This window comes from Halichoerus grypus, chromosome 4 (assembly GCF_964656455.1).
Source record: "Halichoerus grypus chromosome 4, mHalGry1.hap1.1, whole genome shotgun sequence".
NCBI classification, from domain to species: domain Eukaryota; kingdom Metazoa; phylum Chordata; class Mammalia; order Carnivora; family Phocidae; genus Halichoerus; species Halichoerus grypus.
In genome coordinates, this window is record NC_135715.1 from 57335640 (window position 1) to 57479818 (window position 144179).

At 38.9% G+C, this 144179-nt stretch overlaps 3 protein-coding genes and 1 pseudogene across 3 annotated transcripts; 2 read left to right on the forward strand and 2 right to left on the reverse strand.

Moving 5' to 3' along the window:
* Positions 1–39111: 39111 nt before the first annotated feature.
* Positions 39112–83322, reverse strand: SUCLA2 (succinate-CoA ligase ADP-forming subunit beta). Its single transcript, XM_036079395.2, has 11 exons — positions 83167–83322; positions 78306–78486; positions 66744–66843; positions 66173–66335; positions 55249–55377; positions 52481–52619; positions 48354–48515; positions 48117–48259; positions 42490–42610; positions 41970–42058; positions 39112–39887 (listed from the first exon to the last, which is right to left on the reverse strand). Exons 1-11 carry the CDS (start codon positions 83254–83256, stop codon positions 39813–39815), a joined length of 1392 nt encoding a protein of 463 aa, XP_035935288.1. The 5' UTR covers positions 83257–83322; the 3' UTR covers positions 39112–39812.
* A 12239-nt stretch (positions 83323–95561) lies between these two features.
* On the forward strand, positions 95562–107858 carry NUDT15 (nudix hydrolase 15). Its single transcript, XM_036079401.2, has 3 exons — positions 95562–95728; positions 99423–99619; positions 105141–107858. The coding sequence occupies exons 1-3, from the start codon at positions 95571–95573 to the stop codon at positions 105299–105301; spliced, it is 516 nt and encodes a 171-aa protein (XP_035935294.1). The 5' UTR covers positions 95562–95570; the 3' UTR covers positions 105302–107858.
* Positions 107859–112336: 4478 nt separating this feature from the next.
* Positions 112337–128934, reverse strand: MED4 (mediator complex subunit 4). Its single transcript, XM_036079397.2, has 7 exons — positions 128748–128934; positions 124719–124785; positions 120660–120830; positions 118126–118183; positions 116811–116897; positions 115029–115160; positions 112337–113229 (listed from the first exon to the last, which is right to left on the reverse strand). Exons 1-7 carry the CDS (start codon positions 128870–128872, stop codon positions 113057–113059), a joined length of 813 nt encoding a protein of 270 aa, XP_035935290.1. The 5' UTR covers positions 128873–128934; the 3' UTR covers positions 112337–113056.
* On the forward strand, positions 126417–126498 carry LOC118527547 (small nucleolar RNA U3; annotated as a pseudogene).
* Positions 128935–144179: the final 15245 nt, after the last annotated feature.

Below are 144179 nucleotides of genomic sequence, written 5' to 3' on the forward strand. Positions count from 1 at the left end.
GAGCAGGAAGGAAGGAAGGGAGAACCCTTGGCTTTAAAAGGAAAGACGAATCCTCCAACACTGCACAGGGGCTCAGGATCTAAGTAGCCAAAATGAATTATAGCTCAGTAATTACACTTGCAGGTATACATTCAAAAGCATTGAAGGCAAGAACTCAGTTATTTATACCAATGTGCAGAGCAGCATTATCCACAATCGCCAAAAGGTGGAAACAACCCAAATGTCCATTGATGGAAGAATGGAGAAACAAAATGTGATGTATACATACCATGGAATATCATTCAGTCTTAAAGAGAAATGAAATTCTGATACCTGCTAGAACATGGATGAATCTTGAAGACCTAGTAAGTGAAATAGGCCAGCCACCAAAGGACAAATACTGTATGATTCCTGTTTTATGAGTAGTCAAATTCTCTAAGGCAGAAAGTAGAATGGTGGTTACCAAGGGCTGGCAGGAGGAAGAGGAAATCATTTTTTAATGGGCACAGAGTTTTTGTTGGAGATGCTAAAAAAGTTGTGGGTATAGTTGGTGGTGATGATTACCCAACCTTGTGAATGTACTTAATGCCACTGAATTGTATATTTACAAATGGTTAAAATGGTCAATATTATGTATTTTTTACCACAATAATAAAAAAAGGATTGCAAACACCCACAACACTCATTTTCTACTGTAGGTTCTTCTATGCATTTATATTCATGGACATGTATTACCTATTTAAAGCAGATTTTTTTTTTTTTAAGATTTTACTTATTCAGAGAGAGACACAGCAAGAGAGGGAACACAAGCAGGGGGAGAGGGAGAAGCAGGCTTCCCAGAGAGCAGGGAGCCCGATGTGGGGCTTGATCCCAGGACCCCGGGATCATGACCTGAGCCAAAGGCAGATGCTTAACGACTGAGCCACCAGGTGCCCCTAAAGCAGATTTTTTAAATCAAGGGATTTATACAGTTATAGGATGTGCTTTCAACTATGTAAAAGTGGGTCTACTATATCTTAGAAATGGTAAATTATTGAGAAAAAACTGCAAAAGCCAAAAACTGCATCTGTGTGTAAATATATTCATCAATGTAAATAAATTCACTCATTGCTGTTGCTCCCCCAGACACAAAGAACAGACTCTCTCCCTTTCTTCCCTCTCCTCAGAGCCCAACCCGTTTCCTGTCATACGCATCGAGAATTTCATAATTCTAGCAATCTCTCATCCAAAAAAAATTCTTGGCACAAGATTTATCACTCCCCAAATCATAATGCAAATTATATTTTTAATGCCTGGAGTATTAATTTGAGAATGTGAACAATAATTGCAGGACTGTCACAAAAAGACTTGAAGTCTTTTTTTTTTTTCCTAAAATAGAGAACAATGGAGGATGTGGGAGCTGTGACTGGCCTGGGGAGTGCAGACAGCCAAAATGGATTTCCAGTAGCATTCAGATGATCCACAAAGGATCAGGTTAGTCAGCCTCTATTTCTTGGCTGACACTTTGCACCATGATACCATAGTGCTCATCCAAGATAGTAGAAGTACGCAAGTCAAAGTAACTTACCAACAAATCTTTAGAAGCCTGGTATGTGCCCAGCACTGTAACTTCAAGTCTTTATTCTGCCAAATCTATGATGTCAAACAGAAAAGGGAAATCGTCCAGCTCTGCAGTGTCCCACGTTGAACTTCCTAAGAACACAAAGCACGTTTTCTTTGTCACCCAATGCCTGATGCACAGTAAGCACTTAAAAGATGTTTGAAGTGATGCCTGAATGAGGAAACGAAGATCCAGATCACTTGCCTCCAAAGCTGGTAGGGTAAACAATCGATGGCCTCACCTCTATAGACTGACAGGAAGCCAATCATCAGCCCAAGCCAAGCTGTGATCTGCTGAGCAGTGGCCAGGAAATTAGTGACTTCACTCATTCCCAAAGCACTGATTGAATAACTACTCTATTGCAGACACTACCAAACTCTGAGGGTACAAAGGAAAAGGAGATGCTGCCCCTGCACTTTGGCTGCTTTTGGTTGCTTTCAGTCTAGAGGGGAGACCAACGTGTCAGCTGACAATTACAGTGCAGAGTGGAAAATGCTACCTACACAGGAGGCAGTGGGAGCCCAGCAGAGGGAGCAGTGATGGGGGAGCCACTGAAGAGCAGGAATTTCAAGCTGGGACAGGCAGCCTGTGGTGGAGGGGGGAATAGCAGGAGGAAGTGTCCAGAGAGCAGGCCATCACAGGGAAAGGACATCACAGGGAAAGGAGGCTGGACAGGAAGGAGCCAGGAAGAGAGCTGGAGGAGTTGGAAAATGAAAAAGATAAATGTTGTGGTGGGGAGGGGGGTGGTGGCTAAAAACAAATTGCCCTCTCTGTTTTCCCTAGAAGAACTCTAAAAGGAGGTTGGGCGGGTTGGCTGGCTGGGGTGCTGGGGCGGGGGGGGGGGTTAGGCTACCGTCTGCAACCCGAAGAGAGAGGCCTTGGGAGAACCCAAACCTGACACCACCTTGACCTTGGACTTCCAGCCTCCAGAACTATGAGAAAATAAATTTCTGTTGTTTAAACCACCAGTCTATGATATTTTGCTATGGCAGCCCTAGCAAACTAATACATATGGTAACAGACCAACTGTCAAAAGGTTAAATTGTCCAGGAAGAGGACTTCCTCAACCAAAACAGCCTCTGGTTCTTTTGACATTCAGCCAGCTCGCCTGGGGCTCTGTGCCATGACTAATAAGATGCAATTCAATATAACAAGCATTTACTGAATGCCAGCCATAAAGAGAGTCACTGAACACCTAATTCTCCAAGGTCTTAGGATTAAGAGAGGATGGAGAAAGGTCAATCAAAAATTTAAGACCAGCTAAAAAACCTAAATCTCTCCTTTCTCCATTTGTGACCTCCATCTCCAACAACTGATGGATTCTCCTCGCCTGGGACTAGCCCAGTCTCTCCTAGAGGTACTAATCAGCCACAAGTAAGCATGAGAAGAAAGAAAAGTATAGAAATCCACAAACTTGGATTAGCCGTTGCTACAGAAGAAAAGCTGAGACAACTCCCTAGAAGGGACTCCTCCGCTCAAAGGGAGAAGACAATTCAGGGAGGGAAGGGATGTAGAAAACTTGCTGGCATTTGTAATCACTAAGGCAGAAATCTGCTGAGTGGGAAAGAACAGGTTGAAAGCATGTACATCGTTTTCTCAGATGTGCCTAGAAAAGTGTGTAAAAGAGAGAAATCTCACATCTGAGCACTTTCTTTGGATAAAAATATGTTAGAAAAGGGGCGCCTGGGTGGCTCAGTCAGTTAAGTGTCTGCCTTCAGCTCAGGTCATGATCTCAGCATCCTGGGATAGAGCCCCGAGTTGGGCTTCCTGCTCAGCGGGGAGTCTACTTCTCCCTCTCCCTCTGCCCCTCCACCTGCTTGTGCGCTCACTGTCTCTCTCCCTCTCTGTCAAATAAATAAAATCTTTAAAAAAAAATGTTGGAATGGAAGCAAAGAGGACTGGAAAGTGACAAGAAGGAAAGAAAGATCTGGAGCTTGTTTTATTTTTATAATTAATATCCTATTGGAGATGAAGATCTTTAGAAGTCATCAACAACGTTTGAATGAGAACACAGAGGCTAAATAGACAATCTCAGCTTCTTAAAAAGCAAAATTGCACACATCACCCTGAAGGCTCCCAGCATACCCACTAGGGAACCTAAGCTCTACCAGGATCTCAGGAAGGTGACCCCTCCTCATGAAAGCCTGGAGCTCTCACTTTTCGAACGACAAAGATCTTAGCTCAATTCCTGGAGGCTGGCCCTTGCAAGAGAGCAGAGCATGAAGATTTTTGTTTCTAAATGTTCCTTTTGAAATTCTCTCTCTTTATATCCTTCCCCATCAGAGAAGGCCAGCCACTATCCTTCCAGGTCCTCTTCTCCTTTCTCAAGAAAAGCTAGCAATTGCTTCCAGGACCTGGCTCTGCAAACTCCACCCTCACCCCACAGCCCAGGCCAGGACCTCGGGCTAAGTCTTCAGAGCGCTCAGCAACCCTAAACAAAACTCTACCCACAATCATCACTGGCCTGCCACCCAAGGCAGGAAGAGTTCATCTGCCTGAAACTGGGCTAGGCAGCAGCAAGTGGGCATTGGGATGATCTGTGGACAATCATCTTAGAGAATCAGAAGCAGAGTCTGACATTTGCATACATGTGAAGCTGGTGTTTGGACCTGAAAGAAACCTGATTGTTAAAGGAACATATAACAGACACCATGTGTTGTAGAAGGAAGGACATCGGACTAAGAGTCTCTGGAGTCTATCTCCATCATTGCTGTGTGATCTTGGGCAAGTCACCTAACTTTTCTGGACCTCTGTTTTTATCACTAGAAGAAAGCAAGTATCAGATCAATCTCTAAGGATTTTTCCAGCCCTAAAAGTGTCGTGGCTTTAGTTTCTTCAATCATTCTGGTTAATATTCATAGAAAACAATCTTCAGCCCACATAAGATCGTGACTCTTATCAATAGTAAGTTATTAAAGTGTCACGGATTGGAAATACTATTTTCTGAATTTATAGTAGGTGTTTTTCATTCTTTTTTGGCTGCCCTTCCTGTGTTGAAGGAGTCTCCTACCTTGAGAGGTATTATGGATTGGGCTGTGTCTCCCATAACGTTGAAGTCTTAACCCCTCGTACCTCAGAATGTGGTCTTATTTGGAAATAGGATTGTTGCAGATGTACTTAGTCAAGATGAGGCCATACCAGGGTAGATCAGGTCCCATCCAATGTGACTGGTGTCCATATAAAAAGGGACTGTGACTCAGAGACACACACACAGGGAGAAGGCCAGGTGAGGCCTGGAGTGTGCTGAATCAAGCCCAGGACCCACCAGAAGTGGGCAGGGCCCAGAACACATGCTCGCCTCATGCCTTCAGAGGGAAGCCTGGGATCTCGGACCTCCAGGCTCCAGAAGCCTGACGGTAAGTTTCTGCTGTGGACGGCACCCGGTGCAGGGTTTTTATCATGACAGTTCTAGCAAACTAACAGAAGAGGTAAACCCACTTGCCACTATAAAGTTGAAAATGCCGGCTACTCACTTTCCCAGCCATGCCTGGGGTTGGGCAAGGACTTGTGACCTGGGTTCTGCTGAGGGGACACACCCGCACAGCCAGCAAGACACAGACAGGGACTGCGAAATCCAGTCAGACAACACACAGTGGCAGTGGCAGCCACTCCACACGGCTCCAAGGGGCAGTTACAACTGCAGCTGGAGCAGCCAGCTGGACCCTGCGGCAGCAGCAGTGACATCCACACCTGAGAGTAAGGACCCCAGGGTCTCTGCAGGATACGCTCTGCAGCCTGGCTTAGGGGGTCCTCTGAGGCTGCTGGCCCTTCTGGAGATTCCTAAGTTATCCAGTACTTCCTCACAAATGTCATTTCTAATTTAGTTAACCAGAGGAGGTTTCTGTTGCTTGCCTACAACAGCTTACGACAGAGTGGGTCCCTGATATTTGTCAATGTTGAATAAACCCTGAATTGACATAAGTGGTAATAAATAAATCACACAATTCTCTAAAACAGTTCAATATAATACACATATACTTGGTGAAATCAAAATAACAATTACTGCCATTTAATGAACATGGGCCATATACCCTGACCAAGCTCATTACTTGGAACCTCAACACAACAGCACCTTGCACTAAGCAGGCCCTCCCGACTATCACAGACAGGGAAAGCCTTGTTTGGAGACTTACCAAGCTATGGAGCTAGCAGATGGCAAATACAAGTGTTGAACCCAGGCATTCTGACTATAATACATGTGAACAGAACACTCTGGAACCATACTGCAAATACATTTTTAAAACGAGATAGCAAGGAAAAAATGCAAAGTTTCTGATTCTGAATGAGTTACAGAACAATATTTTAAGTTTGTTTTGATGTCCATTTGTCTGGGAAAAAAGTCATCTGTGCCTTTTCCTAAAAGAAGAGAAATGAACTAGATACCCTCTGCTATTCTGGTAATAGCCCAAGGAAAATTGATGTAAATAGCTAAATAACTTAGGGCACAAATTATTGAGGAAACAGCAAAACTGCGGAACTAATTTATCTGAGAAATTGTGTTGTATCAGCTTGACTAATAAAACCAAATTCATTTTTTAAAGTGTTAGCCATTACAAATTCTGAGATACTCTGTAAAGCTTCTGTGTGGCAAATGAGAACAGTTGGGAAAATAAATATGTACAGTGAAGAGAGCTAAAATATCTTGTTCAAAAAAGAAATTACAATAACTGTGAAAACCACAGTATCTGAACAAATGTCCATGCTCAAGTTCACCATCAGAATCAAAGCATTGTTTTTGAAAAAGTAGTGATAAGTAGCCCATGGAGTAGGTGAGAGTAAAAAATATCTGATGGAGCTCCCAAAGCAAAGATCGCCTAGGTCAGCAGGACCCTGACTTCCTAATCTTAGGGAGAAGCTCTCAGGATTCACTGTGGAAACTAGGTACTTCCCTTTTGTTCATGGAGAATCATACCAAGTTTCACTAATTGATCAACTCCCACAGTAAGTTTGGAATTAAGCCATTGGAGCTCTTTCTGGACTGTCCTGGAGAGGATACATCACTTCTCTGGGTCTTAGCTTTTTCACACAGTGTGGCAACCACACGCTTTATCCTACCCTTGACTGCTGTCAGGGGAGATTGGAGCTCCTGATATCCTTGCAAGTTCCCCACAGACCTTCCACCAAGGCTCCATTTAGTGCCTAGTTACTTCCCTTCCTATCCTTTCCGAAATCTCTGGACTCAGAAGTATCATGGGGAAGCTGAGGGTTCTGAGCCTTGCCAATGCAAAGGCTTAAAGTTCAAGGTTCAAATGAGGCTCAGAGAAACTGTTGAACTGAAACTATTAAAGCTAGACATATGATTACTTCATGATCTAGCAATTCTACTGCAAAGTATTATACCGACAGTGTGTGCATTTCTCCTCCAGAAGATGTACATGCATAATGGACAAAACCTGGACCCAATCCAAATGTACCTCAACAGTACAAAGCATAAACTATGGTATATTCATATATTATTACAGAGCAATAAAAATAAACCACTTTTATATTCAACAATATAGACAGATATAATGTTGAGTGATGAGGCTAGATACCAACACGTGTACTGTATGATTCCATTTACATGAAGTTCAAGAACAGATAACACAAATCTATGGTGAAAGAGGTCAGAACAGGGGTTACCTCTGGAGGAGGGGGTGGATATTGATTGGGAGGGAACATACAGGAACCTACTGGAATGCTGTGAATGTCCTAGATATTTGTCCTAACAGTGATTACATGAATATATACATAGGTAAAAATGCAAATAATTTGCATATTTCTATATGTATATTATATTATCAAAAAATTTTAAGGGAGAGGCTTTTGAGAGTCAGGACTTCAGTCTTAAAGTGGTGAGGAATATAGGAGATTTCAATGAGAGGTGCTCATGTTGGAGCCTTCAGGCTTCAGTGCTCAGCATTCAAGACAGCTCAGGATTCAGACAGAACTGAAATAACTGCAAGCAAATAATGATAATCCCTACCATCTGTTAAGCACTTTCTAGGTGCCAAGCTCTAGACCAAGCATTTTGCAAACATGACCTCATTTAATATTTACAACAACTTTATTAGGTGCTGTTATTCTCTCATTTTACAGAATGATAACATCTTGCTCAAGGTCATGCTGCAGTAAATGGCAAAGTCAGGACACTGTCCAGGATGAAGACAGAGTGGTGTCAAGATGGGAAAAGAATGGGGCTGGGAAAACATGGTGGAGGAGTAGCGGACCCTCTTCCACCCGGTTCCCAGAACTGAGCTGGATATCTACCAGACCACTCTGAACGCCCACGAAATCAGCCTGAGATGTAAGAAGATAGATCTGGATCTCTACAGAGTATTGCAGGTGGTTGGTTTCAAGGTATGAAGCAGGGAGCCGTGATTCCATGGGCAGATATCGGAGGATAAATGGAAGGGGGTTGGGAGCCAAGCCGTTGGGATCCTACACCATCGATGAGTGATATCCTCCCGAGCTGGGGATAGGGCACAGACATGCAGACTGGTAGTGATGGGGAAAGGACTTTAGGCGAGCCCCCCGGACTGAAACCCAGAGCGCCGGGGCCCCATGAGCAAACTGGGAGTGGCTGGTGGCTTTAAAAGCACAAAGGGCAGAGATGTGCCCTGACCAGGAGGTGAGGACTGGGAGCGCTGCTGAGGGGCACACAACCCAGGACGCTGCAGTTTATAACAGCACAGACAGAAACCAGAAATGGAGATAGTGAGGCCTGGAGAGCTCACTGAGGAACAGATGGCAATCTGTCCGCTCTGAGGCAGAGGGTTGGAAACAATCTCTTCTGTTCTGACTTTCGGAAGAGACACGGAAAGCCACCAGGAAAAGCCACCAGAGAACAAAAGCCCCCCAAAACCGGTTTTCACTGAGCTCATCCCCCGCCACAGGGGGCAGGGCAACTCTGCCCAAACAGGGTTGCCTGAGTAACAGCGCAGCTGAGCCCTCCCCCCAGAAGACAGGCTGGGAGAACAAGAGGCCAACAACCCTAAGATCCCTAGAAAACAGGTGCATCTTGCTTGGGTTCTGGTCAATAATTTGGATGCTGTACATTCCCTCAACCACCCCTCAACAGAATGACTAGGAGGAGGAACCCCCAAAATAGGAAAGACTCAGAGACTGTGACTTCTGCCACAGATTTACAAATGGATGCAGATATAACCAAGATGTCGGAGATGGAATTCAGGGTAGCAATTGTGAGAACAATAGCTAGAATGGAGAAATCGATTAATGGCAACATAGAGTCTCTAAAGGCAGACATGAAAGCTGAACTGGCAGAGCTTAAAAATACTATCAATGAGATCCAATCTAATCTAGATACTCTAATAGCTAGGGTAAGCAAGCAGAAGAATGAATTAGTGATCTAGAAGACCAATTAATAGACAAGAAGGAAAAAAAGGCAGCTAGGGAAAAACAACTCAAAATCCATGAAAATAGAATCAGAGAAATAAGTGACACCATCAAACATTCCAATGTCAGAATTATTGGGATCCCTGAGGGGATGGAGAGAGAGAGAGGACTAGGAGATATATCTGAGCAAATCGTAGCTGAGAACTTCCCTAATCTGGGGAATGAAGCAAACCTTCGTGTCCTAGAGGCAGAGAGGACCCCTCTCAAGATCAAGGAAAACAGGCCAACACCCTGGCATGTAATAGTAACACTCGCAAATCTTAGAATGAAGGAAACCATCTTAAGGGCAGTTAGGGGGAAGAGATTCCTTACGTACAGAGGGAGGAACATCAGAATAACCTCAGACCTATCCAGAGACCTGGCAAGCCAGAAAGGCCTGGCAAGACATATTCAGTGTACTAAACGAGAAGAACATACAGCCAAGAATACTTTATCCTGCAAGGCTGTCATTTAGAATGGATGGAGAGATGCAGAGCTTCCAAGACAGGCAGAAACTGAAAGAATATGTGATGACTAAACCGGCCCAGCAAGAAATATTAAGGGGGGGGGGGTTTCTATAAAAACAGAAAGACCTGAAGAGTGATATAGAACAGAAATTTACAGAGACAATCTATAAAAACAAGGTCTTCACAGGCAACATGATGACAATAAATCCATAACTCTCAATAATCATTCTCAACGTGAATGGGGTAAATGCTCCCATAAAATGGCACAGAGTTGCAGATTGGATAAAAAGACAGGACCCATCCATAGGCTGTCTACAAGAGACTCATTTTGAACCTAAATATACATCCAGACTGAAAGTGAAGGGATAGAGTTCCATCTTCCATGTCAACAGACCTCAAAAGAAAGCTGGGGTAGAAATTCTTATAGCAGACAAATTAGATTTTAAGCTAAAGACTGTAGTTAGAGACACAGAAGGACACTAGATCATTCTTAAAGGGTCTATCCAACAAGAAGATCTAACAATTGTAAATATCTATGCCCCCAACATGGGCGCAGCCATCTACATAAGCCAACTGTTAACCAAAATAAAGAGTCATATTGATAACAATACGTTAATTGTAGGAGATCTCAATACTCCACTCTCAGCAATAGACAGACCATCTAAGCAGAAAATCAACAAAGAAACAAGAGCTTTGAATGACACACTGGACCAGATGGACCTCATAGATATATACAGAACATTCCACCCTAAAACAACAGAATACTCATTCTTCTCGAGCGCACATGGAACTTTCTCCAGAACAGACCACATACTGGGTCACAAATCAGGTCTCAACCAATATCAAAAGACAGAGATTATTCCCTGCATATTCTCAGACCACAATGCTCTAAAACTGGAACTCAATCACAAGAAAAAGTTTGGCAGAAATTCAAACACTTGGAAGCTAAAGACCACTCTGCTCAAGAATGTTTGGGTCAACCAGGAAATCAAAGAAGAACTTAAAGAATTCATGGAAACCAATGAGAATGAAAACACATCTGTCCAAAACCTATAGGATACAGCAAAGGCAGTCCTAAGGGGAAATACATAGCCATCCAAGCCTCACTCAAAGAAATAGAAAAATCCCGAATTCACCAACTAACTTTACACCTTAAAGAGCTAGAGAAAAAGCAACAAACGATGCCTAAGCCATGGATTAGAAGAGAAATAATTAAAATTAGAGCAGAGATCAATGAATTAGAAACCAGAAACACAGTAGATCAGATCAACAAAACTAGAAGCTGGTTCTTTGAAAGAATTAATAAGATCGATAAACCACTGGCCAGACTTATCCAAAAGAAAAGAGAAAGGACCCAAATTAATAAAATTATGAATGAAAGGGGAGAGATCACGACTAACACCAAGGAAATAAAAACAATTATTAGAAATTATTATCAACAACTATATGCCAATAAACTGAGCAATCTGGATGAAATGGATGCCTTCCTGGAAGCCCGTAAACTGCCAACTCTGAAACAGGAAGAAATTGACAACCTGAATAGGCAAATAACCAGTAATGAGATTGAAGCAGTGATCAAAAACCTCCCAAAAATCAAGAGTCCAGGGCCTGATGGATTCCCTGGGGAATTCTACCAAACATTCAAAGAAGAAATAATATTTATCCTCCTGAAGCTGTTTCAAAAAATAGAAACAGAAGGAAAGCTTCCAGACTCATTCTATGAGGCCAGCATTACCTTAATCCCCAAACCAGGCAAAGACCCCATCAAAAAGGAGAATTTCAGACCAATATCCCTGATGAATATGGATTCCAAAATCCTCAACAAAATCCTAGCAAATAGGATCCAACAATACATTAAAAGGATCATCCTCCACGACCAAGTGGGATTTATCCCCGGGATGCAAGAGTGGTTCAACATTCGCCAATCAATCAATGTGACAGAACACATTAATAAGAGGAGAGGGAAGAACCATATAGTCCTCTCAATTGATGCAGAAAAAGCATTTGATAAAATACAGCATCCTTTCATGTAAAACTCTTCAGAGTATAGGGATAGAGGTAACATACCTCAAGTTCATAAAATCCATCTATGAAAAACCCACAGCGAATATCATCCTCAATGGGGGAAAGCTGAGAGCCTTTCCCTTAAGATCAGGAACACAACTCTCACCACTATTGTTCAACATAGTACTAGAAGTCCTAGCAACAACAGTCAGACAACAAAAAGAAATAAAAGGTATTCAAATTGGCCAAGAAAAAGTCAAACTCTCTTTTTGCAGATAACATGATACTTTATGTGGAAAATCCAAAAGATTCCACCCCCAAATTACTAGACCTCATACAGCAATCCAGTAATGTGGCAGGATACCAAACCAATGCACAGAAATCAGTTGCTTTCTTATACACTAACAATGCAACTGTAGAAAGAGAAATTAGAGAAACGATTCCACTTACAATAGCACCAAAAACTGTAAAATACCTCGGGATAAACCTAACCAAAGAGGTAAATGATCTATACCCTAGGAACTACAAAACACTCATGAAAGAAATCGAAGAAGACACAAAATGATGGAAAAACATTCCATGCTCATGGAACAGAAGAATAAACATTGTTAAAACATCTATGCTACCCAGAGCAATCTCTACCTTCAATGCCATCCCGATCAAAATTCCAATGACATTTTTCAAAGTGCTGGAACAAACAATCCTAAAACTTGTATGGAATCAGAAAAGACCCCGAATCACCAAGGAAATGTTGAAAAAGAAAAACAAAGCTGGAGGCATCACGTTGCCTGATTTCAAGCTATATTACAAAGCAGTGATCACCAAGACAGCATGGTACTGGCACAAAAACAGACATATAGACCAATGGAACAGAATAGAGAGCCCAGATATGGACCCTCAACTCTATGGTCAACTAATCTTTGACAAAGCAGGAAAAAATATGCAATGCCAAAAGACAGTCTCTTCAATAAATGGTGCTAGGAAAACTGGACAGCCATATGCAGAAGAATGAAACTTGACCATTCTCTAACACCATACACAAAGATAAACTCAAAGTGGATGAAAGACCTCAGTGTGAGACAGGAATCCATCAAAATCCTAGAGGAGAACATAGGCAGTAACCTCTTGGACATCGGCCACAGCAACTTCTTTCAAGATACATCTCCAAAAGCTAGTGAAACAAAAGCAAAAATGAACTTTTGGGACTTCATCAAGATAAAAAGCTTCTGCACAGCAAAGTCAACAAAACAAAGAGGCAACCCACAGAATGGGAGAAGATATTTGCAAATGACACTACAGATAAAGGGCTGGTGTCCAAAATCTATAAAGAACTTCTCAAACTCAACACCCAAAAAACAATCAAGTCAAAAAGTGGGCAGAAGAGATGAACAGACACTTTGCCAAAGAAGACATACAAATGGCTAACAGACACATGAAAAAATGTTCATCATCATTAGCCATCAGGGAAATCCAAATCAAAACCACATTGAGATACCACCTTACACCAGTTAGAATGGCAAAAATGGACAGGGAAAGAAACAACAAATTTTGGAGAGGTTGTGGAGAAAGGGGAACCCTCTTACACTGTTGGTGGGAATGCAAGTTGGTACAGCCACTATGGAAAACAGTGTGGAGGTGCCTCAAAAATTTAAAATAGAGCTACCCTATGACCCAGCAATGGCACTACTGGGTATTTACCCCAAAGACACAGATGTGGTGAAAAGAAGGGCCATATGCACCCCAATGTTCATAGCAGCAATGTCCGCAATACCCAAACTGTGGAAAGAGCCGAGATGCCCTTCAACAGATGAATGGATAAAGATGTGGTCCATATATACAATGGAATATTACTCAGCCATCAGAAAAGATGAATACCCAACTTTTACATCAACATGGATGGGACTGGAGGAGATTATGCTAAGTGAAATAAGTCAAGCAGAGAAAGTCAATTATCGTATGGTTTCACTTATTTGTGGAACATAAGGAATAACATGGAGGACATTAGGAGAAGGAAGGGAAAAATGGGCGGGGGGAATTGGAGGGAGAGATGAACCATGAGAGACTATGGACTATGAGAAACAAACAGGGTTTTAGAGGGGAGGGGGGAGGGGGGATTGGTTAGCCCAGTAATGGGTATTAAGGAGGGCACGTACTGCATGGAGCACTGGGTGTTATACGAAAACAATGGATCGTGGATCACTACATCAAAAACTAATGATGTATTGTATGGTGACTAACATAACATAATAAAATTAAAAAATTTTAAAAAAGAGCCCAATTTGAACCAGCTTATGTGAAAAGAGAAACTCATCAGAAAGACCCATGGAGTCTCACAAAAATCAAAGATGGAAACACAACTCCCAGAACATACCAACAGCCTGGAGCTCTGTAGGGAACCTGGAGGTCTCTCCACATCACTCCCTCTGTTTTCCCGGTGCATCTCCTCCCCTAGTCCCTGCCAACACAGACCGGTCTCCTCTGCTCCTCTAGACACATGGTGGCATGTGACCAGGATTTATACGTTCCATCTCATATACCCAACAAGAAGCCCATCTCTCACCCTTATTTCCAAAATCAAAATTTCAAGGAAAGGACTGATTGACCAACTTGGATAAAACGTCCCAGACCAAGCAAATGTGGCAGGGGGTCAGGATCATGTAGAAATATGGTAACTCCTACCATAATCATGTGGACTGATGAGGGAAGAAGAAACTAGTGGAAAAGAGATGCTGGGTAACAATTTGATGGATGTCCACCACATGGCCTCACTTAAGCAATCCTTTGATCATGGTGAAAGCATCAGCTTTGGAGTTAAAAGGACTAGCTCCATCTTTACCAGCCATTTAATGCTGGGCAAGCCTCTGGCTTCTCATTTGCAAGTGAGGGTAATAATGCATACCTCATGGGATCACTGAGAGTATTAAGCAAGGAAGAATATGCAAAGCACCTTCAACACCACCTGACACACCAAAGTGTGGAATGCTTCTAATTTTATTTTGAAATCAAAACAATCACAGGAAGACTAAGAGTGCCTTGCATATACTGAATTGCTCTTGCTCAAGTGGAGATTTTCCTATGCTATGCAGCCTGCTAACTTTCGGCATTTCACTGCGGCATCTCATGCTTTCAAAAATTTGTTTAAAAAAATACGTATAAGTTACCTTCATGCTTGTTGCAAGAAAGTGAAAGGCAAGAGGGTAATATGCTGCAAATACCCAAACTAATCCCTCTCTGTGAAGCAGACAGTAGTAAACTTTGTCCTTAGGATGTTTGGATTTGTTAATGATGAGCAGCACGTGTGGACAGTTATCAGTGAGAAGCTATAAATAAGAAAGTTCTAAAGAGGGGCGCCTGGGTGGCTCAGTCGTTAAGCATCTGCCTTCAGCTCAGGTCATGATCCCAGGGTCCTGGGATCGGGTCCCACATTGGGCTCCCTGCTCGGCGGGGAGCCTGCTTCTCCCTCTCCCTCTGCCTACCTGTGCTCCCTCTCTGTCAAATAAATAAATAAAATCTTAAAAAAAAAAAAAAAAGAAAGAAAAAAATTCTAAAGAGGCCAAAAAGCTGATGAGAGTATAGGGGGACTTTCTTGTTGTCAGGAAAGGCAGGTGGGAAGTCCTTCTTTCTTTTTGTCTCTTTTCACAGAGCAAAGAGAACAATGTACTATTTTAGGAAATCCTTTTAGGCCTGATTTAACACCTTGAACAGTTGGCTTCATGTTACCAATATCAAGATGGTATTTTCAAAACATAAAGACAACAGATACTGGCTTTGATCACTATGTCAAGGCTTTGGGAAAGTGTCTTGTTAAAAGAAAAGCCCAGTCTCTTGCAGTTTATGAGTTTGACCTATCATGGTTTAGGATTCCCAGCACAGTGAGCATCTGGTTCATTACAGTATCTGAGATAACGCCCATTCCCTGAGGCTGAATGAAGAAGGCCTGAGAAAGTGCTCCATCTATAGTGCTTGCTGGAAATCAGCAATGTGTGTCTAGAGTGTTCAGATTTAGAGCATTTTGTTTCTAAAAACGCATAAACAATAATCCACATTTAATTAACACTTTATATGGAATAATTGTTCCTCAGGTAAACAAAGAATTTATGTGCAACCTAAAATTTTAGAAAGGCCTTGAATCTTCTTTAAATTAAACCATTTTAAATTGAAAAAGTTCTCTTTAGCAACATGAAAAATATAATATGCTCACATGAGAATCATGGAAACCCACCCAGCAGAGGAAACCCCTTTACAACAGCCCTGCAAATTATCATCCGGCCTCTCACTTAATACTTTGAGATGAGCTACTCACCAACTTATGGGGTGTTCCTGCCATCATTTGCCTTGTTTATATTTATACTCACGGGTACTTATTAAGCTTTGAAGCAAAGCAGAATGAGCCTGTCTTTCATACTAAAACACCCTTTCAAAGATAGGACAATGGTCATCATGCCCACTCTTATCTTCTTTCTACCCAGCTCAACTTTGGCAACACTCTCCACAAGACATTTTTTTCCAGGCGCCTTAACATCTTGAACACCTTCCTCTAACTTGTTACCATCTCTCATGAAACCTCATATTGAGAACTGAACAGCGTAGCACAAAATAGGGAGGAATTTTTGGTCATGGGATGTAGCCAACGGCTTCCAAGATGGCATGAGCTTTCCTTAGAAACCACATCACATCATTGACTATTCCTTTAAAAACATCAGAAAATAACTGCTTTCTCTAAGATGTTTTTCACTTGCAATACATTATTTCCATTTTCCTTTAAGGCTACACTTCAATAAGTAGTTATAGGCCAGCACTGACCTTAAACCGAATTGATTGTAAAGGAGCTGATTGATGATGCTGGTCAGGAAATGGTTCTTTTGCTGGCAAACAGAAAGGTCACTAGAGGGCTTTTATAGCAGTAAACTAAAGAAAATGTCTTTCAAATTGGTCATTCTCTAGGAGAAAGAGGGAAAATAAGGATGTGGGCAGCAATTTCCTACACTGGAGGAACAATAATGAGCCATGAAAAGAGGGAAAGTCACACAAAATTACATTTTTTGTGTTAATTAGGTGACACACCATGCCAAAGACTGGATAAAATGAAAAAAAAATGAAAAGCAACATGCCATTTCTGATGCTAACCCTCTGATTAAAGGTGGGGAGCAGCCCAGTCTCCTGCTCACCCAGGTTTGCTGAAGGATTGTTGCAGTTAGCAGACTGGTTTTGCAATCAGCCTCTGGACAATGTAGCTGACATAATCCTGTGAATGATGTACAGGGAGAAGCGTGTTCCTAGAAATGGTCTCCACTTTTTAAAAATCTCAAAACATCCTCATTCCTTTTTTCTATTTGTCTTTGAATATATCTCAGCTACAGTTGGTGAAATGGTAGGTAGAAGGATAAGAACTACTCTTCAAGGAAGAATGACTGCCAAAACATGAGCCTGTGGCATGAAAATCAGAAAGGCGGTTGTTGCATGATGGTTGGATGTTGAGTACTTCCCAATGATGATGTTATAGACCAAATGCTTGTGTCTGTCCCTGCAAAATTTCATGTGTTAAATCCTAACCCCCATTTTGATGGTGTTGGGAGGTGGGGACTTTGAGAAGTGATGAGGTCATGAGGGTGGAGCCATCATGAATGGGATTAGTGCCCTCATAAAAGCAGCACCACAGAGCCTCCTGCCAAGTGAAGACACCGAAAGAACTAGGAACCAGGAAGCAAGCCCTCACCAGACACAGACTCTGCCAGCACCCTGATCTTGGACTTTCCAGCCTCTGGAACTGTGAGATATAAATGTTTGTTGTTTAATCCACCCAGTCTGTGGAACTTTTGTTAGAGCAGCCCGAACTAATGAAGACACATGATAACCTACTGTGCTGCAGATATGTTCCAGAGGAGAACCAAGAGGCATGTATTCTCACCACATCCACACCCCTCAGAAATAAAGACAGTGTCTCTTGTACTGTGAGAGTAGATTCTGGTTAGTGTAACTTCATGTGAACTCCCTCAAGTTAGGGAATACCTTTGCCCTCTCCCCACATACACTCAAAACCACTTTTTAACACTCCTGGGAATAATTAAAGTTTAAGAAGAACATCTGTACCTGAGTGATTTCAAGAAGTATAACCATAGAGCCCACTATTTGACATGGATACCAAGCATGAAGTTTATGCTCTATATCCACTCTGAGAATTTGTGGGCCCGGGGCACCTAGGTGGCTCAGATAGTTGGGCGTCTGCCTTCGGCTCAGGTCCTGATCTCAGGGTCCTGGGATCGAGCCCCACATCGGGCTCCCTGCTCAGCGGGAAGCCTGCTTCTCCCTCTCCTGCTCCCCCTGCTTGTACTCTCTCACTCTGTCAAATGAATGGAATCTTTGAAAAAAAGGAAGAAAAAAAAAAAGAATTTGTGGGCCCTCTTGGCAGTTACTGTCTTCTCTTACCATTTTCCCTCCCAAATATCACCACCCTGTCACTTTCCATCAGCTTTCAGTCACCTCCACTCTCCTCTGGGACTAATCTGGCTATCTGCCTGTATCACAGACCATTACCTGAAATTTTCTGTTCCCCCATAGACCCTATAATGTTAAACACAGGTATCACTAGCTATATTTCTGAAGCCATGGATTTCAACCCCAGCTGCACATCGCATAACTTGGAAAGCTTCTTAAAAATACAAATGCCAAGGGAGGAATTAAGAAGACAGAGGAGTAAGGTGACCCTAAGTTTGTCTTGTTCCTCGAACACAAGTAGATAGTTATCAAATCATTCTAAACACCTGAGAAATCAGTCGGAGATCTGAGAAAACAAATGCTGAAGTCTACAAGTAGAAAAGCGACCGCTGTTGGAAAGCAGGAAGTGCAGGGTCTTGAATCTGGTGTTACCTAGCTGAGGATACAGTGGTGGGGAGGGAGCCAGCTTAAAGAGGATACTGCTAAGTATTAGAAGTAGCAGCGTGCAAAAGCAGAACTTTAGGAAGTCTGTTACAGTGGGGGATGTCCCTGGCTTAAAGTGCTCAGGTGGTTAAGCAGGGCAGAATCCCAGGTATGACAGGGTGGTCTCAGGATCCCCGGGGTCGCAAGAAGAATGGGTGGCACCTGAGTGAGGCAGAGTTCCCAGGCACAGGAGCAGGGAAGCCGACTGAGAACGGTGAGTCTAGGTACTGGCTCTCTGCTCTATGTTGCCATTAACTGTGAACCACCGTGCATTCATGCAACCACTTTCCTGGGATGGGTCCAGCAAAAGGCAGAAGCATGGCAAAACCTCTCTCCCCCGCCTCCCCGACTCAGGGAGGAACAGCGTGGGTCCAGGCCACAGACGTCCATAAAATTTGGAGTTTTGTAATTCAGTCGTGTGCCAGAGATAAAAATGCTCAGTCACAGGCAGGGTGAACACAGAGTTCTGACAGAAACCCAGAAGATAGGAGTGATTAATTGCTTTTCTGTGAGGGCTCACTGAAGAGTAGGGGCAGGAATTACCAGCGCCAGGATGGAGAGCAGGGTGCCTCCATATTCATCCCACCCATCAGTGCTGAAAGCCTTCAGGGAGCAAAACAGCGCCACCTAGTGGAGTTTGGAGCCACTTACACCAAGCCCAGCCTCGCTGTGCACTGAAGGCACATTTCCACTAGGGCAAGTCCAGCTAAAAAAATCACTGGAACAGGCCTCTCCCCCAGAAGACTAGCACAAACAACTCACTCTCTCCAAGTTTACTGATCATGAAAGGCTGCAAAGTTTCAGCTCTTGGGGAAAACAGTATATAGCATTCTTTGTATTTTTATTCTTATTCAGTCTTTCAGTATCATTTTTTCAGTTATTTTATTTTTTCAATGTTTTTATTAATTTTTATTTTTATATGTACTTTATATATATTTTTATTTTTCATTTCCTTTCATTGTATTTTATTTTATATATATATTTTTGTCCTTCTGTCTTATTTTGGGACCTACTTTCTTTTAAAAAGCAGACAAAAACACACCCAGAATCTAGTTTCTTTCTTTTCCCATTGTTGTTTTTGGTTTTGTTATTTTTTTTTTCTCTTTTCTTCTTTTCTTTTCTGGACAAAATGATGAGATGGAGAAATTCACCCCAAAAGAACAAACAGGGGGTCATACTCACTGCCAGGGATTTAATCAATATGGATGTAAGTAAGATGTCTGAACTAGAATTTAAAACAATGATTATAAAGATACTACCTGGGCAAGCAAAAAACACAGAAGAAACTAGAGAATCCCTTACTGTAGAGATAAAAGAACTAAAATCTAGTCAGGCCAAAATTAAAAATACTATTACCAAGATGCAGTCCCAAATGGAGACCATAAAAACAAGGGTAGAATGAAGGAGAAGAGAAAATAAGTGATATAGAAGATAAAATGATGGAAAATAAGGAAGCTAAAAACAAGAGGGAAAGAAAACTACTAGATCATGAAAGTAGACTTAGGGAACTCAGCAATTCCATAAAGTGAAATAATCTGTATTATAGGAGTCCCAGAAGATTAGGAGCAGGAAAATGGGGCAGAAGGTTTATTTGAACAAATTATATCTGAAAACTTCCCTAATCTGGGGAAAGAAACAGGCATTCAAGTCTAAGAGGCACAGAGAACCCCCCCTCAATATCAACAAAAATAGGTCAACACCTTGACATATTATATTGAATCTTGCAAATTACAAAGATAAACAGAAAATCCTGAAAGCAGCTTGAGATTAGAGGTCTTTAACCTACAAGGATAGACACATAAGGCTAGTGGCAGACCTGTCCGCTGAGACCTGGCAGACCAAAAAGGACTGGTGTATATATAGTCAATATAGTATATATTATATATATAATACATATATTATATATATATTATAGTATATATTATATATATAATACATATATTATATATATATTATAGTATATATTATATATATAATACATATATTATATATATATTATAGTATATATTTTATATATATATATATATATATAGTATATATAGTCAGTGTGCTAAATGGGAAAAATATTAAGCCAAGAATACTTTATCCAGCAAGACTGCCATTCAGAATAGAAGGAAAGATAAAGAGCTTCCAGGACAAACAAAAACTAAATGAATGTGTGAGCATTAAACCAGCCCTGCAAGGAATATTAAAGGGGATCCTTTGAGTGGAGAGTAACAAAGTACAAAAGTAACAAAGACCAGAAAGGAACATAGACAATCTACAGAAACAGCGACTTTACAGGTAATACAATGGCACCAAATTCATATCTTTCAATAGTTACTCCAAATGTAAATGGATTAAAAGCTCCAATCAAAAAACATAGGGTATCAGAATGGATAAAAAAAACAAGACTCATCAATATGCTGCTTACAAGAGAATCATTTTAGACACAGAGACACCTCCAGATTGAAAGTGAGGGAGTGGAGAACAATTTATCATGCTAATGAAAATCAAAAGAAAGCTGGAGTAGACATCCTTATACCATACAAACTAGATTTTAAACCAAAGACTGTAATAAGAGATGAAGAAGGACACTATATCATAATAAAGGGGGTCTATCCAACAGGAAGGTCTGGGCGCCTGGGTGGCTCAGTCGATTAAGCATCTGCCTTTGGCTCAGGTCATGATCTCAGGGTCCTGGGATTGAGTCCCACATCGGGCTCCCTGCTCAGCAGGGAGTCCGCTTCTCCCTCTACCGCTCCCCACTGCTCATGATCTTTCACTCTCTCACTCTCAAATAAATAAAAATAAATAAAATTTTTAAAAATAAATAAATAACTAGTGGCTTCCACCTGTAATTAAAAAAAAAAAAAACTAACAATTATAAATATTTATGCCCCTAACTTGGGAGCAGCCAAATACATAAGCCAATTAATAATAAAATTAAAGAAAGTTACTGATAATAATACAATAATAGTAGGGTACTTTAACACCACACTCATGGCAATGGACAGATCACCTAAGCAGAAGATCAACAAGGAAACAAGTGCTTTGAATGACACACTAGAACAGATGGACTTAACAGATATATTCAGAGCATTTCATCCTAAAGCAGAAGACTACACATTCTTCTCAAGTGCACATAGAACACTGTCTAGAGTAGATCACATACTGGGTCACAAATCAGGTAGCAACCAGTATAAAAAGACTGAGATCATACCATGCATATTTTCGGAACACAATGTTATGAAACTCGAAGTCAAGCACAAGACAAAATTTGGAAGGACCACAAATACATGGAGGTTAAAGAGCATCCTACTGAAGAATGAATGGGTCAACCAGGAAGCTAAAGAATTCAAAAAATACATGGAAGCAAGGGGCACCTGGGTGGCTCAGCCAGTTAAACATCTGCCCTCAACTCAGATCATGATCCCAGGGTTCTGGGATCAAGCCCCATGTCAGGTTCCCTGCTCAGTGGAGAGCCTGATTCTCCCTCTCCCTCTGCCTTTACCCTGCTGGTGCTCTCTCGCTCACTCTATCAAATAAATAAAATCTTAAAAAAAAAAAAAAAAAAATACATGGAAGCAAATGAAAATGAAAACATGACAGTCCAAAACCTTTGGGATGCAGCAAAGGAGGTCATAGGAGGAAAGTATATAGCAATACAGGTCTTCCTCCAGAAGCAAAAAAAGGTATCAAATACACAACCTAACCTTACACCTAAAGGAACTGGAAAAAGAACAGCAAATAAAACCTAAATCCAGCAGGAGAAAATAAATAATAAAGACTGATTTCTGCTCTAATGATATAGAATTTTAAAAAAAACAGTAGAACAGATCAATGAAACTAAGAGCTGATTCTTTGAAAGAATTAATAAGATAACCCCCTACCCAGACTTATCAAAAAGATAAAACACCCAAATAAATAAAATCATGAATGAAAGAGGAGAGATCACAACCAACACCAAAGAAATACAAACAATTATGAGGGAATATTATGAGCAATTATATGCCAATAGGGCAATCTGGAAGAAATGGATACACTTCTAGAAACATATAAACTACAAAAACTGAAATAGGAATAGAAAAGCTGAACAGACCCATAACCAGCAAAGAAATTGAATCAGTAATCAAAAATCTCCCAACAGGAATCCAGGGCCAGATGGCTTCCCAGGGGAATTCTACCAAACATTTAAAGAAAGATTAATACCTATTCTTCTGAAGCGGTTTCAAAAAATAGAAATGGAAGGAAAACTTCCAAACTCATTCTGTGAGGACAGCATTACTTTGATCGCAAAACCAAAGACCCCACTAAAAAGGAGAATTACAGACCAATATCCCTGATTTACATGGATGCAAAAATTCTCACCAACATACTAGCTAAGAGGATCCAACAGTACATTAAAAGGATTATTCAGGGCGCCTGGGTGGCTCAGTCGTTAAGCGTCTGCCTTCGGCTCAGGTCATGATCCCAGGGTCCTGGGATCGAGTCCCACATCGGGCTCCCTGTTCGGCGGGAAGCCTGCTTCTCCCTCTCCCACTCCCCCTGCTTGTGTTCCTGCTCTCGCTATCTCTCTCTCTGTCAAATAAATAAATAAAATCTTTAAAAAAAAAAATAAAAAGTTAAAAATAAATAAATAAATAAATAAATAAAAGGATTATTCACCACCACCAAGTGGAATTTATTCCTGGGCTGCAGGCGTGGTTCATATTCACAAAATCAATGTGATACACTACATTAATAAAAGAAAGGACAAGAACCATATGATCCTCTCAATAGATGCAGAAAAAGCATTTGACAAAGTACAGCTCCTTTCTTGATAAAAACCCTCCACCATGTAGGAATAGAGGGAACGTACCTCAACATCATAAAAGCCACATATGAGAGACCCACAGCGACTATCATCCTCCATGGGGAAAGACTGAGAGCCTTTCCCCTAAGGTCAGGAACACAACAGGGATGCCCACTCTCACCACTGTTGTTCTACATAGTACTGAAAGTCCTAGCCTCAGCAATCAGACAAAAAAAAAAGAAAAGGCATCCAAATCGGCAAAGGAGTCAAACTTTCACTCTTCACAGACAACATGATACCCTATGTAGAAAACCCAAAAGATTCCAACAAAAAATTGCTAGAACTGATACAGGAATTCAGCAACATGGCAGGATATAAAATCAATGCACAGAATTAAGTTGCATTTCTATACACTAACAATGAAGCAGCAGAAAAATAAATCAAGGGATTGATCCCATTTACAATTGCACCAAAAACAATAAGATACTTGGAGTTAACCTAACCAAAGAGGTAAAGGATCTGTACTCTGAATACTACAGGACACTTAAGAAATTGAGGAAGACACAAAGAAATGGAAAAACATTCCATGCTCATGGATAAGAATAAACATCGTTAAAATGTCTATGCTACCTAAAGCAATCTACACATTCAAAGCAATCCCTATCAAAATGCCATCAGCATTTTTCACAGAGCTAAAACAAACAATCCTAATATTTGTATGGAACCAGAAAAGACCCCAATAGTCAAAGGAATGTTGAAAATGAAAACCAAAGCTGTAGGCATCACAATGCAAGACTTCAAGCTATAATCATCAACACAATATGGAACTGGCACAAAAACACATAGATCAATGGAAGAGAATAGAGAACCCAGAAATGGACTCTCAATTCTATGGTCAAGTAATCTTCAACAACTCAGGAAAGAATATCTGATGGAAAAATGGAAAAAAAAAACAGGCTTTTCAACAAATGGTATTCGGAAAATTGGACAGCCACACGAAGAATGAAACTGGACCATTTTCTTACACCGTACACAAAAATAAACTGAAAATGGATGAAAGACCTAAATGTGAGAGAGGAATCCATCAAAATCCTAGAGGAGAACACAGGCAGCAACTTCTTTGACCTTGGTCACAGCAACTTCTTGCTTTGGAAACATCTCCGAAGGCAAGGGAAACAAAAGCAATCATCAACTATTGGGACTTCATCGGGATAAAAAGCTTTTGCACAGCAAAGGACACAATTGACAAACCTAAAAGGCAACCTACGGAAAGGGAGAAGATATTTGCAAATGACATATCAGATAAAGGGATAGTATCCAAAATCTATAAAGAATTTGTCAAACTCAACACCCAAAAAACAAATAATCCAATCAAGAAATGGGCAGAAGACATGACCAGACATTTCTCCAAAGAAGACATCCCGATGGCTAACAGACATGAAAAGATGCTCAACATCACTCATCATAAGGGAAATGCAAATTAAAACTACAATGAGATACCACCTCACTCCTGTCAGAATGGCTAAAATTAAAACACAAGAAACAACAGGTGTTGATGAGGATTCGGAGAAAGGGGAACCCTCTTAGACTGCTGGTGGGAATGCAAACTGGTACAGCCACTCTGGAAAACAGTATGAAGTTTCCTCAAAAAGTTAAAAATAGAACTACCCTATGATCCAGCAATTGCACTACTAGGTATTTACCCAAAGAACACAAAAATACCAATTCAAAGGGATACACGCACTACAATGTTTATACCAGCATTATTTACAATAGCCAAAATATGGAAATAGCCCAAGTGTCCATCGACTGATGGAGAAAGAAGATGTGATAGATGCACATATGTGTGTATCTATCTATATAGATACACACACGTAATAGATACACATATGTGTGTTATCTATGTATATATAGATAGATACACACACAATAGAATATTATCCAGCCATAAAAAAGAACGAAATCTTGCCATTTGCAATGACATGGATGGAGCTAGAGAGTATTAGGCTAAGCGAAATAAGTCAGTCAGAGAAAGACAAATACCATAATGATTTCACTCATATGTGGAATTTAAGAAATGAGCAAAGCAATGAAAAAAAGAGAGAGAGGCAAACCAAGAAACAGACTCTTAACTATAGTGTGTTAACAAGCATGGTTACCATAGGTGAGGTGGGTTCAGGGGATGGGAAAATAGGTGATGTGGCTTAAGGAGTGTGCTTGTCGTGATGAGCACCAGCTGTTGTGTAGAAGTGCTGAATCACTATATGGTACACCTGAAACTAATAGTACACTGTTAACTAACTGGAATTTAAATAAAAACAAAAAAAAGAAGAAACATGAGGAAGATTCCTATGAACTGATAAAAAGTGATTTCCAGGAAGCACTGTCAATTTAAAAAAAAAGCAAAATGCAAAAAAAAGCATATATGGTATGCCACCTTCTGTGTATTTTTTAAGTAAGAAAAAAGGCATATATTTCCTTATTATTAACAAAAAGCCAGAACTAGTAAACCAGTAAACAATGAAATTGGTTACCTACAAGGCGTAGATGGGAAGGAAATACAAGACTCATGCTTCTGAGCATAACTTTTTTGTAGTTCTGACTTTTGAAAGCATATTGATCTCTTGTTCAAAAAGAAACACTGAATCAATAAAAATGGGAAGGAAAAAACAGAAAAATTCGGGACACCTGGGTGGCTCAGTTGGTTAAGCGTCTGCCTTCGGCTCAGGTCATGATCCCAGGGTCCTGGGATCGAGTCCCACATCAGGCTCCTTGCTCAGTGAGGAGTCTGCTTCTTCCTCTGCCTGCCGCTTTCCCTGCTTGTGCTCTCTCTCTCTCCCTCTCTCCCTCTGACAAATAAATAAATACACTTTAAAAAAAAAAGAAGAAAAAAAAACAAATATTCGAAAGCAAACTGAAACAAATGCATCTAAGTGTATCTCAAATGAAAAATATAGCCACACTGAAGGGGAAAAAATAACGAATCCAGATGACTTATGAACATGGTCTAGCAAAGTATTTGTCTATAACCCCTAAGTCTGGGGCGGGTTAGGATACCGGGTGAGGAAAAAGAAGTGCAAACATCCTAAACTCTTTTTAGTAGGTTTGCTTAGTGTTAAGGACAAAATAATACGGGAATGATTCTGGATGTATTATTAGACTCAGCAAAAAAGTAAATATGTTCATATTGCTGAAATACAGGATCCTCGTTGTGGGAGGAGAGACATACAAATATTGATTTGGATTCATAAAAGGGTTCAGTGAAATGCTCACCAATCATTCCTTTCTGTTGTCGCCTTGAAGATGTACATTTTGTTGGGCTACTTGTACTTTTCACAGGTCACTTTACGTCTATGCCACCATTGGACCTATAAAATCTAAAGCTTAAATCTAAATCTACACCTTCCCTGAGGTCCCCAGGGCAGTGAAGCCTGCCCACCTCACCACACCCTCACTTCTCCCTCAGTGCCCTAAGCAGAGCCTCATCACTGTGGCAACTACATTCTAGTAAAAGTAGCAATTTTCCCCTCTAAGCTCTTAAGATGGTGGAGACCTTAGTCATATTTGTATTCCCAGTTCCCACTAAAAAATCTAGCACTTGACAAATGTTGATTCAACTAAACTGAATTGCACATCTTCTGCTGTAGGTCACCAAAATCCTTTTGTGGAAAGAAGAGTATAAATAAATCTGAAATATGAAATTCAGTGGGTAGTAGGCAGTAGCTCTATCTCTCAGGAAAAGGAGCAATCCTTGCAAATGCCCTTTTGTGAATCTGAGGTGGCACAGCAGAAAATAAGGGAAGGAGGGACCTCTTACCGATAATCAACCAGCTTGTTTGCCTTACGGAAAATAAACCTCTGGTGCTGTCTTTCAGGGTGACTGAGATTTTCATGTGAGAAAAAGCAGCTGATTATTGGCTGCTTAATTATAGCACTCTTGGCGGAGAAATGGAAAAAGCAGTATTTTGAGCTATGTTGACCTAAGGTGATAGTTTACAGGATTATTAAAGCAAATTTTAAACACAAATCATATTCTCTGCAAGTTATTTACTACCCAAACTTGTGTTCTTTGCTGATTAAAGGTACAGAGGAGTGACCTGCTGGAGTCACTTTTAGCAAAAGACAGAAAAGATCTCTTACCCTTGCAAATTAATGGGTGAAATGCTCATTTAATTTTGCCCCCCCTAAGGGGTTCATGCCTCATTCCTTCTCACAAGGTCTGGTGTTCTTCCTACTCATATGCAGTGTTAGCAGCTCTTTTGGAATGTGATTATAAAAGCACTACCCAATTATACATTTGGTATCTGTGTCCTTAACTAATACTCCAGCTTTGCTGTAGTTTACCAAGTAGCATATTTTCCTTTGCGTGAGTTTTTCTCACCGCCTCCTAACTATGGGCATAAAATCTATTGCTGGAACAAATACATTTCAATTTGGAGGCTTGAGGAATGTACTTATCATTGCACCATACCCCATCCCCAACAGATTCAGACATACTTCGAGTCTGCCCTCAGCTCCTGCCAGTGTCAGAGAATGTTTTAGCTCTGAAGTCACAGACCTTTCCAGTCTGGGAGCTTAAAGGCTATGCATCAGCGTAAGAGAAGAGCAAAAAGAAAATTAAAGAATAGAGGGGAAAGGTAGACCACCAGAAGGGAAGAGTAGAAAGGGGGATGTGCCCCATGAGCTGCCCCTGCTCAAGTCCACCTAATAATCAGATGGGGAATATTTCTGAACTGAGTTTAGGGTTCTTCCTGAAACTATCAAATGACAGAATATTCTAAAGCCTAAGATCATTTCCACTTTAAAGCCAGCAAGGCATAGAGGAGATATATAGTAGTATGAAAAACAGATTTTGAAGTCTGAAGACCCAGTTCATGTAACAGTACTCTGACACCTTAGTTAAGTCACTCATCTTTCTTAGCATCTCTGTTGTCCTCATCTGCTAAATGGGGACAACACCTGCCACTGACATTGTAGTGAGCCCCAAATGACTATGCACACGAGAGTATTCTGGAAACTAACACACTGAGCAAAGGTAAGTTTTCGTTTCAACAGTGGGTGGAGGGATGGTTAACATACCTGTATTTCAGGGATTCGGGGAACTAAAGAACAAATACAACAAGCAAAATCAAGATGCCACTGATTTATATTGTTAAGTTACATCCACATTCTCATATATCTATGCATATTTCTACACATCAAATAACAAAATGGGGAGCCTTAAAAGGAACATGAGCGTTTTTCAAATATTTGAAGGGCGGCCATGTGGAAGAGAGTTTAGATCTATCTAGAGTGGCTCAGAGATAGACCCTCACACTACCAGATAAAAGCTATAGGGAAACAGATTTCGGATCAGCATAATAGAGATCTTTCAAGTATTTAGGACTGTTTGAAAATGGGATGGCTCCCAGTAAGGGAATGATCTCCCAGTTGTTGAAAATGTTTAAGTTGAAAGGAACATAAGTGGGCAGGGACTCCTATTGCTTTGTTCAGTTATGTCCCCACATGTGCCCAGAACAGTGCCTGGCACCTAGAAGGAACTCAGATGTGTTGAATAAAGGAATGAGCATACCCTGTGATCACTTTGACTCAAAGACTGCAATTTTGTGGTAGATGTTCAATAATAATTCTCAACTCTGCTGAGTCTGTGTCAGTTCAGCAGCTCAGCTGGGAGTTTCAAAAGCCATAATCATGTAAATAAGATTTTCTTCAGGTCAAATTCACAAACCTAGAAAGGCAGCTCCACATCCTCAGACAAATGGATACCAGGAAGTCCTACCTAAGAGTATGGGATGAAAAGCCGATAAAATAGTCAAGCCTACACAAATCAACCAACAAAATCAAATGGGATTGAGGAGATGGGTATGGCTATTCAGGTACAATTCCAAATGGCTCTGCAGTCAGGAATGTTCTCCTGCCCATCTCTGTGTCTCTAATACTCAGCACAGTGTCTGGTACAAAGTACGTACTCAAAAAACCATCTGCTGCATTCAGTTGAACTGAAATTTATATCTGACAGCCATTAAACTGTTTGTCACCTCTTTTCTCACTAGGTTCACATTCAGTTCTATGCTTATGCTTATTTTGATTTCATTGCATGTCTATCTCCCCAGCTACATTATGAACACCATGAGAGATCATGCCTCTTATTTATCACTGTATATACCAGGTACCCCAATACCTTATATGGCACATAGGAGGTGCTCGATTAATATTTGTTGAATGAACTGAATACTGGAAGTAGATCCCTGAAATAATTGTGTAGGTGAAAGAATTCTGGAATCACAGAATCTTTCAGTTAGAAGAGACCTTAGCAATCCTTTCAGTTACTTATTATCAAGTATTCCCATTTAGGTTGAACAATTGAAGAAGTGAAGCAATTTAATCTACATGAAGTAACAGTAAATGCAATAGTGATATCAAGGATGTTTCTTCTAAAGTGATGTTCAAAAGTATCCATGAGAGTCCCAACAAAAGCTCAGCTTCAAGTTCTTTGAGGGAAACATTTTACTAGTCTACACTTCCATCCTCAGATTTCACAGTCAATCCAGGACTTGCAGATTAACTAAATTAGCCCTCTTCTCTAGGCAATATATTTGGGGTTTTCTTCTCCTTGCCACCTCCACGGTGGGGGTGGGGGTGGGAACAGGCTAGGCAGGAAAAAGAAACTGAGCCAATCACAGGGTGTGAGTTTTGGAGCTTTTACAAAAGCCAGGCCTGCTGAAGCAGAGCTGGTATTTGGTACCTCCATGTTGTCTCTCGGGAGCTTTTCCACTCAGAGTCTTTATCTCTTCACTCAAAGCTGTTCTGTTTTTACCCCCTCAAGGCTCAAGTGTCTGGTAAGGCAGCACTACTCAAAGTGTGGTCCCTGAATCCATTTGTTACCAGTGTGTGAAAAATTAAGAACTTACACCAGCACATAAATCAAAACACTGAAGCTTCCTTCATTGGAAAAATCTGGCTGCCGAGACAAAAATATCTATCAGGTGAGCTACACTGTGTGCTTAGTGACGTAAATAACTTACATCCTGGCACAAGATCCTTACCTGGTTGCAAATCAGTAACAAATCGCTTCAGAGACTGGCACTTTCAATAGCATTATGCTAGGTATAAAATGGTATCTAAAGAACAATAGAAAGCTTTAAATCAAAGGAACAATTCCCTAGGTATAGGTTCTAACACACATATATTATTTCTAGAGCAGGTGGACACAGAATTTGAGGTTTGGGAGGGAACCACCAAAATGAGGTATCCTGGCATGACTAAGTCTGGTGCACAGTAGATGCATAAAACAATATCAACTCATTTTCTCCTACTCTTTGCCCTGATCCATTGTTTTTCAAAGGACCACCTGCATTAGAATCACCTGAGGAATGTATTAAACATGGATGTTGCCAGGTCTCCTGCATTAGAATCTCTGGGTAGGAGACCTAGGAAACCACCTGCCTAACAGGCGGCCGAAAGATTTTTTTTTTTTTTAATTTACACCAAAATCTGGGAACCACTGGACTAGGTCAGCTGAGACTGCAAAAAAAAAAAAGATCTTACTCCTTACACATTTTACAGCTGCCAAAAAAAACAGAAGCCAAAAGTGGGCATCAAGTAGGAACTTTTTGTCCTTGACACACGTATTTCAAGAAAGTATGTGACTACAGCGTAGCTGATCAACTAATGCAAAAACTGCTCATACTCTAAACAGGCTTTGCCCTACAGTCTGTCGACCATTTACTGTTTAAGCAAACCAAATGCATGTTGTAGGGAAGGAAAAATTCTTCCTCTATCCTTCAACATCTTCCAGCTGGACTGAGAATTAAATTTACATGAGACAGATTAACAGGAATAAAAGCCAAAGTTTTATTACGTGTGCATGGAGCCCCAATAATGAAATTGAGACCTAAAGAAATAACCAAGGCAGGCAGTTTTTACACGTTTTAGACAAAGAGAAAATAAATTAGTGAGGAATTGACAGGATAAAGAAAATGGATATTTGGGAGCTTTAATTAGTAAGGAATTCTATGCAGAATTTGGGCTGAGGTAGTAGGTTGCTAAAAAATAGAAAGTAACAAGGTTTGTTTCTATATCTTTCTTGGCTTTAAAGTTCCTATCTCTGGTGATAAGGATATCTTTTTACTTCTTAGTTCAGGGAGGGTCCCCTTCATATGGGAAATTGATTTTTCTTTTCAGAGGGACAAAGGCAGGTCTGAGTGTCTTTGCACTGGCTGTTTCTTAAGTAACTTTTATTTAAAATAATATGCCAAGGCAGCACATTTTGGGGCAGCCTGCTCTTGGCCCCTACAATGGTAATTACCTGGCCCGTGTTTAACTGCCATTAACCTCATAGGATTCTTGGTACTGGGTAGCCCATTTCTCAGCATGATACTGAATTTTTAATTATGTTGACTTGAGGAACAATGGATCCTTTTGATTTCTTTTTTTAAATAGAACTTCCTCATCTCAGAAATAGCCTGGATTTCAATCAACCTTTTTCTCAGTAAGGAAATTTCACAATAACGGACTTCCTTCAAATGGGATTTCTTTCACAAGTCCCCTAAACGACTGGTTTGCCAAATCCTGCTCAAGTAAGCAGGCTGAATGGCACTGCTAGAAGTTAAATCACCTGGCACCTCAGTGACAATGTAAAACGGGACGTCAATTTTTGAATCTCCTCACTACACTGCGTCATCAACAATGATACCTCCATAAGATGGGCACTAGGCTAAGTGCTGTATCATAAAAATAACATTTGTCTGTTGTAGCATTAATGCTCAGCCAAGCAACTGATCTCAGTACGCAGTCAAGTACACCAGAACAGGCATCAAGGGGGAGAATTTAACCATAGGGGTGAACCCCAGGGAAAGGAGCCAGAACAGGCACCAAAGGTCAGGAATGCTGGGTCGGCCAGAAGAGGAGTCAGATACAGATCCTTATCTGTTCAACGGTCTCTGCGAGTTGGAATATTTCACACTGACTTAGGATACCAAACACATGAGAACTGACAGCCTGGGCAAGTTAAGTCTACGGTTTTTAAAAGGTTGACTCATAATGAAAAGGCTCTCACAAGCTGAAAAAGTGGTCCATGTCAGTTGAATCACACTTTCTAAAAGAGCCATGACCACTTTGTTTAAACTGCTCCTTTGGCTATTACTCTTCAGCAACCCTCCCAGAGCAAATGTAGGTTCAAAAACTGACTCCCAAACACAGACTGATAAAGAGCCTGAAGAAAGGGGCAGGCCACTCCAGACCAGTAGGTGGCCGTCTCCATAAGCAAGAGAACTTACTTCCGAGGCTCATCTTGGGCAGCCGAGAGACAAGTAGATGTCCATATCCGCCCGCCAGGTCTTGAAAGTTTACCTAGAGGCCTGCACTGGGTTCAGTCTCAGCATGTGGGCCAGACGGTCTCGACTACACACGGCTCTCTCAAGGCGGCGTCCTTGAAAATGGCTCCAGCTGTGGGAAAGGCCGGCGGGGCGGAAGGTGCATTCCAAGAATGGGGAACAGGTGAGGAGCCTCTGATCACCTGGCTCTAGGTCAGAGGCCAACCAGTGATCATGTGCTCTGCATTCATAACTCAAGCTCAGAACTAACACCAAAATTAAGCCTTTCAAAGTATACCATGAAAACCAGAAACTATAAATATTGGTACACTTTGTTATATTGAAAATTACACCTGTGAAGGATAAATACTGTATGATTCCACTTATATGAGGCATCTAAAATAGTCAAAGTCGGGGCACCTGAGTGGCTCAGTCAGTTAAATGTCTGCCTTCGGCTCAGGTCATGATCCCGGGGTCCTGGGATCGAGCCCCACATCGGGCTCCCTGCTCAGCGGGAAGCCTGCTTCTCCCTCTCCCTCTGCTGCTCCCCCTGCTTGTGTTCTCTCTCTGCCAAATAAATAAATAAAATCTTAAAAAAAAAAAAATAGCCGAAGTCATAGAAACAGATTAGAATGGCGGTTGCCAAGGGGCTGGGGGAGGGGAAAATGAGTTGCTATTCAATGGGTATGAAGTGTCAGTTATGCAAGATGGGTAAGTTCTAGACACCTGCTGCACAACACCGTGCTTATAGTAACAATACTGTATGTGCACTTCAAAATTTGCTAAGAGGCTAGATCTCATGTTAAGTGTTCTTACCATGATTTTTAAAAAATTACATATGATAAAATACATAATCTATTATAGACAAATGGCTAATCTCAAATATGCAAAAAGTTCTTAAATATCAATTAGAATGAAGTCAATAGAAAGAACACTGAAATGGAAGTTACACACGTGCTCCTGCACAAATGATTAGTAAACAGATGAAACCTCATCAGCATTAAACAGGGAAGACATGTCTTTTGCGCGTTGGAATTAGCAACGCACTGTTGTCAAAGGCGTGGAAAAACTGTTATACACTGTGAGTGGGAGACTAACCAGGACATCCTTGCAGCAAAGCAGCTGCTCAGCGACTGCCATGGGAATGTTAAGTATAGTTCTGCTTCGACACAGCTAATCCACTCAAAGGTTTTTATCTGAAGGAGAATTTATGCACCAGGGCATTCTCCTCTTCTACTTAGAATGTTGAAAATGTAGGAAACAAAGGTCAGTGTGTAAGATTGCGTATGTAAGACAATGGTACATACATTCTCGTGTGTGTGCAGTCATTAAAAATGATGTAGACCTATATTGGACACGATGGAAAGATGCCTAAGTGTTTACTGAAGAATAGCACAGTATCTAGACTTTGATCCACTTACGTAAAAGTATATTCATATATCTGTGCACCTACGCTCAGACGTAGAGAAGACGAAGAATATTTTCCAAACTGTTAACAGGTGTTATCTCTGGGTTGTGGGGTTGCAAATGAGTCTTACTTGTCTTGGTACTCTCTGTCTCAATGAGGTTTTTATTTGTTTTTACAATGAGTATGTATCATTTTCACTGAAACAAAGGTCTCTTTTTCTAAAACGAGGCTAGTTTCATCAAATACATATATCAGAAACAGAAGAAAAGATGCTTTTCTGCTTTTAGAACTGACCATAGGAATAATCCTGAACCATTCAAGGTTTGTCTCTAGTTTCCTTATTATGAAACGTCTATCCCATCACCCTGGAACTGTCACCCTGAACTGCAGGACTGCAAGGTCTCAACTAGTCATCAGTCAACTCCTACCAAAGACATTGATGATGTTAGTGGGCAAATTAGCAACATACAAACCAGACATGAGGCTCAGACCACCCCTGGCCCTCTCCCTGCATACCCCAATTTGCTCAACTGATTTTCTGGATTAGCACTGACTGGACTCCGGGACACACAGCAGTCTGTGGCTTTGCTGATTGATGGCAATTCTTCCCAAATTTACAAAGCTGTGAGTACCATCATATTGACTAGAAACTATTCAATGCTGAGCCTCTCAACACTAGATGTTTGTTTACATCCTACTTCCAATTTTTATGTTCACATCCTCACAATTGGATGTAATGGAGCTTTTCTCAGTCCTACTCAAAATGTAATCTGTGGACTGATGCTGATCCGATCCACAGTTCACAAATCTGCAAGAGATAAGCAGATAAAGAGTAAGCATCTAGAAACTTTTATAGCAATTTGAAGTTTTATGCTGTTGAATAAAAATAAAATTGGAGCTCATATTTTGTATGCTTTTAAAAAATCATTTCTTGTAATTGTTTTGATTGTATTTTATAAAAGAATTAGTCCATGACAGATTAGAAAATTTTAAATTTCTAATTTTTACAAAATGGCCCTTCACCTCAGTTTGAGAGACCTCAGTTTGGCTTTTATAACTAATATACAGTAGTATGGATGTTAGTATATTAAGTTTCCTATTGCTGCTATAACAAATTACCACCAACTTAGCGCCTAGAACACCACAAATTTATTATCTCACCGTTCTGTGGATCAGAAGTCCAGATAGGCTTGTCTGGTTTCTCTGGTCATCTGGAAAGAAACCACTTCCAATTGTTAGCAACATCCAATTCCTTTTGGCTGTAGGACTGAGATCTCCATTTCCTTGCTGCCTGTCAGCTGAGGGCTGCCCTCAGTTAAAGGCCTCTCTGTGGTCCTTGCACACGGACTCCTACACCTCAGAAGCAGCAATTGTATATTGAATTCTCCTCCTGTGGGAACCTCTCAACTTCCCCTTTAGCCACCTCTCTCTTGCCTCCAGTTGGAGAACGCTCTCTGCTTTTAAGGATTCATATGATTAGATTGGGCCTTGCTATAACACTATTTGTCCCTCCAAAATTCCTACACTGAAACCTGATGCCCGATGTGGATAATATCAGGAGGTGGGGCCTTTGGGAGATGCTCAGATCTAGAGGGTGGAGCCCTCACGAATGGGATTAGTGCTCTTATAAGAGACCTCATAGAGCTCCCTAGCTCCTTCTACCAGGTGAGGACACAGTGAGAAGGCATCGCCTATCCACCAGGAAGCAGGCTCTCACCAGACGCTGAATCTGCCAGTGCCTTGAGATCGTAGGCTTCCCAGCCTCCAGAACTGTGAGAAATAAATTTCTGTTGCTTATAAGCCACCCAGTCTACAGTATTTTGTTATAGAAGCCCAAAAAAGGCGTATGGGGATAATCCAGGATAATCTTCCTATTTTAAGGTCCACATAGCCTTAATCACATCTGCAAAGTCCCTTTTCTATGTAATGTGACATATGCATAGTTTCCAAGGATTAGGTGTGGATATCTGTGAAGGGGCCATTATTCTGCCTAATGGACAGGGTAAGGTGAAGTCCAAGAGTCCTCACATATCTGCCTGTTCATGTAGGGAACATAAAGGCTAAAGCCAAAGGCACGAAAACAGTAACAATGGAATGACAGAGGAGGTGATGTGGAGGGCAAACCAAACTCCTTTGGGAAGTAACCAACTGGATCCTCGTGGCTCAGCCCTTCCAGTTTCATGTCCCAGGATGGCTGCTTACGGACAAAGTTTGCTGCTGACCGCACAACCAGTGAGAGTTATCAAGTGAAGGAAGGCAAGTGGGGGTGGCACGCATGGCGGGCCTCCCTCCCCACTAACCATGAAGAGGAGGCAATGCACAGGAAAACAACAATGTACACACACAAGATTGGAAGAAATGAAAAATAGGAGCGGGTTACTTGTGAAGAAACAGAAGTTGTTCATAGTCTTATCTCCTTGTGAGGCAAAGTCATGAATAACAAAGATACTCAAATTTCCTCAAAGTGGAAAAAGCAGCTGACAGAGCAAGATTTTTGAAAGAGAGAACAAAGACTGCCATAGCTTCAATGCTGAGAACTTTCAGACAGGGGGCAAAACCCTGGCACTGGAGGACACTGCAGCTTTATTATCTCAAGTCCCTCTGGCTCAGCACAACCCTCCCTCCTCCAGTCCTCTCTCCGGCTGTCACCTAAATGATTACTATTTTATCCCTTCACTTTCACCTCTTCATTTTAAATCACATTTTAGACAAAAACTGATTTACCAACCTTTTGCCTTTCTTCATTTTATAGTGTAAACCTCTAAATCTTATTTCGATTTTTTACTACCACACAATAAATCACACAAATCTGAAAACTGGTTTTTCCACAGGTCCTACCTCACCCCCTTCCGTTTCAACAGGACAAAAGAACATGACTGTAATTACAGCACACCTGCCCCCCAGCCTGCTAACATTTATGCCCACGCTCTTAAAATTTCTTTAAATAGAATTCGTCACCAGGCAGAAAAACTCACCAAAGAATTTAAAAAATATTAAAAGCTTCAATGTCCTGCTGGGGTTGCTGGGCTTGCTGCGGTTGTACAACCGGCCTGCTTGCCTTCATTCTTGCTTTCCTTCCTTCCTTCTTCTTTCTTTCCTTCTTTCTTTTCTTTCTTCCCTGCCTCCCTGTTTTTGTGTTTACATGTTTTCCCCCTTAACATGTGGTTTTTCTAAAACCCCATCTGGTACAAAGTATGAATATCTATCAGGCTTGGTGTCCTGGGTTCTTCTGCAAGCTGTTATCATAGTCAAAATTGGTTATATTCTATGCAGAAAGTGGAGTTGTTCAGATGGATTTATTCAACTGTAAGGGAGAGAATTCAAATGTTAAAGTAGGCTCCCCGCCCCCCAGGAAGCAGGCAGGGCTGTAGGGACAGAAGGATCAAGCCTGTAAAAAGAATATTCAAGGGTGAATGGATGCTTGGGGGCTGCAGTGGGAGGGTGTCTAAGTGGCCAGGAGGAGGTTGTTTTCACTCTCCATTCTCCACAGAACTCCCACTTCCTGCCCACAGCTATACCACCATCACTCTTACCAAGTTGTTACGTCCTGTTTCAATTCCACTAAACACTTTTTGGTCCTTATGTTTCTTGACTTATCTGTATTCGACACCATTGATCACTCTAACCTTGAAACATTCTTTCCTTGCCTTCCCTGATAAATGTTCTTGTAGTTTTCCTGGGCCCACCACTGAAGCCAAGGCACTCTCCTCCTCAGGGCTGTAAGCAACGGAAGTCCTCCCAGCTCCCAGATTCTCCCTACTACCTCAGTCTTAGCAGTTACTAATCTCTGAGTTAACTCAGCATCCAGTTTGCTCTTTCAGTTTCCAAACATGAGTTGTGATGGTTTTAAAATATGTCAACAAACTCTGATACTTCTCCCTTCAAGAATGGAGCTGAATTCCCCTCTCTTGCGGCCTGGACTCAGTGAGTCACGTCTAACAAAGAGCGTGGCAGAAGTGACAATGAAATGAGAACACAAAAGGCAATGTCACTCCTCCCTCATTCCCTTGGATCACTGGCTCTGGGGGAAGCCAGCTGACATGTCACAAGGATATTCAAGCAGCCCTGTCGACAGGCCCACATGGGGAGAAACTGAGGCTTTGGGCCAACAGCCATATGAGAGCCATCTTGGAAGTAGGTCCTCCAGCCCTAGTCAAGCCTCCAAATGACTGTGGCACCAAAACCACCACCTGCCTAAACTGCTTCCAAATTTCTGACCCACAGAAACTATGAGATAATGTTGTTTGAAAATCACCTAGTTTTAGGGTAATCTAGTATGCAAGAATAGGTAACTGAAACACTAGTATTACCAATAGCCTGTATTTTATCCTCCCCAAAATACCAAGCATTGTTTTAAATTCCTGACTAGACCCCAACTAGACCCCAACTAATACAAAATGCCGATCTTTTCTGAGTTCATCATTGGCTGGCAATTTTTGGAATTTTTTTTTTTTAATCAAAAGCCAAAGGCTTGGACTTTTAATTATAACTTTATCACAATTTTCAATGGCTTAATGGCTCTAATTTAGTATTTTAATACATGAGCAGGAAGGGCAGACTGATAATGATATATGTATAGTTGGTTTAAATATATATTTTATATATTCTCTTTATAGAATGTCTCTCTTCCTCTTTCCTCCTCCCCCTCCATCACCTGCTGTCCTTCTCTATCTCCCTCTCCCCACCAAATAATTCTAGTCAAGATGAGAAAGGAGCTAAGGAAACAGATACATTGAAATTTAAAAACTTGTCCAAACTCATACAGATAGTAAGTAGTGGAGTGAAGATTCAAACCAGACAGACCCGCTTTCAAATTCTGTGCTCATAATCACTATGCTATGCGACCCGTCATAGTATATATATCTGATCACATGTTAAGAACATCAAAATAGGTAAAAGTTCTCATATTCATCAGTATGGTTACATAGCCTACCACCTGGCTGGTATTTCCTTCCATGGTATTAACACTGTTAATAGTTAAATATCAACTGTTCTGAGTAGTGAACAAAAGATTAATACACACATACATATACACACACACACAGAGGGACACAAAGGAAAACATGTTTTTTTTTTTTAAAGAAGGTACCAGAAGGTACACACATAAACATCAGAATTCAAGGGAAGTATCTATAGGTAGCTCCATAATATGTAATGTCATGCCCCAGTACATGATCTACAAATCGGTTCCCTGAAGATATTTAGTGCAATGATGAACACACCACCATCCACTGTGTTTACTTAAAAGAAAAAAGAAAAAACATTAATCCAAGTCACATTGGGAGATTTTTATTAACAAATTGACATTGTTAATTTTGTCTGCCAAGTCCTTAGTGAATATACCTTTATTTGATACAAACCTACCAGTTCTTATCAATACCACAGGATCAAGAAGACTTACAGTAATCAGTGTTTTATAATGATTAAAACAATGTTCAAATAACAAGTTACTTCACTGACATACTTAAAAGAATATTCTGGGGAGTGTTTGAAAGCTCTTTTTATAAATAGTAATTGATATATTTAGATAGGTATTTGGTGTCGAAGATAAACACTTCTTATATAAACATTGTTTTAATACATTGCTCTACTAATGAGGCTAGTTATTAGATATATTTCTAACACTAAAGAATAAAGCTTTATCTTCATATTTATTTTATTCATAGGACTCTTATCAACGAAGAATGTTGAATCTAACAATAAACTGGCATATTGCAAGTGACATTCTATAGAAGTGAAAAAGAAAGCTGCAATAAAAGAAACTAGATCACTGCATTATACATTCTTTATACAAACAGCCCACTCTGAACAGTAGAATTAAATGCAGACCAAATACTTTTGAAAGTTTTTGTGTCTAGCTGGCAATTACAATCTCCACACACTAAAGAGAAAAGGAACAATAATAATACAGAACACAGGATTTTTAATGATTATAGCACATTTAACACCTTCAGCCATCCACTAGGTTCTCCGATCAGATTGGCAACTGAAATTTCACATCCACTTGGGCTTGCTTGGCTAAGGTCACTATTTCAGAGAGTTTTACAACCTGAAAGGAAAAAACAAAGCATCTTTGTCTCTTATTTCCATGAAACCATAAAATCAGAACTACCAGTAAATGTGAAATTAATGCACATTCAATCTTTCTCACTTAAAACATCTGGGCTATACTGACATTGTTATAAATCACTTCACACTCACACAAGCATTTGCCACTCTTGAAAAGATTGTCAAATCTGAGACTCTTCATAACTCACACCTCAGTTCAATATCTTCTGATTTCATACACACACACACCTCTTTTTTACTGCCTCAATTTTATCTGTTTTAAAGGCAGAAACAGTGCCTTATTTTGCACACAATGCAAAGCACGTCTAATCGAAGTCTGTTTAATAGTATGTATACGATCTTAACTTGCAATATCAGGATACGAGCTTGGGTCTAGAAGTTAGTATTTCACTTTTTGTCAAGTTGAATTCCAATGCTGTATCTATAATCTGTCTGAGGATAACCAGCTGGTACCATACAAAAGATTAAAATGAAACATGTCTAACACCAAACACAAATTCAGCTTCTCTCTTGCCCAGGAGAGTAGTTAAGAAAAGGTTTCAAAGTTAGGCACCCTGGGTTCAAATCCCACTCTGATGTTTATGACATGTCATCTTGATGAATAAGTTAATTTATTTAGCCTCTGTTTCCACATCTATAAAAACAGAAATTATATAATCAAATATAATGACATAATACCTGAAAAAAAACTTAGCATTGCATGCACAATAAATAATAAGTGGCAGCAGTTGCTACTATCATATTATTATTAATATTGTCATAACTTCCATAATCTCAGTCAGTAGAAAAACACTGCAGTCACAATTTAAATCAACTGTTCACCTGTATCTTTCATGGTCTACTTGATCAAGATTTGATTGATTCTTCTACTTTTTTTTCCATGTCCACAAAGCACTTTTGCTCTACCATTCCCTCGCCCAAAATCTTAATTTAAACTCAGGACTGAGGAGCGCATGGGTGGCTCAGCGGGTTAAGCATCTGCCTTTGGCTCAGGTCATGATCCCGGGGTCCTGGGATGGAGCCCCACGGGTCAGGTTGGGCTCCCTGCTCAGCAGGAAGCCTGCTTCTCCCTCTCCCGCTCCCCCTGCTTGTGCTCCCTCTCTCGCTGTGTCTCTCTCTGTCAAATAAAAATCTTTAAAAAAATAAATTAAAAAATAAACTCAGGATTGAGTATAAATCTGTCACTAAAGTGCACTGATTTTTATTTACTAGTAAGTACTTTCCCAAAGTATGTCCCAAAGAAGGACATAAGACCTTTATTATTTTTATGAAATGATATCACATTAACTCAGCAAATCTCAAAAGCCTACTGCTGATTAAACCATACAGCCCCAGAGTATTCCATGAAATGACCATAAACAACGGTAGGAAAGAATCAAAAGTTCTCTTTTAAAAACACCTCTATGTCTACCATGGAGTGTGCTCCAAGACAGATTATTAAGTAAAAGAAATTAGGTAAAATATATGTTATCCTCATACAATGTGAGAAACTAGAGATTATATATATATGTATATATATATATGTATGTGTGTATATACACACACACGCACACACATATATTATTTGCTTATTATTTTAAAAAAGTGAAAGGATGAACTAAAAACTTCTTTAAAAAACTGGTTATGTGTGGGGAAGGAAGAAACAGGAGTAAGTATAAAACCTAGATTCTCTGAATATACCTTGCTTTAACCATGTAATATTTATATAAAACAAAAATTCCTTTAAAAATAAATAAATGAGGGGCACCTGGGTGGTTCAGTAGGTTAAGTGCCTGACTTCAGTTCAGGTCCCGATTTCAGGGTCCTGGGATTGAGCCCCACATCAGGCTCCCTGCTCAGCAGGAAGTCTGCTTGTCCTTCTGCTGCCCCCTACTCGTACTCTCTCTCTCAAATAAATCTTTTAAAAAAATAAAAATAAACTAACTTATATTCTAAAATGCACCAGCTAATATTGCCAATAATGAGTGTTTCTGCTAAATATTAGGAGCACTGAACCCCTTATACCTATCACCCATCTTACACACTTTGCAAATTTATCCTTAGGTTAACGTAGCCTGTTTACCATTTTAGCAGCTTCATCCAAGTCATCACAAGCAAGAATTTTAAGTCCACTGTCTGTTATCAGTGCCTTAGCATCATCAACTCTTGTACCTGGAAATGATTTATGCAAATATAAAGGTGTTTTAAATATATGCACAAAATCATTTAAAATGTTGGTCACAATATGAAATTTCAACATAGGAGTACTTCCATCATTTAACATAAATGCTTCTAAAACCAAAGAAAATACTGTAAAAGTCTGGAGTTACCTCAGAAATATCTTGCCTTACCATGTCAATGGTAACTCAGGTAAGTCAGAATTTAAAACAAAGCACAACAAATAAATAACATACTAAATTATATACCAAGCAAAACCCATAATTTTGCCCCGATGTGAGAAATATTTTTTAAACCCACATTTTAAAAATTTCCTATTACATAAGATTTTCATTTAAAAGATAAAGCTATTTGAAAACTGTATTTTTTTTTTTTTTAAACAATCAGAGTTCATGGAACAATTGCAAGATACCTTTTACACTCACCTTGTAACCGTACCACAATAGGTATTTTAATTTCCAAATCCTTTACAGCCATAACTATACCCTGTGCAATAACATCACACCGCATGATTCCTCCAAAAATGTTGACCAGAATAGCCAGTACCTGTGAATAAAACGGTTTTTGTAGATTAAAATCTAAAAGCAAGGAGTATGTGTCCTTCCTTCTCAAGAAAATACTAGTGTCTGTGCCTTATGATACAAATTAATTCCATGGTAATATTTTCCGGCCAGACCATCACATTCTCTGCAGCTCTCATCACTAAAGTTTATGCAGTCCACCACCCACCAGAACGCATTCTCCCCAACTTGGGTGATTTCAACACCTGGCTCATAGTCTCTTCTCTCCTAGCCCATATGAACAAGATTCCCTGATTCCATTTACTTGTTTTCTATTAAACATAGCCATTCACCAACACGACTGCCCCAGATCATGATATAAGATAACATTACATGCAAGATCTCCAATTTAATGTTTACCACCTATCATTCCTTCTTCATTTATCCCCATCATCTCAACCAAATTCTCACACAAAGCAGAACTTCAAAATCACTCAGCTTCTCCTGAATACCCACTCCTAGCTACACTTCACATCCAAACCTCAAGGCCTGTTTGGATCAGCATTCTTACATCATCACCGATGAATCTGAATCACTGTTCTTGTATCATTTCCCCCCAAAAAATCTTTTTTTTAAAAAGAAGTCTTATTAGTTCATTCACCAGAGCTTCCAACTAGTGAAATATAAATGTGTTACAGAAATACCAAGATATTGTTACCCTCTACCCATAGGGCAGCTAGGAAGGTTCTGGGACAGCTAGCACCTCTGGGCCAGTGGCCTCTGACCATAAGCAACCTTCTCCATCTACCTTCTATACCCCAGTGAAATACCATTTTCTGTGAATGATACGACATTAAAAAGGTTGAAACACACTGAACTATACTATGCATTCCTTATCTTTACCAATAGTATTTCTAGACCTTTAAGAAATGAAAAAATAGACTAGAATTCACAATGACCTTGGCATGCACCCTCCTCCTTCCTGCGTCCCACCTCATTCTGGATAGCTTTGATATGTACCACAGGCATCATCCAACACTCTAGCCTTAAAGTTACTGGATCTCTACCATGTCACTTTTACCTCCAGTTCTTTCAACTAATGATCACCAACGCTAAATCCTTGACTTGACCAGAATGAATGTTTCTAGAATATCGAGTGTATAAATCCCACTCTCTGCTCTACCTCCTCTCCTTTTGCCTCTCACCTCCAACTCCATCAAACCCAGTCTTTTCCTCTTAAAAGCTTCTAGTCTCTCAACCTTGATCTAATCTCCCAGACTCTCAGCAGATCTGGTTTTCTTCACCACAGAGCCTGGAACCTGTGGCTCAGCATTCCAATGATACTGTCACCTGCATGCTTAATTCCTCCATGCCCATTCCTCTCAAGACCAGTCTGCCTCTGCCATCCCTTCAAATAATGCACTCTTGGATGATTCCAGTCAATCAGTTTACTCACTCCAACTTCAAGGAAGACCTAAAAAGTTTAAAACAACAACCACCCTGAAACATTAGCATAACCTAAAGAACAGTACAATAATGACTCTTCATCAACAATCCTTTCTTTAGTGGTCGGCCTCGTACCTCTCACTTTCCTCATAAGCCTCCTATCCCACTTCCAGCTCTCTAATTTTTAGATGTGATCTCCCTTTCTCCAATGATACCTCAAGGAAGGAGTTAACCTCCTCTCTAAAACTAATCTTACCACCTCATTACAACGTATCTCCTCCGGGTCTTCACTCTGTTAGCTAAACTCACTTTCTTCTTCATCCTCAAATCTCCTCTCTCTCTAGCTAGATACAGCTCATATTCTTGGTCTTCTAAACAAACAAGAAAGCAAACAGACACTAAACAGCTCTCCTCAACCCCACCCCCATTCGACTGCTACCACTATGTCCTCTATGTCCTTCTGTACCCTGGGGATGCCTGGGTGGCTCAGTCATTAAAGCCTCTGACTTTGGCTCAGGTCATGATCTCAGGGTCCTGGGATGGAGCCCTGTAGGGTGGGCTCCACACTCAGCAGGCGTTCTGCTTCTCCCTCTCCCTCTGCCCCTCCCCTGACTCATGCTCACGCACGCATGCTCTCTCTCACATAAAGGAAGGAAGGAAGGAAGGAAGGAGGAAGGAGGAAGGAGGAAGGAAGGAAGGAAGGAAGGAAGGAAGGAAGGAAGGAAGGAAGGAAGGAAGAAAATACCCTGAAAGGATAATCTCTACTGGAAGTCTCTACTCCCTCAATTCCTGATCACAGTTGAACCCATTATAACCTGGTCTCTGCCCCCTTCTCCCCCTATTATTCTTGCTAGGGTTCCCAATCATTAATTCAGTCCTTACTCTACCTGATCACTCCTACAGATGGACACTGCTGCCTATCCCTTACTTCTCAAAACTCTCTACCTTGGCCTTGGATGTCATTGCTCTCTCCTAATCTCCAACTATCTATCAGTTTGTTCTTTCTCTCTTTTATTGGGTCTTCCTTCTCTATTCAATCCTTCAGCTCCGGGGGTGGCAGGGGTTCACATTCTTGGTTTCAGCCTCTCACTCACATGGGTCATCTTACCAACTCCTAACAGTTCAACTTTTCTCAAAGTACTGAGGACTTTCTTAATATACATCCAACCATTACAAGAAGTATAGTATCCTTATAATCACCTGCTAGACAGTCACCACAATCCAAGCTTAACACATTCAGTCAGAAATACCTATTTCTCTACTTTGCCTCTGACTACACAAAAGGCATTGCCACCCAATGATTCTCCCCAAACAAAAGTCCTAATGTTAACCTAACCAACCCTTCTCCATGGCCTCCCAACAAAAAGGAAAAAATGAATTTAATGATTCTATCTCAGACATGCCTTTAAATCGGGTTTCTTTGCTTTATTCTTACTGACACTACCTTTGTCAGGGACCTCTTCATATTTTTGCACAAGCAGGTGTAACAACTGAATTATCTCTCCGCCAGTGCCTCCCTCCTCTCCATTTCATCCTCTATTAACAGTTACCTTCTTTTTAAAAAATGTTAAATAAGGGGGCGCCTGGGTGGCTCAGTTGTTAAGCGTCTGCCTTCGGCTCAGGTCATGATCCCAGGGTCCTGGGATCAAGCCTCACATCGGGCTCCCCGCTTGGCAGGAAGCCTGCTTCTCCCTCTCCCACTCCCCCTGCTTGTGTTCCCTCTCTCGCTGTCTCTCTCTGTCAAATAAATAAATAAAATCTTAAAAAAAAAAATGTTAAATAATAAATAAACAATAAACAAAAAGGTAAGGGATATATTATATATATATATATATCCCTTTGTATGGACTAGGGTAAGGAAGTTAAAATCCAAACTCCCTAACTACAGATAGAGATCTTTACAATGTGGTCTCAATTTGCCAACATTAATCATTCATTCCAATAATGCTGTATTCTTACACATAAGCATCTTACCATTCCATAAACACAGTGGTCTTTTTTGGACTCTATGTATCTTTTTTTAAAATTTTATTTATTTATCAGAGATAGAAAAAGAGAGACAGCACAAGAAGAGGGAGCGGCAGGCAGAGGGACAAGCAGGCTCCCCGCTGAGCAGGGAGCCCGATGCGGCACTCGATCCCAGGACCCTGGGATCATGACCTGAACTGAAGGCAGACGCTTAACCAACTGAGCCACCCAGGCATCCCTGGACTCTATATATCTTTGTATATTTTCTTCCTCTTGCCTAACTCACTCAATTTCTCAAGACAGTTCAAGGAATCATTCATTCAGTGAAGGCCTCCCTGATTCTCCTACTTGTTACCAGCTCTGACTTCTGTTCTTCCACAATACTACATTTAGTTTATCATCCCAGTCAGACTATAAATGCCTTGAGCAAAGTAACCATGTATTCCCAAATCCAAGTACAGTGTCCAACACAAAGAGACATAATAAGTATACAGCTACTTCAATGCTATCCATGTTGTCTCCAAGGGTTCCTGGCCTGTTTCCAACTCCAATGCCCTTCCTGTCAGTCCACAACATGGAAATTCTTCATACGCTTTTCTCCATTCTTGTACCTAGACCCTAAAAGCCATACTTAGAAAAATAATTAGAATTCTAGTTCACCTTAGTAAGTACTCAACAGTTAAATAATTAGCTAATACTCTGCTTTTAGAGCTTATGCCAAAAAAAGCTATAGAAATATAGTTCCAGTAAGATTTGTTTATTTTCTGAATAGTTATTAAACAGGGAAGATAAAGCACTTTTATTTCTCATTTCAGTTCAATGCTTTTTGTAAAACGAAACATGGCAAATAATTCTAGAGGCTCAAAAAGTGGTAAAACAGATTTTTTAAAAACAATTCTAGAGTCTAACATCATAAGTAAAAAGGTACATTGTCAGCAGCATCAATAATAAATACTTATTAATGACCTCTGTATGCACTGAGTACTATGCCAGCCACAGGAAGAGGCAACAGTGAGTAAGAAATGCTCCTTACCAATGAGGAATTCTCAGTTCTGAATTCAGTAAAACTAGTTCCACAGAAGCCACTATCTTATTTTTCCACAAGTCTTACAAAACTCACAATGGCCATATAGTAGATATACTTCTTTAAAAAATGATTGATAATTGGGGTGCCTGGGTGGCTCAGTCATTAAGCGCCTGCCTTCGGCTCAGGTCATGATCCCAGGGTCCTGGGATCGAGCCCCGCATCGGGCTCCCTGCTCGGAGGGAAGTCTGCTTCTCCCTCTCCCACTCCCCCTGCTTGTGTTCCCTCTCTCTGTGTCTCTCTCTGTCAAATAAATAAAATATTTTTAAAAAATGATTGATAATATTGAACATCTTTTGGATCATGATGCTTCACATCCCTTGTATTCTGATAATCACTTATAAAATCATAGTTCTAACTTATGGCCTATCTACATATGAAAGATTCATGCAAACATTAAAATGAGTGTTTTAGAAGAACACCTTAGTGAATGCAAAAAGTGGTTCAAGATATGCTAGCCAAAAAACTCAAACTATGTGTTTTGAAAGATATATATTTATGAATGGGTGAACTAGATGGCATGTGAATTTTATCTTAATAAAGTTGTTTCTATAAAGATATATATGTAAACAGAAAGAGAGAAAGACAGGGAATGTGAGTGTGTGTGTGTGTGTGTGTGTGTGTGTGTGTAATATACAAGCATTAAGAAGTCAAAAAAATGATCAAGTCAATAGTAACAAAAATTATCTCTAGATAGCATTAAAGGTAATTTTAATTTTCTTCTTTGTAGCTTTATAGATTTTCCAGATCTCTGGGCTTTTGTGGTCAACTACCATCTCCAGCCGTTTTCCACAGGAATGGCTCCCATACCAGATCACTACCATTTATAGTATTACCTAATACCATCTAATATATCTTCATCTTGTTTTCTAAATTACAGTGGGAAACTTTACCTTTTTTTCTAGTTAACTTTTATTGCATCGATTTCAGTAACTTTTTCTAAACTAGTTAGGTCTTCTGAAATTTAATGCTCTACTACTGTAATGATCACATCTACTAATTAATCAAGTTACTTCTCGTCATTCAAATTCTAAAACATAAGCCCTGCCCTTACCTTTTTATCGGAAGTGATAAGCTTGAATGCTTCTGTTACTTGATGGACTGTGGCACCACCACCAACATCAAGAAAGTTCGCTGGAGTGCCTCCATGAAGTTTTATTATATCCATTGTGGCCATAGCCAAACCAGCACCATTTACTGTCAAGAGGGAAAATGACGTGTATAAACAACAAACACAAAGAAAATAAATTAAGTTCAGCCAACCCAACTTTAACATAACAATACATGGTACCTAGACAGCCTATATTTCCATCAAGGCCAATGTAGTTGAGATTTGCCTTAGCTGCACCTTTCTCCCGTTCATCTTCCTGGGTCCAGTCCTGTAAGTCAAAGATTTTCTTCTGGCGATAGGCTGAATTAGAATCAAAATTGATCTTTGCATCCATGCACAGCACTTTGAAGGAAAAAAAAGAAAGTGATCTTAATTTCAAAACAAACACAATAAACCATCCAATAATCAAATGTTCTCAGTTTAGGGGAAAAAGGTTTTGTTACTTATTGAAAGTATTTCAATTTATGTTCACAATGTATTCAAATTGTTTATTAAAAAAGAATATTTGGGAATTAAAACTGCTCATCAAAGTTACTAGTTCTACATTCATCCTAAGCAAATGATAACAGATAAAGAGGGGAAAAAAAACCACTTCAAAAACACTCAAAATTTGTTTTAAAATTACCAAAAACTAACCAGCCAAGCACTAAGCTATCCCCCTTCACATGCACCCTGGACCCCACTGCCTCTTACCTACTTAAGGACGTTGTTCCAGCAATTCTATCATTCCTGCATTATAAACTGCCCCCCCTTTTGCCACTGGCTAAATCCCAATGATGTGCAAAAATGCTGTTATTTCTCCCACCATAAAAAAGCAGAAAAAAAATATTTTGCCACCTCTTCCCCCTTACTCTTCTCTTCAAATACAGCAAAAATTCTTGAAAGAGTTGTCTGTTTAAATCAAGCATCAGCAAAAAACCACTATGGCTCAGGGGTCCGATTCAGCCTATGCCTATTTTGCATTACCTGTGAGCTAAGAAAGGGTTTCACATTTTTATATATTTTGAATGGGTTGTGAAGAAAGAAGAGAAAAGGAAGAAGGAGAAGAACAAGGATATGAAGAAAAACAGCAGGAACTAAGACCATATGTGGGCCACAAAACCTAAAATATTTACATCTGCCAACCACTTTGCCTAAACTCATCGCACAAATTTTTCCTCCCACCATCCTCCCTTAAATCCACTCTAATCAGGTTTTACCTCCAGCACTCTACCAAAATGGCTAATATGAAGGTTACGTATCCCAACTTCATCTTTCAGTGCTTTATCCCTTCCTCACTCCAATTAACTACAACATTCTCCTTGCTATCCCTGAAGGCTACCCAACACAAGAGATAAAATTTGAAGTCCAGCTAAGTTAACTACTAATAACAACAAAAAATCAACACTCTTTCAGAGGAAGATAAAAGAATTATGTCTCTATACCGTAGCTCCCAAAATATCCAGTATACAACTAGATCAGTGAAGGAAAAACAGGAAAATATGACCACCGATAAAGAGAAAAAGCAGTCAAGAAGACCCAAACCCAACACAACCCAGATTTGGAATCAGAGGACTCCGAAAGCTCTTTTAAATATGTTTAAGGATTTAAATGAAAATATGGCCATAATAAAAGACCAGATAGGTACCTCAGTAGAAAATAAAACTATCAAAAGGAGCCAAATGGAAAATCTAGAACTAAAAAGTACAATACCTAAAATGAAAAATTCACTGGCTGTGCTTAACAATGTATTAATTGGAGATGGGTCAATGAACCTGAACCTGAAGAGAGATAAACAGAAGTTACCCAATCTGAAAAAAAAAGTGACCTGTTAGACAGCAAGAAGTTACCTAACATGTGATACTGGAAGGAGAAAGGAAGGAGAATGGGGCAGGAGAAAATATCTGAAGTGATGAAAAAAGCTTCCTTTGAGTACTGTAATAGGCTGAATAATGGCCACCCAAAGATAAACAGGTCCTAATACATAAGAACCTGTGAATGTTACCTTGTATGTTAAAATTTTTACAGATGTGATTAAAATAAGGATCTTAGAAGAAGATTATCCTGGTTTATCTTGAAGGGCCCTAAATTACATCACAAGTATCATTATAAGAGAGAGGCAGAAACTAGAATGAGGCGGCCACAAATCACAGAATGCCATAAGAAGTTACAAAAGGCAAGGAATGGAGGCTTCCCTAGAGCCTCTAGAGGGAGCACCTTGAATTCATGTAACACTGATTTTGGGAGATTAAGTACCTGTTGTTTTAAGCTACCTAATTTGTAGTAATTTGCTATAGAAGCCACAGGAAACTAACACAGTTACCAAAAGACATCAACAGAAAATTTGCAGTCTACTGAGGAAAATGTATGCCCAATAAACATGAAAAATTCTCAACATCACAAGTAATCAAAGAATTGAAAAATAAATTAAGATACCATTGCCTGATTATTAGTTTGACAGAGTTTAAACCCAATATAAAACTCACTTCTGGCACAAGTAGGCAATGAAATGGACACTGTGTATGTTAGAACAACTTTTCCAGACAACAATCTGGCAAAATACATCTCAAAATGTTATTATCCTGACCCAATAATCAAACATATGTGAAAATATTACTCTTCTTTGACCCAAAAATTCTAAGAATCTATACGAATCAAGACTGCAAATATTTATATACAAATAATATATAAGCCTTTAAAAACTGAAAAATATTTAACATCAAAATATTCTATTATATAGTTTTAAGTTTAAAAAAGGACAGATACAAACTGAATAGACAATATGTTCCCAATTAGAGATTGAAATGAACTACTAAAATATTAAAATGGTGTTAGGTAATGAGGTTATATGAGTTTTTTCCAACCTATCGATATTCCTTGGTGCAAATTTTCTAAAATAAATATACAATGCTCTTAATCAGCAAAGAAAAATAACTCCTTCAAAATATATAGAAATGCATACAAAGAAGAGAAACTAAATACAAAGGGAAAAAATGGTTTTTAAGAGAACAAAGACATTCTCTTAGCAAGAGAATATGGCTGCAGAATTCCACAGCTGAAAATAATTCAGGAATCTTGCTTTCAATGTTATTATTACATAAGGAAAAAAAAGAAATACCTGTTTTATACAAATAATTCTCCTTCACTGAACATCTCATTTTTAAAATGTGCCTTTACCCTTTCTAAAAAAATTTTTTTTTTAGTTTTATAAACTACCTGTATGATCAAAAGAGAATTTACTCATTCTTTATACAACCATATAAATGACCAACCAAAAATCAATTTGTATAATAAAGAATATAACCAAAAATCAATTTGTATAATAAAGAATATAAATAATTAGAAGTATAAAAGTGAAAGAGGATCTACAAATGCTTAAGAGATTACAATGTCCAAAGTGACTTGAAACAAAATCCAATAACAGTAATAAAAGTAATTAATATATGATCAAGAAAAGGGAGAAGGGGTAACTGGGTGATGGGCATTAAGAAGGGCACATGATAAAAAAAAATTAAAAAAAAAAAAAAGAAGGGCACATGATGTGATGAGCATTGGGTGGTATATGCAACTGATGAATTATTGAACACTACATCTGAAACTAATGATGTACTGTATGTTGGCTAACTGAATTTAAATAAAAAATAATCAAGAAAAACTTAAGCTACAATAATGCAACTTATATTTTTAAAATAACTATACATGGAAAGTGTGATAATTCAGAATCTTTAAACACTTACAAAAGAAAAGGTGTCAAAGTGACAAGCTAATCTTATTTCCCTGGTGGATAAAACTATTAAAAGGACTCAAGTAACAAAGTCTACCCTTTGTAATAATAAAGATCCATGATGACTCTAAAGTCTGAAACTTGTGGGAGACTAAAACGGCTACTTCCCATAACTACAGCCATTACTCACTACCACACTGGATACTCTAATCAGCACTGCCCAAAAGGACTTTCTGCAATGACAGCAGTATTCTGTATGTGTGCTGCCTAATGTGATAGCCACACGTGGCTACTGAGCAGCTGAAATGTGACTAGTTCGATTGAGGAATATTTTAATCATATATCATTTTAATTAATTTTAATTGCCACATGTGGCTAGTAACCCCCATACTGTACAGTGCAGCATTAACCCCCCCGTGTGTACAAAAATATATAAAGTGTTTATTTTAATAGGTATCTTTAATATTTGTTCACATTCATTCTATTTACTATAAAATAAGTTTCTACATAGGAGTGAGTTCACTCCCTTATGAGTTCAACTTCCTTAGTGAAACATATGATTGGTAAATACATCATTAATGTTTGATAAAAAAAGATACCTTACCAGTTCCATCTGAATCCTCTACCATTGGATTTATTTCTACCATAGTTGCATCATATTTCAGGAAAAGGTTGTAAAGCTTGACCATATTTTCTGCCGCAGAATCCACAATATTAGGTGGAAATCCCATCTTCTGTGCAAGCTGAAATTCATTTGTCTCTTTATTATAGTATAGGTATGTTGCATCTATCCAATCAACATTAAATTCTTATAAATAAAAAACCTTATTATTTATCATTAAAATGATAAGCATGAATCATTTGTAGTCAAACATGAATGACTCAAATAGCAGCTACTATTACTAAATGGTTAAACAAAACTTTTTATTCAAAATTCTCACAAGGCAAGTAGTATGCCCGTTTTATAAATGAGAAAGAAATTCAGAGAGGTCAAGTGACTTGCCATTTGCCTAGATTCCAGTTCCAGTGTTTATTCCATAGCCTCCATACTGCCTCTAAGCCTTATGGCAAACCTAAACTGGAAGAAGAGGCTTATATTTTATTAAAATGACATATAAAAGGCAGACTGACAATCCCAATGGTCCAAATGATAGCAGAAATACTAAATCACCTGATTTTACCTTTTAGGTAATTGATGAAGAATGTCTACCAAGCAGAGGACACATTCAGTCAAACCAGTATAACTGCATTCATTCAAAAATCTACAGAGTACCTGATGTAAGTGAAGCCCAAAAGATATAGGTACTTAAGCTTCCAATCTAATAGAAGAGTTTATAGTCTTGAGCAGAAATTCCTAACTAGATATACCTGAAGAGCTTTTTATTTTTTATTTATTTATTTATTTTTTAAATACATATCCCAAGGTCCCAACCCAGCAGTTCCAGTTCACAAGTTCTACAGTGGACCAAGCCATCCACAATTTTTGAAGTTCCATAAGCAATTCTGAACCACTGGTACAGAAGCTACATGTCTATATGCTTATTCTAACTGCTACCACTGCTCAAAAACACGATGGAGGACATTCACCTCTTTTCCAACTGCTGTCTAAGGCTGCAATACATTTTTACAGAAAATCTTAAATTCTTTAAGGGTGAATATGGTTTTTGTAAAAAATCAAATGCCAATAAAGTAGATAATCAAGCTAAGAAATGTCATTTTCAACTAAAAGTTATTTCAGGGGCACCTGGGTGGCTCAGTCGGTTAAGCATCTGCCTTCGGCTCAGGTCATGATCCCAGGACCCTGGGATCGAGTCCTGCATTGGGCTCCTGGCTTAGCAGGGAGCCTGCTTCTCCCTCTGCCTGCCGCTCCCCCTGCTTGTATGCTCTCTCTCTCTGACAGATAAATAAATAAAATCTTAAAAAAAAAAAAAAAAAGACTTATTTCAAATAAAGAATAAGAAATAAATGAGAAATAATGAAATTTTATTTCATTAAGGAAGATTTTCACCAGGTCATAATCCACCATTTTAGATCTAAACATTTGAGAATTACGACAGAATTCTGATCAACCCAGAATGACATTAATTTACCAAATGCTATGCTAGGTACTATTTCTGTTCATCACTCAAAAAGCTATAATCTTAGTAGATTATGCCTTCAAGTAGTCTTGTAAATCAAGTATTCTTTCTCATCTAAATTTAACCGTCCAGTCATCACTCTTACATAACTACCTAATGAATCGAACCTCTGTCCCATTTAAAGATTTATACCATTCTTTTGCCTAACTGACATTATCAGAGTAATTTCTCTATCTCCTTTAAACCTTTGTGCCAGTCAAAAATTCCTATTCTACTGTACTTCAATATCATAAGCTTATTTTGACATAGTTTCCCACTAATAGATGGTAATTTCATTCAAACTTTAATATTCAAACTTTTCTTTTAAGATGGGTCACTTATTTTTCATACCCAAACTAAACAATTTAATTCAATAGCAGTATTACCAACCTTACCAAGCAACTCTCACAGGCCATGGTATTAAACTTCATGGTTGGGCTTTTTTTTTTTTTTTGGCAGGGGGTGGGAAGGGTGGATAATGGGGTGGGGGGGGAGAAGCACACAAAAAGGACTATACAGAATACTAGTTAAATTGTGGGCAAAACTTATTCTGTATGTGCAGACACTAAAAGTCCATCGCTTTCATCAGGTTCTCAAAAGCACCCATAAACCCCCCCAAAAATAAAATCACTGATCTATCACAGGGATATATAAGACAGTGTCCCTACCTTTCCATACAATTTTACAGGAAATAAAGGGGAGGCTGACACATATTAAATGCCACCATGGGGATGTAAAATCCAGACTATGATAAACAATAAAGTATAATCACCCCAGTGTCTTCAACAAATGAAAGAAGATGAAGAGAGTGAGGGAAAGAAAACCTCTAAATTAGAAAAAGACCTATGAGACAATAACCAAAAGCAATGAAAGACCTTAAATGGATCCCAACTCAAACAAATTTAAAAGAAAAAAAATGAAAAACTTGAGACAAGGGAATGTGAATGGCTAGGTAAGTAAGTAATGATATTAAGGAATTATTATTAGTTTTACTAGGTATAACAATGGTAGAGTGCCTATTTTAAAAGAATCCTTACCTTTTAAAGACAAGTAATGAAATATTTATGGAAAGAAAGGAAATAATGTAGATACTTCTAAAAGTTTCAATTTCAAACAAGATATTAAAAAAAATTTTGAGTGTCAGGCATGTTAAGTTTTGTCAATCACTTCACTAATTCTCTCTCTTTTTTTTTTTTTTTTAAGTATTACAATTATCCAATAAAGCTAGACAGAAATTTTTCAGAATACAACATACCCGGACAGCTTGTTCCTTCTTGATGCCTTCTACAATATCAATAGGTTCTTTAACTATGGCCTCAGGAGTCTCAGCAGCAACATCTTCAATGTTGACACCACCTTGAGAACTTCCTATTAATACAGGACCCTAGCAAGAGGGGAAACAGACAAAACATCCAGATTTTATTTTGGACCCTTCAATAAAATGTTAAAACCTATTTATGCACACTATCAGACTTAGGCATCTATCAATCCCCACTCCTATTTTTAAATTTCCTCGAGAATTTCTCCTTATACCTCCTGCACAGTGCCCCTTTATAAGCATTCATTTGAAATAATGGAAAAGAAGTAAAAAGGAGACAATAGTTCACCTGTGGAGGAAAAACATTCAAAATAAACATAAAACTTATACCAAATAAGTTAATATAAATACCTATATATAAAATATAACCTGTGCACTTTTCTTAAGAACTGAAGGGCAATTAAAGTATTATTTAAAGAACATTTTTAAAAATCATTAAAAAAGATACTGATATTTAAAAAGGAGAGTCTAATGAATTAAAGTTGAAGATTTTATAAGCTCTAGCCCTACTGCAAGTTAGTAAAAAAGAAAGTTACCTACCTTGAAACAATAGTTCTGGCTATTATCATCAACAATATAAGAAGGTAAGATGTAAATAGTAAATAATTAAATTAACTTTTAAGTCATCTAAAATCAATCAAGAAAAAAACCTTAGAGCAAAATAATCTAATAGATTTGTTAATTTGCGCACAAAACTGGAAATACTCTTAACATGCAAAAACAAGGAAGTGGTAAAACCATATTACTGAAGACTATTTAATGATATAGGAAAACTATCTCAGTAGTGTTACGTGGGAAAAAAAGGATATAAAACTCTAGATTCTATTCTCAATTGTGTGGGGTTTTTTAACATAAAGTATGTTTAAAAGTGTACCCATTCACTAATCACACAAACTAAAAAAAAAGATGGGAAAACATTAAATGATAAGACTTTTATTATTCTGTGTCACTATTCCACCCCCCCCAATTTTTTTTTTACAGTGAACATAGTATTCTTAATCGGGGAGAGGGGTGACTTTCATGGGAAAAAAGCAAAAACAAAAACAAAAGACTATTTTCACTTTTCTATCCCAGCAACTAGTGTTTCAGTAACAAACTCATTTTAAGACATAATGTAAAGGAATAGTATTATATTCATTACTGTCTGGAGAACAAAACAGTCCTTCAAATCCTCAAAGTAAGGCAATAGCCAAGAGGAAAAGAAATAACCTATTACTTTTTTAAGAGAATTAACTGTTACTTAAGTGAAAAAACAACTTAAAAAATAGTACCAGCCTCCATGGAGAAAAACTGGGTGGCTGAGAAACAGGTGGGTGGGAGATTTATACTTCCTTGTACATCTTCATACCCTTTAAATTTTATATTATGTGATTAGATTGCAATATGCATGTGTAATAAAGAATTTGGCTGGCCTTTGTCCCCAGTGTCTGGACAACCTTTAAACCTTCCACTACATCTGACAGTTTATGCTAATGAAGTGACTCATGGTGCACCCCTAGTATTACAAAGGAGATGACTCAGGTAGGCCACAGGCCAGGACAGAAAGACAAACACTGATTAGAGGTTTGGAGTTTTGAGCCACATGATATCTGCCCACCCTTCTGGGAGGAAAGGGGGCTTGGAGATTAAGCTCAACCAAGTGGCCAATGATTTAATCAGTCATGCCTACTTAATAAAGCACCCCCCCAAAACTATGGACATCAGCATCAGCAAGATGGTAGAATAGGAAGCCCTAAACCTCATCCTCCCACAGAAACACTAACTTAACAATATATGATCTGAATTTTTATTCCCTTCTATGAGAATAAATCTCTTTATGAGAATGCCAGAAACCAGTTAGGAAATTGTAGTACCTTAAGTTCAAATGCAATGAAACAGGTAAGAAAAGCCATTTCATTTCATCCAAGGCAGCCCCCCCCCTAGGCTGACACAGCTAAAGATCAAGAGAAATAGCCCAATGCCCTGTTTCTTCCTTGGGAGGGAAAGGGGGAAGTAGAATGCATCTCTAACATTCCTACTTTTCAGGGGGCTACAAAGCAACTGGTTTCTGTCTCACCTGACTTGGAGGACTGACTAGGAAAAGCATACTCTAATTGGTGGTGCAGGGGAGACATGACACAACTGAGAACACAAGAGAGCTCAGCATCTTGGGATGCTGTAGAACTTGTAATACTGCAGAAAGAAGTCAACACAGCTCCCAAAAGTTGGGAAAAAGCACCCAGCTCAGGGACTTTTTTTTTTAACAACTCAAGGAACTAGAAAAAAGACCTAAACCCAAAGTTAGCAGAAAGAAGGAAATAATTAAGATTAGAGCAGAAATAAAATAGAAAATAGAAAAAATTAATAAAACTAAGAGTTGGGTTTTTTTAATTTAATTTTATTATGTTATGTTAGCCACCATACATCATTAGTTTTTGATGTAGTGATCCACAATTCATTGTTTTCGTATAACATCCAGTGCTCCATGCAGTATTAAGAGCTGGTTTGTTGAAAAGATCAACAAAATTTATAAACCCTTAGGTAGACTAAGAAAGAAAGAAAAAACTCAAACAACAAAAATTAGAAATGAAAGAGAAGATATTACAAATGGATGCCACAGAAATAAAAACGGTCATTCGAGTCTACTATGAACAATTACATGCCAACAAATTGGATAACCTAAAAGAAATGGAAAAATACCTAGAAACAAATCAACCAAAAATGAGTCCTAAAGGGGAAAAAAAAAATCTGAATAGAATAAACATATTACAAGTAAGGAGATTAAATCAGTAATTAAAAACCTCCCAATAAAGAAAAGCCCTGGACCAAAGCGCATCACTGAAGAATTCCACCAAATATTTAAAGAACTAACAATAATCCTCAAACTTTTCCAAAAAACTGAGGAGAGGGGAACACTTCCAAACTCAGTGAGACCAGCATTAATACCAAAATCAGACAAAGATACAAGAAAACTACTAACCACTATCTCTGATGAATACTGATGCAAAAACTCTCAACAAAACACTAGCAACCAATTTCAGTAACACACTAAAAGGATTAAAAATCATGAATAAATGGGATTTATTCCTGGAATGCAAGGATGGTTCAACATACACAAATCAAAGTAATTCACCATATTAACAGAATCAAGTTTTTGATGCAGAAAAAGCATTTGAAAAAAATTCAGTATCTTTTTATAAAAACACTCAACAAATTAGTAATAGAAAGAATTACCTCAACATAATAAAGCCATATATAAAAAACCCACAACCAACATACTCAATGGCAAACAACTGAAAGCTGCCTTCTATGATCAGGAAAAAAGGCAAAGATGCCCACTCTTGCCACTTTCTTCAACATAGCATTTGGAAGTCCTAGCCAGGGCAATCAGGCAAGTAAAAGAAATAAAAGGCATACAAATAGGGAAGGAAGAAGTAAAATTACCTCTGTTCACAGATAACATGATCATGTATATAGATACCCTAAAGAACCCACAAAAAACTTTAAGAACTACTAAATGATTTCAGCAAAGTTACAGTATACAAAAATCAACACACAAATATGTCTTGCATTTCTATATACTAACAGTGAACAATCTGAAAAGGAAATTAAAAAAATGATCCCATTTACAACAGCATCAAAAAGAATAAAATAAACTTAGGATAAACTTAACCAGAAAGATAAAAGACTTGTACACAGAAAATGATAAAACAGTGCTAGATGAAACTGAACAGGACACAAACAGAAAGATATCCTGTGTTCATGGATTGGAAGACTTAATACTGTTTAAATGTCCAATACTACTGAAAGCAATCTACAGATTAAATGCAATCCCTACTGGCACATTTTCCCAGTACAACCTTTTTTCCATCATCCATTTTCTGCAAAAACAGAAAAAAACCTTAAAATTCATATGGACTCTCACAGGACTATGAATAGCCAAAATTATCTTGACAAAGCAAAACAAAGCTAGAAGCATCATACTTCCTGATTTCAAACATATTACAAAGCTACAGTAATCAAAACAGTATGGTTCTGGCATAAAGATAGACATATAGACCAATATAACAGACTAGAAAACCCAGGAATAAATCCCCATGTATATGGTCAAATGATCTCTGACAAATGTGCCAGGCTACACAATGGGGAAAGGATAGTCTTCAAAAAATGGTGTTAGGAAGGGACGCCTGGGTGGCTCAGTCGGTTAAGCACCTGCCTCCAGCTCAGGTCATGATCCCAGGGTCCTGGGATCGAGTCCCGCATCGGGCTCCCTGCTGTGCAGGGAGCCTGCTTCTCCCTCTGCCTGCTTCTCTCCCTGCTTGTGCTCTCTCTCTCTGACAAATAAATAAATAAAATCTTTAAAAAAAATGGTGTTGGGAAAACTGAATATCCACATGCAAAATAATGAATGTGGACCCTTACTTTACACCATATACAAAAATTAACTCAAAATGGATTAAAGACCTAAATATAAGAGCTGAAACTGCAAAACTTCTAGAAGACCTTGGATTTGGCAATAATTTCTTGGCAATATTTCTTTGGCAATAATTTTCTTTGCCCAATTTAAAAATGGGCAAAGGACTTGAATAGACATCTCTCCAAAGATGTAGGTCTTCATCAGCTTAGGATAGTATAAAACAAAATGCAGTAAACTGGGTGGTTTAACAACAGACATTTATTTCTCACAGTTCATGGTTCACACCCATACTAATCTCCTTATCAAATGGTTAGTCAGCCACATCCTTCATATTCTTTCCCAAATAGCTTTCTCACTTTTTGCAGTATAGGCAGACTGAGAATTTTCCAGATCTTTAAATTGATTCCTTTTTGCTTAGATTAACAATTCCTTCTTCATTTCTCTTTTCTCACATTTACCAATAAGCAGTCAGAAGGAACCAAGCTGCTCCCTCAGTGCTTTGCTTTAAAATCTCCTCAGCTAAACATTCATCCCTCTGAAGTTCTACCCTCCACAAAACACTAGAACATAAACACAATTCAGTCAAGTTCTTTGCCACTTTTTAACAAGGATCACCTTTTTTCCATCATTCTTCGTTTCAGTCTGAGACCTCAAAAGAATGGTCTTTACTATCCATATGGATATTTCTACCAACATTCTATTCATGGTTATTTATATATTTTCTAAGAAAATGGAGGTTTTCTCTATAGCTCTTTTCTTTCTGAGCGCTTTTCTTTCTGACCAGAATCACCTTTAACAATCCCTTTATGATAATCCCAGCTTTTTCTACCACATACCTCAGAACTCTTCCAGGTTCTATCCTTTACCGAGTTCCAAAGCCACTTCAGTGTTTTTATGTATTTGTTATAGCAGCACCCCACTTCACAGTACCAACATCACCTCACCTAAACCTAATTACCAAAGGCCTCACCTCCAAACATCATCACATTAGGGGATAGAGCTTCAACATATGAATTGGGGTGGGAGATAAACCTCAGTCCATAACAATAAACAAATAGCCAACACGTATAAGAATGGGTACTCATTATCATTAATTATTAAAGAAATGCGAATCAAAACCACAGTGAGATATTACCTCACACCCATAAGGGATAATTTCTGTAAAAAAAAAAAAAAAGGCATTGGTCGATGTGGAGAAATTGGAACTCTTGAACTCTGTTGGTAGAAATGTAAAATAATGGAGCCACTGTGGAAAACGGTGTAAGGTTGCTCAAAAAATTAAATACCATATTATCATACAATCCAGCAATCCCACTTCTAGGTATATCCAAAAGAATTGAAAACAGTATCTCAAACAGATTATCTGCATACCCACATTAACTGCAACATTATTCAAAATAGCCTAGAGGAAGAAACCTGAATGTTCATCAACAGACAAAAAATAAAGAAAATAAGAAAAACTGTATATACATACAATGGAATATATTTAGCCTTTTAAAAAAAGGAAATCCTGGGGGCACCTGGGTGGCTCAGGTCATGATCCCAGCGTCCCACGATCGAGCCCCGCATCGGGCTCCCTGCTCGGCAGAAAGCCTGCTTCTCCCTCTCCCACTCCCCCTGCTTGTGTTCCTGCTCTCACTCTCTCTCTCTCTGTCAAATAAATAAATAAAATCTTTAAAAAAATTAAAAATAAAAAAAGGAAATCCTGACACATGCTACAGCATGAACCTTGTAGACAATAAACACTAAGTAAAATGAACCAGTCACAAAAAAAGATAAATACTGCATGATTCCACGTACATGACGTTTAACTGTAACTAAAAAAATCAAACTCTTAAAAACAAAGTAGAATGGGGATTGCCGGGCACTACAAAAAGTGGTAGAAGGGGAATTGCTCAATGGATATAGTTTCATTTTTGCAAGATGAAAAAATTCTAGGGATCTGCTGCACAACAATATGCATAAAGTTAACACGATTGTACTGTATACTTAAAAATGGTTAAGATAGTAAATTTTATTATATATTTTTGACCACAATTTTAAAAAAAAGAAAAAACAACTCTAGACAAGAAACTTGATGAGCTCCTGTGGCTGGCAGTATTCTTTCTGTGCACTGTCATGTATCAATATTCCAGGAGAGTGACATGTACCTGAGGACAATGGAAACTTTATGTTTGGAACTCTCCCAGATCTTGCCCTGTGCGTCTTCATTTGGCTGGTTTTGATTTGTGTCCTTTGGCTATAGTAAAACTGTAATCATAAGTATAGTATTTTCCTAAGTTCTGTGATTCACTCTAGCAAATTATTAAACCTGATGGGGCGCTAGGAACCCCCAAATTTGTAACCAGCTATTAAGCATACAGGTTACCTGGGGAACCCCAAACTTGAGGCTGGTAAGTGAGCACAAGCCATGTGGAGGCCTGTACCCTTAACCTGTGAGGTTTGGCCCAAGTCTGGATAAATGGTATCAGAACTCACTATAATATACGCAGATAAAATTTTTTTTTTAAGATTTTATTTATTTGACAGAGAGAGAGAGCGAGAGAGGGAACACAAGCAGGGGGAGCGGGAGAGGGAGAAGCAGGCTTCCCGCCGAGCAGGGAGCCTGATGCAGGGCTCAATCCCAGGACCCTGGGATCATAACCTGAGCCGAAGGCAGACGCTTAACGACCAAGCCACCCAGGCGCCCAGCACAGACAAAATTTTTAATGAAAGAATTCATTGTGCCTCCTGAGACTAAAGAGAAAAATAGCAAGCTAAAGAGAAATGTTTGAAATTATAAGTCTAAATTTTAGTTTCTGAATAAATTTCAAATGAAAAGGTATTCTTCACTTCCTCTCTAGAAAGGCAGTTGATAATTATAAGCTTTTACAAAGATCTAAAGGAGGGGGGGATACAGATTTAAGAAGGCCCTGTTCGACTAATGTCATGCTACTGAGGTAGAATATAAGTAAATTAATGTATTGATAACCCCAAAATATAATTTTATCCAACAGAAGAGGTAGAAACCAACAAACTTTTAAAATACTTGAACATTTTATTTTATTTTATTTAAGATTTTATTTATTTGAGAGAGAGAACAGCAGAAGAGGGAGAGGGAAAAGCAGACTCCCGCTGAGCAGGGAGCCCGATGCAGGGCTTGATCCCAGGACCCTGGGATCATGACCTGCGCCAAAGGCAGGCGCTTAACCATCTGAGCCACCAGGAGCCCCTGAACATTTTATTTTAGTTTTACCTTTTTTAAAATATCTATTGATAAGAGAAATTAAGAGCCACAAAGAAGTAGCACTATTGAAAGGGAAAAGATAATATTAAATTCTCACTGAAGTAATGATTAGGTCTCCAAGATTAGCGGTAAATTAGGAAAAAAGACAAAAAAATACATATGAAATAATAATATATAAAAGAAAGTGAACAGCCTCTCTCTGTACTAATTCCCTAACCAATTAGAAAGAAACCCCAAAATTGTAGGCAGCTGATCAGAAGAAAGCTTACACAGGTAAATATAAATCAGTTAAAACAATGACTATAGTTTTGCATTTGGTCATGACTGCTGAATGCATGCTGTTTCTATTTAAACAATTTGGTTTCAACTTTAAATTTTAGTGATAAACTTTCAGAACTATTTAAGTTCTAGCGAATAGTTGGAATTTCAAATAAATTAATAATGCTATTTTCTCCTTCTTAACCTAAATTCCTCTTTTCTTTGGTCCTACAAAAAATTTTGCCTTGAAATAGATCTGAATTTTAAATATGACAAATAAGCCACTTAATAAAAATGTCTTTTGGAAAATAATAAGAGTGGGGTGCCTGGGTGGCACAGTTGGTTAAGCGTCCAGCTCTTGGTTTCAGCTCAGGTCATGATCTCAGGGTCAGGAGATCAAGCCCCACGATGGGCTCCACGCTCAGCGCAGAGACTGCTTTAAGACTTTCTCTCCCTCTCCTTCTGCCCCTGCCCCCCTCACTCTCTCTCTAATAAATCTTTAAAAAAAAAAAAAAAACAATAAAAGTATAGAAAATAAAAATTTGGAATTCTTGAGGCATTTGATATCTATTCCAGGCAAAGTAAAAAACTTGATATGGTTAAATGCACCATTCATTTACAGCAGATTACAATGTTTTACTAGAAAAAAAATTAAAATAGCAAATGTAATTTGCTAAATTAGATTTGTGTCAGCCCAAAAGTACCCAACAGGTACTGGGCAAATGGTAAGAAATCTAATTTTGAGAAAGTGCCAAAACAGAGTAGGTACTTAAATTGATTTTTTGACATACCAACCCTATGTAACACATACTAAAGAGGACCAATAGAGCCTATGATACACTACTAAAAACAGATAAGGAACAAAAACAATTTTTAATGATCAGCTGACTTCTATACACAGAACTTTAATTCAGTCAAAAATGTTCTTTTCTTTTCAGTTTAAATAGATGATTTTTGTCTTGTTTAAAAGAGAGTCCCCAAAATGCTTGCCATACCCCAAAAGGTAACACCAACCAACTCTACATTGGTCTAATGTGAGAGCATCAAAGAACAGTTGGCCAAATGGTTTTACTGGTACTATCAAATTTTTATTTTTTTAATTTTTTTAAAGATTTTATTTATTTATGTGAGAGAGAGGGAGACAGGGAAAGAGAGAGAGAGAGAGAGAGCAAGCACAAGCAGGGGGAGGGGCAGAGGGAGAAGGAGAGGGAAAAGCAGACTCCTGGCTGAGCACAGAGCCCAACACAGGGTTCGATCCCATGACCTGAGTCAAAGTTAGACGCTTAATCAACTGAGCCACCCAGGTGCCCCACTGGTACTACCAAATTTTTAATCTGAATCATTACAGCTATGCAATGTGAAATAAAAACATTTTTCCCCCACACAAGACTCAGAGAGTTCTCTAAAAATTCAAGTCCTTAAAATGAACTCAAATTTGATCCTTTTCTCTAATGCATTTGGTAATGACTCTTCTCTCAGTGGTCATTATATCTTTAATAAAATATTTTTAGTGTGTTATAGTCATATCTTTAATAACACATATTCAGTTTGCTACATTTACTCCAATCAAGATGAGGTACTTTGAATGTTTAATATTACAGGACTCATAACTCTAAAACAAAAAGTATAAAAATAATAACAAAATGAAACATGTTGATATACAACATCAATGGAAAGGAAAAGAAAATGTAATAAAAATAAGTGAATTTGTAAAATTATTGTTTTTGTAAATGTGTGTAATATATATAAGGTTATTGTCATGAGATTTCTAAAGTAACTTACAAAACTAAATTCTACCACATACAGAAACCTATAACGGTAAAGACATCACTTACAAATAAAACAATGTCTTTTTTTTTAAATTTTATTTTATTATGTTATGTTAGTCATCATACAATACATCATTAGTTTTTGATGTGGTGATCCACGATAAAACAATGTCTTTTATCCTATATATCCTGAGTGGGTTTTTACTACCACCTAGTGTTATACCTTAAGAAATACTTTCCTATAAAAATTAAGTTACAAAAGACATTTTACAATATCACTCAAACATTACTAAAGATATAATTAACTGTAGGGGGAAAAAAAAAATCACAGTATAGAAAATAACTATTTTTAAAAAGCTGTCTTATATAAGAAACCTATTTTCATTACCCTTAAAATTTCTGTTGTATTACTAATTGTGTAATTTACATCAAATCCTTTCTAGGGCTTCCAAATACATACTCAAGTTGCTTCAAAAGACAAAGAAGCTACCACAAAGATTCAGCCCATTATCTAGCCAATGCACTCAAAAAGCCAGATAATTATAGTATAAAATGATTATCAATGCTCTCTCAATGCAAACGGGTCTATGAAAGGACTTCCTAAATGCTAGCATTTTAGGTTCCCATAAAGAGAGGGAAGCAAAGGTAGGGTTATGCTCCTTAGAATCACACTGTTTGCTACTGAATGTCATCCTTCAACTTGCCAAACACCAAACTGACTACTGAAATAAACCCCAAACTATAAAAACAAAAACAAAAACAAAACAAAGCAAAAAAAACCACAAAAACACCAAGAGGTTGAAAAAGAACAAGATGAAGTCATGGAAACGCATTCTTTTAATGGGCTCAGAACTCTCTTTGTTAAAAGATTTAACTCTGCTAGAAATTATCTTCTCAGTCTATGGAATCTAGAGATGAAGCCAAAGGATTTTAGCTGCTTTTAGTAAATTAACAATTTAGAAGTCCTGTGGATTCTATTTCAGCAAGGTTTTGCCTACAGCTTTTTTTTAGGCACAATATTATGTATTAAATTTTATATCATTAACCATGCTGGGTTTTTTTAAATGACACAAAAATGTTGTGCTCATGACATATACAAATAAGATTATGGATCATACCTTTTTAATCCTTCCCATACAAATAGAAATAACCAACCTCTGAAATTGAATGTAGTAAAGTCATCCTAAAGGTATCATGTCTACAATTACTCACTTGAAATGACCTTTCCATTGTTATTGCAAAGTAGTATTCTCTCCGGGGATATCTTCGCTCACAAACCAATACTTGATTGCATATTCTGCCCTTTTCTCCTGTTTGCTTGGTAAACAACTTTTTCCCAATCATTTGTGAGGAAACAGCTTTTGCTTCTTCTGGACTGAAAAAAGAAAAAGAACTCAAATTTTTTTCTCCTCCAACTGAGGAAAAACAAAAGCATATGACAGCCAAAATTTTATCTCATTTAATATTTTTTTAATTTTTTTTAAAGATTTATTTATTTATTTTGAGAGAGAGAACACACCAACGGGGGGAGAGGCAGAGGGAGAGAAACTCAAACAGGCTCCATGCTGAGTGCGGAGCCCAACACGGGGCTAATCCCAGGACCCTGAGATCATGTCCTGAGTCAAAAGCAAGAGTCAGACGCTCAACCGACAGAGCCACCCAGGCGCCCCACTCATTTAATATTTAAATTTCAGTATTTTCATCAATTCAATAATAAGGGGTAATTTTTACAATATATTTTTTCTTTAATAATGATGATTTTTCCTTAAAAAGCAGGACTTACGAGAAAACTATCTTCACTCCTCCTTTGAGGCCACTCTCAAATGTTCCTTTTCCTCTACCACCAGCTAAAACCTGTGCCTTTATCACAACGTCTTTTGAACCTAGAAGAAAAACACTTCTGTTAGATAAGCAGCATGGAATAGCATGCAAGACATTATTTTGTTATTAAGCATATATGTTAAGTGATGTCATTATATGTAGTAGACTCATTTACCCACAATGTCAAAAAATGAAGTATTCGACATACATAGTTTTTCTCGATTAGAATATTAAAACATTCATCTAAAGATCCACAAGTTTAAAAAATTAGCCATTCATGATTCCTTAAAGAAGATTGAAAATCATTTTACTTTTCTTTAACACTAAATATCTAGTGCTTTGGAAGGTATTAAAAGCACAAAAATTGAGGCTCAAATGTCTTCCCAACATTTCCCTACCTTTCTATTCATGTGTAAAATTGCTATCCTGTGAAAATTTGAGTTAAAAAAGCTACTCTGAGCAGAAATACATCATAACTTAAGGAGAAACTGCCAGTACTGATACCAACTTACATTGTTCCGGTAACAGAAAGACCTGTTGATACACTTTCTTGAGCTATACTGTTATGAGGAGTATTATCAGGAGTTAAGCTATATTTATCAGAAGATTCAGGGATGTTATAAGTCTTAAATTTTTAATTTTTTATAGTACTTTTTAAAAAATTTTAAATGAAATTTTTAAAATAAATATTCTGAATTTTTCTTCTTTAACAGGTAGACTGATCTCTCTTCTATCTTCCTCTTTCTAATGTGCTGAAGAAAATCAGCAAACCAGCTGGTTAACCTGGGTACCCCTCATCATTCATGGTCCAGGGCTATTCCTCTTAGAGGGTATTCTCTGTCTCCTCAGACAAGCAGAATTTCAGAATCTCCTCATTTTGCCTCTTACAGCATTTTGCCTCTTACAGCATTTTGCCTATACTAGCAGTGCAACACTTGTATTACATTATGGCAAAATAATAATCTTATTCTTATTGGTTACAAGCCCAAAGCAGTCCCTGGTATATAACTACCAATCCATGCACACACCATGCAGAATACGGGGACTCCCACCTAATCAGATAACCCAACAAAATCAAAGAGGTAACAAATGCAGTTTCTGATAAAACCAGTAAGAAATGACCTAAAGTTTACACCTAAACAATTATTTTAAAAGAATGTTTAGAAAATTAATGATGTAAATGAGCCTACATTTAGAAGTTAGAAGATGGCCCTGTGAGTCAGTCAAGGAAGTGTTTTAAAAAAACCGTCTTTCTCACATCCCATACTCATCTTTAAAATTTATCCAGAATCTTGACCACTCTTCATCACCTGGTTTGAACCCTGGTCCCAGCCACCATTCTCTCTCACCTAGATTACACTCGTCCCTGAAAGAGTACTCTCAAAGCAGCAAAGTGAGCACATCACTCCTCTATTTAAAACCTTACAGTGAATGCCCATTTTACTCAAAGTAAAAGTCACACTCCGTACAATGACCTACAAGGATCTATACAATTCCCCAGTACCCTTACTATTTGTATCTCCTATGACCTCCTCATCGTTCACTCCACTCCAGCTCCACTAAGTCTCCACTGTTCCCAGGCATGCTTCTGCCGTCAGGATTTGGCTCTAATGCTCCCTCCGCCTGGAATACTCTTCATCAGGTACAGGAAACCCCTGCTTTTCAAAAGTTTGCATTACACCACTTCGCTTTTACAGAAGACCTACATCGGATACCTGTTCTCACTAATTGAAAGAAATCCGAAAAGTGATTTTCGCTTTTGCAAAAAACAGCATTCAGTGTTGATTTTGAGGAGAGCCATTAGAGAGGTAGCACACACCCCAAGCAGCAAGAGTGGCCAAGCTCCTTACCCAGGAACTATTCTCAGCATCCAGCCACCAAAACTTTGAACCGTGCCTGTGAGCATCTGTGCTTTAGCCTAGGAGGGGTCATTTACTGGCTCTGGGAACACTTGAAAATTTCTCCTTATAATTAATGCTAACCGCTTTCACTTTATACCATTTTGGCTTACAAAAGGTTTCACAAGAATGTTCTACTTTCGGATACCAGAAGACACCTGTATCCATTTGAGAAAGGCCCGCATTCCCTTCAAGTTTTTCTTCTTGTATCTCATTGTCCATGAGGCCTACCCTGATCATTCTACTTAGTAGTACAACCTGCCCACCTGGGACCAATCCTCCTTACCCTGCCTTTTTTCCATAGAATTCATCACCTTCAAACATAATATATAATTTTCTCATGTTTACCATTCATTGTTTTGCTCGAATACAGGCTTCAGAAGGGCAGAATCTTTGTTGTGTTCATTGATGTTCTCAAGCTCTTGGGAGCATTCCTAGCATATATTTTCTGAATGTTGAATAAAAGAACATTTAAAGATGGAAAGAATTCTTGCATATCTTGATTTTCCACTGCTCTTTTAAAAACTCAGAACTGGAAATACTCGGCCCTGCAACTAAAGCTGTTTAGAAGTGCCTGGTTTACACAAGATAGACCCTTTTCTATCTGCCACAGTCCCCACGATTCAGGTAAAAACAACTAATATTAGATGAAGATTAGAGAAAACGTAAGAAATTTCCTTAAAACGAACAATATTTTTCTTATCGGAAAGAAAACAGGTAGCCTCTGGGACAATGGCAAATTACAGAGTTCACGCCCAAACTTAAAGGAGCAGCCACTAGTCGTTTTACCTGTTTCTGGTTACCTGGTTTTTCCAGTACTTTAGAAATATTCATTCATATCCAAAGAGGATAAATGTAAACCCAACAGTGTAAGTATAACGTAAAAATGGCCAATAGTTAAACTGGTGCTTTGCTGGGCTAAATTCAAACATTCCTAACATAGTAAACTGAGAACTTAAAAAACTGACCTATTAGAGTAATAAAGCTCTAGTTTTTCAAAAATATTTTACAAGACAGAAGTCTCTTCCTCCACAAAATGTCAATTTCCTTTCTTTAGGAATATAAATTCCTTAACGGCAGAGATGATTCCTCAAAAGTTCCTTCTAAAAAAAGCCCTTCACAACAAAAGAAAAGCCAAAAAAATTTAATGAATACAGTCTCATCAAGACAAGAGGGATTGCAAGAGAAATCTGAGGACAACTGATTGATACAAAGATTTTATTCAATTCCATTAATTCATTCAACAATTACATCTATATACCAGTTACCGCTAGAGCCAGAGATACACCAATGAGCAACAGAGACCTACCCTGCTCTTAGAGAGCTTACAGTCTTATTAGATTTGGCCCTTTGCTCTAGTCAGACAAGATCTTTTATGGATTCCAGGTTGTCTTTAAAATACAGTCACTATTCCTCCTAGCTTTAGTTATTCACAAATGTCTTAAGCATTCTTCATATATAGTCATCTAATAAAACACTGGGAAGAAGAAAAAAGAAGGCAAAGTCCTATTTTATGCCATTACAAATCTCCCTCCAGGGATTATTCATTAATTGGCAACCTTTGCACATGTTTATTCAACCAGACAAAAATTCCACATTATACTAGAATCCTAAACATTAGGACTAAGACACAGAATGGCTGAATAAATAAAAAAACAGACTAATCTATGCTGCCTCTAAGAGACTCCCTTAAGATGTAAGGACACAAACAGACTGAAACTGAAAGGATGAACAAAGATACTGCATGCAAATGGAAACCAAAAGAAAGCTGGGGTAGCTATACATATATCAGACAAAATCAACTTTATAACAAAGACTATAACAAGAGACAAAGTAGGGTGTTACATAATGATAAAGGGGCAATCCAACAAGAGGATGTATCATTGATAAATATTTATGCACCCAACATAAGAGCACCTAAATATATAAAGCAAACATTAACAGACATAAAGGGGGAAATAGACAGCAGTACAATTAATAGTAGGGGATTTCAATACCCACGTATATCAATCAGATCACCCAGGCAGAAAATCAATAAGCAAACACAGCCCTTAAACAACGTATTCGACCATGGTCTTAATATATATATACAACATTCCATCCAAAAACAACAATACATATTCTTCTCAAGGGCACATGGAACATACTCCAGGATAGATCACATGGCAAACCTCAAAACAAGTCTTAATAAATTTAAGAGGACTGAAATCACATCAAGCATCTTTTCCAACCACAATGGTATGAAACCAGAAATCAATTAAAGGAAGAAACCTGGAAAATTCACAAACATGTGGAGATTAAAAAACATGCTATCAATGGGTCAAGGAAAAAATCAAAACAGAAATAAAAAAATACATCGAGACAAACAAAATGGAAATATACCAAAATTTATGGGATCAGCAAAAGCAGTCTAAGAATTCACAGTAATAAAAGCCTATCTCAAGAAACAAGAAAAGTCTCAAATTAATTTTGCACCTCAAGGAACTAAGAAAGAACAGACAAAGCTCAAAGTTAGTAGAAGGAAGGAAATAACAAAGGTCAGAACATAAATGAGACTAAATAGACAATGGAAAAGATCAATGACAGTAAGAGCTGCTTCTTCAAAAAGATGAACAATATGGACAAACCTTCAGCTAGACTCACCAAGAAAAAAAAAAGAGTGGATTCATAAAATCAGACACAAAAAGATGAGATACTACAACTGAAAACTCAGAAATACAAAGGATAAGAAACTATTATGATCAATTACATGACAACATACCGGACAACCAAAAAGAAATAATTCCTAGAAACATACAACCTACCAAGACTGGATCATGAAGAAACAAAATATGAACAGATTACTAATAAGGAGATTGAATCAGTAATCAAAATCCTCCCAAAAAATGAAGGTCCAGAACCAGATGGCTTATTGGTGAATTAAAAAAAGAATTAATACCAATCCTTCAAAACTCTTCCAAAAAATAAAAGAGGTGGAACACCTGCAATTCATTTTACAAGGCCAGAATTACCCCAATACCAAAACCAGACAAGGATACCACAAGGAAAGAAAATTACAGGCCAATATCCCTAATGAACATAGATGCAAAAATCCTCAAAAAAATTATTAGCAAACTGAATACAACAATACATTAAAAGAATCATATACCATCAATGGGGATTTATTCCAGGGATGAAACACTGGTTCAATATCCACAAGTCAGTCACTATACTAATAAAATGAAGGGTAAAAAACATATGATCATCTCAACAGATGCAAAAAAAGCATTTGGCAAAATTCAACATCCATTTATGTAAAAACCTCAACAAGGCAGGTACAGAAGGAACATACCTCAACATAATAAAGGCCATATATGACAAGCCCACAGCTAATATCCAACACAACAGTGAAAAGTTGAAAGCTTTGCCTCTAAGATGAGCAACAAGAGAAGGATGCCCACTCTTGCCACTTTAACACAGTGTTGGGAGTCCTAGCTATATCAGGCAAGAAAAAGAAATAAAAGGAAGGAAGAAGTAAAACTGTCACTATTTGCATATGACATGGTATTACATATAGAAAACCCTAAAGATCCCATCAAAAAACTATTAGAATAAATGAATTCACTAATACTGCAGGACACAAAATCAATACACAAAAGTCAATTACATTTCTATACATTAATCATAAACTATCAGAGAAATTAAAAAAAAATCTCATCTACAACTGCATCAAAAGAATAAAATACCTATGGATAAATTTAACCAAGGAGGTAAAAGACCTGTATACTGAACTGTAAGGCATTGATTAAAGAAACTGAAGAAGACAAAAATAAATGGAAAGATATTCCATACTTATAGACTGGAATAATACAGTTAAAATGTCCATACTACCCATAGCAATCTACAGATTCAATGCAATCCCTATCAAAATTCCAATGGCATTTTTCACAGAAATAGAACAAACAATCCTAAAATTAGTATGAAACCACAAAAACAACCCCAAGTAGCCCGTGCAATCTTGCAAAAGAAGAAAAAAGCTGGATATCACACTCCCAGATTTCAAACTATATTACAAAGCTACAATAATCAAAACAGTATACTACTGACACAACGAAATAGCCCAGAAATAAATCCATATATACATGGTCAATTAATTTATCAAAAAGGAGCCAAGAATATACAATGGAGAAAGGACAGTCTCTTCAATAAATGGTGTTGAAATGGGGCACCTGGATGGCTCAGTCAGTTAAGCGTCCAACTCTTATTTCAGCTCAGGTCATGATCTCAGGGTCCTGGGATCAAGCCCCGTGTTGGGCTCCACACTCAACAGGGAGTCTGCTTGGAATTCTCCCTCTCCCTCCCTCCCTCAGCCCCACACTTGCTCGCTTGCTCTCTGTCTAAAAATAAATCTTTAAAAAGTTTTTAAATAATAAAATAAATGGTGTTGAGAAAACTGGACAACCATGTACAAAAGCATGAAACTGAACCACCATCTAACACCATACACAAAAATTAACTTGGGGCGCCTGGGTGGCTCAGTTGGTTAAGCAACTGCCTTCAGCTCAGGTCATGATCCTGGAGTCCTGAGATGGAGTCCCGCATCCAGCTCCCTGCTCGGCAGGGAGTCTGCTTCTCCCTCTGACCCTACCCCCTCTTGTGCTCTCTCTCTCTCAAATAAATAAATAAAATAAAATCTTTAAAAAAAAATTAACTTGAAGTGCATTAAAGACTTGAACATAAGCCCTAAAATACCATAAAACTCCTAGAAGAAAATATAGGTGGCAAGCTCTTTGACATAGGTCTTGGTGATGATGTTTTCAATCTGACACCAAAAGTAAATACAACAAAAGCAAAAATAAGTAAGTGAGACTATATCAAATTAAAACACGTCTGCATACCAAAGGAAATCATCAACAAAGTAAAACAGCAACCTACTGAACGGGAGAAAATACCCGCAAATCATATATCTGACAAAGAGTTAATATCCAAAACATATAGAGAACTCAACTGTGGAAAAAGAAATGTGATTAAACAACAGGCAGAAGATGTGAACAGACGTTTTTCCAAAGATATACAGATGGCTACTATATATAAAAATATGTTCAAAATCACTATTCATCAGGGAAATCCAAATCAAAGCCAGAATGAGGTATTATCTCACACCTGCTACAATGGCTATTATCAAAAAGACAAGGAATAACAAGTGTTGGTGAGGATGTGAAGAAAAGGGAACACTCATGCACTCCTGATGGGAATATAAATTGGTGCAGCTCCTGTGGAAAAGAGTAAAGAGGTTCCTCAAAAAAATTAAAATAGAACTACTATATGATCCAGCAATTCCACTTCTGGGTATTTATCTGAAGAAAACACTAACTTGAAAAAAACATATGTACCCCATGTTTATTGCAGCACTATTTACAGTATTAACAATATTAACAATAACCAAGATACGGAAACAACCCAAGTATCCATTGATGGATGAATGGGTAAAGAAATTATGGTATATGAACGTGTGTGTACGTGTGTGTGTGTGTGTGTGTGTGTGTGTGTATTCAGCCACAAAAAAAGAATGAAATTTTGCCATTTGCAACAACATGGATGGACCTAAGTGAAGTAAGTCAGAGAAAGACATATTCCATATGAACGGAATCTTTTTTTTTTTTTTTTAAAGATTTTATTTTTCAACAGAGAGAGAGACAGCTAGAGAGGGAACACAAGCAGGGGGAGTGGGAGAGGGAGAAGCAGGCTTCCCGCTGAGCAGGGAGCCCGATGTGGGACTTGATCCCAGGACCCTGGGATCATGACCTGAGCCGAAGGCAGACGCTTAACGACTGAGCCACCCAGGCGCCCTGAACGGAATCTTATATATGGAATTGGAAAACAAAACAAAACAAAAAAATTAAGCTCATAGATACAGAGAACAGACTGGTGGCTGCCAGAGACAGGGGGTGGGAGATAGGAAAAATGGATGGAGGCAGTCAAAATTAAAGAAAAAAAAAAGATGGGACTTAAGACCCATTTCAAACTTATAACCTCATAAAACGTAACAATAAGTTTATGTTTTAAGCAATTAAAAAATACGTAGCAGATATAAGTATTATTATTAATGAAATTTAGAATTTGGCAATTAAAGTCTACTCTTAAAAAAAAGGGTCAACAAAATATGCAAAAAAGACAGACCTAAATTTTACTAGGTTGAACAATTTTCAAGCAGCAAAATGATTACATTGTGTATAATTTCAAACATGGAAAGCCAATACAGATGCAATTCTATTTAGGGTAATAGAGGAACTAAGATGTATTTGTATCTGATCTTGTACTAGGGTTTCCCTTTTAAAATTCTATGAAGCACAGCTTTTATAGTTCCTCCGAAAATTAAACAAAAATGGGAGAAACTTCCCAAGCCTAAAAGATAACTATTTTTGGCAATACAGAATCATGAAATTAATGAGCTGTCTACTAAAGACCTATCATTAAAAACGGATATGAGGGGACACCTGGGTGGCTCAGTTGGTTAAGTGTTTACCTTCAGCTCAAGTCGATTCCAGAGTCCTGGGACTGAGTCCTCCATCTGGCTCCTTGCTCAGCGAGGAGCCTGCTTCTCCCTTTGCCTGCTCTTGCCCCTGCCTGTGTGTGCGCTCGCGTGCACTCTCTCTCTCTGACAAATATATAAATGTATCTTTCCCAAAATATAAATAAAATAAGTAAAAAATAAAATGAAAATGGATATGAGAAGGGGAGTCTGGGTGGCTCAGCTGGTTAGGTGTCTGACTCTTGATTTTCACTCAGGTCATGATCTCAGGGTCCTGGGATCAGGCTCTGTGCTCAGCGGGAATCTGCTTGAGATTCTCTCTCTCTGCCCCTACCCCTGGCACATGCTCTCAATCTCTCTCTCTCAAGATAAATAAATCTTTTTAAAAATGGATATGAGAAAACCAGTCTATTTAAAAAAACACAAACACACACAAAGGAAAAGAAACTATATTTCTTCCCAACCATTCTTCCATCCCTAACTTCAGTTATTCACAACAGGCAAAACTAGCCTCCAGAATAGTGTTTCCAACTTTTTTCACATCATGATATACACAGAAAATTATAGAATTTGTAGGGAATACTGGGGAAAGAGGCCAGGGCTATTTCAGGAGTCGTTACCAGCTGTAAGGCTCAGCGGCCCGTCCCCATGCTAACTCACAGAACTGAGGGGAAGCAGGTTTGACCCACCTGTAAAGCATTTATATCTCACTATATCAGTTGGTGATGTAAGAGTTTTAATACATGGGAATTAATACTTTGTGAGTTGTTCAATAACTCAAGAAGCAAAGTAGCCAAAATCAGCATTGGGAATTGCTAGCTAGATGGACAGAACCAGGTGTATTTCTAAGGCACATTATACCATACCTTGTGCAATTAGATCCTATAATCAACATCTTCTGACATCAAATATCAACATCTTCTGACATTAATGACTCCCAACGAAAGACAGAACTGTCCTCAACATCTTCATGGTAGTTACTAAATATACCTTTTAAAAGTAGCATTTCTGATTCTCTAAATTTAAAAGACCTCCTTAGTCACTAATCCCACTTCCATACTATAATCATCATCTGCAGCGTTATTTAACAAAAACATACTTTCTAGATGAATAAGATACCTTCTGTTCTAAAGGGCTCAAAATCAGAGCTGCCTACCTGCTCCTTACTTCATAGAAGTCCTGGTCCCAGAGGCCTTCCCAGAAATACTCATAATTAGAGTATACCCTGCACATGTTAACTATTCTTTCTTCCTTTAATCATTTAAGCATCATTAAAGTTTATAAGGAATAAAGAAATCAAGAAACTGGCATCCAAATAAATCCTATTTGTTTTATGAAAGAGTTCCTACAGATTTTTTTTGACAAAACAATGAATTTTGACTAAATGAGTAAATATATGGAAAATACAGAAAAAACAATAATAATAATTTGGAAATAGAAAAAAATAGTTTTTACCAACTTCATTAAATATAAATCAGGCCTTACTAACACTGGCATGAAAAACATTTTAAGCTTCAGCATTATTACAAAGGAAAGAATTGGTAAACAAACAAAAAATCATCACTCAAGAGATTAGACTAACAAAAATAAAAGAACAAAGTCAAGGGTCTAAATTTCATTCTTAAGGACAGAACAGTAGAGTAAGAAAACCTTATACTTTCTCAATTGCATTTCCATTTTTCCCTTCTACTTAGCTGACTCTTCTTTAGAAATTAAAGTTTAGGTCATATAAATAAGATCAAATCTCAAGGGAATAGTTATTAAAAAGTAGCCTTTGCAAGAAATACTACAGAAATACAAAGTACAATCACAAGTTTTCTTTAAACTTGACCTTTAAGAGCCTCTAATATACAGTGTTTTGAAGATAAAAATGAGGCACATATTTTACCATGCACAAGTTCAAGCTACAGGTCACCATTAATTAACAAAAATTTCACCAAAATTAGTATCAATTTACACAAGGCTTTCAATGAATAAAAAGAAGTTTGCTTATAATCTGAATAAAAAGGATTTTTTTCTAACAAAAAATTAAACTGTCAATGAAAAATCATGCTTCCAAGTCAACATCTCATTCAAAAACATAACTTGTATGACATATTTCTGAACTTGTACATGCCCTTACTTTTAAAAGAAAAACTCATTCTAGAAACAAATAAGTACAAAATGAGAGTAAAACTTTAAAAATTTTAAACATTTTTAAATGCTCCATTGCCTTCTTAAAATACTAATAAAAGCAAAGTCTTCCCCAAAGCACATTCAAAGCCTTATTAATCAGGTATACATACAACAGACTGTGCTAATCTACATAAAATTGGTGGGATTTTAAATACTGCTAAAAATGAAATGCAGTGTATAGCTAGTAAATTACTCGTTATTATGGCCTCATTTTAATCATTAAAAATGTAAAGTGAAGGATATCTTCTAAAGTCAATATTTTTTAAATAAGAGATTAATATAAATTAACAAAAGCTATTAAGTTTTCTGTTATCAATAAACGAATCTACTAATAAACATGGACAAGTACTTAATTCATTTAACAAATATCAACAGTTACCGATTACCTAAGTGCCAGGTATTCTTCTAAGAGTTTAGGAGGTATCACTGGACAAAATAAGACAAAGAAACCCTGCTCTCATGGAGCTTACAGTCTAGGGCTCAGCTTCTCCCCTCCCTCCCACCACCTTGGTTCCATACTTTTCCTGTCAAAAAAAGTTGGGGGAGGAATATTAGACCTCTTTACAACCACATAAACAGCTAGGATTTTCTTCACTACTTCCTTGAAGAATCATCACAGACACCAGTCTTTTAAGCTTCAGAATATTAAACAGATCTTCCTTCCCCATAATTATATTCCAACTAAAAACAGGACTTTAAAGGCTTCCTAATTCCAATATAATTGGTTCTTAAGTTACTAGCGCTATGGGAGCTCATAATAATCTCATAATAATTTTAGAATGTCAACAATCATAAAGTTCCACCTTCTCTTTTAAATAAATAAAATTCATTTTTTAAAAAATAAAATAAAACCTATAAGCTGTTATAAACTATAAGGAAAGTTCACATCTTATCAGAAGTGCCCATGTCAAAGTGGCTTAAGTTTTTCTTAAGTTAGTACCTAATTTTTTGGCAACTGCATAAGCTTCATCTGGTGATTTTGCCACATGTCCTTTGGGAATGGAGACACCAGCTTCTTGCAACAATTCCATACTCATGTATTCATGTAGTGAGAGACTCCTTTTTTGCTGCTGCTGTATTTGGAGTCCATGGTTGTTAAAAAATCCAGAACTTCCCAGAACCTAAAGAAATTGGGGACATATTATATATGACAGTAATTTGGAACTTATTAAAAACACCTTCCCAAAATACTTTTTTATATACAGTACTTGGTTCTTCATAACTATAATAAAACCATTACATTAAATCATCAAAGAATAATATTCAGAGTACCTAAATTATAACCTAAGAGCTAACCTACCAGCTAAATACCAAATGTTACCCTTGTAGTTTCATCTATTTTCTCATCATGTCTGGTCTTATCTTTTATTTGACTCCACTACCATATCCCTAATGACCTACAGAGCATTTCTACCTCAATGCCAAATTCAGCAGATCTAAAACCAACCTCATCTTTTCCAACAAACCAAAAATCCTTCCCAACTTTCTTCTCTCCATCATTCTTCCAACACCAAACAAATAGCTTGGCACTAGATATGTGGTACTTAGTTGAGTGATAGTTGAGTTATTACTCTTTCATACACACAAGACTCAAAACCCTGGTTTCATCTGTAGTGATCACTGTGGTGTGCTACTCAGATTCCCCTTTCATAGCCCAGCTGCTGGGAGTGCTGGCTACTGACAGCTCTCAGCTGAGTCCTCTCATTGGCTTCTTTGCCCAAGTCACACCTTCCCATTGTCAGCCTGCATCCAATGACTGGTCAACGGGGGTTAAGGTAAGGATATAAAGTCCTAGCACCTCACCCCAATTTGGGATAATTCTGAAGGACCATCTTAGTTCCAGATATCCCACAGGAAAGGCAAAGGTTCCTACTGCAACTGTACCACATTTCTACTTCTCCCTCTACTCAATCCTCCTTCCTTCACTCCCCCACAGGTGTTGATCCAGATACCACTTTCCAGTTGACTTCTTCAATGAAACTCTCTATTTCATAGCCCGCAAATATCCAAATTCCTCAATCCTATCAACTTTATATGACAATATGTAGAACAAATTAAGTGCTATGAAAGCCCTGAAAGAACGAACTGAAATTACACATTTAAGTATTAGCCATACATTTCCATTCTCTATACAGGAATGCAGAATACTGAAACACAGCTCATATGAAACACACGATAGCATAAGAATTGAATTTAAAGGGATCATATATACAGTCTATTTCTTTTTAATATAAAATATTGGAAACCATTTACTAATAGTCCATGTTACAGACAGTTAAGAGGGTTGGAAATGGGCAGTGCTGGACTATCAACTATTGCTTTATTAAACAGTCTTTCTTGAAGGGGGTTCATGAGCCATCTGCATCAAAATTACCTGGGATGTGTCTAAAAATGCAGATTCTGGGGCCCCATTCTCATTTACAAAATCAGAATCTCTGGAATGGGCCTCAGGAAATCTGCATTCATAACAAGTCATTCACCTGATTCTTAAGCACCCCACAGTTTGAGAAACACTAGTCTAAAAAGTCAGTCACACCTAGTAACAACTTATTTGATTCATCTGGTAAGCTAAAATCCTGAAGAACATTTCACCAGAGTAACTCAACTCCCTGATTTAGTGTCACTTCAATATTAAAAACCAGCAATATCCCAAACCATTCAGTACACATCTACTTTCTGAAATCCCATTCCTGGGTATATACTGAACAGAAATGAGTGCTTAGTCTACCAAAAGGCATATATATAAGAATATGCATAACAGGCTTATTCATAATAAATAAAAAGTGAAAATGTCCCAATCTCCCATCAACAGAATAAAATATGGCATATTCGTATACCAGGATATTACAGAACAATTTTTTAAAAATACCTGTTGCTCAATGGATTAATCTCAAAACATAATTTTGAGGAAAAGAAACCAAACACAAGAATACATACTTTTTATATAGTTCAAAACCAGTCAAAATTAGTGATAGAAGTCAGCCAGAATTAGTGGTCACCTTCTGTTGGGGAGTACTAATAAGGAGAGAGGATATGGGTGCTTCTGAGGCCTGAAAGTATTACATATCTTGATCTGAATGGTGGCTACACAAATGTATACATACATAAAAATTAATCTAGCTACCCACTCAAAGTTGTACACTTTATATAAATTATACCTCAAAATAACAATAAAAATAAGGGGGGAAGGGGAATACCTAGCAGAGCTTGGTAAAAATAGTTATACACTCAAACATTTTTTGAATGCCTATATACCAGACACTGTGCTAGGGATGCTAAAAGGATAAAACCAACTTGGTCTCAGCCACAGAATTCATTTAATGTAAATGAGCATGTAAATGAACACCTACAACACAAATAAGAGCATTCAGAGTCATTACGCAGCACCTAATTAGCTGGACAGACTAGAAAAAATACTACGGAGGCCTGATCCCAGTTTGAAAATAAAAAAACTTGGGGCTCCTGAGTAGCTCAGTCAGTTAAGCACCCGGTTCTTGGCTTCAGCTCAGGTCATGATCTCATGGTGAGATGGAGCCCCCAGCAGGCTCCAGGCTCAGCTGGAAGACCCCTTCCCCTCTCCCTCTCCACCTGCCCCTCCCCCTACTCACAGGTGCTCTCTCACAAATAAATAAATAAATCTTTGAAAAAAATCAATAAATAAACTACTATCTATAAAGGACATTTGAGAACAACTGGGGAAATCTAAATCTAAATTTCCAAAGTATGATAATTACAAATTTCCTAAATCTGATAACTATGTTGCGGTTATTTAGGAGAATGTCCTTATGTTTAAAAGGCGTGTGCTAAAATATTATGTAGGGATAAAGTGCCAATACCTGCCACCTACTCTTAAATGGCTGAGCAAAAATAAATGAATGTAATTTTATACATACATATATAAACATATATATATGCAAATGAATGTCATTTTTTAAAGATAAAGAAAATGTGGCAAAATGTTAAATACAGGTGAAAGCAATATATGTCCTCACTGTACTATTGCTGGAACATTCTATCAGTTTGAAATTTTTCCAAAAAAAGTTCAGGGTAAACCAATGACACAAAGCTCTGAGTATATTTTTACAGTTTCTTTCAAATATCTATATTCACAAAGAATAGTAGTACTCATAAGGTAATGCTGCTAGCTTTTATACCTCCTTAAAGGTTTTTTAATATCTGAAGTGTTGATAATCCTTTCCTTGCACCTCTAGAAGTTATGACTTGAAATATCAGTTTTTTTAATTACCCTGGTAAAAAATATTCCTGAAGAATCACAAGGATTCCCACATTGAAGTCTTTGTCTTTCTCCACATTATCACTTAGAAGATTCCTACTGCCAAAAGGCCACCAATTCCTGGCCAAATCCCTATACCACCACCCATTTAATCATTCACCTAATTTAAATCATATTAATTCAAAAGTGGGAAAATGTAGTTACTGGGGAATGTGATTCACGACAACTGAGAAAATATTTAAAATTAGTTCATCTGCTCATAACCTGAACTATTTTATCAGATATACACTGGACAAAAGATAGAAACTAGGAGGGTCATAGAACTAAACAAAACGTTTAAGAGTATTTGCTAAACTCACTGTGTGACCTTGAACAAGTTTCCTAGGAAGGAAAGACAGCACTCTTTAAGACTCCTAAGAAGGAAGTTCAAGACCAAAAAAAATCACTTCTCCTATTAAGAAGCATACTCATGTAATTCACTGCCTCCAGGTTTAGAGAATAAAGAAAAAAAAAGTTTAAATCAATTCATTTTTGTCATGTCTAAGGAGTTAATTTCAGAACATAATCTAAAACTCTGGAATTGACTTATGAAGCCTATCATGCCCTTTCACAAGTTTCTTGGTGTCAACGCTGGAAAGAACAGGCCAAGTCTTCCGGAAAAAATTGAAGAGCAGACTCAAACACACAGGCTTTGGAGCCAGACAGTTCTGGAATTAAGCCTTAGCTTTAACCCTACCTGCTTTGTGACGGAGCCCAAATTACTTGCTCTCTAAGCCAGTTTCTTCATCAATGAGGAGGATATTAATGACGCCCTTACAGTGCTGCTGGAAAGCCTAACAAGAAACTACAAGTAAAATGCCGGGCTCAGTACCTGGCACACGGTAAACACTCCAAAACAAAAAATCAAAACAGACAAACAAAAACTTGTGATTATTATGCTATACTCTACCCAGAAATGAAGTGATCCAAAAGGTAACTGTCTTACTTCCCCAGCTGGTAAACTGACAAACAGAAAACAACTACACGGGGGAGGAGGTGGGAAACTTCCCTGCCTCGTCACAAAAGAGGCCGGTCAGCAAGCTGGTCCTGTGAAAACATTCCCACCTATGACAGCTCCCAAGGGACATAAAAGTACATCTGAAGGGCATCTTCCCCCTCCCCAAAGAAGGGCCACGATGCCTCTGCCCACCGCGCGGGGTGCGGAAAAAGCAGCACAAACTGCCCAGGCCCCCTCACCTCCACTTAGAAGCGCCCCTCACCCGCCTCCCCGCCGCCCCTCAGAAACTGAGAGAGCAGCCGCAGCCGGATGGCCGGGCTCCTCGCGGGCTGAGGACGAGAGCAGAGCAACGCAAACATGGGCCCGCTCGCAGTCACAGCGGGCAGCACTCCAGGGCAAGCTGCCCGCGGGCCCGACTGGGCACCCCCCATGTCACCCAATGTCACCTATTGCGAAATGACCCCGAGCCGGGCCTCACATCCCCTCACACCTCGCCCACAGGAGTCGGGTCTCCCACCTCGCCCTTTCTCCTGCCGACCCTCGAAGCGAGAGCGGGCTGGGCCGCAATACCTGGGCGGCGGCCCGCAGCGCCGGCCGGGACCCGCGGCTCCTAAGGGCGGCTGTGGCCAATAACCGGCTGTAGAACATGGAGGCCGCCATTTCTGAGCCCGACCCCGTCCCTCGGCGCCGTGCGCAGGCGCAGAGGCGCGAGGCGGCCGGCGACCCAGCTGCTCCTGACGCGCACTCCAACCCTGGCCCCACCCATGGCGGGCGGGACCTGGGGTTAACTCTGCAAAAGCAGATTCCCTCAGCAGAATTGCCAGCTCAAGCAGGGTTGGGCTTGACTCGCACGGAGCAAATTTTGACCTTTAATATCAGCACCGCAGCCTCAATATCCAACCTGTGACAGAAAGCAACCTGAACACTTCCTGGTAAAGTGGTAAGATGTGGTATTGGAAAAATGACCAGCGTTGCCATCTGTGCGATCTAAACTTCTCTGAGCCTCAGTTGCCTTATCTGTAAGATGGGGTTCATTCAAAAAATAAGTACTCAGTATCTGCTTTGTGCCAAAGTTTGCGTTGATACAGCAGTGAATAAAACAGAGCGATTCTACCTTCAAAAAAGAAAAAAAAGACGATCAGCCACTAGTTACCAATCCAAATGGCACACGGAATCGCCTAGGAAGCTTTAGAAAAATTTCCCTCACCAGACCCACCTGAGGATGGAGTCAGGATTTCTTAGAGCTCTCAGGTGAATGAGATACACACACTAAACATTGAAAACCCTGAGATGAGACGTGTGCCCCATCAAGACTTGACCACTGGACAAATGACTGGAGCCTTATTCTCCTCTGGATATCTAGTTTTATTTATTATTTTTTAATTTATCTGAGAGAGAGAAAGCACAAGCAGGGGGAGCGGCAGGCAGAGGGAGAAGCAGGCTCTCCGCTGAGTGGGGAGCCCGTTGCGGGGCTCGATCCCAGGAGTCTGGGGTCATGACCTGAGCGGAAGGCAGACACCTAACCAACTGAGCCACCCAGGCGCCCCTGGATATCTAGTTTTAAAATGTGTTGAAGAGTTTTCAGTGTAAAAGATGTTAACCCAGGAATAGATGGGAGTGGCTGACAAGCATTGTGCACGCTCTGGCAGAGCTGCTTCTGAAGCGCAGTGGCCCGATGCACAGAACAACACTGTATAAAGAAAAAAGGGAATCTAAAGCAGCAGCCTATCAGCTGAGGGAATGGAAAGGGGCTCTTTGGAAGCCCCCAAAATCTCTGAGCTCTTAAAGGCAAAACTTTCTCAAGGACTTTTTCATTTCATTGGCACTCATGGAGGACTGTCCTCAAAGCTCTCCCTCCTCATCACTAAAAGATACTATGTGCAGTTAGAAATAGGGAGACTGGGAAACAGACATTGGTAGTTCAAATCTCTTGCTCTACTCTTCAACTGCCAATCATTGCCAATCAAATAAAATCGGGATAATCTGTCCAAAAAGCTGGGCCTGGGACCTACCAGTTTCTGTTGGAAACACGTATCCCATCAGATATGAATAGGACATACTTATTTTCAAGCCATTTGTTTTTAATTGCTAGTAAACACAGCAGTTAACTACCAGGTACAACAAACCATCTGAGTCCAAGGCCAGTTATTTAAAGGGCACATGGTAAACTCAGAATAAGTCAATGTACTAAAATAAGATGTAAGGCTCTACCCCTGGGAGGAGCCCGACTGGCTTCACACCCTTCAAGTCTGGGTCACAGGTGATCCATTAAACATCTCCCCTGGTATGTCCTCTTCGACCCTAGCTTAAAAACAGAAAAAGCAACAGCAGAAATATGGAATAAGTCAAGGAGTGAGAAAGAGAACATGCAGATGGTGTGGGACTGGCTCCTTTAGAAGCCTAAGCAAGGGGCAGAGGTGCACTCCTTCCTCAGCACTCCTTGACTGTGTTCAGAGCTCTTTATGCCTTGATACCTTACTAAAAGAATTCAGTGAGGTAAAATGTTGGGACTCCTACCTGCTAACCTTGTTTCATCATCAGGCAGTCAGCCTTAAAAAATGAAATTGCTTTACTAAGAAACTACTTTTTCTACAGCAAACACTTTTGTAATTTTTTTCTACAAGGATCTTAGAAATTAGTAGGCAGAATGTATTAAGTAGAACATGCAGAGGTGGAGGGTAGGGGGAGAGTATATGAAGACAGGGGGAAAAATATTCTTCACGTGCAATGCTATTCTTATGCTTGACCTGTAGTCTCCCACTTTGTCTATCTCTGCCTCTACTTGGAGATTAAGGATGGGTGTGGTGTGCAGGAAAAAGGGGAAGAGAAATTTCCTGAGAGGGAAGAGACTTTAATTTTTTTCACAGTCCTTTAAAATTATTAAATTGTTATACGCTCCACATTTTATTGCCCAGAGCAAAGCCTTATCTAAATTCTCCTATTGGTTAGGTGATGGGGATTAAGGAGTGTACTTGTTGTGGTGAGCACTGGGTGATGTATGGAAGTGTTGAATCACTATATTGTACACCTGAAACTAATATAACACTGTATGTTAACTAACTGGAATTAAAATAAAAACTTAAAAAAATCTTTTAACTCACTTTACAAATAACTTTGCAGTATTTGAAATAAATGTAAATGGGATTATAGAAGAAAGAGCTGACTTGGAAATGTTAGCACTACCTATCAGTGTTAACACCATCTAGATTCGAGAGATTCTAAATATGTAGCCAGTTAGTGAATGCAAACTTATCGACACAGATGAGAAAAGTGGCTGCCATGAATGACATTGAAAATGCAATGGATAAAATGTTGGAGACAGATTCAAACTTAGAAACAAGTATGACAATTCACCAAGATACAGAAAAGAGGTTTGGTTTGTATTGTAAGTCATACAAAAAGAAGGAGGCAAGTTTGAAATGTAGTCCAAATTACTCTTGCTAAATTTTTTTACAGAGAAATGAAACACTTGGAATAAATTGTCCTATTGTTAACTATAGAATTAATAGAATTACCAAGTACTGTAGAAACAACTTCCAATATTTTGGCTTACCCTGAACTTCTATTGATGACTAAGTGGAACTTCTATTGATGACTGAGTGAATAATGGCGATTTACTGAACACTTAGTTTTTGGTGCCAGATTCTCTCTCTTTTTTTTTTAAGATTTTATTTATTTATTTGACAGTGAGAGAGACAGCAAGAGAGGGAACACAAGCAGGGGGAGTGGGAGAGGGAGAAGCAGGCTTCCCGCTGAGCAGGGAGCCGGATGCAGGACTGTCTCCTAGGACTCCAGGACCATGACCTGAGCAGAAGGCAGGCACTTAACGACTGAGCCACCCAGGCACCCTTGGTGCCAGATTCTTACATACATTTTTTTCTATGCTTTATTTTGCCATGAGACATTTTCAGAATTCTCTGGTTTTCAACTTATTCCATTTTACCCATCCAATCTGTGCCGGAGAAAGAAACAGTTACCAGATTTATATAGAGTTTAGGAGTGAAGGAAGAAGGAGTAACAGAGTATGGGACAACTGTATGTTTACTCAGGATTTCTCTTAGTTCTTTTAAAGCCTCAGAAGGAATATTAGGAACACTTATCTAGACCACCCTAGAATGGCAGTAGCAAAAGAGAGAAATACATCTTAGTAATCCTCACAGTCCTGCATTTTACAGAAGGGAAAACAGAGGTTCAGAAACAATAAATAACTTGCCCACAGTCATAGCTTTTACTTAGTTGTTCCAGCACAACATCTGAACCCAATTCCGTATGGCAAGATGAGAATTTGAGAAAATAACTAAGATTCATATCGTCTTATCATTTTCATTAACCTTTTACCTTTCACTTCATTTATTAATAGTATTCACTACCTAAAGGAAAGAATGATGGTGCAGACCATCAGAGGACAGACTTTGAGACGTAAATGCAAAGGCTGAGACCTGCAAGAGACTGAACTTCAAGTTTCAAAAGCCAGAACCAAGGACTCAAGGAAAGTTTATGCCTCAGAAATAGAACTGGAATTACCTCTTCCCTAGAGAATATGGAGAGAGGAAAGTGGGAGGGAAGCAAGACACTCTGGTGGTTCCTGGAGGAGAGCCCCCATGTCATATACTCCCCAATGCCATTGTGTCCAGGATGAAGGGTTATTCTACCACCCCCAAAGAGTTTGGGGGATCTAAAACAAGATATATTGGAAGAAGACACAAAATCCCCTGAGCACACAGGTGGCACAGAAGAAGTGGAAACCTCTGGCAGGCTGGTGTACCCCTGCAAATGGAGCTGAATCATATTCCCAGGATTTGTACCCACCCCACCAAAGCTGGGGAAGCCTGCAAGGGCTTCCAGAACCTTGACAGCTATGTAGGCAAGCATGGAGAGACAGCAAGTGGAAACATGTAAGGATAGACCTCTAAGGAACAATGACGCAGAGCATGTTGGAAGAGGAATGTGACAATAAATGTCAGCTTAGTTATCTAACAGTACCAAAGACTAGCTGTTCCCTGCTCATCTGTCACTGCATTTATCTCCTGGATCTAAGGAGGGAGGAGGGAGATAGATCCTGATTTGCCAGAGGTTGATTTTCTGGCACTTGATGTAATAAGATTAATAATAGAATTCAACTTCCGATGTACACAAATATTCATCTCTCTCCTACATATGAAAATATGAAATGAACTTGGCATCACTGCTCCACTGGGAGCAATGTTGAAGGCAGAAGATTTGTCCTGCCCCAGTCTTGTCACACTTCCACTTTCAGGCTCTGAGAGAAGGTTGCCTTGAAGAATCTCCGGAACCAGAATGCACTCGGTAACATGGTATAGTCAGGCAGAGGGGGGCTTTCAGCCACCCTTGGTTGTTATGTGAGGACTCCAGATTTCTTACCTGCCTGATCCTTGGGCACATGTTAAGTCCACATGGACTCAAGGAAACTGTCTTCCAAAAGTGTTACAGTATGTCACAAGCCACACACAACTTCATACATCTGGATGTCTTAAGTAAAAATAAGAGGGAGAAAGGTGACTGAGAGGCCAGCTGTTGAAACCAAGATAAACTGAATGTGATTTTAAAGGGGCCTGACTAAATTATTAGGCTGGACTGTCTTGAACCAGACTGAATATGTAATGAATTCTCTACAGACCCATATGCCAACTAGTGACAGAATTTGAGGGAAAAAATGAAAGGAAGGAAGGAAGGGAGAAAGAGAAAGAAAGTCATTATTTTTGTGCATCTGAGTTGTGATGTGAGTTAAATTTATTAAATTTAAATTCTGCCTTAATGCATACAACACCATGCTGCGTAAAACCATCAGGTGGGTGCGTGAGTTATATACAGTCAAACACAAGACAGGCTGGGAGGAGAACAATGCTTTCCCAATAAAGTCCTGGAATTGGGCAGGGGAGGGGCCCTTGTGCCTGGCTACCCTACCCTTTAGCTGGGAATCTGAATAAACTAGGAAGGAGATGTGGCAGTACGAAGCTCTGTTAGGTTCTAATGCTGCAGGAACTGCTGATATACCTTGGTCACCTAGCTGGAAACCCTGCAGAAGGGAGTTGTGATATGTGGATTCTCTAAAATAGAGTGACAACTAAGTGGGTTGATTTACACTTCTCTTGTATGATTCATAAACATCAGTTTGGTGTCTTTTTTTCCCTTTATCACTATTTGTATTTCATGTGAATCATGCCACCTTTTTACATATACATAAATATTTCAGGAAAAAATTGTTTTCTAGTTTGCTTAAATACATTGAAACTATTTTGTTACACTGATAATTGATGTGAAATGTTGAGGTTCGGGAGCGAACGGTCAAGAAGGAATTCTTGAGACATCTTTGGTGCAAAAAGGGTGGTTTTATTAAAGCACAGGGACAGAACCCATGGGCAGTAAGAGCTGCCCTGGGGTCATGAGTGACTGATTACATACTTTCAAGTTGGGAGAGGGTTAGGGATGGTGTAAGTCTCTAAGGAATTTAGAAGCAAGGTATCCAGGACCTTGAGAGGCTAGCTGTTGTTAGGAAAAGGTCATTTACTACTGTCCTGTAAAACCCTAGTTAAGAGACTCTTCAGATGTTTATCAGTTTGCCAAAAGCTTGGAGGATTATTGCTAGCATATATCTTGCAGTGGGCAGAATGGGTAGAGATAAAGGGAGTTGCCAAGGGACTTTCATATGTTAAAGTAGACTTATAGGATCCTGGAGGTCAGACTAATGTCAAGCTAAGCTTGCCTTTTGCCTTTAGCAAAGTATTAACATTGAGGCAGTTGAGTTCCTGGAGGAAGGTCACACTGCCTGTCCCACATACTTATCAATGGGCTGTAAGTTTAAGGAAGTTTATTTTTTTTTCCTTTGCCTTTGTTCTCCACATCAATAATAAGGAGAGAAGCTTCTGTTCAAGTATTCATCTATAAGGCACTTACATGTCAGTCACTGCTCCAAGTCCCCAGAACTTTGAGATCAAAGACATTCTCCTTGACCTCAGTGCGTCTTGGGCCTGATGCTATTCTTTTTTCACATCTTTACACAACTCTTCAAAGCATAGGTTAAGACCAGCCTGTAACATGTAAACAGACTTTATTGAAGGCTTCAGGATAGTAAAATGGAATTATAAACCCAATAAAGGAAAACTTTAAACTGGCTATTAAATGTGACTCCTGAATGTCACAGGCTGTCCTCGCCCACCACTCCCTTTAGCCCCTGACTTCCTACTATGTGTTAGGAGTAGCCTACTCTCCTTAACAGGATGCCTGTGACCTTGAACACACACTACCCCTCCCCCCCCCCCCCGCCAGCTCAGGCTCCATCCTAAGGCTAGCTCCCAGGAAACACCGTAATCTCCAGTGAACAAACAACTCCACACACAAGAATGACAACTTTTAACATTGGTAAAATAGGGCAGCTTAGCTCTGTGCTGCCTTGAAGCTCTCCACTGCTGAACTGCCAACTCAACTTTTTCTTTCCGTAACTCCACATTGCATTTTTCTTTTTTGGCTTTTTTTTTAAAGTTAGATTGGATTACTGAGGTATAGTATACATATAGTAAATTTCACCCATTTTAGTGTATAATTCTGAGTTTTGACAAACACGTAGCCATGTTATCACTGCCACAATCAAGATATAGAACAGTTCCTTCACCCACTTCTCTCATGCCCTTTTAGTCAACCTCCTCACGGGCTCAGCCCCAGGGAAAGCTGAACTTCTTGCTATGTCTGTAGTTTTGCCTCTAACAGAATGTCATAGAAATGGAATCATACACATGGTAGCTTTTTATGTCTGATTTCTTTCACTTAGTATAATGTAAGTTTATCCATGTTAAATGTATCAGAAGTCTGTGCCTTTATATTGCTGAGTAGTTTTCTATTGTCTGAATTTACTACACTGGATGAATGTACTACAGTTGATTTATCCCTTTGCCAGTTGAAGACCATTTGAGTTATTTACAGTTTTTGATTATTATGAATAAAGCCACTAAAACATTTGCATACAGGTCCTGAAGAGAACATAAGTTTTCATTTCTTTTGGGTAAATATCTAAGAATGGGATTGCTGAGTTGTATGATAAACCTATGCTTAACATTATATGAAACAATAAATTGCTTTCCAAAGTGGCTGTACCATTTTGTATTCCCACCAACAATGTGTGAGTTCTTTTTTTAATAAACTTTTTTTAAAGATTATTTATTTTGTGTATGTGTGTGTGTTTATAAATCACTATTTTATTTTATTTTTTTAAGATTTTATTTATTCATTTGAGAGAGAGACAGAGAGAGCACAAGCAGGGGGAGAGGGAGAAACAGACTCCCTGCTGAGCTGAGATCGATCTCAGGAACTGGAGATCATGACCTGAGCTGAAGGCAGATGCTTAACCATATGAGCCACCCAGCACTCCCTTATTTATTTATTTGACAAGAGATTTGTGTGAGAGTTCTAAGTGGACTTCCAGCATTTGGTATTACCAGTCTTTGTGATTAAAAAAAAAAAAAATCTTATTCATTCTAATAGATGTATACAGGTACCTCAATGTAGTTTAAATTTTTAATGACTCATCATGTTGAACATATTTGCATGTGTTTATTTGCCACCCATATCGCTTTTTGGTGAAATCTCAGTTCAATAATTTTGCCCATTTATTTATTGGGTTGTTAGCTTTATTGTTGGGTTTTGAGGATTCCTTACATATTCTATATCCAAGTCCTTTATCAGAAATGTGCTTTGCACATTTTTCTCCTAAGTCTGTAGCTTGTCTTCATTTTGAAACATAGTTTAGATCTTAGTTAGCTCAGGATTCTGTAATAAAATACCATAGACTGGGTAGCCTAAGCAACAGGCATTTGTTTCTCACAGTTCTGGAGGCTGGGAAGTCCAAGATCAAGGTGCCAGCAGATTCAACTCCTTGTGAGAGCCCTCTTTCTGGTGTACAGATAGCCACCTTCTTCTTATGTCCTCCCATGTTGGGGAAAGAGAGATCAAGCTCTCTGGTCTCTTGTAAAGGCATAATCCCATCATAAGGATCCCACCTTTATGACCTCATCTAAGTCAAATTACTTCCCAAAGTCCCCATAATTAAATATATTTGGGGAGGGGTGAAATACAATCCATCCCTAATAGTGTCTCTCAAAGAGAGTGAGTTTTAAGTTTTGATGAAGTCCAAATTATCAATTGTTTTTAACAGATCATGCCTTTGGTGTCCTATCTAGGAAATCTATGCCTAACCCAGATCACAAAGATATTCTCTTATATTTTCTTATAGAAAATTTATACTTTTAGGTGTTTTTATTTAGGAATAGTCCATTTTGAATGTACTGTTATATGTGGCATCAAGTATAAATGATCTTTTGTTTTTGTTGCTCTAGCACCATCTGTTAAAAAAGTCTATTTCTGGCTTCTCCATTCTGTTCCATTGATTTATGTGTCTATGCTTTAATAAATACCACACTCTCCAGGTGACTGGGTGGCTCAGTTGATTAGATGTCTGACTCTTGGTTTCAGCTCAGGTCATGATCTCAGGGTCCTGGGATCAAGCCCCATGTCAGGTTTTATGCTGGGCATGAACTCTGCTTAGGAGTCTCTCTCTCCCTTTCCCCCTGCTCCTCCCCACTTGTGCTTGCTCTCTCTCTAAAATACATACATACATACATACATACCACACTCTCTTGATTAGTGTGGCATTATCCTGGGTCTTGAAATCAGGAAGTATGAATCCCCCAAGTTTTTCTTTTTTCAGAATTGTTTTGATTATTCTATTCCTTTGCATTTCTATGTAAATTTTTAAATCAGTCTGTCAATTTCTACTGGGAAAAAAAAAGCCTTCTGGTATTTTGGTTAGGATATCATTGAATCCATATAAATCAATTCGAAGAGACTTGACAGTTTAACAATACGTAGTCTTCTGATCCATAATCGTGATATTTCTCTCCTTTTATTTAATTTCCCCTAGTAACTTTAATAGTTTCCAGTGTACAGGTTTTGCACATCTTTTGCTAAATGTATCCCTTAATATTTTATATTTTCCATGATACTGTTTTTTAAATTCAGTTTCTGAATTTATTAAATATTATTTACTATTACTTATTTTACAATAAAGCATTGAAGATCTCATGTAATTTATTGAATACTGTACTGAAAGTGAAAAGCAGAATGGTTGTATAGGGACTGGGAGCTGTATCTCACTGCCGCTGACCAGCATCATAAGAGAGTACCACATTGTATGTCGCTACCCTGGGAAAACATAAAAATTCAAAATTCAAATTATGGTTTTTATTGAATGTGTACTGCTTTCACACTATCATAAAGTCAAAAAACTGTAAATAGAACCATCGTAAGTTGGGGATTATTTGTATATGGAAATATAATTGATTTTATATATTGACCTAGAATCCTATGAACTTGCTAAACTCATTTATTTGTTTTAGTAGCTTTTTTGTGGATTCCTTAAGATTGTCTGTGATTAAAGACAGTTACTTCTTCCTTTCCAATTTAACTATCTTTTACTATTTCTTGATTTTATTGGTTGCACTAACTAGAACCTCCAGCAATGTGATGACTTAAAGTGGTATCTTTGCTTCTCTCAAATCTTAGTCTTTCACCATTGTATTAGTCTGCTAGGGCTGCCATAAGGAAGTACCACAAACTAACTGGCTTAAATAACATTTATTTTCACACAATTGTGGAATCTAGAAGTCTAAAATCAAGGTGTCAGTGGGGTTGGCTTTTTCTGAGGCCTCTCTCCTTAGCTTGCAGATGTCTGTCTTCTCCCTGTGTTTTTACATGGATTTTCCCCTGTCTACGTTTGCCTTAATCTCCTCTTCTTTAAGGACACAAGTTATATTGGATCAGGATTCACCCTAATGACCTCCTTTTAACTTAATTACCTCTTTAAAGGCCCTATTCTCTAAATACAGTTATATTCTGAGGTATTGCGGGTTAGGACTTCAATATACAAATTTGGGGGGGGCATGACTCAGCCCATAACAACTATTAAATATGATGTTTGTTGTAAGTCTTTGTAAATGCCCTATATCAGGTTGTTAAAATTTCCTTTAATTCTAGTTTGCTTAACTCTTTAAAAATCATTAATAAGTACTGAATTTTCTCAAGTTTTTTTCTGCATCTATTAAGATGATTATATGTGTTGGGGCACCTGGGTGGCTCTGGATAAAGCAGCTGACTTCCGCTTAGGTCATGATCCCAGCATCCTAGGACTGAGCGCCACATCGGGCTCCCTCCTCAGTGGGGACTCTGCTTCTCCCTCCCCGTGCTCTTGTGCTCTTGCTTGCTCTCTCTCTCTCCCTCCCTCCCTCTCAAATAAACTCTTTAAAAAATGATTATATGTGTTTCCTTTTTCTCTCTTTTAATGTCATAAATTACATGGATTGATTTTTCAAATATTAAGCCCACCTTGTATTTCTGGGAATAACTCCAATCAGTTATGATACATTATCCTTTCTATATGTTGCCAATTTTTATTTGGGAAAATATTATAGAATATCTTTGTGGTGCATAACATATTAAAGGACGTATTTGTGGATGGAAGGAAACATGCTATACAAATGTTTAGTCATTTATCAGAACATGAAGAATAAACATATTACTTGAAATATGTAGACAAATATCAGGAATAATAGTTCAAAGAGCTAAAAGTGAATGAAAGCAGGACTAGTGGATAAAGTCATCCCTACTCATCCTAACTTGTTTCTCTACCATTTAAGTTTTTAAATTATATGCACATTACTTTGGTAGAAGTAAAACCTGATTTATATTAATGAAAAAAAGTAAATCCTCCCCATCCAGAGACTAGTCATTTGTTCATTTTTAGTTCGTTTTCATTACAACTCTGATTCAGCTGGGATTTTTTTGGTCAGTGCATGGTGTGTGAACACCTGGAACAGGTTCTCTCTTTCCTCCCAGATAACTAGCTCCTCCCAGCACAATTCATTGATTGCCCTTAATTTTTTTCCATGTTAATACTCTCAATAATTTACACCAGGTTGTTTCTATACCATTTGTCCTTGCCCTGGTACCATATTGACTTGAGCTATAGCTAGAATGAATTTACTGTGGTGGAGAAGCTCATCCAAACAAAAAAAAGAAATAGGATGTGCAAGGCACAGAGGTTTATAAAAGCAGATGGCTGGTAAATGCATAGTTTGGAGGAATCTGAGAGTAGATATTGATGTAGAAATTGGGGTTCAGAGCAAATGGTCAAGAAAGAATTCTTGGTAAGTCTTTGGTGGTTTTATTAAAGCAGGAGGACAGGACCTATGGGCAGAAAGAGCTATACTGGGGTTGTGAGGGGTGACTGGTTATATACTTTCAAATTGGGAGGAGGTTAGGGACAGTACAAACCTCCAAGGTATTTTGGAAACAAGGTTTCCAGGATCCTGAGGGGGCTTGTTAGGGAAAGGTCATTTACTACGGTGTAGTAAAAACTCAGTCATGAGACCCTTCAGAAGCCTATCAGTGGGCCATATGTTTGGGGGATGATTACCAACATACATCTGGGGGGATAGAGATAAAGGAAATTTCCAAAGGAATTTTTGTATCTTAAAGAAGACTTATAGGATGGGGGGCAGGGGGGAATCCTCAGACTAAGAATGCCTCTTGCCCTTAGCAAAGTATTAACATTGAAGAAATGGAGTTCCTAGAGGAATGTCACTCTGCCTGTTTCAAGGACTATCAGTGGGCTCTAAGTAGTAAGGAAATTTAATTTTTCTTTTGCCTTGGTTTCCCATATCAGATATGTTTCGTAAATGTTCAAAGTGCAACAGTAAGTAGCATTACTTAAAACAAAACCCTGACAGGCAATCCTTGGAGAGGAATCATTAGCTTCATAAGCTGAGACCACCGCGGGAAGCAGAGACAGCACACAAAGGCAAGCCCCTGAACTCTGGCTTCGGTTTTTCGCCAGCGCAGGCTCACCGAGTGCTGGCGGCCCAGGGGGCGGGGCAAACGTCACTTCCCCCGGCCTCTGGCGGGGCGCGATGACGGCCCGCCTGGAGCCTCCCCAGCGGCGTCCTGGAGTCGGGATAGGAGTAGTGGTGACTAGCAGCCAGCATCCTCGTTGTGTCCTCCTGGGCAAGAGGAAAGGGTCAGTTGGAGCCGGCAGTTTTCAACTTCCGGGAGGCCATTTGGAGTTCGGGTGAGCAGCTACAGGGGTCACCCAGGGAAAGCCCAACGTGCAGGGGAAGGATGAACTCTTTGCGTGCGTCCGTGCGTCTTTGCGTGTACGCTGACGCTGCGTCTTCTCGCGCGTTCCTCTGCTCGCCCCCTCTGGCTGATAAACCCCGCCCACCCCAGGTGCACGCTGGGAGCGGGGCACTGAGCTAGGGAGGCTGGAGAGGGAGCTGGCTTAGGTGTTGAGTCCCGCCAGCACAGTCCTCTTCTTCCGGCGTCGCGGTTGCGAGCTGGTGTGTGTGGTGCGTTTTTCTAGTTCTTGCACGTAAGGGACGGAAAGTGGGTCTTTATAACCCTCGAGCAGTCCAGTTTTGCCAGTGAAGGTATTTGCATGGTTTGGCTGTGCTTTAAACTTCCACGCATGGACGATCTGTTTCCTGCCCGAACAGGTTTACTTGCACCCTGACCAAGCAGATGGGCTAGTCGAACTCTCTGGGCCTCAGTGTCTTCATCTTTCCAGTGGGGAAGTTGGAACAAAGCACTTTTTAATGTCCCTCTCTGCTTTGGCGTTCTGTGGTTTGATAATGGATCAGACCAACAAAAGAAGTCGGGTAGTTAAGGGTCAGGTCTACCCAAGGGTGCAGAAAGCCGGGGATTGTGCTGAAAGGTGGGTTCTGAAGGGAGAATACGGTTAAAGTCAACAGCAGATAAACAGCATCTAAAGCGTTCAGAGCCAGCACTTGTTTTTCCATTAGTGTAAAAGTTCCAGACATGCATAAAAGAGAAAATAGTTGGTGAATCCTCATATACCTGTTACTAAGCTTGTTCTTCTTTCATCTTTATTGCTCCCTCTCAACAGACACACACATTGTTTTCTAGACTCGTCTAAAGGAAAACTCATTTATTATACCACCCCTAAATAATTCAGTATGTATCTGTAATAGGCTTTTCAAGAGACGTAAACACGTTTTCCCACCTTAACAAAATACCATTTTCACACCTCAAGGTAATTCTTTAATAACCTGTGATACCCAGTCTGTACCGTTTTCCCCAGTTGTCTTGAAAATGTCTTTTTATTGTTTCGTACCAATCGAGATCAAAGGAGGAGTACATATTACATGTACTTTGGGATTGATAAATTTTTTTAAGTCTCCAAATCCAACAGTAATCCACCCCCCCTTTCCCTTTCTTTCCATGCTATGTTGAAGAATTTGGGTCATTTGGAGAATTTCATACATTCTGACTATATTCTTCTAATCCACCAATTTGTTATAAAGTGCTAGTTAGAAGTAGAGGCTTGATCCTAGTTCCCTTTAACCAGACTTCGTCTTTTATGAAACATGGAATTCTTATCTCGTAGCACATGGAATTTTTTAAATGGTCTTCAGGATTTTAAAAAGCATCAATAAGTTTATCATTTTTAGATAATTAAGATAAGCCATCAGTTAATAACTAATAAAATTTCGGGCACACTATATTGTACTTGGTCAATTGTTAATAAGCATTAGGTCACAAACTAAGCACTAGTTAGAATGTATAATTACTGGAGCAATGGCTAAAGATAGCTTAGTAATAACACAATAAAGTATTGGAATCTTTACTCAGATATCCAATGATAATAGCCAGAATTGAACTTTAATGAGCTTTTTACTAAGTGCCAGATATTATGCTAAGCTCTTCACATGTATCCTTTCACTTATCTTTATATGACTGGTACACTGACTGGGCTAAGTTTGATGGGAAACAGATAGGAAATGGCTTTATTTTCTCCTTCCATTGTCTAAACATGATTTGTCTTTCCCTTCTCTGCTGCTCCAAGACATTTCCTGCAAATTCTATTGTTTTCCTGTCACTTGATTATAAAAATAAATCACACTTCGGTCATTGTGATCCACTTCCAAGCATTTGTCTCTCCCCTGTAGTGGGGAAAAGGAGAGAAGAGGGGGGCCTCCTCCTCTTCTCACTGTTTCTGGTTTCCTTCCTTCTCCAGGATGCTGGGGAGGAAGGGAGGGGGCCAGACTTTTTACAGTACTAGTGCTGCTGTGATCCCCCCATGGGCACGCTCTGGATGCAGTATTCACAGGTGTGCTCTCTTTCTCAGCGTATATTCGTTGGTTGTTTGGAAGTCCTTTAAGGATGTCTATACTGCACAGTTCTCTGACATAGGTGACCGATTTAGCTTTTGCTTAGCACACTATCTTGCATTTTCTTTATGCTGCGGTCCCCAGTTGTCTCTTGTAGCATCTGTTGGGCCCAGAGGAAATTCACAATCGAAAATAATGCCTTCACTGTCACCCTTTTCTCTTGCTCATTCATCATGGGCTTCTCTAGCCAGTCTCCTGCTTTCCAGATTCTCAAGGTGGGAATAAGCCTCAGTCTCTGTCTTCACATGCATCCCTAAACATCAAGGGACACATTTTAGACTTACCGAAGAGCTCTTACCTTTCTACCGCCCCTACTCTGATGCACAGCCTGAGTTTCCGCAGCTCCATATGTCTTTAGCAGGGGAGTAACACCCGGTGTCTCCTTGGAAGTCACACCCAATCTCTGTGACCAGTTTTCTTGGAGCACCTCTCACTTGGCTTTGGGACAGAGTTGTCCCCTCATCAGGAGGAAGGGAAACATCGCTACTATGTTTGAAAATTCATAACTTCGGGGCCCCTGGGCGGCTCAGTCATTAAGCGTCTGCCTTCGGCTCAGGTCATGATCCCAGGGTCCTGGGATCGAGCCTCACATCGGGCTCCCTGCTCAGTGGGAAGCCTGCTTCTCCCTCTCCCACTCCCCCTACTTGTGTTCCTTCTCTCGCTGTGTCTCTCTCTGTCAAACAAATAAAATATTAAAAAAAAAAAGAAAATTCATAACTTCCCTCCCTCCCAAAAATCTTTCTTTCTTTTATGTAGACTGGGTGGGGTGAAGGTCAAAAGACTACTCTGGCCTTTGGAAACTTTTGAGTTTAGATGGCATCTGTGTGGTCTTTTGCCATACTCTTTAGAACTTAGAGGTGTTTATTGCCTATTGTCCTCAATTTTGAGGCTTAATCAAAAATTCTGAGACTGCAGGAAAAGACATCATCCACTTCTTGATACACCTACAACAACCCAGTGAGAGAGTGGCATTATCTCTTTATTTGTCCAAGATAGAAAGTAATGGACTTTGAAATCAAACCTAGGTCTAGCTGACTCCAAAGCCTGTGCTCTTTTTTTCTTTCTTAAAGATTTTATTTATTTTATCAGAGAGACAGAGACAGAGCACAGGCAGGGGGAGCTGCAGGCAGAGGGGGAAGCAGGCTCCCCATGAGCAAGGAGCCTGATGATGCAGGACTCGATCCCAGGACCCTGGGATCATGACCTGAGCTGAAGGCAGATGCTTAACTGACTGAGCCACCCAGGCGTCCCAGCCTGTGCTCTTAACTGGTATACCAAACTGTCTCCTGATTGCATTCGGCTTCCAGGCATGTGAACGAGTGCTGAATTGGCTAAATGTTCTTTTTTTTTTTTTTGCTCAATATGAAGTCCTTTTGGTCTTCAGATAACTTCAAATACCTTATACTTCAGATGAAGAGAATGTCAAAGGCAGGGTTGTTGACTGATTATTTTAAAGCATGAGCCAATTACAGTTCTTCTTGCTTTACACTAGAAATTCCTAGCTAAGAATTTCCATGGCAAAAAAGTAAATTACATAAACAGAACTGAATACAGTGGTATGCTTCTGTTTTCCAGTGAAACGTGGGAAGAATGTGCTCAAAGGGAAACCTGGGAAGAAGCAGCTCTTCACCTGAAAAATGTTCGCTTTGCCTCAGTTGTGAATTCCTTTGTTGAGAAAGAAAATTACCATTATGTGACCATACTAATGAAAGGCGAAGTGGATATGACTCATGACCCAGAACCCAAGAACACAGAGCCTGAAAAAAATGAAAGTAAGAGAATTATAATATACTCATGCATCTTCTGAGAGAAGCATATCATCTGAGTATTACGGTATGTTGCCATGGGAAGAGACTTAGAGTCTCTTCGTACAGAAATGTAAATATACTTAAATCCTGAGACCATAAGGACACAGCAGGAAAGAGAACTGGCTCCCGAGCTATTTGACTTGCATCCCGGTTTTTCCACTTAGAGGTTTGCAGCCTTGGGCAAGTTATTTAAAGTCTCTGGGCCTCTTTTTTCCTCTATGATAAGAGTAACCACCTCAGATGGGTTGTAAGGATAAAATGAGTTAATACGCATAAAGAACCAAGTGAACACCCTAAGTACTCAGTAAATCTTAGTTTTATTGTTAGTGTTTTATTTTACTTCAGACTGATTTTAAGGAAAACATTTAAGGTGCCATGCTCAGTGTTCTCACCTGTAGAAAGGTATAAATTTCCTTGTATAGAGAGGGACTAACCAGACAAAACAGTTATCCTCTGTGTCGTGTCGGGTGCTCTGAAAGCTGTAACAACAATTGATATTATTTACTGTGTGCTAAGCGTTGTTTTAAGGGCTTTGCATGTATCACCTCTCTTCAAGTTTCATAAAAGTCCATGACAAAGAGTAAAATATTGAATTATCAAATATATTATTTGCCATATGAAACCTGATCCAAGTGGTCTTGTGTCCTGAACCTCCCCTGTAAACATTTAATTTATTCTCTAATATGGAAGAATCTTTTCATTCAATAAATAGTTCCTGAGTACTGTGTGCCCGTTACTGTTCTGGGCACTAAAGAAGCGGCGGTGGGCAGAACAAAGTCCCTGCCCTCTCAGACGTGACATTTCACTGGGGGGTGGGGGGGAAGGCAACAAATTGGCAGGTATTTTACAGTGTAATTATAAGGAATAAGAAGGATAGGGACACATGGGTGCTGCATCAGATAGGGTGGTCAGGGAGGGCTCTGAGAAGGGGACATATATGCAGAGGCCTGGAGGAAGTGATATTTCCAGAATGAATAAATCATCACTGAAGTGTTTTGCAGATTGAATTGATTGAATGAACAGAAGGGCATGTCCCACCCAAAGGCCTGTTGAGTCATATATGATTTTTTTTTTTTTAATGAAACATAACTACTGGAAATCATCTCAAGTGAATTAGCAAAGTCTGAGCCATTTTTACTCACTATACCCTAACACCAAATGTGTGGCTTTTCTCCTCACACCAAATAATTCTCCAGACATCAGTTGGGTGTCTTACAATTCCGTTGAAATTCTTACACTGTCTGGAGTTAGTATCAGATCCCAAAAGTTAAGGAGCTCAGTTCCACAAGACTGTCCCCGGTCACTTCAAATGCCAGTCGCAAGTCCTGGCCTCCTGTATTTCTGACTGCCTGGCTACATTGGGCTTCCCACAACCTCCTCCTCGGGTTCAGTAATTTGCTAGAATGGCCTGCAGAACTCAGGAAAACACTTTCCTTACATTACCAGTTTATGATAAAGGAAACAACTCAGAACAGCCAAATGGAAGAGAGGCACTGGGCCAGGTAGGTGGGGAGAGGGAGGCTGAGCTTCCATACTCTCAAGGAGCATGACACCCTCCTGGCACCTTGATGTGTTCACCAACTGGGAAGCTCTCTGAATTCTGTTGTGTAGGGTTTTCATGGAGGTTTCTATGTAATGGGACTATTGCATATTATTATTGCTACAACTGATTAAATCATTGTCTGCTGGTGATTAACTCAAACTCCAGCTCCTCTCCCCTCACCTTAGGTGGGATGTGGGTGGTGGGAAGTCTTTCTGGTCACCAGCCCCCATCCTGAAGCTATCTAGGGACCTCCAGTGACCCATCAGCTTATTAGCATAAACTCAGATATGGTTGAAAGGGGTTTATTATGGATAACAAAAGTTGTTCCTCTCATCCCTATCACTTAGGAAATGACAAAGGTTTCAGGAACTCTGTGCCAGGAAACAGGGAGGAAGGCCAGATATGTATTTCTTATATCACAGTAACACACACAAAAACACCCAAAAAGTATCCAAAGGCCTCCGGTTGGCCTAGGGCACAACTAAAATCATTCATGCCTTAAGAAGGGAAAGCAGGACAGGTAGGTGAGAAATGTACCAGGTTCCCTGGGGGAGCTCTCTACAAGTTCTGCTCTCTCTCCCATCCTAATTATCCTGGATAAATTGAGGACTAGGAGAGAGGACAGTCCAGGACAGTAACAGTGGGAACAAAACTCAATAGTCTAGATATCCTGAAGCTGTGGGGAGGAGCAGTTGATTACTTGGCTTTTTAACATCAAATTGAAGTGTAAATATGGATATTTCCACGTTAACACTTTTTGTAGGACTCCATTTCCTACAAAGCAGGATGTATTTCATATACCTGAAGCAAAATATACTTCATATAACTGAATTTTTAAAAATGAGTTTGAGGCATCATTTATTCAGGTAATAAATAAGCACAGATCATTGTTATCTAAAAACAGAAACTTCAACTTGGAAGAAATGACCATTTCCTTATTTTTATCTCTGTTACAGGCAAAAAAAAAAAAAACCCTGAGACAAAACGATGAAATAGTTTGGTTTTGCATACTTAGTGTCCTTCATAAGAAACAGACATAGAAGGTATTCATTTGTAGATAAGGGCCGAGGAGAAAACACCGGAGTGACTGACTGTCCAACTGGCTCTGACACAGTCAGCTGCCTGTGTCTCTCAGGCCCCCACCCTGCCCGGCCACCCTGCCCGGTCCCTGCAGGGATTGATCGGGCGCAGCTGAGCCCCCTGGTGCAGAGTGCTGGCTGCCTCTATTTCTAGTTACCTTCCCCTGACATTCAGAAGGTATCTCAGGTTCAGTTCAAGTGTTCAGCTTCAGATCGTACTTAATGTTTTTCCTTTATTGAACTGTGCATACATAAAGGGCAGAATTTGGGCTCATTCACCTTTGCCTGGCTCCTATTCAGAGTACGTTGTTCAGAATATGTTGAAGGAAGAAGGGAACGAGGGAATGAGGTTCCCAATTACAGTACCTAGACTGGCCTACTTTTTAACAACTTCTAAAAGACTGTTCTACTTTATGAAGTTCGTTATTAGGGTTTTTGTTACTCTACTATTGTATGTATTGTTTTTCTCCTCCTAGAATATGGTAGTTTTGAGTCCTTTTTACATGCTTTGTGATTTTTTAAAATTCATTTATATAACTTTTTTTTGAGTTTGTCTCCCTTCATTTGGTTGACCCTCTCACATGCTAGTAATCTGAAATCAAACAGCATGATTTTATAAGGCCCAAGGTTACTAGCACCAAGTCAGATTTGACCAGAAACACTCATTCCACTCTATCCCTTAGTAACAATATAGCGGGCATTATTTCCACTTTTTTCCCAGTTGAGAGCCCTTGCTGAGGACCAGCTGCAGCACAGCCAAGATGCAGTGGCTCGGTGGTGGTGGTGGTGGTTTTATTTATAGTATAAACATGCGGTCTCTCTCCCATGTTCATCAGATCCTGGATCTGGATCGCCCGCTTCAGGTTACAAGTTAGAGCATCTTTCCTCCAGCCAGCCAGTTATAATTAGGAGCATCAGCCAGATGCTTCATTTTCTCCAAGACAAGAGAAACTTTACAGACAGCTCTCTTGAGACTGTTAATTCGGCATCTTGCAGACCATTGCTGGGTGACACCTCTCTGTCTCTCTCTCTCTCCCTCCCTCCCTCTCTCCCTTTCCTTCCTTCCTTCCCTCTTTCTTTTAGTCTGTGGTCACAGCGGCTGATCACTCCTTCCTGAACTTGTTCTAACTTTATGGATTCTCTGTCCCCTGCTTTCTCAGAGTGAAAGTACATACCTGTATTTCATAGGCACAGAAATACTTAGTGGAAGTAACTGCACTTAAACATAAGTATACACATGTGATCATGAGGAAATGTAGTTTGAACATGGAGTGTATATCTTAATAATATAATATTTATATATTCATCTGTTAGGAGCATCTGTGCTTTCATGTTATTTACATCTAAAGATTTAATTAATTAATTTATTTGGGAGAGAGAGCACTTGTGTGTGATAGTGGGAGGAAGAGGGAGGGAAAGAATCTCAAGGAGTCTCTACACTGGGCTCATGGAGCCCATTCTGGGGGCTTGATCTCACAACCCTGAGATCATAACCTGAGCCGAAACCAAAAGTAGGTTGTTCAGCCCAGCCACCCAGGCGCCCCTCATGTTATTGACATTTAAATCATCAAAGAAGGGGTGCCTGGGTGGTGCAGTCTGTTGAGCAGCCAACTCTTGGTTTGGGCTCGGGTCGTGATCCCCGGTCCTGAGATGGAGACCCTGTTGGGCTCTGCGCTCAGCATTGGAATCCGCTTCAGATCCTCTCTCTCTCTCCCTCTCTCCCCTCTCTCTCTCTCTGCCCCTCCCGCTCATGCTCTCTCTCTCAAATAAAATAAATAAATAAATAAAAATAAAAAATAACTCATCAAGGAAAACACTGTTCCCTAGAATGTTCCTCTAGAATTTTATGGATTTCACAACTAATAGACACTGTTAAATCTTTCTTCTTTCAATGGATTTTTTTAAAATTGGTCCCATCCCTACTGTCTTTCTACCTAAAGTGTACCGCAACACAGAGAATACTTCTTATTCTCTGCACAGCTTCCATTACCTTTTAAAAAGATGGAGGATAGGGGCGCCTGGGTGGCTCAGTCGTTAAGCGTCTGCCTTCGGCTCAGGTCATGATCCCAGGGTCCTGGGATCGAGCCCCGCGTCGGGCTCCCTGCTCAGCGGGAAGCCTGCCTCTCCCTCTCCCACTCCCTCTGCTTGTGTTCTCTCTCTCGCTGTGTCTCTCTCTGTCAAATAAATAAAATCTTTAAAAAAAAAAAAGATGGAGGATAGCTTAGAAATGCAATTTACCGGGGCGCCTGGGTGGCTCAGTCGGTTAAGCGGCTGCCTTCGGCTCAGGTCATGATCCCAGGGTCCTGGGATCGAGCCCCACATTGGGCTCCCTGCTCAGCGGGAAGCCTGCTTCTCCCTCTCCCACTCCCCCTGCTTGTGTTCCCTCTCTCTCTGTCTCTCTCTCTCTGTCAAATAAATAAATAAAAATCTTTAAAATAAAAAAAAAAAAAGAAATGTAATTTACCTTATTCTATAGGTGAGGTAACTAGTTTATTTTAACGTAGTATTGTAACCTGTCATATATAAAGTTCTGTGCGTTTCATTTAAGCCAAATATTTAAGCAAAAATTGAATGGTCCTAAATCTGGGTTTTACCATAATGGGGCTCTTATAAACTTGGCTTCATGTTGAAATAACAGCATGTTTTAAATGATCACCATTCTGTTACGCTCATTCTAAATGCAAATTATGTTGGTATAGCAGAGCTAATGCATAGCATCACTGTGATTAGTAGCATACTGTTATTAGTGGCGAGTCATTTTTGAATTTAATCAATTTTTTCTCAGGATAGGTTAACTTGCCAAAATAAATATTCTTTGTTTGCTTCTAGCTAAATTAATTGATTTGGTATCTTTCTTTTCTAGGTTGGGAGTGGGTTCCCTGGGAAGAATTTCCTCCACTGAACCAGCTTTTCTGGGCACTGCGTTGTTTAAAGGAACAAGGCTACAATCCATTTAAAGAAGATTTGGATCATCTGGTAGAATACAAAGGACATCATCCTTGGGGGTACAAGAAGAAAACCTGATTTATTTTAAAAAGACAAAAGAAGGTCCTGTTAGAAAATGAAAAATATCTACATTTCAGAACAACTCCATTTTATTTAGAAAGTTCCATATGATTGTCAATTTATTTGATCTCTCTTAATATACCCAACACCCTTTCAGCCAGTACTTGTGAATATTTTTCGGGCATTATGTCATGAATTGCACTTCAGACTCAGTGTGACAAATGGTGATATTGTGGCACTTCTGCTCTCTGTATTTCTTTGTGATTTTTACTGTGCAGTTTGTCATGACCAGCTTGCAGGGGGTGGAGGGCAGTAGGATTTGCCTTAGTGTTTCCGTTCAAATAGAGATCCTAGTTCAGACGCTAACACAGTGTGCCGGTTGCAGACTTTATCCTGTCTGTTGATTTTCCTCTTCTGTTTTATTTAGAGCAAAATTTTTAGTACTGAATTATGACAGTCCTTGCACCTGGAGCAACAGGACAGGTCATTAGGGTGTATGTCCCAGAGTTCTGATTCAGAACCTACCTCAAGAGAAGTGAGACAAACCGCCTGAGATATTACCCTGTCATTAACAGTCCACGTAATTTTGGATTTCTCACCTAATCTCTGTGAGATCCAGCTTCCTTATATCTAAAAGAAGATTAGACTAGGGCACTGGTTCTCAAGGTGTGGTCTGGGGAGGTCTGTGAGACCCTTTCAAGGGCACTCAAGGTGAAAGCTGCTTTCATAATACCAGGACATTATTTGCCTTTTCCACTGTCATTCTTTAATGAGTGTACAGAGGAGCTGTCCAGAGGCTAAGGAACATGTGATATTGTAACAGACTGAATGCAAGAAGAAACCAGGCAAGCCTCATGGATGATACTCTTCATAGGTTTATCTCAAATATAGTTGATTGGGAATTCATTGATTCTTTTTTTTTTAATTTAAATTCAATTAACATATAATGTATTATTGGTTTCAGAGGTAGAGGTCAGTGATTCATCAGTTATATATAACACCCAGTGCTCATTACATCATGTGGCCTCCTTAATGCCCATCACCCAGTTACCCCATCCCCCCACCCCACTCCCCTCCAGCAACTCAATTTGTTTCCTAAGAGTCTCTTATGGTTTGTCTCCCTCTCTGATTTTATCTTGTTTTATTTTTTTTCCTCTCTTCCCCTATGATCCTGTTTTGTTTCTTAAATTCCACATATCAGCGAGATCATATCATAATTGTCTTTCTATGATTGGCTTATTTCACTTAGCATAATACCCTCTAGTTCCATCCACATCATTGCAAATGGCAAGGTTTCATTTTTTTGATGGCTGAGTAGTATTCCATCGTATATATATACATCTTCTATGTCCATTCATCTGTCAATGGACATCTGGGCTCCTTCCATAGTCTGGCTATTGTGGGGAATTCACTGATTCTTTAGGCTAGTACTTATCACCAAGCAGATGTGTTATAGCTTCAGAGACTTACCACAAACCTGTAGAGTTTTTCCACATCAGCTACTTTAAATTTTTGATAGACTCATTAGGAGCTTGTGAGATTGTTTGTTTTAAATTCACCCAATTAGACATGAAAGTTTATTGCAATGGAAATTAAAAACTAACCTGGGCTCTTATTTATAGGGAAAGGTGAAAGGATAAGTTTCATATTAGAAGGGGATTGCATTTATCCCAGTACCTAATATGCTCAGTTGGCATCCCATAATCACTCAGTAAATATTTCTCTAAATAAGCAGATGAACGGAGGAGGATTTAGAACTCTTATGTAAGCAGTTAATTCTTAGGTGGTTTGAGAATTGCCTTTAATGGAAAAAAACGAATGTTGACTACTAGCAATATTCTCTTAAGATTAAATGTCGGCTAGAGTTCCTGAGGTATACCTCACCCTGCCAGGACGCTGGGGAACCTGAAATATCTCTTCATCTGTTTGCTAGATCAAGCCCGGAGGTGTCCTGTATCCCCAGATAAGCAAGTGCAGTATCCTAGCAAAAGCATTCCCAGGAGAGCATGATGTGAATTCAGCCTCCCTTACCTCCACTTGGAAGAGACAGTTCCCTGATAGCTTAACTGCTAGCTTTCCAAATAAGGCAAATGCTTTCAGATGAAACATTCTCTTTGGGGCAGCAAGGATCATATTAACTGGGAACTGTGGAGAAGGAAAGCTCAGGGAGTCATCTCTGTGGGAGAACACAAAGTCTTGTTCCAACATAAAATCAATCACATGTCAATGCTGCCTTTTAAAAAAAATAATAATTATTTATGTTGTACTGAATTTGAACCCATCACACTTAATCCCAAATTCCCATTCTAGACTTCCTCCCATTTTTATGTTTAAAATGTTTAAGTATTTGGCTTTTTGCATAATAATATTGCTCAGTGTTCAGTATAAATATCATTAAACACCTATCACAGTACTTGGCACACCCCTCTGGTTGGCTAACTAACTGAGGTAAAATACACATGACAAAATTTGCCCTCTGACTTATTTTTGACAGTATACCTAGAATGACTTTTCATTTGGCTTCTTTTCAATTGAGGCTGTTACAAATAAAGCTGCTGTGAGCACTTGAACATGCTTTCTTTGGGGTTCACATGTGTATTTATTTCTGTTGGATGTAAACAGATGAGTGGAAAGGCTGGATGACAGAGTACATATCTTTCTAAAGAAATCTTTTTTTTTTTTTTTTAAAGATTTTATTTATTTATTTGACAGAGAAAGACACAGCAAGAGAGGGAACACAAACAGGGGGAGTAGGAGAGGGAGGAGCAGGCTTCCTGCAGATCAGGGAGCCGGATGAGGGGCTCGATCCCAGGACCCTGGGACCATGACCTGAGCCGCAGGCAGACGCTTAGCGACTGAGCCGCCCAGGGGCCCCTTGCTAAAGAAATCTTAATGTGCTTAATTTATAAGTTGCCTCTTCAGAACTTGCTGGGGGTATTATATAACATATGAGAGAGAGAGAGATCCTGGATATATATATAGTTACCAGGATATATATATATATATATATATATATATATCCTATTAACTTTCTAGAATATTTTAAGAAATCTAAATTCTGAAATACATTTAGACACCAGGGTTTTGGATGAGAGATTGTAGAGCTGTATATATAAATGCAAAGTGAGTGTGGACATCGCATTTTGATTTCTTTGAGGTACACGTGAAATTCCCTTTTCTTTTTTAATCCCCTGCCCCGTCAACCCTCATAAGGAATCTACATCCCTTCATCCTCTCTCTTTTTCTGTTTGGGTTTATTTGTTGTCATGTGCTTTGTCCATGTTGATTTGTGAGTGAAACCACAAGCTTCCCTGAGGGAAGAGGTGCTAAGACCCTTGAATTATGAATGCCATGCCTGAGAAGGGTCCTGAAGGGCTTTAGGGCCTGATGCTCAAACTTGGATGGAAGGCCTCACACAGATTTCCAGTCAGCAGGTAATGAGCAGATTCCCCGATCTGCCTTCTAACAGCCATCCCGTGACTCTGAAACACTTGGGATATGGCCACACTTTGAGAAAAATAACCACTTTCCAGATCGTTTTCAGTGTAACCAATATGGCCATTGTGCTTTGCACAAACCTAACATCCTTAATATGGGAAAGGCAGCTGTAGAATAATAATTTTAAACCTTGGACACTTTGAATGGAATCCTATTGTAATAAATCTGACCAAATACCAACATTACTGTTTACACTTAATCAAAATGAAACCCTATTGTTACACAATAGAGACTAGTACAGGATGTTCTTTGTGTGCAGTTTAGAAAAAAAATTGAGCAGAGGGAATTTTGAAAAAGCCCATTCTTAGAGCACTAAGCAGTGATTCTGGAGGATGTTTTCATACCAAACCTGTAGCAAATTGTGTTTTCAATGACAGAGAAATGAGTGATGTTGGGTGAATGGGAATATGCTACCCCTTAATATGCCATTTTGGCATGATTAACTTTAATTAAAGTTACTTAAGAAAGAGCCAGTGCAGGGACATTCTGACCCTCCTTTGTCTGCCTGAAAGCAGGAAATAAATCTCCCATGTGAAAGGTACCCTTCTTATATACCAGGAGTTAGAGAGACATGCTTATCACCAGAGATAGGGAATTTAGCAACAAGAAGACTGTATAAACAAATACTGTTACTTCTTCACTAATTTATTACCCCAAGCCCAAAACCCTTTGTCTTGTCAGTTCTGCACAAACTTATTGTTTGTCTAAAAGGTATAAAAGATGCCTGCATTGGGCACTTCTTTGATTTTCATATTTTTATGGGCTCCATATATACAAAATTAAATGTTTTTCTCCGGTTAATCTATGTCAATTTAGTTGTTAGATCAGCCAAAGAACCTAGAAGAAGGGAAAAATTTTCTGCCCCGACATGGGGCATGCTCATTTTAATAAAGGTACAATGTACGTGAGTCTCAGACTTACAACAGGATCAAAGAGTTAAATTTTCAGTGTGGGAAAAACAGCAATCCAAAAAGCATGACATTTCTTGTTTTTTGTTTAAATATTAATGCTAACTTTTGGGGCACCTGGGTGGCACAGTTGGTTGAGCATCTGACTCTTGGTTTCCACTCAGGTCGTGATCTCAGGCTCGTGAGATTGAGCCCTGTGTTGAGCTCTGTATGTCGGGCTCTGTGCTCAGCATGGAGTCCGCTTGAGACTCTGTCCCTCTCCTTCTGCCCTGCCCCCTTGCTTTCAAATAAATGAATCTTAAAAAAAATTAGTGTAAGTAAATAATAAAAATTTAGGCAAACTTTGATGAGACCCAAGTGTTTGAATATAACATTTTTGGTCATAGTATCTTTAACTGATCATAATATCTTTAAATTAACACCCATATATGTATTTATTGATTTTTGAAGACCATTCTGGTCTGTGCTACAACTCTTGGGAGTTTCTTTTACCTTCCTTTGAGAAGTCAGGGTGTTGCAATAAGTGTTGAATTTTGAACTGTGTCCTTATGTTTTATTGTACTTGCCACTATTCGGATTTATCTTACTGATTTGTTTATGGGTGTATTAACTGTCCCCTCCCTTGCCCCTCAGCTTCGTCAAGTGCAGGAAGGCAGGCTCTCACTGTCTTATTCATTGCTGTACACTCAGCACTTGGAAGATGCTCAAACACATGAGGAAGGAAAAGAAAGCAAAGGACAGGATGCAGGGGAGGGGGAGTTAGCCATGGCGGCTCTAGACTACATTGCGAATAGCAAATATTCCTTCACACTGACCCCATGTCAGTCTAGGAGGCTTTTTCAACACAGCCAGAAGCACCAGTCAATGGGAGACGAACATGGTTGAAAACTATTCCATATGATCACTAATGCTAATATTCTTTGACTTTATATATCAGAAGGTAAAGTAGCTAAGACATTTAAAATGGAAGTTTCAGCAAAAGATTTAAAAGACAGTATGCCTCATTTAAGGAATGTAAGTACCCACTATGTGGAAACAGATTTCATTCAAATGGCCATAAAATCTGTTGTTACAAAGAAAATCATTTTCCCATACAAACATTGTAATTAGGGAGATACATCCTGGCCAAAGATTTGGTCTCATAAAAACTGCTGAAAAAACTATTTGTTAAAATGATGATACAACAAAATTGTTAATTGAAAATATTGATTAACCAAATACAGTAAAATGGTCTTAAGTGTATAGGTGGCCTAAATAAATATCACGGCCTAAGGAACTGTAACAGAACCCACAAATGTTTGCTAATGTGGGTTCCCACACACTTTCTGTGCCTGCCATCCTTGAATCAGACCTTCAGCTGCATCAAAGCCATCTTGTAGAAGAGTCCAAACTTTTCCATTCCTTGGCATTTTAAAATGGTGTAAAGTTAACTTCTGATGCAGAAAACAAAAGAATGTTAACATACTTAAGCATACTTTAAAAAAACATACTAAAGCAGAAACAGTACAATGAACTTCCATATACCCTACACTCAGATTCCATTAAGTACCAAGACTTTGCCTTATTTGCTTTAGCTCTCTACTTTCCACTCCCTTTTCCTTGGCTGTGTATCATCTATCTATATATTTTTTTTTAATTAGGCAACCAATATTTTACTATACCGCGTAATAGACACTGTTATGACTAATTTATGCATATTGGCATACGTTGAATTCACATTAATACAAAATAAACTGAACTGTCAAGATAATTTATACTTTATTAGAATTCCAAACTAGGCTACTCATTTCATTCCTTGTATTATTCAAGATACCAATCTAAAAACATAATTTTGTTCCCAGCAAACTGCTGAAATTGGAAGACAAATGTTTTTCTACAGAGGCCATTTTATTAAATACTAAATACTAAATTTTATTAAATACTAAAAAGGAAAAGAAGTTGGAAAAATTGAATTCTCAGTTCATTGCAAGGATGTAGATTACTAAAAACTATATAGCATCTCAGGAAATACATTGTTTTAAATGTATACATGTGGATCTTTAAAAAAGACCAAGAACCTATCCGAAAATATTAATATGATCTCTTGGTAGAAGTTTTATTTTCTCCTTTGTAATTTACTGTATTTGCTAAATGCTCCACTATGAATATTGTATTACTTTTGCAATCTGAAAAAAAATGTAAAAAGTACACAAAGACAAATTGTAGTTGTATAAGCGTATTATTTAAACATGGAGGTTAACCATTAAGTTAAAAGTGGTTAAAAGTGATTCCTTCTGGAAAATGCAGGAAGAGGGAAGGTGAAGGCAAGAGATAGTTTTCCTTCTAAACCTTTCAGACAATCCAATCTATTATTCTTAAGATCAGACATTATTATGGTAAGCTTTTTCAGTTACTTAAAAAAAAAACTAGTGGGAAGACTAATGGGAAAAAAAAACCAAAAAGCAACTTCAATTTATTTCTTCTAAGAATGTCGGTATGGGCCTTTGTGAAACCTACTAGTTGTGATTACTAGTTTAGCTGTATGCAGTACATCAAGTTCATTCACACTCCAGAGTTCTATTTATGTATAAAATGCAACTGGATTTACAAAAATAATTTCTTACCTACAGTGAAGGCATATTTCAATTAAAAAAAAAAGCATACAGAGTACAAACAAAAGTGAGTTTATTTACAAAAATTACAATAATTACAGATAGTACAAATTGAAACAATCTCCCCTGTTACTGTAACAGAAGCTACCAGCCTTCACTTTCAAATGAGGGCTTTGTTATTTCAAGATATGATACACATTCAGTGATCCACTGCCCTTATTCTAAATAATTCCAGGGGCTGATTAGTGGTATGTACATGGGTCATTTCTCTCAACTTTTATTTCCAGAACTACTATGTACAAGTTCAACATAACTACACTATAACAGGGTAGAGCGGCACTGAGTAATTTTTTTTTTCCCCAACAGTAAATTTTGATTATTCTTTAAATATTCACTTAGTGATTTAGAATTGAAACCATGATTTTTGGCTTTAAAAAGAAAGTCCAGTGATTTTTGATGGGTTGCACAATTCCACTATAGCCAGTATTACCTGGCTATTTTTTACAGGCTTGCAATTGTTTAAGAAACAGAATTCCACAGTATCCTATTCTGTTTTGTTTGTTTTTTAGAGAGGAAGAGTGGTGGGGGAAGGGGCAGAGGTAGAGAGGGAATCTTAAGCAGACTCCACACCCAGCACAGAGCCTGATGCGGGGCTTGATCTCACAACCCTGAAATCGTGACCTGAGCCAAAATCAAGAGTCCAACGCTCAATCGAGCCACCCAAGTGCCCACCCCATATAGTATTCAATTCTGTATGTATTTTGTCTTTTATGTTTTTAATCAGAGTCACTACTGCTGCTAGACGAGTCTGTTGACATAACTTCTACATCATCTTCATTTTCTTTATTATGCCCCGGAGGTTCCAACAAAAAGTCATTACTGTGATTTGGTGGTAACATATTCATTGACATGTCATTTGACTGCCATGGATATTGTGGAGCAAGGACATCTGGAGAAAAGAAAGAAGCATATGTAACAATACTTCTACCAGTAATCAATTTACTTCTTAATTACTCTTCCCTCATGCACAGAATCTGAAGTAAATATTTTTTTTAAGGTCAGGAATCAAAATGTACATTTGGCTAAATTAACAAAGATCAAAGTTATCAAGGAAAAGCATGATGTTTTAATAACTAGAACCTGTGTGTTTTTTTTTTTAAATCATGCTTCCATCTAAGTAACTTTAGTCAGTTGACCTAATTTTTCTTTTGTAAGACACTGACAATGACAAATCAAATGTTTCTTATATATATCTATGTAAACTATATGCAGATATATAGTAGGTCATGTATATTATTCTCTCTCTATATTTTAAATAGCTAACATCTACTACACTAAGTATTACAAGTCTAAACTGCCTCTTAAGCTTTAAAACCACTCTTCTCCCTGGACCCTGAAAATGTTTCTCCTTTGCCAGCAGCCACAATGTTAATCTTCGTCAGTAGAGGGCACTGGAGGGACTCTGTAAGGGGAACAGGACTGAGGGATCCGATGCTTCCCTTCTCTCTCCCGTGGTGCCTGGCTGGCAGGGGGACATCAAGCGGTGAGCTCAGACCCTAGCAAGTTACAGTGGCGTGTAAGTCTCACCATCACCCTAAAGGTGGCTTCCCAGCAAGGCTCCCTGGCACCCTAGTGGATAATTTCCTGCTTGCCGGCTCCAGCCTGTGAATAACCTCATCTAACTTCTCTGCCATCCCGTGAGCCACAGCTACACCCTCCTGAGGGTGCCACGGTATGAACTGAGGATGGGGGTGGGAGAAGCCTCTTCTCAGTGGGTCCCTTCCTTGGGTACTCTGCCTGGTCCTAGTAGTAGCTGCTCCCCACTTCTCTTATTACTGTATTTTTTAAAAACAGTTCTCTTTACCCTTTAGTAGTTAGTATCTTGTTACTAATTAATACTTTTTAAAATTATCCTTGTTCATATTGCCTCCTGACTGGACTGTGACTGGCATGTAATATGGAATAATCAAAATGAGAAAAATGCAAAGATATCAAGGGAAACTAAGGCACAGTGAGTTCTCAAGTTTGTACTTTCGTTAAAATGATGTTTACAAAGCATTCTTAACACAGGAACATCTTTACAATAAAACGTGAAGCAGAAAAGCATTATCTAGAGCATGTTTTTAACACTGTAAAAAATAAGAGAAAAAATGAAATAGGTGAAATATTAAAAGTGATTGCTCAAAAAAACCAGTTTATACTTTTTAAATGTTCTACCAAATCAAAACAAGTCACCTACAAAAGATAAAAGATGGGGAGCATAAGAATAACACAAAACTATACATAAAACTTAAGGAAGGCTGAAATTCAGAATGAACCAAGTCTCACAAAAGTGCTATTTTATTTAGTTATTGAAAAGCCCATAAAAAGCTATTATTCATTTTGTTATTCAATTTGGGAGTTTTTCAGGAGTAGGTTCACTTTGTATTCTTTCTTATTCAGAATATTTCTTATTCTGTTTACACAGTATATTTCACAATTTTAAAAAGCTGTTTAGATTTTAATAAAAGAGAGGCCTAATGCCCGAGGAAAATAACCTATTAACAAATGAGAGAAAAGTCAATTTATTCTAATTTCATGAACTCCAGGTAGAACACTTTTTAAACTAGAGAGCAGGATAATTGGCAGAAAACCCAGCTATTAAAACAAGCTGGGTCTAGAACCCAAACTTGTTCAACAGCCAGATATTCCATCATCATGTCTGCAACACCTTGGTCTGTCTGAGGGCACCATTCTGATTGACATTACCTGGCAATCTGCCTGCCGCAAGTGCATCCCCTGGTAAATGACCGTTAACACCATTAGTGGAAGGATTGTTCATCTGACCCAATAATCCACTTCTCATCTCTAAATCAGTTGGGTATGGTCTCCGTGGGTCCCCTAAAAAAAGACTGCTTTTAACTCAGTCATATGCAAAATAAGCATTAATACGTCTCTGAAGTACTGATTTTCCTTGATTTGCTTTGAAAAACTCAAGACACCCATTTTCAACTTTGGAACAGGAAGGTCATCTTATCAATTGTTATTAAGAGCACAAAATATTAAATTTAAAAATACATGCATTTCTTCTTTGAATCTGTACAGTAATATACTATTATCTATACAAAAAAAAAAAGAGGGGCACCTGAGTAGCTCAGTTGTTAAGCGTCTGCCTTCAGCTCAGGTTGTGATCCCAGGGTCCTGGGATCAAACCCCACATCAGGCTCCCTGTTCAGCAGGAAGCCTACTTCTCCCTCTCCTACTCCCCCTGCTTGTGTTCCCGCTCTCACTGTCTCTCTGTCAAATAAATAAAATCTTTAAAAAAAAAAAAAAAAAAGTCTGCCATTTTAGCAATTGCAGATGACAAATTAAGAAAATTATAATGATCTTCATTCTTCTAACTTACCTGCATTTCCTAATAAGAAAATAACGATACATACTCTGAGAGAATAAATAGATCATGACACTTTTTTTTTTTTTTTTACAATGCAGAAAGGACTGGAATGCTTATTTGAAGGACTGTCTAAATTAAAACTTTTCCTAACCAACCTCTTTGATCTTATCATTTAAAGACTAATTCCTAGATCTTTCCAGTGGACGAGTATCAGGAGCCAATGTTCATTTCTAATCATGAAAGCATACTATTTAGTTTTGGGATGATGAAAACTTGGCAGATTTGGACCAACTTTTTGGTAATATTTCTTACTCACTCCAGATCACTTACCCCCAAAACTGTAAGTTAACCTTAGTGTTTTTAATATAGTAGAATACCACCATCATGAATTGCTGATGTTGAGATACTATCTCCCACTCCTCCCAGAAGACTGCTGCTCAACCTTAGGTCCCTGTCTTATAAATGTTTTATGTACTGTCAATATGTATCGTAGTTTGTTAGTCTTTTTTACTGTTTCTAATTACTCCAGCTATATCCAGTCCCATGTGTTTGCTGTTGGGTGCTCAGTGCTTCACCTTTATCACTGAAGAGTTGGGATTGTCTTGATTCCAAGGCCAGAACCCTTGACAAAACCCCAATGGTTCTAAAAAGTGGGCTTCTGGCCAGCCTGGGTGTTACAGGCATATAAATCTATAGCTTTAGAATCATCACATATCATCTTATACTTTTAAACATTACTTTATGATTTTTCTTTAAAAAGGACAGAAACAGGGATGCCTGGGTGGCTCAGCTTAGGTTAAGCAGCTGCCTTCGGCTCAGGTCATGATCTCAGGGTCCTGGGATTGAGCCCCACATGGGGCTTCTCCCTCTCCTCTCCACTTGTGCTCTCTCTCACTCTCTAATAAATAATAGCTTAAAAAAAAAAAAAAAAGGACAGAAACACAGTCCGTGTGGCAAAAGCTTTGTAGAAAACCAAACTAATAAAACCCATGGCCCACATTATTACTTATAAGATATTAAAGACATGAAAATATATAGCAGATGTTCCTAAGGATAAATACATTCTATATTTAAAGCATTTTCCTATTTTTTAAAAGTACAGTCACCTAAGAATTTTCAAAACCATATACGTCTAATAAAAAGAGAAGTATTTTTACCTGGAACCCAGGTCAGTGGGGCACATACAGCATTACTTGCACTAATCCTATGTGCATACTTAATTATTTCTTCAGAGGAGATGGCACCTGAGAGTCAAGAGGAGAGATAATATGTTAGTCTAGTAACTTACAAGTGTATAAACACATGCCTCATAGTCACGCCTATTTAATTTTAAATTACCTGAAAATAGGATAATCTGAGTTGCCTACCTTCCCTAATACCTAATAATATGTATATTGTTAAACTTAAATCATATAGATTTCCCAACTAAAGAACAAGACATCTAGAAAAAAACAGCTAACAAAGTATCAAATTTGGGACATTAGCATGACTAAGTTCACTAATCTCAATTATTAACTACCATTAAATATTCTTACTGTTCTCAAAGCAACAATGAATACAAATAAAGTAGAGGAAGGAGTGTTTTGTTTTCCAATGACATCTAAACTATTAAATGAGAGCAGCTGTTCACACTATACCACTCAATTGTTGGCTTGATGTGACCCTATGATTATAAGTAGACCTAAGTAGAAACACGTCCACAATATATTCATTAGATTAAAAAAAGTAAGCTGCTAAATAATATGTATAGCATGACCTGATTTTTGTTTTAGAATATACGTACACATATGTATTTGTACTGTTATTATATTTGTATTAAACATCTAAAAAAATGAACACACACCAAACATTAACAGTAGTTATCTGAAACAGGAAAAGAAGAAGAAAGACAACTTTGAGGTGATTAAGGTAAATCATCTACAAATCATTAAAAGCAAGTAACCAAAGTTTTAATTCTAACTTTTAGTACCTAAACTAAAAAATCCAAAATGGAAGTTTTTTAAAGAGAGAAGCGGGACAGGAAAAGAAGGCATGTTGGGCATCTGCACCATTAAATGTGCACATACCCCAAAGCCACATCTAGTTTGGACTTCAGGACACTCTAGTCCCACTCCAGTTGCCCACTGTACATTCTCTTTCACTCTCTGTCCTGTCTTTTAAGATCCAACTCACATCCCACTTGCTTCCAGCTCACAGTTCTCTTCCCTTCTTATAAACTCATTGTCTTTACTGCATATTCAGATACACAGCCATAACTTGCCTTATATTATTGCTTCTTAGAACCTGAAAAAGGTGTGATACCTCCCCAATGATACACAGCACAGTGCTAGCACCTGGCAGACACTTTACGATAAAAATTTAATGGAATCACTTCAATAGCAGCAAATGATTACCAATAACACTCTCATCCATTTCTTGAACCCAAAACTTGGGATTTTTCAGAAAGTCATTCAGTATTCCCACAATACTTACCTTTTCTTGCTTTTTCTATTGATTTGAGTTTTTCTTTTGCTTGGTAAACAGCTGTTGCCTAAGTTGAATATTAAAAAAAGAAATATGGTTTATTCTTAACTATATCAAGCAGAATTTTTGGCTTAATTCACAAAATCATTAATCCTATAGGAACAATATGCAAAAGCTGGAAATCCCCACAATTTATTTGTAATGTTCTGAAACACCATTTGGGAATCATTTATTTCAGTTGGTTAAGGAAAGTAGTAATATATATTCATGAATCAGTCTTCATTTACAAATTAATTGTTAGAAACAAAGTATAAATTGGATTGTTTACTTTTTTTTAAAGATTTTATTTATTTTTGAGAGAGAGAGAGAGCCCATGAGTGGGGGGAGGGGCAGAGGGAGAAGCAGACTCCCCGCCGAGCAGGGAGCCCGATGCGGGACTCAATCCCAGGACCCTGGGATCATGACCTGAGCTGAAGGCAGACACTTAACCAACTGAGCCACCCAGGAGCCCCTAACATTTTTTTCTTTATGCCTTCTATCGGAAATGCATAAGAGATCCACACCACATACCACTCCCAAAGCATCCTATTCTTGCATTTAGTTCAAGGATAAAATACCAAAATATTTTTTTTCTAGTTTACAAGACACATTCCCGGATTGATAGTCTTACTCATTTATACATTACCATTACCTCCATACTTAATGACTCCTATAATGAAAACACCCACAACCCCCCAAAACCCCCTGAAAGGTACATTAAAGGGTAAAATGAAGTTAAGCTAAGTATATGCATCCTCAACTATAACACAGTGGTTAACAGTATGGAGTCAGAGAGAACTAGGTTTAAGTTCCATCTCTCTACTTTTCACTCTTCCTGGGCAAGGTAGTTATTAATTTAAAATCTCGGTTTCTTCATCTGTAAAATGCAATAATGGTACTAACCTAGCATAATTGTTATGAAGACTGAGATAATACATGTAAGCTGCAAACAAGCACAAGGCCTGATGCCTAAGTGTTCAATAAATGTTAGTTGCTATTACCTAAATCATAAAATTCAGTCTTTTTACGGTCCTTGTGTTAACTGTCTTTAACTCAATAATTACATTTTTGGAAATCAAATCTAAAGAATGTAATCTGAAATGCAGAAGATAAAAAAGACCTTTCTGCAATGATATTCATCAAAGCATTATTTATAACAGAAAGTTGCAAAGCTAAGCAAAGAGGATACAATATATGAAAAATGCTTAAATTTCAATAAATAATAATAGAAAGCCAGTTAGTAACTAAGCCTACTAATTATGAGATAAAAAATGAAAACCTCTGAAAAAAACAAAATCACTTGTTGTACACCTGAAACTAACGTAACATTATGTGTCAACTAGACTTCAATTTATTTTTTTTTAATTTTTTTTTTAAAGGTTTTATTTATTTATCTGAGAGAGAGAATGGGAGACAGAGAGCATGAAAGGGGGAGGGTCAGAGGGAGAAGCAGACTCCCTGCTGAGCAGGGAGCCTGATGTGGGACCCGATCCCGGGACTCCAGAATCATGACCTGAGCCGAAGGCAGTTGCTTAGCCAACTGAGCCACCCAGGTGCCCCAAATAGACTTCAATTTAAAAATCAATTATAAGCCTACTGGAAAATTAAAAAAAAAAAAATACATCTAAGACTGAAATGAAATGCACAAAACTATGAATAAGGGCAATCTGAACAGAGGTACTAACACAATCTTTTCCTCTTCTTTCTACTTTTCTGTATTTTCTGAATATCTTTGGTAAGTATTACTTTCTTAATGGAAAATAGATTTCTTTACATATTTTTTTTTTAAAAAGCATTTACTTGGGGTCATTTCTTCAGCAGGAGTGGTTAATTTACCCTGAACAACTCAGGTTTCTATTTATTGGAGCCCATTTTGACACATTTTGAAGATTCAACAGGGATAAAGTTTCCAGCAATGTCTGGTCCATATGAGAATCAAACTCAGCTGTTTCTGTAATACCACCATATAACATTTACATTAGTTAGTATTTAGTGAAATAACTGGGCAAATAATAGCAAAGAAATTGCTTTTTTGAAACAGTAGCCAAGAACAAGAAAAACAAAAAACTAGAGTCCTTGACATATGCCCAAATCCCACCTAGTTTAGAATGGAAGACTAAATAAGTTAATGTAAATTTTAATCAATTTTTAAAATTGATACATACTTCTACTGATTTCAAAATATTTTTAAAAGCTGAGGTAAAGATTTAGACTACTAATAACTGAAAACTTCTAACAGGACAGGATAAAAGTATGACTTCCCAGTTCTATTAATGCAATCCTGTGAAATCTTTAAATAATGAAAATATGGTTCAAAAATAATGCAGACTATCTAAAAACATTAAGTAAAATAGGGAATGACAATGGCCTTTCATTTAACCAAACTGACAAGTTGTTGCTTTTAGACTTGGAAAGTCAAGTTTTCTGCCACTTCAAAATACTTTCAGATTTCTTTTTCAGAAATAGATTAATATCCTTTTTTACCTTATCTTCTATCAACTTACCAGTATTTGTTCTGCTTCCTTTAGCTGTTTTTGTAGTTGCTGAATATCACTGTCTCTCTTCTCCACTTCCTTTTCTAAAACTTGCATTTCATGATGGATTTTTCCCTGATTCAGTGCCAATTTCATCAATTCTTGAAATTCCCCATCTCTGTGAATTAACAACTCCAGGACCTGTCAGATAACAGTTGATTAAAGCAGACAGCAGAATAATGAAAAGTGACATTCCAACGAATCCACATGTGAATTCGCTAGGCTGTAAAATTTTAATACCTTCAAAGTATTATTCTAATCAATGTTAAGAATAAAAATAACCTACCTATGATTATTTTGGAAAACAGATTAATATCAAGACTTTCTACTTTTTCTAATTATATGCTATTCTTTCATACAAACAAGTCTTCAGAACTACCAATATGCCAAAATGAGGTTTATTCATTTCCCAGGTAAGATAAAATTTTAAAGTTTTTCCTTAAAAATATAATGTAATGGAGGTTCCCCCAAAATCTTGTATTTGAGATGATTTTAGTTAACACCAACAACTTTAAAAAATTTCTACAAAATAAAGTCTGATTAAAAAATGGGCAAAGAAACTGAACAGACATTTTTCCAAAGACATACAAATGACCAAAGGTACATGAAAAGGTGCTCAACATCACTAATCATCAAAACCACAATTGGATATCACTTCACACCAGTTACTAAGGCTATAATCAAAAAAACAAGACATAAGAAGATGGCGAAGATGTGGAGAAAAGAGAACCCTTGTGCATACCCTTGGGAATGGTAACTGGTGCAACCACTATGGAAAAACAGTATTGAAATTACTTAGAAAGTTAAAAACAGAACTACCATATGATCCAGCAATTCCACTTCTGGGTACTTATCAGAAGGAAATGAAATTATTATCTCAGAAAGATATAGGCACCCACACATTCACTGCATTATTTACAATAGCCAGGACATGAAAGCAAACTAACCGTCCATCAATATATGAATGGATAAAGAAAATGTGCTATGTATTTTTTTTCAGTTTTTATTTACATTCCAGTTAGTAATAATACAGTGTAATATTAGTTTCAGGGGTACAATATAGTGATTCCACACTTCCACATACTACCCAGTGCTCATCAGAGTGCATTCCTTAATCCCCATCACCTATTTCACCTATCCCCCCTTCCCACTTCCCATCTGGTAACCATCACTTTGTTCTCTACAGTTAAGAGTCTGTTTCTTGGTTTCCCTCTCCTTTTTCCCCGCTACAATCATTTGTTTTGTTTTTTAAATTCCACATATGAGGGACGCCTGGGTGGCTCCTCAGTTGGTTAAGTGTCTGCCTTCGGCTCAGGTCATGATTCCAGGATCCTGGGATCCAGTCCCGCATTGGGCTCCTTACTCAGCGGGGGAGCCTACTTCTCTGCCTGCTGCTCCCCCTGCTTGCACGCTCACTAACAAATAAATAATATCTTTTAAAAAAATTCCACATATGAGCAAAATCATATGGTATTTGTCTTTCTCTGACTGCCTTATTTCACTCAGCATAATACTCTCTAGCTCCATCCAAGTTGCTGCAAATGGCAAGATTTCATTCTTTTTTATGGCTGAGTAATATTCCATTGTGTGCACACGTGCGTGTGTGTATGTATGTGTATATACCACCTCTTTATCCATTCATCAGTTGACGAACATTTGGGCTTTTTCCATAATTTGGCTATCGCTGATAATGCTGCTATAAATACTGGGTACCTATATCTCTTCGAATTAGTAGAAAATGTGGAATGTATATACACACAGAGAGAAATATTATTCAGCCATAAAAAAGAAGGAAATCTTGCCATTTGTGATAACATGGATGGACCCTGAGGACATTATATTAAGTGAAATAAATCAGACGAAGACAAATACTGCATGATCTCACTTGCACGTGGAATCTAAAAAAGCCAAATTCATAGAAAAAGAAATCAGACTGGTGGTTGCCAGGGAGGGGGGTGGGCAAAATGGGTGAAAATGATCAAAAGGTACAAACTTCCAGTTATAAGATCAGTAAGTTCTGGGGATATAATGTACAGAAACCGTGACAACAGTTAACAATACTGCATTGTATACTTGAAAGCCGCTAAGCTTAGCAACTTTAAAAAAGTTCTTAAAAATGTACAGAGAAAAAATGGAATAGAAGTTTTCCAAAGACACCCAAATCACCAATAGGTACATAAAAAGGTGCCATGGTTTCCTGTCATCTTCTTAAAAGTTCTTATCACAAGAAAAAAAAAAAACTATAACTATGTGAGGTGATGTATGTTAACTAAACTTATTGTTGAATCATTTCACAATACATATATATATCAAATCATCATGTTGTATGTCTTAAACTAATGCAATGTTATATTTCTACTATATCTCAATTAAACTGGAAAATTAAAATAAAAAACCCCAAAGCGCTAAACAGGATACAAAGACATTATGACAAAATGCACAATTTTTTTAAAGTTACAAAATTGTATATAATCAACTATGATAGCAAATAAATGAGCAAAGTATTAAACTATAATGTAAGGAAACTTGACAATATAATTATAGTAAATGCTTCATAATGGCTATCTCAGAGTTGAACTGATCTCAGAAATACTTTTATGGTAAATGTATGATGCTTAAAAAACTTTTACAGTTACACATCTGTGCTATTATGTTCAAGAAAATATATGACTCATATTAAACCTGTGATGTCATGCACAGTATTGCTTTATGATGAAGATGGTTTAAAAAAGAGCAATTTCCAGAAATAGTAAATAAATTTTCAAATGGGCACATCCCACTAATATTTAATAGTTTCAATGAAAATTATACAGGAATTCACAGTACTAAGTATAAGGTTTAATTCTGTCCTGCGGTGGTGATGATAAGAACTATCTATTAATAAGCTCTTCCTATGTGTACTTAACATGCACTATCATAAATCCTCATAACAACCTTATGTGATAAGGCACTGTTATTTTTTAAGCAGGAGAACTGCTACTCCTTACAAAGTGTAAGAAAGGTTAGTGCTGATTGGGCAGGTCTTAGTTATGACCTACTGAATAATCTGTACCTCTGGCAAGCTTATAATAAGTGCCTAGGAAGTAAAGTCAAAACTTGTATTTCATTTTGCTCATTTTGTAATAAATCCTTATTTAATTTCACAGGTATTCATCAATAAAGTATCTGAGACTGGCATTCCTCTATTACACATATTTCTCTATAAGCTTTTTCTAAAAACTAAACAACATAGAAAAAATAACTTTAATATCCCCAAAATTACCAACTTTTACTACTTGTAGCTTTATCTAATCCCTCCTCTCCACCTGAGGGGATTAATCTTTGAAGAAAAAAGTTTTATGATACTTCTATTGACAGTCAATCAAATTTCTCTGCCCTTAAAACATATCATAAGATAAAATTAAGATAATGATGGGGCACAGAGCTATCTCATATCATTAAAAAGGTTAATCCTTCCCAGCTGTTTTAATTTTTTTAAAAATTATGGTAAAAAAACACGTAAAATGACATTTACCCTCTTAATAAGAAGTTTTTGGATCAGAAAAAAAATTTGCGCACTGTAGAAAATTACAAAGCACAGAAAGGAATAAAGAAAATAAAAACTTGTAAACTTAACATCCACAAAATAACTTCTATTAACAGTTGCATGCTCTTTTATTTCTGTTCATTTTCAAGTTGCATTAGGGGAACCAAGCCTATAATAAAAGGTTACCTTATGAGAGCATTAATTTTTTTTCTTTCAAGTATTGTTTTAATCTCCATTTAACAAGCTTTGTTGGTTAATTCAAAAGACAAAAATGAATAAACTAGAACTATAAGAGAAAATAATACTGCTAAACCCTTAAGCAGCTATTTTCTTTTTAAGCAGTGTTACCTAATGTAAGTTATTCAAAGAAAATACCAATTTTAAAAGCTGTCATTAATTTAACAGAATCCAATCTTCCTGTTCCCATACAAAGTAAGTGTAAATAGGGAAATTGCAGAAATTATGGGGATTTCTTGTTTGTAATTTAAAAAGAAGCCACTTACCTGGTTTTCCTCATCAGGTGGCAACAACTTTTGGTTTCTTGAAATTGCCAACATTTCTATAAGTTCTCTAAAAAAGAAAAACCAAAAACCAAAACATCTTTGCAAAATAAATACAATAGAAACTATCAACAGATCTCTACCTAACTGAATTGCTGGATTCATGGTACCCACAGCATGCTGAGTGTTCACAGCCCCTGCCCCACAGTGACTGTGCACTTGGGCTCTCACCAGCAAGACTCAGTTGTGTTTGTTACCAGACCCATTTATGCAAGTTTTACTTACTACTATAATTACATAAATATCCAGTACATAAATACCAATGAAATATGACTGTCAACAGAAAAGAGTTGTTTCCATAAAACACCCACTTACACTGGGTGGAGTCAGGGAAGGCTTCTCTAAGAAAAGCCAGCCATGAAGAACAATGCTTGTAACTACATAGCTAGTTCAGGGGCCCAAAGATGGGTTTGAGGAAGTGTGGCCAGAATACAGTAGTAGGTACTGGGGAGCAGGATACAAAATGAGGACACGGGTAGTTAGGGAAGGGGCCAGATCATGTTAGGGCCTTGCAGGTCACGGGAAAGGACCAGTATTTCATTCCAGGTACAATGAGAAGTGACCGGATCTTTTTAAACAGGGAGATGACATGAACTGATTTATGTTTTTAAGCAACCTGCTAAGCTATCTGGGGAACGGATTTTAAGAGGGCTAGAATGGAAATCAAGTTAAGTGGCTTCTGTAGTGTTCCAGGCAAAAGATGATATTGGCTTTGACTAGATCCTAGCCACTAGGATTTAGTAATGGAAACAGGTGAAACATGTACAGACTCAGAATATATTTTGGAGGTAGAGCTGACAGGACTTGCTGATGGATTAAACAGACATTTTACGAAAACAGCGTGTTATATTAACCTTTTTCTTTACCCCATAGATGAGATATAAACAGTTGAGAACCTCTGGTCTACATAAAGGCTAGTTTCAGGGGTGGGGGTGGTGGGGATGGGAGGTACAGTGGGAGATGTGGAATGAGCCTTTTTCTGCCTTTCTTGCAAATCTGGGACTAGAAATCCACAGAAAACCTTAAAAGAGCTTGCCTTAGACACAAGAGTACAGTGGGAAGGAAAAAGCTGTAAGACTTAGTGCTGTTCAGTGGCAGTCTAGAACAAAGTGAAAACTTCTGTCCTCCCCAATGGTAAAAAGAGGCTGAAGGAACCCCTGAGCCCACTCACTGGTTACAGGTGTGGGAGAGAGAGCCCTGTCCCGCTACAGAAGCAGCTGTACTCCTGGCATATCAAATTAGAATCCATCCACAATTCCCCACAGAAATATAATTTACATGGGGGTTAAATCGCATATTATTAATGGTACTACACTTCAGGTAAATTATAGATAAACAGATTAATAGGCTGGTGTGGAAACCTCAAGACTCCTATCAACATGGTTTCTGGAGGACAATTGAGTTCTGAGTCACAAACATGTTAAGAAAAACTTGTAGACTATAATTTGTGTTTCTATTTTTAAAATTCCTCCAAAGACTACCTCATTCTTTCACATTTTACAAAGTAACAAATATACCGATATTCCCTCTCCTTCTGCCCCTCCCCTGCTCATGCTCTTGCACTCTCAAATAAAAAAATATAATAAAATAAGTTCCTCCAAAGACTACCTCATTCTATCACGTTTTACAAAGTAATAAATAAAGACTATACTTTCAGGGATCATTTCTATAGTTTGTTACAAAGTAATAAATATACTGAAAAGCTATATAACCAGGTAACAGTAGAAAATATATCCTAAATTTCAAACCCACTATTTTCTAAAGTCAAGAGGTTACATTAGTTTTTCTTTCCAATTTTTCATAAAAAATGCAAACAAGAGAAAAATTTCATTAAGAGGATAATGACGAATTTCACAGATCACAGAAGCAGTAAATGCAGCTATATCTGATTGCTAACATAATGGGATTTTTTCTGAAAGCCAATCACACTGGCATAGCCTCATTCTGTGAAGTCTCAGTAAGTCTTAGGTGGCCAAGCACAAAGTGACATCTCTTCCACTACCACCACCAACCATCTCCAGGGTCACAAAAGAGGTAAATTTTCACTCACTTACTGTCACCCAGTCTTTCTTTAGAGATGAACAATAACATGACGGATTAAGTCAGGAGAAAATCAGAGGAAAAGAAAAACAAACTTTTAAAGTAACGCTTATTACCAGGCCGCAAGGACCCCCAAGAAAGAAGAAGCTTATCTCCAATTTGTCAACAGATTAGTAAGGACTGCAAATCAATGAGAAATCAAAAGTGTAAAGCATTCCTGGGGAAAGGGCAATAGAACTACAGCTTCTTTTAGGGAAAGCAAAAGAGAACTCAGCACATCAACTAATCATGCACAACTACAAAGCTCAAGTGGGGAAGTTTCAGAAACAGATTCTTGATACATTTCATCAAACAGAAAATGCTATACTCAGGAATTAAGGAAACAATCAAAGAGGGAGAAAGATAAACTGGTCAATTTACAAGACAATTTCAATTTGGTCTCAAATTAACACAACTGATAAATTATTTAATCATGCTATCTCAAGCGAAGAGTACATGACTATCATGTATATGCACTCGGGCAGGTACCAACAGCAGCAGGAAAACACACCTCAGATACACAGAGCTATAGCCAAATAATCCAGAGGCAAGATCTTAAGGTTGACTACCGAGTTGTCCAATGTCAGAAGAAATTTTCAAAGACCATTACCCTGTATGCATAGGTTCAAAAAACAGTCTCCGAACTTGGTGAGTATGAAATACATACCAGGGTCACAAAGCAGACAAATTATGTTACAGCAAGTAAACTCAGAGAAGAAACGAATTTACTGGGCTCCAGAGTAAAAGGGTGAGAAGTAATAGTTCATTAAATATACTAAGGCAAAGATCTGACATTCAAAGACCAAGATTCACCCAGAACAAAAAGCAGCAGACACTACTTCCCAAAGGGGGTGTCACTTCTTCAGAAATAAACATATTTACAGAAAAGTGGCACACTAAGCTAGACATTTGGACTTTATCTCACTGGGCAGCGGGAACCTACCAAATATTTTAAAGCAGAAAAGTGATATGAGAAGTCTTTTAAAAAGATAGCCCTGCTCTTGGGCAATATAGAAAGTGCAGAAGCATAAAGACAAGTCGGGAGGCTGCATCAAAAGATAGGACGGTGGGGATGGGAACAAGAGGTCAAATCTGAGCAACATTTTAGGAGGAAGAAGCAAAACAATTTCAACATCCAAGTGAATGTGAGAGAGTTAAAGAAGGCTTCAACTTGACAAACTACCATGAACGATGGCAGAGTTAAGAGGAATGACATCCCATTTCTTCTACCTCTTCCATACTCGCTGCACTCCAGCCATCCCAAACTTGGAACTGCACCAAGTCGCGCGTGCTCATGCCTCCAGGCGTTTGCACCTGCTCTTCCAGCTACCTGCCGCCTACAGAGTGCGGTGAACTCATTCTTCCCATGCAGTCCTTTCTCCAGGAAGCCTGCCCTGACTACAACTGAGACAGGCACCTACAGTCCTCAAGTTCCAGTAACCCGGGGCGCACGCCTCTGATTAAAAACGCACCATAGTGTCTGTTTACGTCTGTCTCTGCCCCTTGACACTGGGCTGCTCTATGTCCGCATCTAGTCTCCCCCTCACTACTGTCTCCCAGCGTCTGGGACCCGGGGGGGGGGGGGGTTCCTTAAACATCTGACGAGAGTGGACGAAGGTACTCACACCTGGCGACCTCTAAGGTCCGCTACGATTCTGACAGTGTCGGGGTTCCAGGGTCACTGTCATTACTAAAATGTCCTCTAAGGGGGGGGAAATGCTATCTCGGAGTCCCGGAAGGTTGCGGACGTCAAGTCCACCATTCTTGTGCACCGTCTTTGGGGGCGCGGCCTCCCCCGCGGAGCCCCAGGAACGAGCACCCAGGCAGGCGCGGCCGATCCACAGTCAGTCCTGCCGGCCCAGCCCAGTCAGGTCCTCAGACCGACAGCATTACCTCGACAAAACTTCCAGATCTTCCAGCGCAGACAGCAGCCGCTCTCGCGTGCTGTTACCGCCGGCCGCTCCAGAGCCGCCTCCCGGCCGCTCCTTCTCCTTCTCTCCACTCGAAGACGCCGCCATCCTCCCCACAGGCCCGCAGCCGGAGACTGCGCAGCTGAGCACCGGCGAGGAGAGGCGGGCTCCGGAAGCGGAAGCAAGGGTCACCGAGGCGGGGGAGGGAAAGAGGCCAAGGCCACAGCGCCCCCTATGCGCCTGGAGATGCACTGCGGGCGGCGGCGCCATCTGATGGGCCAGCGAGGGGTTCTCAGGTCCAACCCAGGGAGGAGAGCCAGAGAACAGGCAGGCACAACGCGTTCGGGTTGCCCTGCGCCTTATGGTTTTCAAGTAGGAACGGGAGGCTCAACGGATTTTAAGCATTTGAGGAAATTGCGTAATGACCTACGTCTTGTATCAGTTTCTTTGTGAAATGGGCTGGTGTCAAGCATTAACCTAGCTTTAGTCTGCATCCCTATAATGCTAAACCCACCTTCCTGTTTGGCCTCTCTTAGCGGTTGTAAGCACCTTGGGACAGGGACCATAATCTGTCTTTTTTTCTTTATTGTAGTAAAATATACATGCCATAAAATTGACCCTGCTAATCATATTTAAGTGTACAATTCAGTGGCATTAAGCACATTCATGTGATTATGCTATCACCACCACCCATAACCTCACCATCCATAACCTCTTTCCCTCTTGCAAAACTGTAACTCTGTGCCCATTAAATAACAACTCCCCATTTCTTCCTACCCCAGCCCCTGACAGCCACCGTTCTACTTTCTCTCTCTATGAGTTTGACTACTCTAGGGACCCCAAATAAAAGAAATGATACAGTATTTGTCTTTTGGGGATTGCCTTATTTCACTTAGCATAATGTCTTCCACTTTCATGCCTGTTTTAACATGTGTCAGAATTTTCTTCTTTTTCAAGGCTGAATAATATTCCATTATATATAGATATCACATTTTGCTTATCCAGTCATCCGTTCAGACACTTGGGTTACTTCCATATTTTCATAATCCGTCTTTATAATCATATATCTCCCAACAAAGTGTTTTGCTCATTGATCAAGATGAACGTTGAAGTGAATGAATCAATATAGCACATAAGTGGTGGTTTATGAAAACAGTTTAAATAATCGATATAACACAGATCCTAAAGTAAAGCCAAAACTCCACCTTAACCCACTTTTCCTGGAGAGAACAATGTAGTCGGGGACTTTCCCTGCCAGGAAAACCCAAAGTTGCAACAGTATGGGGAATGTGGGTTCTGTATCAGGCCAGGTTGTAATTTTAAAAGATGAGATGGAGAGATGTCACCTACAGAACAGCTAGGAGTGAGGCAGGAGTACCTTTCTCCATCATTCCATCATCCTGTCCTCTGGCCGTTCTTTTGGAGGTGCTGAGCCTGCTTCCTGCTGGGTACCCAGACTTGAGGATTTTCTCGAGGACTCATGCTATAAAAAAAAGCCATTCATAGCAACTGCCATATAATCCAGAATGCTGATTCATTCACTTACAAGGAAAAGTAATAATGCCAACGACAATTTTACTTACAGACAAACTTATATAGGAAGAAAAATTATCACCAGAATGTTGCTTGGTAAACTTGGATTCGAACAAATGAAGATAGATAAAAAATTAACTAATGTAACCATCAGGATTTGTATTGCCATAGCATAGGGACGTTTGTATCAAAGGATTGGAGTATGTGTGTTCATAGGTCAGGATACTTCTTCCCCAGACAGTGCAAGAGAAGTGAGGACACCTTTTCTTTTCCAACCATCCCCCACTTCAGCTCTTTGCTAACCCCTTCTCTGAATAGAGTCAATTGTCAGACAACGGACTATATTAGATTTAAGCTTCCTAATGACACTTGTATTCTAAACATGCCTCCCAGTAGCTCTGGTCAATAATTTCTTATGTTAAGTTTCAGAGGGACTAAACTCCTGCAGTCTGTGTTGATTTTGTTTACTCAGTTCTCACAGGTTCGTCTTGGGCCATGATTATATTGGGGGGAGGGGAGAGATCCTATTAGTGTAGCTTCCACATAAAAATTCTGGGAAGACTCTCATCAGTTAAAAAGGACCAATTATAGGTCCTACTTTACAGGCATGGAGGGTCAGTAGATGGACAGTATATGTGTGTTGTGAACTCCAGACCTCCTCAGATTTACTACAAAATCATATCCACATTGAACCTTGTCCACAGACTGAAAAGTAATAGCATTTTCTACAGGTATACTCTTTTTTTTTTTTTTTTTTAATTTTATTTATTTATTTGAGAGAGAGAATGAGACAGAGAGAGAGCACGAGACGGGGGAGGATCATAGGGAGAAGCAGACTCCCTGCTGAGCAGGGAGTCCGATGTGGGACTCGATCCCAGGACTCCAGGATCATGACCTGAGCCGAAGGCAGTCGCTTAACCAACTGAGCCACCCAGGCGCCCTCTACAGGTATACTCTTTTGCAAACTGCAGATTCTGGTGTGATAAAGAAAATATGAATTATTTTTTATATATTATAATTAATATGAGTATCATATATTTTAATAGTATTTAGATAACTAATTCATGGTAATTCTGAAGGTAGTTTCTCAATCTATAGATTCAAAGGGTAAATACTACCTTCTTGTGAAATGTTACGTATTTAACATGGCAGGCATTGGTCTGAGCACTTAAAAAAATGAACTCAATTAATTTTCACAACACCTCCTGGAGGTAAATACTGTCATTATCCCTACATTACAGATATTGAAGCTGAGGAGGCAGAGAAATTCAGAGACTTGCCCCAAATCATACAGCTAATAAGTGGCAAAGGTGGGATCTGAACACAGAGTCTGGGTCCAAGGTCTATGCTCTCAGCGCTGGTTATCCTGTCTCTCTTTTAATTTTTTTTTTTTTTACAAACTTTATTTAATACTTCATGAAGTGGACAGCCTTCTTTTGGAGAATTGCCTGTCTCTCTTTTTAAAGAAAGAGGTGTCTTTATGCATTGAAAAAGAATTGGGAACCTCTGGTCTAAAATGCAAGCCCTTGCGAATGCACAGTTTGGGATTTTGAGTAAAAAGCGGCTACAAACTTTTGGTGTGGAGGTTTGGGTATGAAGCAGGAAATTCAACTGACCTGTTCCTAAGAGTCAGCAAAATACAGTGGCTACATATATTATGTGTATTTTTTAAAATATTTTTTAATTTTTATCAAGCAATATATATAAAGGTCAAAAAGTCAAATACTGCTCAGAAGCTACCAAAACCCAAAAACCTCTGAGTCATACCTCCTCAGCCCCCATATCCTGTGACATCCTGCTCTCCCTAGTGGCAACTACTCTGGATATTCTTTTTTTTTTAAAGATTTTATTTATTTATTTGACAGAGACAGCGAGAGCAGGAACACAAGCAGGGGGAGTGGGAGAGGGAGAAGCAGGCTTCCCACCGAGGGGGGAGCCCGATGTGGGACTCGATCCCAGGACTCTGGGATCATAATCTGAGCCGAAGGCAGACGCTTAACGACTGAGCCACCCAGGCGCCCTACTCTGGACATTCTTAACTGTTTCTTCTATGCTTTGTTTCCCTATTTTAAAGTAATTTGCATATATTCTATATCTTTATTCAGCTCTTTTAGAAATTTCTTTCCTGTTATGTTGAATAAGGATTTCATATCTCTTTCATGCCCCTTTCCCCCCTTCTTCTGTCCTCTCAATAGATAGAATCCAATTTTTTGTTAAATCAATAGTCAGTTCTTTCCTTGCTACACTATTATTTACATATAATTATGTAATTATTATTTATTTGAGATGCCTAACAGATATTCCTGTAGAGATTTTGAAAAATAAAATGGAAAAGAACAGAAAATGTCTTGGACATCAAAGCACATTGCACTGCTTTGTGCAAACTTTTCAGTTACATATTTATGTATGTGTGTACTGGGTCAGATATAAAGTATATATTTTTACTGTGGATTGAAAAAGTTTGCAAGCACTGGGGACTAAGGAGGACACCAACCCTACCTCTTAGAAAAACAGCTCCTTCCACCTGAAGGGCCCCAAAGGGAGAATCTGTGTAACTTTTGTATTCTGGGGGCAGAAAGGTGAAGCAAACGTGCATTGCATAGATGGACAGTGTTATAGGCTAAATTGTGTGCCCTCAAAATTCATATAATGAAGCCTTCACACCCCAGTATCTCAGAATATAACTATATTTGGAGATAGGGCCTTCAAGGTGATTAAGTTAAAATGAGGCTGTTAGGGTGGCCCTTACTCTAATTTGATTGGTATTTTTACAGAAATATGTGAAGACAGCCAGAAGGTGACCTTCTGCAAGCCAATGAGACAAACCTCAGAAGAAACCAAACCAAACCTTGATCTTGGACTTCTCGCCTCCAGAACTGTGAGAAAATACATGTCTGTTGTTTAAGTCAATCTGTGGTATGTTGTTATAAGAACCTTGGCAAACTAACACAGAGAGGTTGCAAGTCAACGGACACCTGGAGATGTCCAAATACTGCCTTGCTTATGCCTTTGACTTCCCTGAACTTATCTTGATTTGTCCTCCTCCCCTGGCAAGACCGCACATTGGGCCAAACGAGCTGCAAATGGCTATACATGAGACTGGGCATCCTTGTTCAGACCCTCTCCGCTGTCCTCGACACAGTTTCCCACCATTTCCTCTTTCTCCAAACCTCCAACACCTCCTTCCCCTGATTCCCACTCTCAACTTAGGACCTTGCTTTCTAACTCACTGAGAAAGAGGAGAAACCTGAACGTCCACACACCGTGGCCACCCCGAGTGCCTGGCCACCAGCATTGTGCACCTGTGCCCTGCAGCTGGGCCGGCTACCACCCGTGCCCTTTCCCTGCTCCAAGCCAGAGAACATTCTCTCCTTGTAGCTCTATCTCTCTGAAGGCATTGCACCAGTGGTCCACCCACCTTCCAACTGTCAGTGTTTCATCCTGTACTTATCATTCCCATCACCATATCTGCTGCTATTTTCCTACTTTTAGAACATGCTTATCCCACTTTCCTCACCAGCAACCGCTTCACTTCTTTGCTCTCCTCTGCAGCAAAACACCTACAAAGAGTTATCTAAATATTTTGTTTCCAATTCCATTCCTTCCTTATACCCATTTCAGTTAGTTTTCATCCTCACTTCCCCACCAAAACTCAGATTGCAAAGGTCATTGAAAACCACCGTGTTGCTCAATGTGATGGTTGGCATGCATTGTGCTCAATGGCTCTGCAGCTCTGCACCTGTCAATCACTCCCTTATCCTGGAGAACACTGTCTCCACTTGGATTTCTAGCATGCCAGGCTCTCTTCTTTTTTCCTCCTTCCTCCCTAGTCTCTCCTCTCAATCTCTCTGGCTGGTTCCTCCTCTCAACCCTGACCTCTACACAGAGGAGCGTTTGGGGGTCTCTTCTTAGTCTTCATTTCCACCAACTCACTTTTGGTCGTCTCACCCATTCCAGGGGCTTTATTTTTTAAGATTTTATTTATTTATTTGAGAGAGAGAGAGAGAACACGAACAGGGGGAGGGGCAGAGGGAGAAGCAGACGCCCAGCCGAGCAGGAGGCCTGATGTGGGACTCAATCCCAGGACCCTGAGATCATGACCTGAACTGAAAGCAGATGCTTAATCAAGTGAGCCACCCAGGTGCCCCGAGGGGCTTTAAATGCTATCCATAGGCTGACTCCCAAATGTATATTTCCCACCTAGACCTGACCTCTGAATTCAGGCTTGTATATCCAGCTCCTACTACATACTTCTGTTATCGCACAGAGAACTGGTTCTGAACTCAGGTGGGGCTACACCCTGCTGGAAAAGCAATACTCGAGACACTAGTGCTGCGAGGAAAGGAACGGTTGCTCTATTCAGGAAGCGGGGGGCGACCTGGGAAGATGGTGGACTAATGTTCCAAAGACCATCCTCCCCATCCAGGTGAAGCTGGAGGGTTCTAAAGGAGAAGGCACGGGAAATGGAGGGGGCTGCTCCGTGCTTGAGAAGCAGGTGCCCTGGTGGTTAGTCCAAGGTGGACATGACCCTGAACAGACTTGCTGGCATCAGCTGCGGCTGTTTTCCAATGCAGTCAGGCCTTATCTTCTGGGAAAGTCTGGTCCTTCACTCCTCAAGGCCAGTGGTCTGCAAGTCTCAAGGGAAGTAGGTTAGCTCTCCTGCACACCGAGGGACTTCGGTCAGCCAGCAAGGAGTGCATAAGCTTGAGGCAAGTTAGCCCTTGAGACCGGTTGGAGGGCTGTTACACTTCCACTTGGGTGTCTCAAATATATAGGCAAAACCGAATTCCTGATCTACACCCCCCACCCCCAACACACACAACACTACCTGCACCCCCCCTCAACCCAGTTGATGGCAGCTTCTTCATTTTCATTGTCCAGGCAAAAAACATAGGGTTCTTCTTGACTCTTCTCCTTGTTTCTCACATACCATATCCACCCAGAAATCAAGATAGTTCTACCTTCAGGACATGTGCAGGACTGGTCCATGTCTCGTTTTTCCACTTCTAATCGCAGGTCCACATCTCCATCATCCCTCAGCTGCGTTTACCTTCCCACTGTTCTCTCTGCTTCTCCCCTCACATCTGCGGGCTATTCCCGACACAGCAGTCACAGGGATCTCTTTAAAACTCAAGTTAGAGCATGTTATTCCTCTGCTCAAAGTTCTGCAGTGGCTCTCCTTCCACTCAGAGTAAAAACTAAACACATTGACCTGTGAGGCCTGGCACCATTTGACCTGGCATTGACCTTCTGACCCTTCCTTCTTTGCTTCCCTCTGCTCACTCTGCTCCAGCCATTCCAGTCCTCAAGCACACCAGAACAGTCCTGCCTGAGGGTCCCCTCACTGGCTAGTCTCCATGCCTTCATCCATTGGTCCCCCAATAGTCAAATGGCTAACTTCTCACTTCCTGCAGGAATCTCCCTCTCACAAGGAGGTCCACCTGGTTGTCCCTTTTCCTACTTCAATCTACCCCCACATTCCATTCTCTTTACCCTGCTCTGCTTTTTTCCATAGCATTTTTCATCTTCTAACATTCTGTAAGTTAGTTGATGTGTATTTTGCTAATTGTCGCTTCCACTGGAATATGAGCTACGTGAGGCCAGAATTTCTTGTCTTTTGCTCACTGATATGGCCCCAGTGCCAAAATGCTGCCTGACACAGGGCGGGCACCAATGACTATTACTGGGTTTGTTGTTGACAGAGGTGCTAAAATCACCGAACAAACTGTCGATATCTGTAGTTTTGCTTCTAAATGGTAACACTTTATTTTCAGTCTTTTCTGTCCATATTCTCCTTGGGAATTCTCAAAAGCAACTCCAAATATTTATAAAATCCTCAACCAGAAATGGAATATTCCATTGACAGTGGTCATGGTTACTCTGCAACCCAACAAACACTAGTCCTAAAGCTTGTTTCCCCAGCCAGTTACCAAAGTAAGTTTGAAGGCTCATGTTCAAGGTCAAACCCACTAAAAGTGATGTAGAGAGTCAGATTCAGGCAATTCTCTCCCAGTAGTTAGGCCGTGAGAAAAGGAAAACAGGCTCAATACATTCATTAACTCTCTTCAAGAAGCAAAAACCTTGAAACTCTACTTCAGAGCATGGGCCTCAGAGCCTCTAATCCCAGGTGAAAATAACACTCAATTCAGGATCAAGCTTCCATCTCAAAAACACCATTTATGGTTTTTGAAACCATGAATTACCTCTCAAAAAGCTACTGGGGGAAGAGGTGGTTTCCCAGCAACTAGCTGGCTTTTAGGACAGCAACTTCAGTTTTTCAATCAATTGCAAAGCCTCAAATGTGCCATTTAAACTGCCCTTTTTTTTTAGAGAGAGGGGGGAGGGGCCGAAGGAGAGGGAGAGAGAGAATTTTCTAGAATGAACAGACCTTCTATAAATAAAGTCTTGTCTTCCTGAAATTCCCCAGGCATCATTGAAAACTAAATACTTCTTAGTAACTCAAAGGAAAGGTGGGTAACATTATTGGCCTCCTTTCATAGATTCATTTATTTTTTTCAACAAATATTTATTAAGCCCTGTTTACATGCCAGGGACCACACTAAATGCTGGGCCTGTAAAGGTGAACAAGACAATAGTGGTCAAGGAAGTCTTCCTGGAGGAAGTGAAAGCAGAAACTCCTAAGAAAGCAGATGGGGCAGAAAGACTGGCAGGGATAGAGGAAGGAAGAACTAGAGTAAGGAGTTAATGTCAGAGAATGGTTAAAATATCCCACCAACTTTTTTAAAATTTAATTTAATTTATTTCTTTATTTGAGAGAGAGAGAGAGCAAGAGAGCAAGACGTGGGGGGTGGGGAGAGGAGTAGAGGGAGAGAAACAAGTAGATTCTGTGCTGAGTGTAGAGCCTGGCGCAGGGCTTGATCTCAAGACTCTGAGATCACAACCTGCGCTGAAACCAAGAGTTGGTCGCTGAACCGACTGGGCCACCCAGGTGCCCCCGGTTTGTGCCAATTTATGACAGCAGTCCTAGGGAACTCATACAAGCTGGTTTGAATGAGTAGAAGTTTTCAATTCGATTCTAAGGAGATAGGGGTTCATTTCTTCTCATACAGAAAGCCACTTGCTAAGTGTTTCTTGGGCACCTGAAGATTCATAAACTGAGTGCATTCATGTTAGCAGCATTGATTTGTGCATCATGAGCTGAAATAATTAAAAACATGTTGTGCTCATTAGTAGAAGCTGAAAGAGACCTCAGAGGCCATCTGCTCTAGTCTGACCCCAGCCTGGGATGAAACATTTTCTGGTGGAGGAACGCTAGCCTCCTCACCCGTCAGCCATTTTCATTTATTTTGAACCCAAAGGTACATCAAGATAATTTTCACACATTGGGCTTAACCTGTCTTCAGACTAATAAGTAATACATAAGTATTACATTTAATCTGTCTTTCACAGAACAGACTGTCAAGGTTTTTTTTTTCTTTCTTTCTTTCTTCTCAGTGTGAACTGTATTTATAGAATTAACAAGGGGAAAAACAGTTATGTTTTCAAATATGCATTTCGAAATTCTCAGTTTTAGATTTCAAAATAAAACCTGAATAATTCATTTTTTTTAAAAAGGGGCTAAATATTGTGCTGGATATTTATATATAACTATTATTTTGTTCTAGTTTTATTGAGATACAAAGGACATATAATATTCTATAACTTAAGGTATACAACATAATGATTTTTGTATATATTATGAAATGATTACCAGAGTAAGTTTAGTTAACTTCCATCACTCAAGTTTCTCTCTTTTTTTTTTTTTTTAAGATTTTATTTATTTAATCATAAGAGACAGAGAGAGAGAGAGGCAGAGGGAGAAGCAGGCTCCCTACTGAGCAGAGAGCCCGATACGGGACTCGATCCCAGGACTCTGGGATCGTGACCTGCGCCAAAGGCAGACGCTTAACCATCTGAGCCACCCAGGTGCCCTCAACTTTCTCTCTTAACCATGATGTCTTAAAGTGTTTTTTCTTTTATTATAAAAGTATAAAAAATAAAGGCAAACCAAAAGAAAAACATGTTCATCTTTAAAAATCTGGAAAACATAAAGAAAAAATAAAATTACTTGTTAACCCACCATTAACAGACACATATTGTTACCATTTTACTATATTTCCTTCCCACCGTTTGTTTTCCATACCAATCATCCCTAGTTCCTTCAGTAGCTCCTCATTTAAAAGGGTTTCTAGATGTTTCAGCACTCTGATTACTGTCTCTTTCGCACATTCCAGTTGGCCCTTCATAAAATGTAGCAATTCAAAGTGAAGATGATGCTCCAGCTAGTTTGCCTACAGCTGAATAAAATGGGACTTCTCTTATGCTCTGGAGAATCACTGCAGTAAAGTTAAGAGATCAGAGCCTTTGCAACATTGTAGGACTTAGTTCAAATCCTGATTCCATTGATTTATGGCCTCTGCATTTCAGGTTCCCCATCTATAAATGTTGATAATCATACCCCTTTGAAAGCTTGTTGGAAGGCATAAAATAATATATATAAAGTGCTTGTTCCGTGATATGTGGAAACATTGTAAGTTATAATAATAGCTAACGTTTATCAAGCCAAGTACTGTTTAATACTCTATAGGTACAATTATTCTCCCTGTTTACAGACAAGGACGCTGAGGCCCAGAACGTTTAGGTAACCTAGCCCAGCTCACACATCTTGGGAGGTCACAGTCCAAATTCAGAGCCTGTGTTCTTCACCACTACGCCATATTGTACAGCAACTAACATTATAACTGCTTTACCTCTCTCAGTGCATACTAGAATTACAGTAACTTTTTTGGAAGTCATAAATTTTTGCTGATTCATTTTAAGTTTATAATTTATTAAAACAATTTTTTTTTAATTTTATTTATTTGTCAGGGAGAGAGAGAGAGAGAGCACAAGCAGGGGAGTGGCAGGCAGAGGGAGAAGCAGGCTCCCCACTGAGCAAGGAGCCTGATGTAGGACTCAATCCCAGGACCCTGGGATCATGACCTGAGCAGAAGGCAGACTCTTAACTGACTGAGCCACCCAGGTGTTCCTAAAACAATTCTTAAGTGGAAACAACCATTATAATATGTCTTTCAATATGTTGAATAAGCAATAGAATAAACAAACATTGGTATATCCATATAATATATTACTATTTATCAATAAAAAAGAATGAGCTATCAAGCCGAGCAATGACATGAAAGAATCTTAAATGCATATTGCTAAGTGAAAGAAACCAGTCCAAAAAGGCTACATTCTGTATGATTCCTTTTATATTACATTCTAAAAGAGGCTTAACTATTGAGATGGTAAACAGACCAGTGGTTGCCAAGGGCTCAGGAAGTGGGGAGGGTTGAAAAGGTGAAGCACCGAGGATTTTTTAGGGTTACAAAACTATTCCATATGATGTTGCAGTGGTGGATACATGACACTATGCTATTGTAAAAACTCATAGAACTTTAAAACATGAAGAGTGAATCTTAATGTATACAAATTTAAAAAGTTGTTTAGGAGGTTGGAAGACCCTAGGAGGGAATGCAGAATGTGATAAAATCATCTAACTATATTATCAATGTATGAAACAACCTCACTGAAGGGGGTGAGTATAAAATGTGCTGATCTAAGTAACTTTCATCTGTAAGACTAAAGGCAAAATAAATGATATATAAGCACTGTAGTCTAGTTAATAAAGGCTTTTTTTTGTCAAGGGAGTATAGGTTAACAATTCTGAAACCACTATACACGTATATTGGAATTGAACAGGTAAGTAAATAGAAGGCAGATGTGGGAGCCAAATTTCTCACATGGGGGTAGGATGTTATAAACAAGCAAGGTGACAAGGCTAGAATAATCCATATGGTAGTGGATTAGAGTTGGGACACATCAGTGTGAACTCATGTTTACTTAACAGAGATACAGATGGTTAAAAAGAGCAATATTTATGTGTGTGTGTGTGTATGTTTGTGTGTGTACTCTGATTAGTACATACACCTATATTTCTTTGATCCGTCAGCTGGAGAGGGCCTGGAAGCGATGATCCCTTTCCCCTGGTAACAACAAGCACACTTAGGGTCTAGATCTTGGTTCTTGGTTTACAATACCATTCTTCATTTCCTTGGAGAAATGGTTGATTCTAGCACTGGGACAAGAAATATACAACATGAACCTGGGCATCTATTTAGTGCCAGAAAGTAAGGAATTGTTGAAAAGAAAAGAGAAGATCTACAATGGTGAGGTATGTCAAAGGGTCATAAGAGCCAACTGAAAGAGTTCCCAATGATGGAAGGTGGAACAATTTGAGTAACAAAATAAGTAACACAGTATTGAGTTATAACCTAAAATATAAAATAAGTATCCATGAGTCCATGCTGATGTAAATAAATGATTGGATAAATAAATAAATTGGGGAGGATCGACAAATCTCTCATGTAGAATTCTAAGTGATTTATGTAGCTACTCTACCCTCAAGGAGTTGGTGCATAAACTCCCTGCTCCCTCAGTGTATGCTATTCATGGAAACTTCCTTCCAAACAGTACAGTCTGGAAAGGTTGGGGGGGGGGGAGAAATCTCACAGTTGAGAAATCTGACAAATACTACCTCAGCCAGGTGATCAAAATTAATATCAGCAGTAATAAGTCAAGTAGGTAGTAAGTACCCTTGATATAATGTGATGAGAATGGCATTTTACTGTTGTGAACTTCCTCCAAACTCATAACCTCATCAAACAAATCCAACTGAGGAACATTCTACAAAGCAGCTGACTTCTCCAAAATGTCAAGGTCATTGGAACCAAGGAAAGTTTAAGAAACTGGCACAATCAAGAGGAGCCCTAGGAGACATGACAACTAAATGTAAGGTAGTATCCTGGATGGATTCTGGAACAGAGAAAGAACACAAGGTAAAAACTAAGGAAATCTGAATAAAGCATGGGCTTTAGTTAATAATAATGTATCAGAATTGCTTCATTAATTGTGACAAATGTACCAATATAAGATATTAATGGTAGGGGAAACTAGTGTGGCATATATTGGAATCTCTCTACTTCTGATTCATAATATTTTCTGTTAGTCTAAAATTATTCTAAAATAAAATTTTATTTTTAAAAATTCTGGTAGCGCCTGGGTGGCTCCATCGGTTAAGTGTTCGACTCTTGATTTCAGCTCAGTTCATGATCTCAGGGTCCTGAGTTGGGCTCTGGCTGAGTATGGAACCTGCTTAAGATTCTCTCTCTCCTGCTCCCTATGCCCTTCCCCGCCCCTCACCCCCCCCAGGGACGCCACTCTCTCTCTCTCTCTCTCAAAAAAAAATATTTTTTTCTGATGTTTTTCAGGTAAACTACCATTAAACCATGTTTAAGTGCTCAACAATGTTTACAATATCATAATTTATATAATTGTCATTCAGAGCAGAACAAAGCAGGATATTAATGTCATAATCTCTTCCTATACAGTTTTAGTTTTTCCAGTAATTTCTATTTCTTTTTCTTCTTGTAATCTCTTACAATAATTCTCCATTTATTTTTACAAAAGTTCCAACATATCAGATAGTTTTCATACCCCTTTTTTTTTGTGGAAGCCTTGCCTCCCAGAGCCCTCTGGGGCCAACAAAGACAATTTTGTGAGAGGCTAACTTAATATAGTCTTCTGGTGGTATAACCTGATTTAAGGATAGAATTTAAGGTAGCTGGAGGAATGAATGAATTAAATACACTTTAAATGTTCTTTCTTGCTTTTCTCAGCTAGTGTTTGCTGAATAAAGTCAATATAATTCCAATCCAAAGCAAAGATATGTGATATTTCAGTTAGCGCTAATAAGCTTAATGCATTCAAGAATCTTCTGGGATGGGGTGCCTGGGTAGCTCAGTTGGTTAAGCGTCCAACTCTTGGTTTCAACGCAGGTCATGATCTCAGGATTGTGAGATTGAGCCCTGCATCGGGCTCTGGGCTCAGTGGGGAGTCTGTTTGAGATTCTCTCTCCCTCTGCCCCTCCCCCCCCATAAATAAATAAGTAAGTAAATAAATAAATAAATCTAAAAAAAGAAGAATCTTCAGGGATGCAGCAGCCATCGTTCAACAAACCAATGCTGCTGGGGTATGACCAATTAACCAGATACAAATCCACCTAATTATACCATTACTCACATGGCTTCAGTTGGTACACAAGGAATTCATAATAGATTTTGCCAAATTCATGAACTTCAAGTACAATATTTTAAAAAAATTCTTCTATATCTAACATCCCTAAACAACAACCAAAAAAAAAAAAATGTTTGAGGACAAAGGAACATTTTTTTTGCATGGAATAATATATGTTTAAATTTATTATTTATTTTGTTGGCCATGTCTTTTTAACTTCATAGAACCAGTACCTACCACATAGTAAAGGTTCAGTATTTTTATTGAAGTTGGTTGACTTTCCTAGTATCTTAATGTGAAGATCAGTTTTACATTCATTTTAACTTTTATTTTGTCCAAGATCTAAATATTTGTTTTGGCTAGATTAAGGGAGATTTCACAGAAAATTTCCTTTTTGGCTGTTACAAAGTTAGTTCTCTTCCTGTCTCTAACTGTGGAGACAATTCAGAAAAGATTAACTGTAATCTCCATGTTGCCGGTTTGTTTTTCATTTCCTTGCATTTCAAATCCTGTTCATTTTTGTGTGTTAGCCCCTCGTATGATAGGCAGATGCTTGATAAATGTTTACTGATTTGATTTAATTTAGGAAAAAACCTTATGAGCTAAACCCTATAGTTCAATTGGCAAAATTGGCCTCAGATCACCTTAACCTTGTCTCTCTGAATGTTTATCACAATCCAGAGAGTACTGTATGACCCTGTGTGCAAATGAGTCACTGTATCCCCTGCAAAAGGCAGAGATAAATATCAAAGTGCCAGGAAATGAAGAATTGAATCCACCTCAAAACCACCAAATTTCCAGCCCGTTGAGCCTTCTTAAGAGAACTACATCATCATTCTTTCCCATTTTTCCATTTACTTTCAAATACGTTTATCCTTATGTTATCTGATTTCAACTCTGGCCAGAAGATTTTTACCATTAAAGGCATATGGATGAGTTTTCTGCTAAATGTTTGAATAAAAGCAATGAGGTTAAAGGAGGTTTCTTGGCACTCATCAGGGCGGAACAGTAGCTTCTTTGTCTTTTCAGATTTTCTGGTGCTTGGCCCTTGCCTCTTCTTGGATAACTTGTTGCTCTTGGACATGCTGGGCCTCAGCCAGGTCTGGTCCTCAAACCAACCCACAAGTTATTCCCTTCAGGCAGCCCAAAGCGGGCTGTGAGCACAGTGACCCTCTGTCCTCAGCAGTCAGGCTTCCAGAGTGGCCGGCCCATTTTGTGAATCTAACACCTGATATAAAATTTCTAATTACAGACACCAAATTCTCTCGCCTAGGAGATCTGAAAATGCAAGCTCCGCTCTTTGTTAGGACCTTTTATTTTCATTGGAAAGCCCCTGCCAAATGTTGGCCACATTTCACTCTGTCTGATCCATGCTTTTTATCTCTTCTCAACCAGACAAACGCATAATGCTTCATTTGCTGGATGACCAGGCAATCCATCCATTTCCAAGATCGACTTGTACACAATGCTCCTGCTGGGCCACTGTGCTGTGCAAAGTGCTCCAAAGGTATTTCTCAGGTTCTGGCAGGACTACCACTCCTCAACAAAGGCCTTACAATTTCAAGGGGAATTGAGATCATTCAGTTTCAGCTGCACCAGTGGTTCTTCCCTGAATCTTTAGACACCAATGTCGGATTTAGAGATAAAATGGTGAAATGGGTCTGATGCCGGATTTAGAGATAAAATGGTGGAATGGTGGTACATAAACATTTGACAAGTGGCCATTCTGACACATGCATATTTAAATCTTTTTGCAAAATTGTACCTT

Excerpts from the sequence above, each read along its gene's own strand:
- SUCLA2 (XM_036079395.2), bottom strand. The coding sequence starts at position 83,256 with ATGGCGGCCTCCATGTTCTACAGCCGGTTATTGGCCACAGCCGCCCTT. Across the intron at positions 52,620-55,248 it reads AGAAGGAACAAGCTGTCCGG|CTTGCACAGAAGATGGGATT; the intron begins GTATGTTGTATT and ends AATGAATTTCAG. Across the intron at positions 48,516-52,480 it reads AGAGGATTCAGATGGAACTG|TGCTGTGCATGGATGCAAAG; the intron begins GTAAGGTATCTT and ends TTTCCTTCAAAG.
- NUDT15 (XM_036079401.2), top strand. The coding sequence starts at position 95,571 with ATGACGGCCCGCCTGGAGCCTCCCCAGCGGCGTCCTGGAGTCGGGATA. Across the intron at positions 95,729-99,422 it reads GGAGGCCATTTGGAGTTCGG|TGAAACGTGGGAAGAATGTG; the intron begins GTGAGCAGCTAC and ends TCTGTTTTCCAG. Across the intron at positions 99,620-105,140 it reads AGAGCCTGAAAAAAATGAAA|GTTGGGAGTGGGTTCCCTGG; the intron begins GTAAGAGAATTA and ends TTTCTTTTCTAG.
- MED4 (XM_036079397.2), bottom strand. The coding sequence starts at position 128,872 with ATGGCGGCGTCTTCGAGTGGAGAGAAGGAGAAGGAGCGGCCGGGAGGC. Across the intron at positions 120,831-124,718 it reads CACCTGATGAGGAAAACCAG|GTCCTGGAGTTGTTAATTCA; the intron begins GTAAGTGGCTTC and ends GTTATCTGACAG. Across the intron at positions 115,161-116,810 it reads CCCACTGACCTGGGTTCCAG|GGGACCCACGGAGACCATAC; the intron begins GTAAAAATACTT and ends GTCTTTTTTTAG.